This window comes from Diceros bicornis, chromosome 23 (assembly GCF_020826845.1).
Source record: "Diceros bicornis minor isolate mBicDic1 chromosome 23, mDicBic1.mat.cur, whole genome shotgun sequence".
NCBI lineage: Eukaryota > Metazoa > Chordata > Mammalia > Perissodactyla > Rhinocerotidae > Diceros > Diceros bicornis.
Window position 1 is genome coordinate 41883886 of NC_080762.1, and position 144179 is coordinate 42028064.

The window sequence follows — 144179 nt, forward strand, 5'->3', positions numbered from 1 at the left end:
CCATTGTTTTGTTTTCTGTATTTGTTGGCATATTCTTGTGAGGATTTTTGACAGATTCAGTCTCTGCCTACCTTTGCCTGATGCCCTAATTCCATTTTTTTTAGGCCAGAAGATTCTAGAGGTAGTTAAGCAAGACCAAACATCTCTTTCCTTGCTTTCAGGTTTTAACAGAACACTCTGAACACCCCACCAGCTAGGATATGTCCGTTGATCTGGCATCTCATTGAATTACCTTTGAATTCAGTCCTTGGCTAGGAGCATTTAAATGGAGGACAGAAAAATGGAAAGGTGGCCTACCTACCTGCTTTCCAAATGCTCGTGCCAGCTGTGGATGTGGATAGCTGAGGAAAAACATCTGGAGTCTGCTGGGCACCACACTCTCACGGAGGAGGACATTGCCATAAACTACCACCTCATCAGCAATCCCACCAGGCATTGTGTCCTGAGGCTCTACATCTATTACCCCATCACTAACACCACCATCACCACCAGCCCTTAATCCCATCACTGGGTATCCTTCTGTCCCTCTCTTTAAAGAGTCTAGTGGATCACAAGACTTCAGGCTAAAGAGCAGAGAGGCTGGTAACCCTTGACCTAGAAGTGTTGGCTGGACCAAGACGATATTCTTTTCCTGTCTTCTTTGCATTAATTTTAACTCATTTACCCCTATACTCACACTTGCCTTAAACATACGATGGAGCAGAAAATAAGGGAACAGGGAGCAGAAAATGAGAACTCACACTTTCAAATTGAAGTATTTTGGTGTCCTATCTTAGCCACTGCCTCGCATGGATATTAAGGATAAAATCTTATCGGGAAGCTAGAATAAAAACTGTGAACCATCAAAGGAGTCTATTCCTTTGCTTATTCTGACTTTTTGCTTGAATAAATCAACATGTAGCTTTTGTATCAAGTTGCACAACTCTTGCATAATCTCTCAGATTCTGCATTTCTTCAAAATCCTTATTATTAAAATGATCAATTTTGTAATAGAATAAAAATATTTTTTCCCTTCATTGAAGGGATCAAAGATAAGAACATAGTTTTTATTTTTAAGAAAAGTAACCAAAACCTAACTTCTTAACAGATGCTAAAACTTAACCTAACTAGACTCTAAAACGACATCTTGAAATAAATATTCCAATAAATAAAAAAATTACACATGGAAAAATTATGAAAACTCAGTAGACATAAAAATAATTTGTCTCATAAAGCTCAATGCTGAGGTCTGGATATCCTTCCGGGATTTAAAAGATTCCGGAATTGAACTATGGCATAAAATGCAAGCAAAGTACAAATAAACGTTTTAAGTGTTTTTTCCCCCAAAATATTACTGATATAACAACTAAATGAAATAATCGTGAAATGTCGAAGTACAAACTGATAGTTCCAGCATGCACAAATAATCTAAACGAGGGTAGAATCTCTGAGACCCCCACCATCCTACTATGAAATTCCTGGTAAACCATCGCTATAAACAGCACCCTCCCCCGATTCTAAACACAGCGATAAAAATGCTGAAGACTGTATGATGCTTCATGAGTTTACCTTGTAATTTAAAGCCCTTGAGGAAATTCAAAAGAAAGGCCAGAACCCCACTCTTCCTAGTTCACAAATGGGTGGCTTTTGCTTTTTCTCTGCTTTTATTCATGAGAAATTCCCAGAGATAACCGTGGCAGTCTGCTGGTGCTACCTACAGACTGTGTAACCGAGAACTGTGATGTCTGTAAAAGACCCCCCGGGGGGTTCTCTCAGAACAGTTTGCCTAAGTTCACAAATTCTGTCTTGTACTTCTGTAAATATCAGGAAGAGGTAAACAAGAAGAAGGAAAAAAAGTCACTAGCATAGTAAAAGGATGTTAATGAGGAAAAATAGACTGGAATTAAGAGGAGAGAAATTTTAACCTAAATATCAAGGGGGAAAGAACTTACTGATAATAAACCCACTGGATTAGAGTATTGAATGATTTTTAAAATAAATAATGATCTCAAAACCACTTAAAACTGGACATTTGTGAAAAAATACAGAAGAACTTAAAAAAGACCAAGCCTACAACAGTTCCTAGAGGAGAATGTAACTGCTGATCATAGACATGTTTTTATAATATAGCATTTTCTGAGATATTCTGTAAAACTAAAAATAGCTAGTATTTACATAGTTTTTACAATTTGTCAGTCACTGCTCTAAGCACTTTGGATACATTACCTTATGTTATCCTCAAAACAACCCTATGAAGTAATTCCTATTTTCACCTCCATTTTTACAGGAGGAAACTGATGCACCGAGAACTTAAGTAACTTGCCCAAAATCACAAACTTCAAAGTTATGTTGTTCAGTTTGCCAAGTTAATCTCACTGCCTATGCTCAAGTTAGTTGTAATTATACATATATACTGCATAGAGAGAGAGAGAGAGAGAGAGAGAGGAGAGGGAGTCGGGAAAAGGGCAGGGATGGTATTGCAGAAGATTGAAAGAAAGTTTAATGTACCCTTGGAATGGGGGTAGAGGGAGTGGAGGCAGTTTCTGGGGCAGTGGGGGGAAAGAGCGAGGAAAGACAATTCTACACTGGAATTTCAACACGGCATTCCATGAAACCCAAGAGCCAGCTCAAAAGGGAACATCTGCCAGTTGCTTCCAAATGAAAAAGAATCATTCTTCCATTGAGAAAATATTGATGAAGGATCATCTTGGATTGGGAAAAAAATGGACTTTTTACAGTGCCAACATCAGGCTTATTTTTAAAATATTCCCTCAACGTTTGTATGTGTGGCTAGAGAAAGAGAAGCAGGAATGCAGTTCCTCAGAATTAAAAGCATATTGGAAAAATAGTTCCATGAAGCATGTGCCTAATTTAAAATACAGAAATTTTTATTAGGTTGAGCCATATAAAGCTGCCATTTTTGTAAACCAAAAATGGTCAAAGAGAGGCAATTTTATATAGTTCAACCTAAAATACTGTAAGTCATACTAATCAATACGTGGCTATAAATCACAATAATACCTAATTTTTATACGTTGTGTTTCAGTTCTAAAGCGACTTTCCTATGGTCACACCACTGGTAAATGGACAGTTTTCTGACTGGTGAAGTCTCCTTTCAATAGACTGTAAGAACCTTCTCTAGAGCATTTATTCACTCAGCAAATATATTTGAACATTTACCATGTGCCATGCATGGTGCTGGAGGTCATTCTTCAATGTAGAGGAATCACCTGCTATTTCCTGCCCAACTATTGGCCCCTAAAAGCAATCAACTGGGAAGCCCTGGGATCATCCAGTGTGAGTCAGATGGAAATTGTTGGGGGCGGAGTGCGAGTGGTGATAAGAAATGACAAAGAGGAGTTGTAGCCCTCATGATGAGCTTTGTCTGTCTTTTCCATGTAACAAATGTGTCTTTAGGTACCGGGACAAGCACAGAAAGGGAGGTAGTCTGGGGAGGAGCAGCTCTAAAGAATACCACCCAGTCCTGCCTTGTAGTCACAGCCTGGTCTGCCTAATGGGAAGGCAAAACAAGGGTGGAAATAATGCTTGCTTAGGCAGTTGGATGTGGGCCTGGGACCAGCAGCATCAGCATCACCTCGGCAAATGTTAGAAACGAACATTCTCAGGCCCTACCCCAGACCTGCTGAATCAGAATTCTGGGGGCGAGGCCTGGCAATCTGCGTTTTAACAAGCCCTGCAGTGGATTTGCTAACTAAAGTTTAAGGAACACTGTTTTAGTGAAAATGAGAGATCATGCCAGGGATTAAGAAAGTTAAAGGATGCAGGAACTCAGAGGGGAAAAAAAGAATGTAGGCAGTCTAGTTAGAAATACAAATCCTGCTGAATTTCCCATTTTCATATGAAAACATGAAGTTCTCTGTCAGTGGGCATTCAGGCAATGAGAACTAAAAATAATAGCAACAACTAACACTTATTGAGTGCTTATTATGTCCCAGGTTATTGGCTAAGTACTTTCTGTAGGTTTCATTTACTCCAGAAAATAAACCTTATAGGGCAGCTATTTAGCAGATAAAGACATGAGTAAGAAGTGAAATAACTGATAGATTAAAGAACTTCCCATTTTCTGTGCATCTAGCAGGTCGTGGAACTAATTCAAAGTGAGGCCGTCTGATTCCTTTCAGCTTTCTACTGTATTTCACAGGACATCCTAATGTGTCACAGCTCTCTTTCTCAGTATGAAAACATGCCCATTCTCCATACATTTTTCAATGAAAATACTGAAGCTCCTACCACAAAGTGAGAGAAAAGAAGGATGTCTACTCTCTTTGCTGAGCTCCCACCCAAACCAAATACTTTTCAGTTTAATTTAGGGGAAAAAAGCATCCATCAGAGAACAAAGGACGTAGCTCCACCTAGTGGATAAATGTCCTCATTTATTTCAAAAGGCGTTTCAACTGTGCAAAGAGCACAGAAATGAAAATAGAAGCAACTCCCGACAAATCACTACAGAGCTAGCAAACCCAACTGGGAGCAGACACTTGGTTCAAGAAGTGAGCTCAGCTGTATTCCTTTGAGGTCATGACCCTATCCCATGAGCTGCCTGTGCCACAGCCCATTTTGGAGGAACACAAGGAAGGACACGCCCAGCTAGGAATGCTGTTATCCCCCCAATCTCTCTGTGCACCACTTTCCCAATCAGTAAATGCAGAGAATGCCACCTGACTTCTCTGGGTCTTGCTGGTAGGAATAGCAAAGAAGGATTATGCTTGAAAATAGGACACGCTAATTATGCTTAACTACGACAAACCTCAATTAGGCTTCATTGAATGAGACAACTTTCATTCTCTGCACACTCTTCTGAGAAAAGGGGTGCAGAGGGCAGGTGAAGAAATGGGACACAGGACAGCGAAGCAATTTGCCTTAGCTGGTTCAGTGACAGGAAGATCAAAATGACAGGCTTAATCTGACTCTAGATCCAGATCCATCAAGAAAGGGAGCCACTGCCTCTGGCATATGCTGCAGAGGTTGCTCAGATTGTTCAGGGAAAATTTCAACTTCCTGTGATTCTGGGATCTGCCCCAAACAGATAAAATTTCCAATCTGCTTTTCCAAGCCACCCACAGCAGCAGCATTTTCCAAAGTGTAGGAAATATTTGCTATATGGTGATGGGGTTCTGTGTTTTCTCAAGCTTAGGGAGACCCTGGGTTTAACAGAGCAAAGCCTGTTGACTGAATCCAGAACTTTCTATGCTGTTCGGATGATGAATCCCCAAAGGAAGGGTATGGGCCACTCCTTTCCTCAGGTATTTAGCCAAGGATGCTTTCTTTCTTTTTTGGGGCAGAGCTCCCAGAAGGACTGGCAGTCAGTGGAACACACACTGGGAAACCCTGACCCACAGTGGGAGGTGTGCTTATCACAAACCCTGCTCTCAGTACACTCCTGAAAATGATGTGCCCAAACAGGCTGCTTGGGTCAGGGTGGCCACTTCAATAACCAGTATCTAAGAGAGTCAAGCCTTCCAAAATATTGTGTCTTTGAGGAAAGCAAAATATCCATTGCAATTTCCAATACAATTATAGGTAGTTCCTTCTTGGAAATTGGCTAGCTCCACCAGCCCAGGGAAGGGAGATGGCTTTCAGGCCTTTGTAGACAAGAGAACACTTGTCGCTCCCTGTCCTCCTCAGCACACATCTCTGAGTGTAGTACCCCCTGCCGTCTCTACAGTTCTAGAGGGCCCCTCGGGCTCCGGGTCTGAGTCTTCTCATCACAGTTAAGCGTACATTCCCGGCCTGGCTGACAGAGACTCTGAGAATTCAAGGAGACACAAGACACAGTCTCAGCTCCTAAGGAGCCTAGATTCTTATATCTGAGCAGCGGCTGGCTTGGTTCTCTGGCTCTAAGGCCTGAGGATCATTAGTGGGGTTCTCCAGCCCCCTGCAGCAGCACCCCAGGGGCTCCGCATGGCTCTGCCTTGGATTTTCCTGTGGTTTCCCACCACGCACTCAACTGTCGCCTCTGGCCCGGCTTTTTCACTCATCCAGGCGGGGACCAAGGCTGGAGCTGCGCTGGTGACTTTTGCTTGTATTTTCCATTGCTTCTCCACTGCATGGCCAATCTCTCCCAGAAATGGCAAAGACTCCTTCTGCTTTTCCGCTTTTTGCAAAAACAGGCGCCCAAGAGAGAGAGACGGAGAGACAGAGGCCCGAGTCGCCTGCATGCTATCAGTTTTCTCTGCAGTTCTGGAAAGCCAGGGAACAAAGGAGCTGTTGCCCAGTTCTGCTTGTTCCACGAGGGGGACTCTGAACAGGCTCCAAGAGCAGCTGCAGAACCAGCCTAACTGTAGCCCAAAGGAGTGTCCCTCACGGCCTCCACACCCGGCTCAGCACCCACCAGCCCACTCGGACTTCCTACCCTGGAGACCCTTTCATAATAGAGTTGACGCTTATCCTTGCAGCTCTCCCTCTCCCCAACCAGGCAGAACTATTTTTATCACTCTAATTTGACAAAAATGTGCCTCTTTCAAAATCGCACCCATGAGAGAGGGAAGGAAATTCTATTCTTTCTGTCCTCCCTTCTGAGCTGCCTTATCTCATCTCCCCTGGGCTCAGAGGACCAAGTTGTTAATGCAATTGTGGGCTTGCCCAGGAACAGAAGTGCCATTTATCACCTCACTTCCAGGAGAGACAGCAGCGCCCGGAGCACAGACTCAGGCACCTGGGGGAAGTCCAACTCTTCGGTGATTGAAGGGATAAGTCCAAGGTCAGCCTAGCTTCTGATATATAAACTTCAGAAATGAAAGTTTATGAGTCGGGGACTTCTTTTACTTTGGCATTGACTGAATGATCCTCTAAACCTACTGAAAATAAAAGATTCAGGGCTGTCTGAAAGTAAACTTTGTTATCCAAGACTTCAAACGTGAGTTGGGGGAAGGAGAGGCAAACCTCAGTTCCCAGGTGGTAGGTGGCAAAGAGCCCCCGCCAGAGGGCAGAGAAGCTGATCTCTGACATCCTGAGTAACTACTAGCTCCCGTCTTGCCCCTTGTAAGGCTTGGTTCTTCCCCTGCTTGTCGGGATAACAGGAAGTGACAGCTCCACACCCTGCTTTGAAAGGATGCTGACTTCCGCCTTAGATCATCCGGGAAAAAAATCTCCAGTCTAAATTCCAAGCGAAGACTAGATACTTAAACTGCAGTTTTTTTCTCACCTACCCCAATATTTATTACTTTGACAGAGATAAAAAACCCTTTGACGAGTGTCAAGAGCTCATTGTTCTTAGGAATAACACCAACTTCTTTAGCATGGTCTTCAAGGCCCTGAGTGACCCTGTAGTTCCTACCAGCCTCCCAAACCTCACATCATATCCCTCTCCACACAAGCTATTCTGACCCTCTTTCAGACCCTCCTAGGTGCCATGCTACTTCCTACCTCAGGGCCATTGCACAGCTGTTCCCATTGCCTGGAATTCACTTATTCCTCTACACTTGTCCATAGCTCCCCTTCACCCAATGAATGTCTACTCACCCATCAGTGTTCAGCTCAAATGTCACCTCCTCAAGTATTCCTTCCTCAACCCCTGACCTCAATTGGACCCCGCACTCCCACCCCTGCCGTATACTTTCATAGCCCTCTTTGCTTCCCAGTACTTTTCATAATGAAAAGTCTGTAATTTTTTTGATAATTGGCTGATTCATGCCTGCTTCCCTCCACCCCACTAGCGGAAGGAGTTACATACAGGCAGCCAAATTGTGAACTGAAGGAAGGAAGGAATGACAGAGCTTTAAAGCAAATTTAAAAGAAATCTCCTCTAGGTCACAGCTCCTACAGAGAGGCGATACTGAGCAGGATCAAGAACACAAAGCCTAGGGTCAGACTGCCTGGATCGTCAGCTCAGCTCCGCCACTGGCCAACTGTGTGTTCTGGGGAAATCTGCATAACCTCTCATTTTCAAATTCCTTTTTTGTAAAAAGGAACTACTTGTACTATGTAACCTCCAAGCTCTGCTATTTGTTTTTGGTTTGGGGTTTCTTTTTTTTAAGCTTTCAACCAGATGGTAAGCTACCTGAGGACATGGTCTGCTTAGACTAAACTTGTATCCCTTATTGGGCCAGACAGAGTCCTCTGTCCATGGTTGGGAGTTGTGAGATTTCCTTTTATTCCTTTAAAATGAGTGTAGGTGGGCACTACGCTTTCAATGACCGTTCAATACTCTGCATAAAGCTGATGTCCATGCATTGAGGTCCCTGCAAATGTTTTGGCACACAACTTTTGTTTGCATTGCCAAAACAGTGACCACAAAATGATCTTCACAGAGGGAAGATTATGGAATTTTTTTGCAAAAAAAATGTTATTTTGGTATTGTCTCATTTATCTTTGCCTTCCCTGATGTTTTTCTTCTCCCCAAACTCAGGATCTTGGATCACATAGATCATCATTCTCAATGGGATAGTTTCTAGAGTGCTCATGTGGTGTGAGATGGATAGATAGATAGATCGATAGATAGACAGACAGACAGACAGATAGATCGATAGATAGACAAACAGACAGACAGATAGATAGATAGATAGATAGATAGATAGATAGGTAGATACACACACACAGTCATGCGTCACATAACAATGATGTTTCGGTCAATGGCAGACTGCATATATGACAGTGGTCCCGTAAGATCGGTAGCATATAGCCTAGGTGAGTAGTAAGCTATACCATCTAGATCTGTGCAAGTACACTCTATGATGTTCACACAACAACAAAATCACCTAATGACACACTTCTCAAAACATATCCCCATTGTTAAGCAACGCATGACTGTGAATATATATATATACATATATATGTGTGATTATATATACATGTATACATGCACACACATACACAAATGTGCACACACACACACATACATATGTGCAGTCTCATCTTATTTTGCCCTGATAACCTTATTTACCAAAAAGCACCACCAATCTGTTGAGAGCACCACTCAACATAATCATAATCAGGAAGATCCAAACTCTGACGTTGCAATCACTCAAACTTCATATTTCTTCCTAAATTCTAATACTCAAGTGTCTTCCTGACCAGTCACATCTGCCCAAAAAACATGACACGAAGTGAAAGAAGACAGAGAGCAGGAGTGAAGCTGGCATTATTGTATTTCCTAATTGGTTGCTTCCTGCACAGTCTGATGTAGGAAGGCAGCACTGCAATGCTGAATGTCGCTCTCATCACCTATTACTGGTCTTTCCTATGCTTCTAAAACATATTGATATGCACAAATATAGAGATTGAAATGCAACAGGCTACATAATTAGATCACTAGGAAAGCAGAGAGACAGTATTGAGGTTGTCTCTGGGTACACAGTCCAGCTGTTTCAAATCAGCTACCATAGGATCAATTAGGGTGTAAAACCATCTCTTCTTCCCCATGGCTGCAAGGAATAAATTGGCCACATGATGATCCAGGATGACCCAGGGTCTCAAACATCCTCGGTCCATAAATTCCACCAGCCGCATCCCTCCACACTCGATGCACATCTTTCCAGCTGCTAGCGGAAGTTCAAACATAAAGGCAGGAAGAAAGACTGGGCATACACTTGCTCATTAAAATTTGCTTAAGTCCAAGTTTGGCACCTTACTCAATGTGTCTCCTCCAATGAATGATTCTGCCTGATATTACTACAAAAAAACATTTGCTTTGATTTGTTTCTATTTATCCACCATAGATTTTAAATGATGTTGCTTACATTTCATCCCCAAGTTCATGAGCTGATTTACTACCTGATGTCTACAAAGTGACTCCATTTGCTATTATTATAACCATGTCATTCTTTCAATGCTTCACTCTGGAATATTATGACAAAATAGCAAGAACATAATTTTAACACACATAAAAATTATGACCATGCAGCTGTGCAAGTATTTCTTTCCTGTACTGAGGTCCACAATCAATTCTATTTGTGCATACTACACAAAGAGAGTAATAATTTAACCCCCCTTGATTTTTTTCCTTTTCCTGAAATCTATTCAGGAGGTAGTAAAACGCCTCAAAACCCTCAGCTTTCAGCCAAATATCTGCAACAGTCCTTCTGCAAAAACTCAAACGAAATAATTAAGAAGCTGCTTAAGCAACCATTTGCCACAAACCAGATTGAGGGATTTGAAATATGTACAAATATTTTTAAATAACCCCCCAAAGGGGAAATTCGTCCTAATAAGCGGCGACTGCTGTAGTTCCTGCTGCTGGCTCTGCATCCTGGGAGTATAGACTAGTAAATAGAAACAGGTTCCAACATTTTTCATCTTCCCTAAGGTGTCTGAAAGAAATCTCTGATTTTAACTGCTACGAATCTGGGGCAGAGCCTTTTCTAATAAGATTTCTTAATCTTTGCAGCACAATACTCCCTATGATAAGCAATCCCACGACTCATAATTCCCCAGCTGTTAGTGTGCCAGGGTGAACTTCTGAGTCTCAGATAACATTACGGCTGTGGTTTATGCCCTGATTGATAACATAGTCAATGGAAGCAACCTGTCCCAGAGAAAGGATCCAAAAAGCTTTGCGTAGTGTTTACGATACAGATAACCTCCTGGCTGACATCTGCGGAGGAGAACTTTTGATGGATGAAAGAGGCTATAAGATCCTGTGCACCCAGATAGCTCTGGTGAATTCCTCGTATATCATTCTTTAGACAATTACAGCACTTTAGTCATTTTATTTGGTCACAAATGCTTAACTGATTTTTATAGCAATATGTTTTGCAGAGAGTATTTGATGAATATAATGAAATCATTTTATGCTAGATCCCAGGGGACAGGCCTAGGAAATGCTGTTAAAAGACAATATTTCTTTGTTATACATCATGTTAGGCCCTGTCCTGTTACTGGAGCCTGAATCCAGCTGGAATGTTTGAGAGCCTCCCTGACCAACACATCCTCTAATTCCCTGCTACTCAAAGGGCGGCCCGTTGACCCCAGCATCAGCACCACTGGGGAGCTTGTTAGATATGCAGAATCTCAGGTCCCATCCCAGACTTACTGAAGCAGAATTGTAGTGTTAACCAGATCCCTGAGTGTTCCTATGCACATTCAAGTTTGAGAAGCATTTCTCTATTCCATCTTAGATCGACTTGTGGCCACAGGCTGAAGCGAGTAAGCGACAGAAGAGAAAGGGATGTGGCCACCAAGTTACTAGGACCTTTCACATCTCTTCTCTCTAGCATCCTTTCCGTGGTAGTTTGGCATTGACTAGCAGTCTTAGACAGGAATTGAAATGGGTCAAGTGGGTCATGGATCATTTGTGAACTAGTAAACACAAGGCGGGAGAGGGGGGTCACACACAAAAAGGAAGAGAATGCACTTCCAGAGAATTTGGTAAAAGAATTTCCATGGTTTATGCTGAAAATCCTTAAATTGACCCAGAGTAGCTTAATGAGTGTGGTGTGCACAGAGCAGAACTCTGCATACTCTGATGTCTAGCAGCTCCTCAGGTGCACCCTACCTATACTCACAACTTTAATCTGCTGTGATTCAATCCATTCTTCATAGGCTTCACTAATCTCTTAGAGACTATCCCAACTAAAAGAATGAATTGTTACATACAAAAAACTAATCTGACGTGTTTAAAGCAAAGATAAACAAAAAAAAAAGAAGAAGAAGTAAAATATTATTTGGACTCTGACTTCTGATGCACTTGTGATGTTTCTGATTATGGAGAATGCAAGATCAGTTACCGTGTGTATCCTCTTTAGAGATTAGTCATGACTTTGAGAGCCTCTTAACTAACTGAACTGAACGTTAAGTTTTTGAGCTGCCAAAGGGACTTCTTTAGATGACTTTACAAGATCAATGACCAGTGTAAATAGCATGCTGCCTAACCACCTCCCCTATAAAACAAAGTGGAGTGCCATGTGCAGAATGCTTGAGACCAAATTGGCCAGCACCATGCAACAGAGTGTTTCCAGAAAGCTCCCCAAAGAGAGAACCCTTTGCTGAGACGGGAATCTTTAACCTCCAAGTGGCATGTTTCTGGAACTGAAACTACTGGATTGTTCTGTCATTGGCTAAAAGGATTATTCAACTTGACTCTTTCCTTGTAACAGCGAGAAAGCCCAAAACTTAGCAGCTTTCATGTTTTTCAGGAGATGAAAAATAATAGAACTGAATTATTTTATATTTGAAGTCCTTGGGTCAGTCAAGAACAGCTCTGGGGTCCTATCACTATTTTGAATTCTATCAGGCCAGCTGGCGGCAGAGCTGGATATGGCACAGTGCTTCCATAAATGGATAGAAATGTCTAACATGAATGATAGGGCTCAAAGCTTTTCAAAGTTATTATATTAACATACAAAACATCCTTCAGCCAAACTAGATCATAAGGCCACAAGAAAAGACCCCAAAGGAAAAGTTTATTGTTGGTTTTTGTCTTTTCCTCTAGCATTGTTGTACTTGATGAAGTTGAATAACAACATCTAAGATCTCCATGGTGTTTACACTTTACAAAGCACTGTCACATACTATTTTATTTAATACTCAGAGCACCTCTGTGAGAAATGTATTAACAGCCCTGTGTTATAGATGAAGAAACTCAATTCCCAGAGCTCTGTCCATCTCATGGCTAACAAGCGAGAGAGACACTGTGTTTCCTTAACAGAAGGAGGTCAGTGCTGTACTTAATTAAGAAGGAGATCTGTCAACAGTTTCTCTCTAATCCCACCAAAAGAAATTCAAATTTTGCATAAAAATGTAGAGAAACAAATGGTAAATAAAAAAGAATTCAAGCCTTCATGCTGTGTCATTTCCTAGAGTAACATTACTGTGAGGAGTTTTATTCCCAGATCTTAAAATGAAACTCCTGTCTCTACACTTCCAAGTCCTATTCATCACCCAGAATCCAATGTAAGTCCTTCCTCCTCCTTGAAACCTTCCTTGCACACCAGCCAGAAGTGGATATTCTTTCCCTCAAACTTGCACGGCAGGAATGTTGACTAGACATGGTCATGACATCATGTTTTATGTCATTGCTAGTCATGTCCATGGCTTGCCTGCCTCTTTCGAGTGTTGGCTCTGAAGTGCAGGAGCTGTATCTTATGGGTGGAACAACACAGCCTCGTGTGGAAATCATGGGCTCTGAAGTCAGTCATATCTAAGTTCAAATCCCAGTGTCTTCCCTTTACAGCCAAGGAACCGTCCTTGCCCCTCTCTGAGACTGCTTAATATCATAATGTCTGTAATTTTCCTTAAAGCAAATCAGGTTATCAGCATGATAATATGTCAGTGCGAAATAGTTTAAGTTTTAATTCAAGGCATGGACAGCTAATATGCTCTCAAGAATGTACAATCTAAGAGCAGTCAGTCCCCATTCTAACCCAGAGGGCTACACACTCCAGAGTGGCTACTACATTTCCTTTTTCTACTGCTATCTTCATCCATGACAGACCTTTTGCTGGTTTACGTACTAGTCTTGTGCCATTATCCACCAAAAGAACCTAAATGTGTAGCATACACATATAGGCTTAGCTTAGTTTGCCACATTTTCTTATCTATAACCAATGATAAGAACATTTGCCTTTCAGAGACGTGTGGATACAACTGAGAAAATAAGTTTCAACAAATAGCAGCTAATTCAATAGAGTTCATTCATTCTCTTTCTATTCGATGACTCTGTTACACCTTCCTATCTGTTCCCCAGTCTCCAACATCTCTGTCTCCTCACTCTCGTTGATGAACTTGCTCCCTTGTCCACTAAGAAAGTGGAAACAACACAAACCAACTTCTGCCCACACAACCACCACATCTACCTCCCCAGTTGCATCTGAACACGTGGAATCTGGCTTCTATCTTGTTACTTCAGTGAAGGGTCCATGCTCCCATCTAATGCCAGCCCCTCCTCGTGTTCTCCAGACCCCAACACCTCTCACTACACAAGTACATCACTGCAACCACTGCCCTCCTCTCTCTTTAATCAACAGTTCTTTGCCTCCTTACAGGATCATTTCCATCAACACGTAAATATGACAAAATATGCGAAAGCTATAGCTTTAATTCCGACGAATAACAATAAAAAACCTTCACTGGATCCCACATGCAACTCTTGCTACAGCTCCATTTTCCTACTGTCATTTACAACAAAAATACTCAAAAGAATTATACTATACTCCTTGCCTCTAGTGCCTTACCTCCTCATCTTGAGGCCATTCGATCAGGCTTTATCCCCAGCACTCTGCCAAATGGCTCTCCTCAAGGTCTTCGATGGTGTCCTCATTGCTAAATAGTTAATTCTCAGTCTGACTCTCAGGTATTAGGATTATCAAGAACATATGATATAGTTTATCACTTGCCATTTGTTTTCTTTTTTTTCCAGCTTTATCAAGGTATAATTGCCAAATAAAAATTGTATATATTTAAGGTGTACAAGGTGATGTTTTGATACACACATACATTGTGAAATGATGACTGCACTCAAGCTAATTAATGTATCCATCACTTCACCTAACTACTTCATTTTTTGATGAGAACAATTAAGATCTACTCTCTTAGTACATTTCTAGTGTACAATTCAGTATTAATAACTATAGTCACCTGGCTGTACATTAGATCTCCAGAACTTATTCATCCTGCATAACTGAAACCTTGTACCCTTTGACCAACATTTCCCCATTTCCCCCACTTCCCAGGCTTTGGTAACCACCATTCTACTCTCTCCTTCTAAGGGCTCACTTGCCCTTTCTTGAGATGTTTTATTCACTTGGCTTCAGAGTCACCACACATTTAAACTGTCCTTCTACCTCATTGGCCACTCCTCCAGATCCTTGGCTGATTCTTCCTCATTAACCAGATCCTCACAGGTTAGAGTGGCCCGGGTTCAGGCCTCATAACTCCCCTCTCTTCTCTCACTCCCTGGGTGATCTCATCCTATCTCCTCTCTTCAAACAGACATTGATATGCTGATAAGACTCCCTAATTTATATCTCCAGCCAGAACTTCTCCCTTGAATCCAGACTCATTTCTTCTATCACCGTTGACATCGTCTCTTGGATGCCTAGTAAGTGTCTCAAACTTAGCACGCATAAAAGCACAACTCCTCCTCATCTTTCCTATCCTTATGTCAGTGTGCAGCAACTCCATCCTCCCAGCTGCACAGGCCAAAAGACCTTGCAGTCAACCTTGACATTTCTCTCTCTCTCACACCCTATATCCAAATCATCAGCAAGTCCTGTTGGCTTTGACTTCAAAATCCTGCTTCTCTCAATCTTGATCACTATCATCTTATCGTCAGCTCTATTGGTTATTCGAAACTCTTCCAACTGGTTTCTCTGCTTCCTCCCTGGTCTCCATAGAATCATTTCTCTATACAGGAGGCAAGGTGATCCTATTAAAAGCTAAATCCGACACTGTCATGCCTCTGTTCAGAAAGCCAAAATCCTATCAGTGGACTATGAGGCCCTATAATCTGACGCTACCACCCCTTCACCCAGTTTCTCTGATACCACCTCCCCTCATTCAGCTCTCTCCGATGGCGCTGGCCCTCTTGCTGTTCTGACAAGCCAAGCACACTCTTCCCTCAGTGCCTTTGTGTCAGCTTTCCCCTCTGCCTGAAAACGCCTTCTCCCAGATTTCCTCATGGCTTTCTTCCTTACTGTGTCAACGATGCCTGGTTTATTCACCACATGACCTGGGAGACCTCTGCTAACTCTCCTTGTAAAAAAGTACTCCTCAATTTTCTGCATCCCCCTTCCCCTGTTTTTCCAAAGACTTTATCATTATCTGACATGGAATGTACTTATCCTTTCTGTTTCTCCTCGTTAGAATGTGAACTTTATGGGGCTTCTCTGCTGTATACCCGGAGGTTAGAAGTATTCCTGGTACAAAGTAGGTACTCAATAAATGTTTATTGAATGAATGAATAGCAACTACCCTATAACTTTCATTGTTGCCATCATCAGCATCACCGTTGTCCCTCAAAGCCACACTCTAGGGCTTTCCCCAGGAGAAGGATGTGGTGGTTCATTGCTGATAGCATTCATGTCGTGAATGCATGGTGACAAACATAAATCTCTGTTTCCTTCTAAGTGTTCATAGATTTATAACCCCATAATCACACAGAAGTCAGTCCAGAGTAAATTTTCTAGCTATAAAAGACCTCCTTCTACCAAACTTCACAGCTATTGAGGATGATGATGATTATGATGATTTTGAAGACCAATGCTACACACTGAATAGCACATGGAAAAAATAGTTTTCTCATCCTTTAGATAATCTATAATAGTTATCCTGGCCTAAAAATGGTGAAACTAATATTTTTGGCTGTAAAACATAATTGTCTAATATAATGACATCTTTTTTTTTTATATTGTTCTTCACAAAAAATACAGTGCGTATAAAAAATAGTTAATGTCTTCTCTGCTCTGAATCCCATTTAACTGCTTTCTGCCATACTGAGAGATACGCACACTTTTCACCAACAATCAACAATTATTTTACTCAGGATTTACCGAGCCACACCCTTTTCTACCATATTATGTCACCCTGCACATCTGCTCCATTTTCATAAAGTCTTCTTAGTAAATTCTTCATGATCCCAAATAACCATAACGATTAATCACATAATAATTATAAATTGAAAATCTACATATGGGATTAGCTCAATTACTCATTTTGTGAATAATTCAAGTCCCCAAAGAAACTCACATTCCACTGCTGTGTTATTTATTCTGGAATTGTAAATATAGCAAGACTTTACTCATATGGGCTCCACCAATTTGGAATTTGAAGAAATTCAGGCAAAGTGAAAGCTGAAGGTTATCTTTGACTAGGATGTTCTTCTTAATAGGTTCAATAGATTAATTTTTTAAACAAATATATATTAAAAAAAGGATACCTGAGAATAAACAATTTTGCAGAAATCTTGGAAACATTAGGAATAAGATTTTTGTTTTGCTTTGTTTTGTAAGGTAAAATGTACTTAAATCTTCATTCAATAACTTTAGTGTCATTTAGTCAAGTATCCAACCTAATAGCAGATCCTTTCAATTCTGATTCAATGCTTCCCTCAACTCTTTGATTTTATTATTTCGGTCTATAAGTACTTCCACTAGGTGCTAATCTGTAGCCTAGACTGAGTTAAAGTTATTATATTAGTTGTAGTAGTAGTTTAGAAATAATAAACTGAATTACCATTAAAATAAATCCTGTAATTCAGCGTTTGCTATTTTAGGCTTGCTCTTCACCATCCAGTCTGCGTTAGTAATGTTTTAGGTCATAAGACTGCTGTATGTACACAGGAAACATTTTAAGGATAACTAACGTTTTTTGAATGAGACAATTTAGGTACAATTTACCCTTGACGAAATTTTGTTTACAATATAAAGTAAGCCTATTTTAGTGAATTTGCTTTGTTGTCTTTGAGACATCAAATTGTTTGCTCAGTTGATTCTGTTAATGCAAAATTAATTGCATTCTATACCTACATGAAAACTGTATATTCTGTATTTCACTGCAAGAATCATTAGCATTATATATAATGTCAATACTTAGAGTGAGTTCGACAGGACGGATTTTCAAAACTGGTAACTGGCTTGGAAGACATTGCTTTAACCTTCCTGTGTTAAAAAAAACGCAAAATATTTCTCTTTATTGATGCTGAATATTTATTAATTCACTATTTATTGGCTTGTTTGTTGTTTTCATTTCTTGAAATGCCTCAAGGAGCCATCAGACACACAGATCAGATAATTTAGGCACAAATCATATGAATTAAAACTATCTCAGCAGACACAATGTTGGTATATGGGAAAAAATTGTATTTTGCACCTGATGGTCAACGAACTAGCAGTTTGCTTTTCCAGAAGGGAAGGGAATTTCAGTGACAAGGGTCTTCTGAAAGCTTCTGCGTCTGCTTCCCCGAGATTCAAAAATGGCCTTGTATGTTCTGTCGGAGCCTCAAGGCTTGAAAGTCATCCAAAAGCCAGGGACCAATCTAAAGTAGATTGGCTTATACCCAAAGTTACTGAAACTTCCTTAGAGGGAACTGATTTCCCTCATTATCCTTTATGTAGATAATACGTGGAATTAATTCTCCTTCACTGAGTTATCATTATATCGAGCAGACAAACACAGATATAATGTTATTAAAAGCAATGAAACGAGTTCATCCACTGTTAACTTTAATGGTTTGTATCCTCTCAAGTGTCCTAGAGAAATGCTTCTGTCTCACCGCTTTAGCAGATTAAAGGTCAGGGCTAAGGTTACCAAATTTCATGCTCACTGGAGAAGGATCTGCTCTCTCTCAGGGCTTACTCCCTTGGATCTCTGAATGAAGCTGGGCAGAGCAGACAGAACTGTCCTACTGTGATGGTATCAGATACAGGTATGTATTTCTACATAGTTATTTTGCAAAGTAATTGCTAAATGTAATTTTACCTTTACAATGAAATTATTAAGAGACATACATGAGATATTCTACTTTAACATTTGTTATAGATTTTTTCTTTCTGGGTTTTAGAAATAGTATTTATTTTTTAATATTCAATAGTTGTACTTACATACTTATTAATCTTCAGAGTGAGTAAAGGCTGGGCAGGTAAAGCCTTTACATTTTAAGCATCAGTCTTGTTCATTTTGCTATAGTTAATCCTAATCAACCTTTCTTTGCCACAAAAAAAGCTTTTACTAATCATCTCTCAACTGTATAAAAAAGAGAATTACAGAACTACAAGTGCAATGTAAGGGCTATCCATATACACAGTAGCATATATTTATACATACACACTTGCATATATAAATATAAAATATATTATACACATATACGCAAAACATATAGCAGACCATCACAGAAAGATGTGCTTACTCCTATTTTTGTTTCAATCATTCAGTAAGAATTTATTGAACCCTTACTATGCATTAGGCACTGTGTTAGTACTGAGTATATAAAGACAAACAATAAAGGTTCTGTGCCCTGAAGAAGTTAATCATTGAGGAAGGAAAACAGACTTAAATCAATATCAATAGCTATAATCACATGAGAACTGCTCAACACAAAAAGAAGTTGTTGGCATAAAAAAAATTAAGAAGAAAAACAAGACTTCTGGACAAAAATGTAGTAACAGGGACCAAATTTATCCTCTTGTTTGAAAGAACTAAAATACTAGACAAAATATGTAAGACAATGGTTGTCAACACATTGGAAATGAAGGAAAGTGACTTCCAAGAAACATGAAACAAATGAGGGGATCCCTGTGATTGCCCCAGCTTCCTTCCTTGAGAAAGTTTCCGGGTTGTGACACAGGGAGAGACAATCCAGGTAGATCCCAGTGAACATCCTGAGTTGAGGAGTCAGAGCTAGGAGTCCAGAGAAGCCAAGATGCCTGATGTTTGCAGGGCAGAATACTGAAGAGGAAAGAGATTCACAGGAAGAGAACTACAAAGATCTGCAGATGGTCCCTACTGAGTATTCAGCTAAGCAGCAAACAGTGCATTCATGTGAGGAAACCACCTGAGGCCAGGGAAAGAACCACCCAGAAGGATTAGAGGTAACAGTACCCAGAGACCATACAAGGCCAGGAATGATGCCTGTCGCCAGTAACCAAAATGAAAACCTCATAATTCATTGGCATCAGTTAAAGAACCAAGAAGAGTATTGCCTCGAGAGTGGGGATGAATAAACACGGCTCTAGTCCCACATAGCAAAGCTTAAAGGAAGACCCAAAAGATTAAACTATTATCAAGTACTTTAACCACATTCAAGTACAAAACTATAGAATGTTTTTTAGACATACAATATCCAGTAACCACAATGTCTGGCATCCATAAAAATTTATCAAGTATGGAAAGAAGAAGGAAACTACAATCTGTAATGAGAAGAAAAAAATGTCAACCCACCAAAACTAATCCAGATATGATATAGATGGCATTTAAAATGTTATTATAACTAGATTCCATGTATTCAAGAGGCTAGAGGAAAGATTGAACATTTAAATAGGACATACACAACAGACCTAATTTGAATTTTTAGAAGTGAAAATTACAATGTCTTCTTTGTAAAATACACAGGCTGGAAATATGACAGATGACATTTCAGAAGAAAAGATAGTAAACTTGAAGACATAGTAATAGAAATTATCCAAAATGAAATACACAGAGAAAAAAGGCTGACAAAAAATGAACAGAGAATCAGTGAAATATGAGAAAATTTTAGGTGATGAAATATATGCTCAATTAGAGTTCCTGAAAGGGAAGAGACTTTCCCTTTGAAAAACTAGTGGCTGAAAATTTTCCAAATTTGATATAAACTATAAACATACATATCAAAGGAGTGTAGCAAACTCTAAGCACAAATATACATAAAGAAAACTATACCATTGAAAACCATGGCACATATAAACCAATTACTTAAAACCAGTGATAAGAAGGAAATATTGGAAGCTGCTAGAGGAAAAAATTACATGTAGAAGCATAAATATATGGATGACAGCAGATTGGTTGGAAGCAACGAAAGCAAGAAGACAATAGAGTAACATCTTTAAATTATTAAAAGAAAAAAATCAACCTAGAATTCTCTATTCTACAAAAGTATTTTTCAAAGACGAAGGTAAATTAAAGACTTTTTAAAAAATTAAGACTTTATTTTCTTAGAGCAGTTTTAGGTTCACAGTAAAATTGAGAGAAAGGTACAGTGATTTCCCATTTACTCCCTGATCCCACACATGCAGAGCCTCCCTTGTTATCAATATCCCCTACCAGAGTGGTACATTTGTTACAATTGATGAACATACATTGACACATCATAATCACTCCAAGTCCATGGTTTTTTTACATTACTGTTCACTCTTGGTGTTGTACATTCTATAGATTTGAACAAATGAATAATGACATGTATCCATCATTATGGTATCATACAGAGTATTTTCACTGCTCTAAAAATCCTCTCTGTTCTGCCTATTCATCCTTTCCCTCCTACGGCCAATCCCTGGCAACCACTGATCTTTTTACTGTTAAGGATTCTTTCAGACATGCAAAAACTGAAAGAATTCATTACCAGCAAAACTTAACCACAATAAGTGTTGAAGGAAGTCCTTCAAGCAGAAGGAAAATGATACCATATAGAAGCCCAGATCTGCACAAAGGAATAAAGAGCAATGGAAATGATGAATACATGGACACATATAAAAGCTATCATTCTTATTACTAAATATTCTTAAAAGATAACTGACTGCTTAAAGCAAAAATAGTAAATTATTGTGGGATTTATAATATATATGAAGTAAAATATATGACATCAATAGCATAAGATGTATACTATAAACTCTAAAGGAAGCACTTAAATGTCAAAACAAAGAGTTAAGTTAATAAACCAAGAAAGGAGACAAAATGGAATCTTTAAAAACACTCAATCCAAAAAAAAGAGGGCAAAGTAAACAAAGAGTAGATGATACAAATAGAAAATGAATAACAAGGTGGAATATTTAAACCAAACCATATCAGTAAAAATATTGAATGTAAATGGTCTAAACACTTCAATTAAAAAGAAGAGATTGTAAAACTGGATAAAAGAGTAAGACAACTATATGCTGCCTAACCATAAACTCACGTTAGATATAAAGAAACAAACAGGTTAAAAGAAAAAGATGGAGGGAATAACGTGCCATGCTAACACTAATCAAAGGAGAGCAGTAGTAGCTATCGTAATATCAGACAACGTAGAAGAAATCATATAACAGGAACAAAGAGGGTCGTATTACAATGCTAAAAAAATTAATTAATAAAACATAACAATCTTTAACATTTATGCACCTAATAACAGAGCTTCAAAATACATGAAGCTAAATCCAAAACTGTAAGGAAAAAGAGACAAACCCACAATTATGGACAACAATTTCTACATCCCTAACTCAATAACAGCAAGAAAAAATAGGAAAAAAATCTATAAAGGTATAAATACTTGAATAACTCTATCTCGATATAATTGAAACTTACAGACAGCACCACCCAAAAAAACAGCAGACTACATATTGTTTTTAAGTGAACATGTGGCATTCTGGGCCACACAACAAATCTTAACAATTTAAAGAGATTCAAGCCATTGCAAAATCTATTCTCTGACAACAATGTAATTAAACAGAAATCAATAAAATAAAAATATCTGGAAAATCTCCAAGTCTTTGGAGACCATTTAACATACTTCTAAAATATTTGTGTATCAGAGAAATCAAAAGAGAAAGTATTTTTACTGAATGAAAATGAAAACACAACATCAAAATTTTTGCTAAAAAAATACTTTATAAAAGGAAATTTATAGCACTAAGCTCCACCTTAAAGTTCTGTCTTAAGAAACTAGAAAAAAAGAAGAGAATTTAAACTCAAAGTAAGCAGAAGAAAGAAAATAATAAAATAAGAGCAGAAATCAATGAAATGGAAAACAGAAAAACAATAGAAAAAATCAATAAAACAATAAGCTTGTTTTTTGAGAAGATCAATAAAATTGATAAAATTCTAGTCATACTGAAAAGAAACAAAAAGAGACGACATAATTTGCCAGGGTCAAGAATGAGAGACATAAAATCAATACTGATTCTACAGTTATTAAAAATATAATAATGGAGGGCTGGCCTGGTGGCATAGCGGTTAAGTTCACACATTCTACTTTGGCGACCTGGGGTTTGCAATTTGGGGTCCCAGACACGGACCGATGCACCGCTTGTCAATCCATGCTGTGGCTGCATCCCATATAAAGTAGAGGACGAAGGGCACAGATGTTAGCCCAGGGCCAATCATCCTGAGCAAAAAAAAGAAGGGGATTGGCAATGGATGTTAGCTCAGGGCTAATCTTCCTCTCACACTCACACTATATATATATATAAAATAATGGAATGTTATAAACAACTTTATGTCAACAAATTTGACCTATTAGATAAAATGAATGTTCTCCTTGAAAAATACAGCAACCAAAGCTCCCTCAAGAAGAAACAGATAAGGTGAATAGCCCAATATCTATTAAATAAATGGAATTTTCCACTAAAAGTCTTCCCACAGAGAAAACTCCAGGTACACATGGCATCACTGGTTAATTATACCAAGATTTAAGAAAGAAAGAATACCAGTTCTATACAAACTTTTACAAAAAATTGAAGAGAAATGAATATTCCAACTCATTCTATCTGGCCAACATTACTCTGATATCAAAACCAGACAAAGATATTAAGTGAAAAGAAAACTACATAACTCTATATATAAATGAAAAAATTCTTTATAAAATGCAAGCACATCAAATCCAAGAATATATAAAAAGGATTATACATAATGATGAAGTGGGGTTTATCCCAGTAATGCAAGATTGGTTTCTCATTTGCGATTTAATAATTGTCATTCACCCTGTAGACAAACAAAAAATGGAAAACAATATGACCATCTCTATAGAGCAGAAAAAGTTTTTGACAAAATCCAAAATCCACCATCTATTTCTGATTCAAACAAAAATGAAATCTCTCATCAAATTGGGAATAGAAAGGAGCTTCCTCAGCTTGATTAAGGGTATCCATGAAAAATCTACAGATAATAGCACACTTAGTGGTGAAAGACGAATGCTTTCCCTCTAAGATCAGGGACAAAACAATAATGCCCTTTATCACCATTTCTATTCAACACCGTACTGGAGATCATGCCCAGTGCAACAGGCCAGAAAAAAAGATAAAGGTCTTCCACAATGGAAAGGAAGAATAAAACTGCCTTTGTTCACAGATGACATGACATTTTCCTGGAAAATCCTATGGAATCTACAAAAAAACCAAAAGAACTAAAAAGTGGGTTAGCAGGTTGCAGGATACAAGACCAACATACAAAAAAACAACTGTCTGTCTATATACTGCTAACAAGAAATGAGAGATGATATTAAAAAGACACTGTCATTTACAATAGCAAAAAAAATATTGAGACACTGAGAGATAAACCTAACAAAGGATATGCAACATTTGTACACTGAAAACTATAAAACATCACTGAGATAAATTAAAAGACTTAAATTAACAGAAAGACACACATATCCATGACTGACAAAATGATCTAAAGTTCATTTGGAAATGCAAAGGACCTAGACTAGGCAAACCAATTTGGAAAAGTAAAACATAGTTGGAGGACCACAGTGCCTGACTTTAAGACATTACAAAGCTAGAGTAATCAAGATAGTACAATACCAATACCAGCATTAAGATAGACAAACAGTTCAATGGAACAGAATGGAGAGTACAGAAATAGATCCACTCATACATCATCAATTGATTTTCATTAAAGGGGCAAAGACAATTCAGTGGAGAAAGGAGAACTATTAATGATCCTAGAACAATCAGATATCCATTTGCAAAAGATGAACTTTGGTCCATACTTTACATTATAAACCTTAATTTAAAATTTAAAACAACAAAACCTGTAGAAGAAAGCATAGAAGAAAATCTTGTGACCTTGAGTTAGATGAAGATTTCTTGGATAAAATACAAAAAGTACTAACCATTTTTTAAAAAGTAATAAATTGAACTTAATTAAAATGAAAAACTTTTGCTCAAAAATAATCTCTAGTAAGTGAATGAAAAGACAAGCCACAGCAGACTAGGAGATAATATTTGCAAACCACATATCTGACAAAAGATTGTATCCAGAATATACAAACTCTCAAAACTCAATAACAGCAAAACAAAAAGCCAATTAAAAAAACAATCGGCAAAAAATTTGAAAACACACTTCACCAAATAGGATATATGGATGACAAATACATGAAAACTGTCAGCAAGAATGTAAAGCAACCGGAACTCTCATACACTGCCAATGGGAATGTAAAATTGTACAACTACTCTGGAAAATGACTTGGTAGTTTCTTAAAGAGTTATACATACACGTTATCACACAACCCAGCCATTTCACGTCTAGGTATTTACCAAAAGGAATAAAAGTAAATGTCCCTACAAAGACTTATACATGACTATTTGTTGCTGCTTTATTTGTAGTTGTCAAAAATTGAAAACAACTCAAATGTCTATTAAGTAAGTGAATTAAAAAAATGTGATATAGTCATAAATGGAATACCACTCAGCAATAAAAGGTAATGAAGTATTGATACACACAACAGTGTGAACCAATCTCAAAATAATTAAACTGAGTAAGGGAAGCCAGACCAAAAAATAAATAAATAACTACATAGTGTGTATGTATGAATTTATATAAAATTCCAGAAAATGCAAAGTAACCTATAATAACTGAAAGCAGTTCAGTGAATGCCTGGGGATGGAGATGGGGCAGGGAAAAGGTATGATGGGGAGAGGAAACTTGGTGGTGATGAATATATTCATTATCTAATTGTGGTGATGGTTTCACAAGTTTATAGATGTTCAAACTTATCAAATAGTACACTTTAAGCATGTATAGTTTATTGTATATCAATTAAACCTCAATAACGCTGTTAAAAAGAGAGAGAAGGGCTTTGTAATTTCAAAACTTAAGGTAAAATGTAGATGAGAAATAAATCTCCAAGTTAGACCAGGAGAAGTCAGTTTTTGACCTTCCCTAGGACACCAAAAGAAAAGAAATATTCAAGAAGAAAGTGGTTTTCAAAATACTGAAGGGCTCGGGTATGTCATTCAGAATACAGTGGAGCAAATCAAGCCATTCGACATCTTTCCGGCACTGGTGATTTTCGGGAACGCAGTTTGATCAGAATGATGTGAAGGCAGGTTAAAGTCAGCTTGAGAAGTAAATAGAGGTTATATAAGAGAAAGGGTCGGAACACTTTGATGAAGGATGAAAGGAATAGGATTAGGGAATGGGGAGTCCAGGACTTTAAGGGGGAAGTAGAGCCTGAGGAATAGTCTTCTGGGATGTGGATACTTGATACTTGAGTATGTTTGAGGGCTGAGGGGAAGGAAGGAGACTGGAGAAGCAAACAGGAAGGCTTAAGAAAGGAGAGAAGGAACAGGTGAAGCAAAGTTCTGAGTTGACAGGTTGAAATAGAATTAAGAGTAAAAGTGGATCAGGACACTTCACGAAAGAGGAAACCCTAGTCTTCCATTGAGAAGGGAAAGAAAAAATACCAAAGGCCAATAGAAATCTCGGGTAAATGTGTTGGAGGAAAAGAAGAATTTGTGAAGAGGGGCGTCTGTATAGTGATAGTTCCTATCTTCTCAGTGAAAAAGAAGGTCAAGGTAATTAGCTAAGTTATACTAGGAGCTTTAGAGGAGGGCTAGAAATTTAGAACAGTTGCTGTGGGATCACCTAGAGATAAGTAAAATGTTGGCAGGTAATACAGAGGGCTCGATCAGGTTTTAAAAACACAAATTACTATAGAGCCAATAAACAGATCTGATTTTCTTTTATCAGAGAAAACAAATGGCTAGTTTGACCGAGAGTTGAAAGTTAGCCAGAGAGTGCAGCCAAAGGTCAAGGGGCAACAGAATTGTGGTTGCTTCTTCAAGTGTATTTGTAATGGTTTCCTCAGCTCTGACACATCCATCCATTCATTGAAAAAAATATTTACTTAGGATCTGGTGGGCCTGTGTTGTGGAGCATGCGAGAACAATTATTTTCAATGAAGGTTAACAGTATATAATCAGTAGGAGAATAAAAACGTTTATTGATTCCTATTCTTTGCTGTGGATATTAGCCTACAATTGAATCACAGCATCTTAGAGCCAGAAGAGATTTTAAGGGTTATCAAGTTCAACACTATCATTTTATTGATAAGGAAACAGAGGTGGAAAATTCCGGGGATTTTTCCAAATGTAACAAGACGTAGAACAAAATCCTTTGGCTCCCAATAAGTATTTTAGCCACTCATCAAACTTCTTTTTCAAACTTCCTAATCGACATTAAAGGCAATATATTGTACATTATGCCTGGAAACACCAAAACACGTGCATTATTCTGCGGAATAATTTGGGATAGGGGAATTCTGCTCTAACAATGAGTTTAAAAGTACACTAGCAGTGGCCATAACACCTACCATCTCCAAGGAACTTAAGTAAATTTTACACCTGAGACAATACCATATTAGACAATACTTATTCTAAGCATACTCCAGCTCTAATACTGTTCTTTTACATTTACAACTGAAAATATATGACTAGTCACATATCACTTAACTACAGGGATACATTCTGAGAATTACATCGTTAGGCAATTTCATCATCGTGCGAACATCATAGAGTGTACTGACACAAACCTAGATGGTATAGCCTACTATACACCTAGGCTATACAGTACTTATCTTATGGGACCACCATCATATATGGGGTCCATCATCGACGGAAACATTGTTAGGCGATGCGTTTCTGTAGTTCAAACAATGCTACTTTACTACCTAGTTTTTCCAATTTCTAACTAATTTCCTAATTATAAGGTAAATGCCATATCAGGAGTTGGTTTGTACTAGACATTCTGTGATTACAGAAACAGAGAAGAAGAGCAAAAAGTTATTCCCAAATGGGAAATGAGATTATACATTCCTTGAAGTCAAGGACCATGCCTGTTTTGTTCACTGCTGCATTATCCAGCACTTGGAACATTATCTACCATAGAGTAAGTGCTCAAAAATACTTATTGAGTGAATTCATAAAGTGAGACAGATGGGCGCAATTGATTCTACTGGTGCCTGGTGTCCAAAATAAAGGCAAGCTCACACGTGGTTCATCTAGGCACTGAGGCTGCAGGAATGTCTAATCTAGTGGGTGTAGGTACATACAAAGAGAAACTTCAATATTTGGTACCACAAACGCAGCCAAGAGGATCCAAGGGCAGGAGAGGCAGGAGTTTATTCTATGACTCAGTGGCTGCACTAGGTTGTGAAGACTCACCCGTGGTACACAGAATATCCTCTACATGATACAAGCAGCAAGGATGAATCAAGGGAAAAATTGGTATAGTGGGAAAAACATTGTACTTGCAGTCAGAGGTACCGGGTTAGAATTTTATTTCTGTTATTAACCAACAGTGTGGACTGAACAGTTTGCTTGACCCACTGCTATTCTACACCCACCTTCTTGCTAATGTCACCAGTAGGCACCTGTCAAACAGAGTGAACACGTTTCACACTTCACGTGGCTTCAACTCTGCTATCTTGCCATTTGAACATTTGCTTCTTCAAGCTCTCTGCTGCTCTATTGCTATTTCCCCTCTGGAACCTTTTTGAGTTTCTTTTGAGGATTCCTCTTCTGGCCACCCCCTAAACATTGGTGTCACCAAGGATTCTGTCCTCAACTCTCTCATTCTGTATAATCTCCCCAGTCAATCACGTCTACCACATTGCTTTAAATACATAACTTGAGCATAGACTCAGTCCAAGCAGAGACTTGAACTCAGACCCATATATCTAACTTCCCACTAAAGATCTCCATACAAATATCTCTCAGTTACTTGAATCTAAGAAACAATATGGCCAAAACCAAATTCACTATATTTTCTCTTTGTCCCCTCCCCATCTGTCTTAAGTCTGTTTGGGCTGCTATAACAAAAGTACCACAGCTGAGTGGCTTAAATAATAAACATTTCTCACAATTCTGGAGGCCAGGAAGATCAAGGATCCAGCAAACTCACTTTCTGGTGATGACCCAGTTCCTAGTTCACAGACAGTTGTCCTTTTACTGTGTCCTTACATGGCAAATGGGGAGAGGGAGCTTTCTGGTTCTCTTTCGTAAGGGCACAAATCCCATTCACGAGGGCTCAACCCTCATGACCTAATCACTTCCAAAGGCCTCCAAACACCATCATGTTAGGGATTATGGGGGACACAAACATTCAGTCTATAGCATCACTCCAATTTCCAATTCCTTCTCCTCTGTTCTCCATGTTGTCTAATGGCACCATGTAGTTACCCAAACAAGGATTGGTCCAAGATGCCTCCATGACCTTCATCCTTATACATTCAAGCAATGATTTCATCTTGTGTTTTCCATCTGTTAGATATTTTTTACATCTTCCCTTCTTCTCTGATACCCAGGTTAGATTAACCTCTTCTTCTTTCAGTGCCTCCTGTGAGTAAGATTTCCACCTGTCTTATTCTTTCCATCCATTCTCCACTCAGCTTCTAGAGTGATCTTTTTAAAATGCAAGTCTAATCTCAAAATATTCCTTTTTAAAACTCTTTAATTCCTCTGTGGCTAGCTGACTATATGTTATAATAGCCCTGACATAATTATTAATAATGCCTGCTTTCACTATGTATTATGTATATACACTATATATTATATATATAATATATAATCACTCTTCCTTTATCCTAAAGGATAAAGTCCAAATCTATTATCATAAGATGCAAAAAGTCTTTCAAGACCTGAACCTTCTTGGCCCTTTAGTCCCATCTCTAGTCACCTTCTCTCTGTTCCAGTCATATTGAATTACTTGATGCTTCTGCATGTGCTCAACTCTTTTGTATTTTTGTGGAGAAAGCCATCCCCATTGGAGTCACTGTATAATCCCCACTCATCCTTTAAGACTCAAGTCAAAGATTTTCTGTGATGCCTTGTCTGAGGTCCATGACATTTCTTGAAAGAATAGACCACTTCCTCTTTTGTGCATCTATGTCTTTTATAACCACCACTTAATTAATATCTTTCTTCCTTTCTTTTAACTATATTAGTCTTTACGAAATTGTGATTGCTTAGAGATCAGGACCTCTGTCATATTTACCTTTCGTTTCTCAACACATAGCACAGTGTTTGGCACATAGAAAGTGCTTAATAGATGTTGAAAGAACAGATGACTGGATTAATGAACATGTCAGAAAGTTCTAGTGGATGAGAGAATGGGAATGAGCAGAAGAATTTTAAGGTCAAGGCAATGAGTCAACATTGCCTTGTTTCACCCCCTGTGTCTGAACTTTAATCTCCCAATTCAAATTCCATTCTGTATGGAAGTCTTTGGCTTTGAATTATTACCACCAGCCAAGCTGTCCTCTGGCACCACTGGATCTCACAACAGGAGAACAGGGAACCAGCTGCCTGTAGAGTTTTTTTCAAATTCAATTTTCAATTAAAACAGTAGGGAATTGCCATTTAAATAATTTTTGCTTTGCTAGAAGCCTGCAATCTAGAATGAGTCAATCTCAAAAATAAATAAATACCATCAATAATTTGAATTAGAAAAGCTTCCCTCCCACCCACATAAAGCTGCTTATTCCTCTAGGAGAAGTTCATGGTTTCCTTTCCCAATGGTTTACCTCACTATTTCAAAGTTCTATAAGCCTTATTCCAGGAAGATCTATGACTCCTTCCACACATGTCAGAGACTCTTCAAAGCTGGGTTGGTCTTGAGAGAGAACTAGACATACTCCTTCATTTTTACAGATGAAGAAACTGAAGTCTAGAGAATGTAAGTAGCCAAGGTCACACTTCCTGTAAAACCAGGCCTTTCACCTCTCTCATAGTCCCCTTCATCATCCTCATCATATTTAGAGTCAAATAAAAACAATTTATATGAAACAGTATGGCTATCAAATCTCGAACACTACTCACTATGCCGTTGTTGGAAATCTTGCAGCATCAGAAATGCTCTCAATGTTCCACTAGTCATTTTTCAAGAGGCTAGTTTGAAAAACAGTTGCATCCTTTACGATGTGTATTTCTAACGTGCATCCTTGTCCCACTTCTCCACGCAATCCTCTCTAACAAGAGGGGCGCTTTCTGCTTCATTCCCATTTAGAAATTGAATTGACAACTGAGAAATGACTCAAAGAACCTTATAGTCCTTTGGTCTGTAAGGCACTGTGCTTTATATGCAATAATCACCATTCTTTTAACTTCACCACTCTGGAGACTACCATCCTTCTCCCTCTTTAAGGTGATAATTATAGTAATGACCTCACCATCAGGTATTTCTTGGGACTTAATGATCAACTGAGGTTAATGGCCCACAGAAGAGCCATGGTCCATCAACTCCACCCAGCCCATCATTAATCCCCAGGAAATGTCCTGCTTCCCAATTGTTACTGCTTAATTTAGACTCTTTTCGTTCTCATCAAGGCTTACAGTATTGCTACATCCGCCAAGAAGTTTTGTGTTTTATTTTATTAGTATGTCCTAATGGTTCAGCAAGAGTGATTTCCCTAACTGGTGATCAAATAAAACTAGAATGCACTTTATTAAAAGTTACTTAAAAGCCATTAAATATCTCTAGACATTTCAATATTTTATACATTCTATATCTGACTTTCAAATCAACAAACGGGGTAGGGTACTGTGTCCTTAAGAATACAACCCCCAACTGTCCCTCCAATTCCCCCTTAGCCCTCCCCTTTCTTCACCTCATGGAGTAAATCTAATCACTTCATTTTTACAAGTTACTCTCCCCGGTTCAAAGTAGTTTTAAGCTCTAAATGGTGTCATAAGTGGTCTACAACACTAAATGTCACATGTCCCTTACAAGCAGTTTCCAGACATTATACAGCTCACAGCACTGCCTCCTCTTTTACTTGCTATACCTGCAATGCTTCATTTCATTCAGAGATGCACAGAACTTTGCTGGCCCTCTTTTTGGTTCATTTCCTTCTTCAGTTTGATGAATGGAGCTACAGCAGGGCTAAGGGAGGTGGAAGTGAAAGGCATACAGAGAGAGGTCTAGGGGTAGCATGTAACAAGCCAGAGCTCTTTCAGCACCAAAGTCAATTTCAAAAATACAACCAGGTCCCTATAGTGAGAAAAAAATATATTGTTCACAAACAGTATTTAATAAAAATGGGGGAAAATGATATCTATATTGTCATATTTTCATATGAGTACAAAGCATAACAAGGAAAAGCTGGGCGGGGGGAAAAAATGGGTCTTGTTAATTCCATAATAATCCCTTCAGTACAAATGGAATGCAATAACAAATATTAAGGATTCAAAAACAGGTATAGTAGTGGGGCCAGCCCCATGGCTTAGCGGTTAAGTGCACGTGCTTTGCTACTGGCAGCCTGGGTTCGGATCCCCAGCACGCACCGACGCAGGGCTTCTCCAGCCATGCTGAGGCCGCGTCCCACACACAGCAATTAGAAGGATGTGCAACTATGACATACAACTATCTACTGGGGCTTTGGGGGAAAAAAAACGAGGAGGATTGGCAATAGATGCTAGCTCAGAGCCGGTCTTCCTCAGCAAAAAAAGAGGAGGATTAGCACGGATGTTAGCTCAGGGCTGATCTTCCTCACAAAAAAATAAATAAATAAATAAATAAAGTGGTTCAGTACTGATAGAAAAAAAAAAAAAGTATAGTAGGACATACATAGGCATCAAGAGCACCCAGGAGCTATGAGCTTCAGTCTTAGATCTGCCAGTCATTAGTTATATGACCTTTCACAAGTTATTGATTCTCTCTGGATCTCAGCTTTCTCATCTAGCAAGGAAGGTATTGAACTAGATAATGTCCTCATTTCTTTTCAAGAATAATATTCTATGATTCTTTGAATCTATAATCAACTGTTTTAATAATTAACTATCATAATAGAATTAATTTAATTAAATATAATATTGATTTTTTTCAAAATAATTATTTTCTTTTACTCCAAGCTCATACATTTACTTGTATGTTTAGTCGTTTATCCAATATTAGAACACACACTACCAGGTAAGCAGTGTATAATATAGAGAGTGCTATAAAAAAAAGGGTACATGGAAGCCAGTATGTGATCCCTGCTCGTGTACCAGGTAGCTTACGGTCTAGTGAGGGAAACAGAAATTTAACAATGACAAATGGAGATAAGTATGAAGTGAAGATGGTAAAAAAAAAAGAATAAAATGGTCCTGGAGCAGGAAGTAGTTGATAAGCTGAGACTAGAAGAAGAAACTGGTCATGTATTTAAGCCTAGGGTAGCCAGAGTCACTGGGAGAAGGAGGTGAGGTTGAAAGGCAGGCAAGGCTAGATCAAGCTGGCCCTCATAGTTCATGTAAGGAGTTTGAGTCTTACCTAAAGTAGAATGGGGAGACATTGGAGACTTTTAACAAATGATTATCAACTAGAGAATTAATTTTTGATCTTTCCAAGAAGAATACAAAAATAGTTTTATTCAACCAGAACATCAGGAATAGAAAGCATTTCAGTGTACCAAAATTTGAAAACATCTTTAAAACTACGCTTTAAAAAATATATGAGTAACTATGCTAGGTGAATGGCCATGATAATTAGTTGAGTTACATCCTCTATGTCAAATTTGTACTTACACAAAGAAACTCAAGCACTGTTTTTACCTCCAAAATGTGAAATAATTCTCACTATTAAATGTTTTACAATTATGTGGAAAAGGTTCAGAATTCAGTATAAGTTGAATGGATTTATCAAGGGAAAAGGGACTTCATCTATACAGATATGCAACTAACAGAACCTTCAAAGACAAGAACAAGAACCAAGAGTTACTGAGGGCATTCATGGAGAAGGGAGGCAACTGTGTTTGGGCAGCCAAATTTCACAAGCAACAGCAAAAAATGAGCTTACTTTGGGTTTCAGAACTGTTTGGTATGCTCCAATCTACTATGTGAGATCTAATCTTCAAAGAGAATTGATACAAGCCTCAGCATTTGGGACTTTTAAACTCAGACTGGATAACACATTAGGAAGGATTTTCAAGGAATTAGTTCTGCACTGGAAAGAAGCTGAACTCCATGACATGTTTCATCCATACACTTTTCTACTTTTCAATAAAATTTTAAAGAATGCGGGAGGGGGATTTATTCAGAATTCTTATCTTTGAATATACAGGGTTTTAGTTTTTTCTCTAAGGATAACTATACTGGTACAACTAATAAAAGTGAAAATACAACTTGCATTATAGCATTGCCATTTTAGATGTACAGTAGGCAAGATGACATCGAAGAAATAGATGCAATTTTCAATTGACTGGATCTTAAGGAATCACGATTTTTTAAGTGAGACTTGAGGCAAATTATTTAGCTTTTTTGCAGCTCAGCTTTTGCAACTGTGAAAATGGGAAGACTAGGGTAAATCTCTATACAGCATGCTTACATATTAATCAATCTTTAATCTATGTGTATAACATTTTTATAAATATATAACATGTTTATAACAAATAAGTAATAAATTTTACACGAATTAATAAATAAATATATGCATATTGCTCAGTCAAAACTCTTTCTCTAGCAGACTGAAATTGGTTTAAGTGAAAAAGGGAATATATTAGTCCTCATAACTGAAAAATCTAGAGAGTATATTCAAGCACAGTTAGATCCAGGAGCTCAAAGGATGTTTTCCTAAGAAAACTCTGTGCGTGACTATAGGGGATGCGGTGGGGGAGGGTAGTGCTGGGCAAAGGGGGAAGACATAAAGACATACTGGGGAAGGAAAAACAACAAAATCGACTGCACATTCAAACACAAATGTTTTAATATGGATCAAGTTCAGCTACTAGTAACAGAGATCCAAATAAGATAGAAATTGATTTCTCTTTTTCTAAACAACCCAGATGTAGGCAATCCAGAACTGTCTCGGAAGCTTCTCCGTCGTCTGGGAGGCAGGTTGCTTCCAACTTTCTGCTCTACCATCACTATGATGTGGCCTTTGTCCTTATTTTCCGGGTTGGAGTCCTAGCCAATATACCCACATTCCAAGCAGCAGGAAGGAGGAAGGAAGAAAGGTGACAATGAGACTCAACAGCTCTCTTTGACAGAAATTTCCTGGAAGCAGCCACACTAGACTAGACTTCCACTTACTCTTTGGGCCCTATTCAACTGCAAGGCATGCTGAGACTTGTAGCTTTTATTCCAGGCAGCTATGTGACAACTAAAAGTTGGGGTCTTAAGAGCGAAAGTATGCGTGTTGGAGTAAGAAACTTATGTCTTTGACATAACATTGGTAGTTATACCCACAGTAAATTGTAAGTGCCATGAGATGAGGGCTTTTTGTCTGTGTTGTTCAGTTAAACCCAGGCTGTGAAACAGTTCTTGAAATACAATAAGTACTCAATAAATATTTGTTGAAAGAATGAATCGGTGAATGTGTACATACGTAGAAGAACATGTAAAATGTGTTAATTGTAGTGCAAATTCACCAAAACAGCTTTGTAGACTGCAACAGCATAAAAAACAGCTTAAAAGCAGTTTCTTCATCTTCCATGGATGACATGAATGGAAAGAACACGAGCTGTGAAGTCACACAGGTCTGGACTGATAGCGCAGGGTCACCGCTTACTAACTTGGTGACCTTGGGAGATTGATCTGATCTCACTGACCCTTAAGATGTAAAATTGGGTATAATCTAAACTTGCAGAAGAATTTCACTGAGTTAAAGTATGAGAAGACACAGAATACCTGACACATAATATGTCCTCAGTAACGGTCACTTCTTTTCCATTTTCAGTTAAATTTCTTATTCCTATATAAAACTTGGCCAATTACCTCAGTTCTCTGCAAGATTACCTCTGAATGAATCTGTGCTTCTGAATGTTATCCTTGAATGGGGTTGTTTGGTGCTCACAGAATATAAAAGCAGGTACTAGAAACTAGAGTTCTACAAATTTTTAGACCAAATCTCTCTTTGGTAGATTGTTACATGCCGGTGTATTAAAGTTAAAGCCCTCAAAAGGAACTCAATAATGAACAAAACCCTAAAAAAGAATGTGAAATATTGGAACATGTCTCTATTAATCATGGACATATTTTTGCTTATATATATATATATATATATACACGCACACACACACACACACACACACACATAAAATAAAGTGTTTATTTGATTACAAATTACAGTTGTCACAGTTTGGTAGTCTAGTACAAAAATCTAAACTGAAGAAATGAAAACAACAGAGTTATGGAGGAATAATACAAGATAACCAGCTTCCTTAAAAATACAAACGAAATAGAACATGAACAAAGAAGCCCACCTAATTTTTAAAATCATTACATTTTTGTTTGCTTTAATTGGTATAATTCTAAAAAGAAAACAATAGATAACTTATTACAGTAAATTAAGCCTGGTTAAGACATATTTTATCTTTCAGGAATCATCTGAAGAAAGATCCATGGCTAAGATAATCACTAAAGGTTGAATTTACTGTAAAGACTAATTTTGAAGTAGGTCAGCAATTCCTTCAAAGCAGTAGACACACTTAACAACATCCAACCTGTCAACTGCAAATCGAGTAACAGTGTTGATCCTGAAAATTTTTTTCACTGTCACTATGAAGTGAACTGAAAAGAAACAAGAAAGTGGTCAGCACCATGAAAACTAGAAATTGCTTTTAGGATTTATATTTTCCCATCCTTCTAAAAGTAGCATTTAATAAAATAATCCGGTTCTTACTCCAATTCAATAGTAATAAAACAGAGATTCCCAAACCCAATTTACTATTATTTCTTCACTGAGTTTTAAGCACCTTTCATCCTTAGAACCATCTTGTTATCAGAAAAGTATTTACCCATAAATCCAATAAGTATTATGAATTTTTGAGGGAAAGGAGCAATGACTTGCAGCTGAGATGTTTTCCCTCTAAGCCACTTGTACGGACAACCCATAAAATGACATGAATCCCTGGGAATTTGCTTGGCTTGAGTTTGTGGGGGTTTATTGCTGTTGTTTTGTTTCTTGATGGAGAAGAGCAGAGAGGCAGTGGATATTTGTTTTAAATTTACTCTGTGCCATGCACTTTACAACATTATAACATTTTACCTTCAAACAACCTGAGCAAGTAGATGTTAATACTCTCATTTTATATTTGGGAAATTGATGCTTCAAAAGGCTCTGTGACTTACCAAAGATAATCCACGTCAGAAGTGGCAGAACCTGACTCAGGCAGGGCTTGGGTCTGTTAGCTCCTGTTTTTCCAATAAATCAGCTAAACCATGTTTTTCCAGTAAAACAGCTAAACATAACGTTGGCAGTGTAGAAAGCTAAGGACAGCTAGGAAAAAGATACACTCTGCCAGGAAGAAATGAAAGTCCACCTTGTCAAAGGCAGGTAATTATTTTGACAAATAGCCCAAAGTAGCGAGCTGGCATAAGCAAAGGATTTATAAGAACTTTAATTTAGCAAAGCAAATTTTCAGTTCTTCACAAATTCTTATTCTCTGCCCTCTCATGTATCCACAGCCACCATAGATACCAAATCTAAACTCGTGATGTCAGAGATATTCCAGTGAGCAAATATTTACAAACATTATACCTCAAATGTGCAGTAAGGGAATAATAAGAATAGGATTCCTTTTTGGGTGATCTCTTCTTTTCTGTGGTCATAATCTTAGTAAATACGGTAGTAATAACATCTTCCGTTTGTTGAGAGCTTACTAGGTGTTATGCTAAGGGCATTTCAAGCATTATAATAATTAATCTTCAACAACCTTTTGAGGTAAGAACTATTATTTCTCCCTCCAAAAGGCGTAGGCAATGTGGCTTCAGGGGTTAAACAACCCGGCTGGGTCCCACAGCTGATGAATGGTAGCGTGGAGATTGAAAATCTGGTCTGTCAGACACCCAAATTCATGCACATTGGTGCTCTGTGTCTCCATCACTACTCGATCCCCTCTGTCCCCTCTTCTCTCTCATCCTCACCTCCTCCCAAGGAGGGGCTTCTCAGGCTTCCGAGTGGGCAGCACAGAAACTACGGCAAGGAAATTTTCTCTAATTTATACACTAATTATTTTCTATAGTTTATACTAAAAATTTTTTCTTCTTTCAGTACCTCCTTTTATTGAAATCATCTTTTCTCCTTTCACCACCTTTCCAGGCCCTATGCAGTCTAAAATGTGTTCATGATACAAAAAAGTTTTGTTAAACCCAAAGGTAAGATGGAAGCTTCATTCCCAGTCTCTCTTAAGCAATATGATTTGGAGACAAAAGAGACTACTCACGAGAGAGACAAAAATCTTTTTCTATTCACTTTCTTCATTTCTCTCCTTTTGAAAATTTTCCAGTTCCTTTGTTAGAGGAGTGTTCTAGTATCTTCCCCCTTTTATTACATTAGCAGTTTCTCATTTATTTTCAGCCTTCTCTTGTTATCAGCATTTTTTCCTATCTTAAAAGAAGAATTATGAATTTTGTGTCCCTTCAGACTTTATAAGATAGTAAAAATAAAAATCTATGGAGACTTTTGCCTTATTCAATTTTTTACTCAGCTTGCTGAGTAAAAGATGCAAAAGTAAAAGATGTAAAAGTAAAAGATGTCTGAATCAAATCATTCCCATGTTAATTGATTGGAAATAGTAGTTTACTAGTTCACAACTAGAAATAAGATTTGGTGGGTTCGACCTTGTCCCTCAGGACACATATCACCAAATCCTGGTTGGGAATTCTATTTTTAGAGAAAGTAAAAATGGAAGCAGCCAGATGAATTTTGTCGGCATGTCCGCTCATTGGATGGATGTCAGAAAGGTGGAATACATTCGTCTTTTTTCACAGAAGCTCTGGACACTGCTGTTCTGTGTTATGAATCTCCAAAGCAATGAAGGAAGCCGGCTTCTCCATGCTCCACTTGACAATCTCCTTACTTTCAAAGTCCCTCTGTTTATACATCAGTGGGAGCATCCAATAACGCCCCACAACACTTTAAAATCAGAATGTTGTATGACTTCAGAAAATTAACCGACGGACTTTAAAGCACATAACTTGAGTAAAGAAAATATAACCTCTGCTATTGATGGAAAATTTTCCTGTTTTCCTGCCAGTCATCCTGATGACTTGAATCACTTACAGGATGACTTCCTTTTAACGGCTGAAAATATCCTCTCTAATTTGGGTTTAAAGGGGTTTTTAAATTACTTGTAGTTCCTATTCACATGTGGAGAGTAAACACTCTATAGAAACTTGAGCTTGCTTGTAAAATTAAAATGAAGCAAGTAATGTTTCAATGATATGACTTCCCTAATTATTTTTTTTAACCGAGTGAAATCGAGAATCGTAAGTTATATCTCAAGCATTCTTGCGAGACTGAAAACACTTAGCAGCCAAAGTAAAAAACTATCTTAGGTGGGAGGTTTCTAGTCACACCTCTGATATAAATCAACCAGAAATCTCAGGAGACAAGATTCGGGTATTAGCTTATTGGTTTGGAACCATCTGGCCACAGGCTCTAATATAGAGCTTCTAGAAAGTCAAATATGGACAGCAGGTAGTTTCCGTTGTGGCAGATCCCAGCTGGGAAAGAGGGAAGCTTCTGTTGTTCTTATGGATAAGCTGATATTTCTGTCACTCTTGCCAGCTCTAAAATCCATGTTAAATCCTGGCTATATGGAACAGTCATGTTTTTAGGATTACTAGAGGAAGATCAGAGCTCTAAATATTCGCTAATTGGATTCCAAATAGATGATCTGATATCATGACTTTAAAGTCTCAACACAGAGGGAAAAAATCAAATCTATCTGCCCTTTTCTCTCATGAAGAAGAGCTTCCATTTTTCAGGACCCTGGATAGTAGTAACAGGAGTAATAAATGCTTTTTTTAATGAGGGCAATTAGTAGCACCTTAAAACCTCTTTTACAGGGCTCTAGGGGATTTTTGGCCCCATGTTCTCTAGTCTTCCAGGATTACATTTTCCCCAAATGTATTATATATTCCCAAATAATGGTTCACAACTCCATCCTGTGTGACCTCAAGAGTCTAATATTTTCCAAATCCTCCTCTCCACTGAGGGTCTTTTATACATTCAATAAGCAATTAGTGAAGCAGAAAGGCATAGTGTTCTGCACATAGTAATGGGTACAACAAACAGTTTTCCAAAGGATAAATAAAGGCAGAGTTTAAAGGCTATTTCTATGTTGTTCTCGCTGTGAAGCTTAAATTGCCCTCCACCCCACCCCTAGGTGGGATGACCTGCTCCTCTGTGCCCCCAGGAGGCAACTTACTTCTCTATTATATGTATACTTACCACAGTGGAGTGTAAGGGTTTGAGTTTATATCTCTCTCTCTTCCTGAAAGGCCCTTCAAAGCACTCACAATATGTTCTGTTTCGTAGCCTCTAGCACAATTCCTGGCATATCAACAAAGCTCAGTAAATGTTTATTATTTAGATGTTTTATCTTTGAAGTGAAACCCTAAGAGAGTTAGAAGTTTAGCTGATATAACAACTGTAGCTAAGTGCCTGTTTGTGATAGACTTAAGTTATCTCAGATTTGGTCTTCTGCTGGACTAAATATAAATTATTAGAACACTCTGAGGGGGCAAGTTTGCCTCAGGGACTTTGTTTTTCACATTCATGGAGAAGTCAGAATAATATGAGAGACTGCACTTACTGATCACTTCCTATGTGCTAAGTAGGAGAAAGAGAGAGAGAGACTCATGTAAGCCACTTATCGACATTGCAAAGTAAATGTTGAATATGAGAAAAAGTAGACTGAAAAAAATAAAAGGATTTACTGTACAAATTAGAAATTTTCATTTAATTGATATTCTTATTATTTTTTAAAACAAGAACTATCACATTTGAAAACATATTCTTGCTATTTTAAAATCTTAAAGACTCTGTTGTGGGGCCGGCCTGGCGGCACAGTGGTTAAGTGTGCGTGCTCCACTTTGGCAGCCCAGGGCAGGCAGGTTCGGATCCCGGGTGTGCACCAATGCACTGCTTGTCAAGCCATGCTGTGGCGGTGTTCCATATAAAGTAGAGGAAGATGGGCATGGGTGGTAGCCCAGGGCCAATCTTCCTCAGCAAAAAAGAGGAGGATTGTCATCGGATGTTAGCTCAGGGCTGATCTTCCTCACACACACACACAAAAAGACTCTGTTGTTATTAATTTCTATCTCATATTAAAACATGCTTCAGGTCTATTTCCTTAAGCATCCACTTTATAAATTGCATTTTAGATTTTTTTAAAAAGAGAAACAAAATATTTATGCCAGAAATTACATCTAAATTGCCCTACCTCATCTTTTTTTTTTTTTTTTTTTTGTGAGGAGGACCAGCCCTGAGCTAACATCCAATGCCAATCCTCCTCTTTTTTGCTGAGGAAGACTGGCCCTGGGCTAACATCCATGCCAATCTTCCTCTACTTTATATGGGACGCCGCCACAGCATGGCCTAACAAGCGGTGCGTCGGTGCATGCCCGGGATCCGAACCGGCGACCCCCGGGCCGCCGCAGCAGAACGTGCTCACTTAACCGCCTGCGCCACCGGGCCGGCCCCAACCCTACCTCATCTTTTACGTGGTCGCAAATGAGTTTACTCACAGCTTTTCTCCACCTGAATGTAAATCTTCTAGGTCACTAGTTTTCAAATATTTTATATGGCCTGAGAACCCTTACTTCAGACAAAAATCTTACCACGATCATTAAAAAGAAAAAGTTACCTACATGCCTCCACTTCCCCAGGCTGCTGCTGGGGCTCATTGCAGAGTTGAAAGCTATTGTCCCAAAGACCGAGTTGATTCCTAATAAGAAACGAGGCTCATAGAAAATCTTCTGGTAAATAAACATCAAGCCCAGTCTCAGAGACATTTATTCCTAAAACAAATAACCGGGAAAAGTTTGTTCATTTTAATTAGTTTATTTAAATAACTCCTACATTTCTATGATGATGAAGACAGACATAGGTTCCCTTGTGTTTGTAAAAGGTAAAAATGAGAAAATTAAGCCGTGATTGAAAATTAATGTGTTCAATTATTCTTCCAATTTTGATTCTTCTAATTTTGTTTGGTTTCCTGGGATTGTCACTGTGACACAGTCTCACTGTGCCAAAAATATGCAAAAACTCAGTGACAGGGTACATAAATAGTAACTCTACAGCAAATAATAATTCATGATTTGTGTATTTCACTTTATAAGCTACAAATTTCTTTCAGCTGATGTTTAATCCTTCCCTAATCCTTAGCAGCAAGCATCCCTATTTTGCAGATAAAGAAACTAAGGCTCTTCAGTGTGGCTTACAATAAAACAGCCAGTTACAGTAGACTCAGGATTAAATTTTTGATTCCCAGAAAGACAAGTGCTTTTCTATTATGTATTGTTAAAGAATAATTTTCAAAAGGGTAAAATCATGACCATCTGGCAAATATAAAATGAACATATGTCAAAGGTTTAATATAACTTGCTAATTAATGAAGTAACCAGTAAGGTGTTAAAACCTGTCCAAAGATCATTTAAGAAACTAGGTCTATATAGACAATTTAACAGATCGATAAGTTAGAGACAAAACTGGTGAATGTCCAACAGGGCCAAACCCAAAACTTTGGGAGTTAACTGTTTCATCCATCAAGAACATTTATATCTTTACCAGACAAAAGTTTACAAGTTAACTTCTGCTGATACACAATATAAAAACAACCCGAAAAACAAAAAGTCAAGCCCAGCTCTGTTCTGAAAGAACACCCAGTATTCTCTTTTGCTTATTTCTACATTTGAGATAATTTCTCTGACAGTATAATATAGCTGCTTTACTATAGACAGAAGAAAACTTAAAGACACTGCTATGAATTTTCAAATAACGGGGAATTGGCTATGAAATGCTGGGAAATTATAGTACAGAGCAAACTTGGCCTGAAGGCATTAGGAATAGCAGCTATTAATTTTCAGTGAGGGAATCAAGAGCGTCTGCCTGAAAGGGAGAACTGCAAATAACGTGAGCCTTGGAAAATAACAGCCACAGCCATAAACCAAGCTTGTCTTTATGGACCCATTTTCATACGATTCCACAGGGTTCCTGCTCCGTGCCAGGCCAAGAGAGCACTCAGATAAAAGAGACAAAGTCCCGCCCACACTCCAGATGCTCCCTGCACAGAGGGGGAACTAGCTTTTCAACAGTAATCTGCTTATAACAGGCAGGCTCCTGTGGAAGCCTAGGTGAGGGTGTCCATTTGGGAGAAGAGGTGAAGGGATTAGGAAAGCCTTCCTGGAGGAAGTGACCAGCCCTTGAGCATTGGTTTGAAGGAAACATAAAAAGAATCCAAGAGCAGGGAAAGGAGTTCTATGGGGAGAAGATGCATGAGCTTTCGGAGTGTTCAGTGTTATAGAGCAAGAAGCAAGTGTGAAGTGAGAAATGAGAAATGAAGTCGAGGAGCCATCAGGAGGAAGACAAGTTAGAGGCCTCTCTCTTCCGCTGAGAAGATTCCTTCATCCTGCAAGAAAAGGAGGCTTTTGCAGAATTTTAAACTGGGAAATACAATAGTTTACCTGGGTCTCTGGTCACAGGCTAAAGAATGATCTCAAAAGGGAAAGGAACAGAAACAGGGAGACCAGTTAGGAGACTAATGTGGTTATAAGATAAGGAGGTGATAACAGAGGTAAGAAAAGTGATCCAAGGCTGTGATCACAGGTTCATGGAAGATGTTATGTTTCCTGGAGACGTTCACCTGACTAGCTCTGTCTGCTCACTCTGTTTCCCTCTGACAACAGAGGAAATGGTTTTCTGCTCCATGAGATGGCTTAGCTGGGGGAGAACCATTGCCAACTCTCTCAGGAGCCCAAGGAAGGAGGCAGCAGGCTTCCCTCAGATCTCTGTGCAGACCCCCATGCCATCGTGACGGCTGCCTGCTCCCCACCACAGTTCTCCTCCTGTCCCACCCCCGAGCTGAGGCCACATACATTTATTTCTTTTCTTCACTTTTTAGTTTTCACACTCTGAGCTCCATCAATGACTTCTGAAAGGAAGCACTTGTTCGTAAAAGAGCCCTACATCTCCACAGCGCAGACAAAGGAACTTAAGCAGCTTTATTCAGCGGTTTCTTCACAATTACCCATTTCTTTCTCAGGGCGAAAAAAGTTTAATCGGCTTTGAAATACAAATGAAACTCCCAAGAACTTGCTAGGTACTTCATTTTGAAAGTAAGGGAGTCAGGGAGAAACACTATACTTTAGATTTAGAAAAAGAAATGGAAAGCTCTTTTCTCTTCCTAAATCCATCAGTGTTCTCTGCCTTAGCTCTTCCTCGAACTTTTCCGTCTTGATATCCCCGAGGAAAAAACAATCGTTAGCATGATTGTTGTTCGGTTTTTGGTTTTCTCTTCTTTCTTCTTTTTTTTTTTTCAAGGTATGTATTCAACTAAACAACAGTGACACACCCCTCTCTTGACTTTCTGAGTTGAGGTGTGCCGAGAACAAAGCACACAGACCCAGGCGAAATGTAGAAATGTCCCATGGGTGCTGAGAACTTCAAAGATGCTTTCTAATTCTGTATCCTTCAAGCTTGAGACCTTTAATAAAGAAAGGATACAAATATAACAAACGTGGAAGAATTCCCTGAAGTTTAAGATAGGGACCCCAAGATTATGCCAGGGATAAAAACTGTGCCTTGAAAATTCTTGATTGACTCCACTAATGAGAGCCTGAGATTTCTTCCTCATAACCCCGTGCTTGTCTCCCGATTAATTTCCTTCCAGTACTTAATCTTCAGTGCATGACACTTTAACCACTAAGCTTATTATTCTAAAAATAGTATGCTAGCTGTGCCATCTTAGCAGATGTATATGTGAAGATCTCATTTCTACACGATTTCCTTAGGTGTTTAAATGTTAATATCAGACTTTTACAAAATGTAATAAACAACCATACTAACAGAGATAAGTAATTTTTCATCCAGCTCCATTTCCTAACTTCTATATGTAAAAGGACTTTCACATATTTTCCGATTCTGAACTCTCACTGGAATTGATAGATGTTCTTTTATGGGAACAAAGTGGAAAGTCACTATGTTTCCATCGGAAAGCAGTAGTGTATCTCTCTCTATACAAACAGATTAAGGTAGCTCATTGCATACCACCCTGGGCTGTGCCTTGTCAGTAAATTTTTATGACAACTTCTAAGATAAAAATAAATTATGGAGGATTTTCTCTAGACTCTAGGGTACGAAATTCATTATGCCAGGGGAACAAGGCAAGAGTCAGGCATCGAGACAAAATCAGAGGGAACAATTTAGGTTTGGTAATAAGACGAGATTTATGTTTCAATCCTTTTCTCTCTCGGCAATGTTAGGTGAATGGATACACAGGAAGACATTTCGGTTCACATAAAATCTTTACTAGGAGAATGAGACATCATGACACTTCACTGTAGTCCATTGAAAGCACAGTTACTTGCAAGCACGAATGTGGTTGCTTCACTGTATCAGATATTCCTAAAATTATAATGTGATGCCTGCTATTACCACCTACTGGAAATACTGCCCTGCTTTCTGGGCACACTGTTCCCTCCTGCACAAGCAGAAGATTCAAGTGGCTGGAGTGCAAGATGAGTTTGGCTCCTTGCCAGAGTACCCAGGAATACCTAATCAATAGGAAAAACACACCGACCTTGGGTTTCTCCTTCAGTAGTCTTCTAAACTGAGGTCCTCATCTCATTCTCTGTTTAAAAACAAAACAAACAAAAAAAAACTATATTATGCATATAATTTTTGAGGCAGCATTGTTAAATAAATTTCTCAAGAAACCAAATCTCAATGGCTTGTTACAGCACATCCTAAAACTTTTCTTCTTCCTCAACATTGTAGCTTTTTATCTCCAGAGGTCCAGGCATGAAACAGAAATCATTTCATAGTCACTTCACAAGTCTGGGAAGGCATAAACACAGGTGAGTGATATTGTGCTGTCAATATTTTTTAAATGCCGATTCTAAATAGGTTCCAGTAAGCTATTTACACTTGCTTGTGCCTTGCAGCCAGGAAGGGGGAGTCAGGAATGCGAATCGGGAGGGAAGCACGAGCTGGAGATAGAGGCTTGATATTAAAGTATTTCAGAGTGCCTGGAAAGTCTACGGAAACCGTCTGAGATTTCCTCCCAAGACGGAGAAAGAACTAATCCCCGGAGCTGAATTGAAAGGGGCAATGGTGAGAAAGATGTAATTGTTTTCTGTGTGTGTCCATCAAGCCCTATTTGTTCAAAAGGTTTTACACTATAAATCCTTGAGTCCTTTTCCATTGCTGTTAGCATTTGCTCAATGTGTTCTAAAGCCCCTTGCTAACCTGGCGCCTGTCTGGCTCTCCCCGGGGAAGTCACCGCTCTTCCCCAGACGCCCTGCTCCAGCACACGGGACACCTTTTAGTTCTCTGAATGTTCGTCCTGCCCTCTTTCACCTCCATGGCTTTGGATACAAAGTTCCATCTTCCAGGAACTAAATCTCCACTATTTTCTTGGCCAGCACATACCCTGCCTCTCATTTTATAATTGCTTCCTCAAAGGAAGCCTTTCCTATTCCCACAAACAAGGTCAAGGGCCCGGTCTGCACACTCCCACAGCATCCTGAACGTCCCTATCACACCTTCTTTCACATAATATCCTACAGCTGTGTCTGCCTTTCTCTTTCTCTGCATATTTGAACTCCGTGAGAACCGAGACTGTAATTGTCTTATTACCGTTATATCCCCAGAACCTAGCACATTGCTTGCATACAATTGCTCATAAAAACATGTTCCAAAATGACAAATGAACACATTTTAAGGAAGAGTTCGATTCAAGCATTTGCTTAATCATGTAAGAATTTTATTTACTATTAAATGAGATTTTTTAAAATGAGTATTTTATCTGTTACTACTGTGGTTTAAAACATTTTCAATGGCATCTAATGCTTATTAGCCTACTTTAATCCTTTTACATAACACATTTCATATTTTAACATTCTACATAATTGATTTATTCATCATGCTTACTATCAGAGCTCCCTCTCTTGAATATAAGCTTCATGAGGGCAAAGGCCCTTTTCTGTTTCTCTCATTGCTGTCTTCCCATATAACTATGCCCTGAAACATGAATAAATACAGGAATGAATAAAGTATATAGGTAGTGTGTCTACATGTACTTTTCAATAATTGGGAATTTTATGATATAAGATTTTTACCCCATATATGTCTGCAAGTGTGTAAAATAATTTACATATTCAAATACAGTGCAATCTAACTCATTTATATTTTAAATAAATTGAGTCCACCCAAAAGTAGCAGAGTTAATTCTTCCAATAATTACATTTGACAAAATTATAATTTTTGGACAATAGATTTAGCACTAAGTTTTTCAGTAGATAAGGTAAACTGGAAAACCTGTTGTATTACATTTTTATTTCCCTGAAAACAAAAATGAGAAAACTTTTATCTGCAGAGGCAAAACTGCCCTTGCAACTGTTCTCATGTAGGATTTTATGGCAACACTCCTTGTATAAAGTACACAGAGTCTTACAATGGATAATATCAAAAAATCATGTTTTTTTTTTTTTTTACCAAAGGCATAAATAACACGGGCAAGAGGACCATTCTCACCTCAATAGAGGGCATACCATTTTATCAAAATTCAGCAAAGGCATTTTTGTAAAAGTCTGATAAAATAGAGTCTACGCACTGTGCTCTTGATAGTCTAACAATACAGAGAAAGATGATCTTTGTTGATTAAAGTGAGACTAGAGGCAAATTAACATTCTGTTGTAGAAGTTTGAGCCAAATTTAAAAACATAGACAGCTTACCCTTTTAAAAAATGATTTTATCATATTGAAAAAGCAGTACCTCTTCATTGTACAAAATTTGAGAAATAAAATAATGTACATACACAAATGACCTGAAACCCTGCCGCTCCGAGAGAACTTATTTTGGTGATACACTTCCATATCAACCCAGCACACACACACATCCCTAGTCAGCTATATGTAAAGTGAAATTATAGCTCTCCCTCAAGTTTGTGATTTACCATATGTTTATATAATTATATGTATTGTATATTTTAACTAAAATAAGATCATAATATGCAGAATGTTTTATAATCTGCTTTTCTCCTTAATTATAAATGTACCATGACCACCATCTACTTCAGGCCAGAGGGCATGTGCTTTTACGCAGAGTACACATGGAAAGAGAGTTTAATTTTATATGTATATAAAATTTACTATAATTTTCTCACTTCCTTACTAGTGACTCATCGTGACCTCAAAGTTCTACACTATACGGCATGGAACAATATAACCTGAGCCTGACAATGTCTTAGATTTGTTTAATTCAACTGTCCCCTCCCTTCAAAGAGTAAAGAAGCATGAGTGGGTCTTTGCTATTACTTCGTATTTTCAGCACAGCATGCCGCTGGGCCAACCAAAACATTCTACCTGCAAAACACTTGCCTGAATTGCTAAATAAGTTGATCTGTAGGCTAATATGGTCTAACGTTAAAGATAAAGTATGCCCTCAGCCTAAAGGAGAATATTAATTTTAGCGAATCTCCTTAGGATAACTACATAGTTTTACCTATTCAATATCCATTATATATCCGATTTTTTTTTATTTCTATACCATCAAAGCATGATGGAAATTTTAAAACCACAGCTGTAATTTGGTGCAAAAACATCATGTGAGTGTACATCCATCTTTTTAATTTCAAAATCATGAGCCAAGAGCACATAGGAGCAGACCCAGGCCTCTGAATTATTCACCAAGCTGTTTCAATAAAAGGCCTTAGAAGAGCAGCATCAAGATGCTGCCTGTTTGATATCATTTGGAATCACATCTTATGAGACCGTTTCTGCCTGTTATGATTTAGAAGCAGTATTTAGAGATATGTTTAGAAATATATAAATACCATATATATAATTAACACAGATAATATATAGAAATATATATATATGTGTATATATATATATTACACAAATACAACATTAAAATATTGAGGTTCTACAACCTGACGGCACAAATGACTTTTGTCTGCCATACCAATAGCTAATGATGATTTGATGAACACTGAAACATCCTTGAGGTATCTGATAGTTCTGTCAATAAGAGGGAACAGGGAACATCTGTGATCGACATAACTGTGTTTGAATCTAAATCATTCTTCATACAGAAGATTATTTTGAGAACCCCTAGCCCTGCAGTTGAGGCTATTGTGGGAAAAGGTAGCATATATTTCTAAACAATGTCTAATAAAATGATTAGTCTGCCCATCTGAAATAATAAAGTAAGTCACTTTTATAGATGAGATTGACTATGATTTATATGAATTTAGAAGAAATTAATTTGAGTGAATGGTTTAGCAAGGAAAAGAGATCATTTCTTATATTGGTCAGCTCGAGTGGCCACAACAAATGCCATAGATTGAGTGGCTTAAACAACAGAAATTTATTTTCTCACAATTTTGGAGGCTGAAGTCCAAGATCAGAGTGCCAGCATGGTCAGGTTCTGATGAGAGCTCTCTTCCTGCCTTACGGAAGCCCACCTTCCCACTGTGTCCCTACATGGCATTTCCTTGGTTTGTGCAAGTAAAGAGAGAGAGAGATCTCTACTTCTTCACCTTCTTCTTTTCCTCCTCCCTTCCCCCTCCCCTTCTTCCTCTTCCTCCTCTTCCTCTTCATCTTCTTCTTCCTCTTCTTCTTCCACCACAAATCTATCGGATTAAGACCCCACCCTTATGACCTCATTTAACCTTAATTACCTCCTATAAGCTTTCTCTCCAAATACAGCCACATTGGGGGCTAGGGCTTCAACATATAAATTTGGAGGGGGAGGGATACAATTCAATTCATAGCACTCCTCAAAACAGACTTTGAAGAGTTCTAGTCGAAAGAGAATTTCCTATAAGGTGTTTAAAATTTTATTTCAGTAAAACAAAAACATTCGGTAAATAAAGTTACTAACTCCCTGGGTAGGAACATTTCTTACGCCTAAAAAATAAGGAGATTATTTTAGGGGCTGAATTTTTGAACCAAATATTGGTTGAAAGGAATAGAGACTTGAGTTTCAATAATTCTTCTTAACATTCACTCAATTCATTTAACAGAATGTTATTGAGTTCCTAAAATGCGCCAGGCATTGCCCCATGCTCTTAACATGCATCCTAAACAAAGCAAACACAAACCTACAGAAACATTCTGTAGTATGTTAAAAGGTGAGTACTATAGAAAAAAATAGGGCCGGGTAAAGGGATAGGAGATTTGGGGGTATAATTTTAAATAGAGTGGTCAGCAGAGGACTCAATGATAAGATGACAGTTGACATAACACTTGAAGAAGATGAGGGAGTTCCACAGTGGAGATCTGGAAGACTATCCTTCGAGGCAGAGGCAACCACAAGTGCAAAGGTCCTAAGAGTCCAAAAGGTCCTAAAACAATCTGTCATATAAGGTAAGGGAGATAAATTAAGAGGTTATGACAGAAACCAAGATTGGGACAGGATTGTGGCTCAGCCCAGGACACTAACTGTGGAAATAGTTGTAAGTGGTTGGATTCTGGATATATTTAGAAAATCAAGCAAACAGAATTTGCTGAAGAACTGGATGTGGGGTGTTAGGGAAAGAAAAGTGCTAAAGATGAATTCCAGGTTTTGGGCCTCAGCAGCTGTGGCACTGGAATATTCAATAACTGAAGCAGTGAGGAAGCAGGTCTCATTGGAGAGGCCACCAATTAAAATTCATTAGAAGATTCTCAGAAGAAAAAAACGTATTTTAGAAGAATGGATATTCAGTAAGTCTTTATGATTTTAAAGATTTGTTATCATATTTTACTGAATCTAAGACAGACACCAATGATTTAAAATACACTATTATTTTATTTACCATTATGAAAGGAAAAAATTTTGACAATTAAATTAAAATACACCATTGATTGTAAACACCCCAATTTTAAAGTATGATGATATGGTAAGTAGTATGATGGTATGATATCGGTAACTGAGTACCTACTGGGTATCACACAGTGTTATATATCTGTGATATAAAAAAAGAATAAAATATAGCCCTTGAGGATCTGAGATATTTTCTATGTATAATTTTATTTGTTTATTTATTTATTTATTTATTGCATTTTCTGGATAAGTCTGCCAACAGGTTTGGGATATCTGTGTGGGTTTCTAGTATCTTTGTTAAAGTAAAAGAAATATTACTAGATGCAATTACATAAAAATTGTATTATCTGGAAAGCTGGTTCCAGAAATTTTCTTCAGGTGGAAACCGTGTAGAGAAAAGATCTTGATAAGCCTCCAGGGTAGAGGGTGAATACTGAGGGTATGGATACCATTAAGGGCTAAAGCAATGCGAGGCAACACGATTTATTGCTTGATAGCAGGAGCAAGTTTGTTTACCTCCAAAGAGATAGAGGAGAAAAGGGAGAGGCAAGAAAAGGGATGGCAGGAGACTACGGAGGGGAGAGGGTCAGAGGAAATCCCCATGTGTTAGGAGAGCGGCTGTGTGGGCAGAATGATGCATGTACCATCCATCCCACCATTGAGATGTAGAGTTTATTCCTCCACTCCCTTGAATCTGGGTTGGCTTGCAGTTCCTTAATGGATAGACTATGGCAAAAGTGACACCACACCAGTTCTAGCCTTAGATTTTAAGAGGGATTGGCAGATTCCACATGGTTCTCTTGGAGTACTCTCTCTTGAAAGACTCCCTCTCAGAACCTAGTCACCACGCTGTGAAAAATCCAAGCTACCTGAGAGCTACTTGTAGATGCTCCAGTTGACAATCCCAACCAAACTCCCAGACAACAACCAGCATTGACTGCTTGCCACGTGAGTGAGCCACCTTGGATACCCAGCCCAGTTGAGACTTCAGATAATTGCACCTTAGCTGACTGTAATTGCAACCGCATGCAAGACTCTAAACAAGAACCCCCCAGCTGATCCCAGTCAACCCACAGAACTGTGAGAAATAATAATAAATCCTGTTTTCAGCTTCTAAGTTTTGAGGTGGTCAACAGGAAGATGCTTAGTGTTCAATTGGAAGTTGTTTATGTTGCTATGATGTAATTCTCATCTCGTTCCCCACAAATAAATGTTCAGAAATATCTATGGTCTGTGTGTGTGTGTTGGGCATGAGGAGCCTGGTTAGTGGAAATGTGGAAATTTGTGGAAGGGGCTGAATTTCACATCCAGGTTAAAGGGAAGCATAAAAACACACATGGACACAGAGAGTAGTGGTAACTATGAAAACATAAGTTTGCTGGGGAATTTTCTGGAAATATGTAGAGTTATTTAACCACTGCATGGTGTGGTATTGGGGACTTGAGCCATTCTCAAATAGCAGGGAGATATCAACTGACTTAAGATTTATCCATTTCTTTAGATAAGGTGCAAGAAAAGCTAATTTTGGTCTATCTATACTCTGTCTTACTCACCTACATACCTTCGGTGCCTAAAACCATGCCTAGCACATGATACGTGCTCACAAATGTTTACTGGTTGTTTGGCACAGAGTTAAGAAACAAAAAATATAAAGAATTCTTCATTCCTCAATGAACTGACAATAGAATTTGAGATACTCTCACTCAACCTTATCGTCCATTACCTAAAACATCACCCATTCAAGAATGAGACTAAGCAATAGAATAAAAGTAAGTGTGAGTGGCAAATGATGATTTACTAACAATCTGTTAGTAAAGATAAGAATATGGAGACTGATGATTAGATAGTCAATATAGTGGCACCATAGTTAAAAATATATACTCATCTATTTTCTTCTAAATTCATTCATGAAACTGCCATTTTTACTAAAAGAATACAATGGTAAAGAAATTTCAGAGGATGTTTTATTATTTTAGCCAAATATCTCTAGAGAGAGAGTGCATTCAGATTAACTTCAGATTAATTGACAGAACCATACTGCCATTCAAAGTTCTCAGAATTAGCAGCATAGAAGCTAGTTTGTCTTTCTTTAGATACACACACATGCACACATACACATTATTTATTTATCCCTTCCTCTGTCCAAAAGAAATTTGAGACTATTGACAACATCATTTCATCAGTAATAAAGTATAGAACCAAAAAAATAGGAGGAACCAAATAAACTACCATCAGATAATGAACAGACATTGAGCCTGAACCTCAAATTTGCTTCAGTTTCCTAACCTAGCAGTCAAGAGAAGATGATATAGATCACGTTATCAGAGAGGACTTTGAGGATATACTCAAAGTCTCTCAAATTGATTCCAAATAGCTAAGGGATTGTTGCAAAATGTATTTGATGCAATCTATATATTATGGATTTGCAAGAAAATGAATCAATACTGAAATGAATAAGTTCACAGTGAATGGTTCATTCAACACAGAGGTTTTGGTCTAGGCTGACCATAAATAGACATGAAGAATGCTCTTCACATGGCAGATCTGAGTTAGCAAAGCACTGACATAGAGATATGTGTGAGGAATGTTGCACACCAGTGTGTCTAATGGCATAACAGCGGGCTCTGCACTTGATTCTATTCTGTAACACAAGTTTTGTTAAGGATATTGGTACTCTGCTGACAAATTTGAAAATCATATATAACTAGAATATCAGTTAATATGTTGGATAAAATGACCATGATTAACAAGAAAAAAAGATTTTGGCATATTAAACTAACGGGTTATGCTTGTTTAAGGACTTACTGATGGCCATGTAAGTGTCCTCCACTCAAACGCAGGGGTCAGAGGAAGGACAAGGAGGATTGGAATCCACATGGGACCATTGCTCCTTCACCCAACATGAAATGAGAGTTCACTGGGCCCCAAGAATAGGTCTGAATCAACTAACACAGCCACATGCAGCCAGAGAGAGAAGAGAAAAGTAACAAGGCCTCAGAGATGTAGAGAAAGAGTTTACATGAATGGAAGAAAAGAATTCGAGAGTGTGAGATCTGGGTTTGTGCTTTTTAAAGTAAAAAACTGTATCCACTAATAACCACAGACTAAATAATGTCCTAGTGCTGAGCAAGCAGATTGAAAATGCCCCCTCCATGGAGAGGCCTAAAGAGGGTGATCAGAGGTGGCCGCAGAGCAGGGGGAAGGGCATTCTTCTTCCTATTGTATCTTGCATTTTTCTTTCTAAGCCCACTGAACATAGTAAATAAGTCTATGATTTAGGAGGAATATGGATGACCATTTCTAGGAAGGAGCCCCAAGGGTGTGTCTGGGGAGACCAGTTCCTACTTTACTGAAGCCATTTCTCAACATCTACGCTGCTCTGTTGTCCTGCTGCAGATGGTCAAATGGGTGGTCTAGCTGTGGTGATGAACCAAATGTCAAAAGGGAAAAATTTTAAAGTAGTAACATAAATCTAAGACAGTGAACAGAGTGTTGAAAGGTCATAAACACATGTTCCCTGAATAATAGTTAAGGGATCTGAAGATGTTAAGCCTATGGAAAAGAAGTCACACAGAGACCAAAAATATCCTACAATTTTTAATAAATTGTCAAGTGAAAGGCAGATTAGATGTGTTCTATAAGACCCTAGAGGATCAAACTAGGTCTTCCAAATAAAGGTTATAAGAAAACAAATTTTGGCTTCATATAACAATGCTGTAATAATTTAATCATTCACTTAGGAGGTACCTTATAGTGTCAGGCACTATATGAAGTGCTGGGACACAGCAAAAGGGAAGACAAAACTCCTGCCCTAACAGTACATCCTGATGGGGGAGACAAAAAAACTTATAAACAAATAAAGAAATTATAAGTGGTAATTATTGTCATAAAGGATATGAACAAGGAGATAGGAGAACCTGTGATGAAAGAGGCCTTTCTTAGTTAGGAGGGCCAGGGAAGGCTTCACCGAGAAAAGGACAGAATCAGCTAGCCATGTGAAGAGCCAGGGGAAGACAGAATGGTAAGGACAAAAGGCTAGAAGCATGAAGAGCTTGGCTTGTTCAGGGCACAAAGAGAAGGTCTGTGTAGCTCAAGCAAAGTGAACAATGGCTGAGAATCGTTTGAGATGCAGTCAGAGAGGAAGGCAGGAGCCAGATTCTGTAGGACCTTGTGGGTTACGATGAGGTATTTGAATTTTACCTCAAGAACATTGGGATGTCTCTGATGAGCTCCAAGCAGAGGAGTGAAATACAGTCATGTGCCACATGATGATGTTTTGGTCAACAACAGACTGCGTATACCATGGTGGTCCCATAAGATTGGTACCATATAGCCTAGGAGTGTAGTAGGCTATACCATCTAGGCTTGTGTGAGTACTGCAGGGAGGAAGAAGTTTTCCTCTATATTTTAGGTTTTTCTGGTTGGTCTAAGAATTAAAGTGACATGAGACAGATTAACAGGAGAAAAATCAACAAAAGTCTAATACCATGTATACACGGGAGAAACCCAGGAAAACCAAGTAACTCACCAAAATGGCCAAAGCCCTGACCTTAAATACCATCCTCAGCTAAAGACAAAAGAACATGTTGGGGATGGGGAGAGTCAGGGACCTCAAAGGGAAGGAGAGCAATTCACAGGTAGGTGAAAAGGAGCAGAGTTTGAAAAACAAGTGTTTGGCCACAAAGAAACAGAACAACACAGAGGGGACCCCGAAAAACAGGCTTTTCTAGGTTCCTCCCTAGTTCATGTTGTGCTAAGGTGATAACTCACTTTCTGAGACAGGTTTTTTTATCCGAATTCTTTTAGGCAGTTAAGGGGGAAGTGACAAAAAAAAAATTTCTAAGTCCTTTCTTTCTTAAAAATAATCAGCCTGGGGCCGGCCCAGTGGCGCAAGCGGTTAAGTGCGCGCGCTCCGCTGCGGCGGCCCGGGGTTCGCTGGTTCGGATCCCGGGCGCGCACCGACGCACTGCTTGGTAAGCCATGCTGTGGCGGCGTCCCATATAAAGTGGAGGAAGATAGGCACCGATGTTAGCCCAGGGCCGTCTTCCTCAGCAAAAAAAAAAAAAAAAAAAAGAGGAGGATTGGCGGATGTTAGCTCAGGGCTGATCTCCTCACAAAAAAAAAAAAAAAAAAAAAATAATCAGCCTAAAATAACCCTCACGTTAAAGAGACACATTTTGGGGTGGCAAATTTTGTTTCCCTTCAGTATACTCTACCACATCCACATGCACAACGATGAAATCGCCTAAGGGCGCATTTCTCAGAATGTATTCCCGTCGTTAAGCGACACATAAATGTAATTAGAATGTGTAATAGGAAAAGAATAACAGAAGACCAGCAGGATAATTGGAGACCATAAATAACTGTAAATGATTTTCTTGTCTAGACATAAAAGGAAAGGAATAAAGGAAGATAACAGAGTCACTGGGAAACAGAAGAGAAATATGGCAGCCATCCACAAAAATAATTGAGTTAATTCCCACCTGGTGGAATTAACAAGGATTCTGTGACATGGAGACAAAAGGAAAAACCAGGAAAAGCAATGAGTGATTACCGTAGGGCACGTGAAAGGGGACTGAGGAACAGGAAATTTTCTGGAGAAAATTAGGAAATATTTTCATTTAGCTCTATCACTGAGGTATACTGGTGTGAGAGGCTCAGCCCTGGGGAAGGAGTGAACTACAATTCATTCCAAAGAAGAAACAGCCAACACTGAGCTGGGTAGATGTCCATATGTTCAGCAATGCCGTGGAAACACTGGGAGCCTGAACAGTGAATCCAGAGTCTCCCAATGGTTCGTGCCTCTCCAGAAAAGAAAGAAAACATTGATAGTTGCTGCTTCGGAGGCCGACTTGATTATAGGCACTGGGAGTGTTATGTTAGGAACTGAATGTTTGTATCTTGTCAAAATTCTCATGTTGAAGCCTTAACCCCGAAAGTGATGGTATTTTGAGATGGGGCCTCTGGGAAGTAATTAGGGTTAGATGAGGTCATGAGGGTGGGCCCCATATGATGGGATTAGTGCCCTTATAAAAGAGACACCAGAGAGTTTGTCCTCTCTTTCCCTCTCTACGCTTGCATAAAGAAGAGGTTATGTGAGCACATGGGGAGAAGGCAGCCATCTACAAGCCGGGAGAAGAGCTCTCCATGAAAACCAACCCTGCTGGCATCCTGGTATTGGACTTCCAGTCTCCCAAACTGTGAGAAAATAAATTTCTGTTGTTTAAGTCACTCAGTTTATGGTATTTTGTTATGGCCTTCCAAGCAGACTAATACAGGGTATTTGTTCCAGAACAAGGGCTGCAATGCACTAAAACTTGTCTTCTGGGGCATAGTGCATGAAAATGGGGTGCTCAATTAAAATCAGTTCTAAAAGAAAAACCTAAAGCTAACAACATGCTAATGATAAGTTGATGATATTAATTTTCAAAATATTAGCTGCCTCTCCCTGGAGAAGGATTATACTTTCCACCCATTTGATGTCAGACTTGGCCTTGTGACACGCTCTGGCAAATGAAACATGAACAAAGGTGACATGCATCATTTTAAGGTAGAAACTTTAACATCATGGGCGTGGTTCACCATAGTCCACCTTCAGTCTCTGCCATAAAAACGGCAGGGTTCCAGATAGTCACAGCCAACCTACCATGGGCATGCAGCACAAGCAGCAAATAAACCTTTGCTGATGCAAGTCACTGAGATTTCAGATCATTTGTTACTGTAGCATAATTTAGAATATTCTGACATATACACAATTCATCTGGGTAATAAATCTAAAAAAGTGAGAAAGATACTTATACACAGGGCATCATTGCTTCTCTCAGGGCCATCCTTTGGGCCTCATAGTCCTTGATTTCTTTGTGAGGTTGATAGAGAATCCTAACTCATTTTGGAAGCAGAATGTGGTTCCTGAAGTATATTTTTTTTTACCAGAAGACTCAGTATTGATGTTGGCCCCAGTGCTGATAGGAGTTGATAGGAATAAACATTTCTGTTTCCTGCACAGAGTAATCCAAACTCTCAGAGTAGAGATAACATTTACAGGATGGCGTTTATTGTAGTGGAAGCATCAGTGAAAAAGCACACAGGGAGGCAGCTAGAATCAGAAAGCCATAGGATTCACATATTCATAACCTCAAAAAATTCCAAGAAATAAGCCTTAACTTTCCAGTACAGGAAAAGCGTGACAAGAGAGTCAAAAATATTTTGTATTCATGTGTCTTTCCCTAAGACTTATGCAAATGAACACAATTCTTGTATAATTCCTGATGATCCAGAAGGTAGTCTAAGAGTGAATCTGGGCTGCCTGAAACTTCCAGGTACTGATGATACTAGAACATCAATGAGCCAGAGGAAGTATGAGAGGGAGGAATTGGTAACTATGACATCCTAGCTGGAGAGTTATAGCGAATTTTTATAGTATATAAATTATCTTGTAGAAAGACAGGGGGACTGATTATGTTACCAGCAGTGTCTCTCATGTATCTGGTTGATGTGCTCTGTGTGCACACCAGCCTGTGGTTGGTGCGCTGAGGGTGGAGGCATGTAACCTAAGGACCTGGAAAGCTTCCTCACCCATGAGAGAATTGCAATTGCCTCAGCATTCCATGCCTCCCTCTAGATGTACAAGTGTATTAATACTACAATAGCTCTATGAGGTGGGTTGAATTATTATCCACATTTTACAGATTAAGAGACTGATACTCTCATGAGCTTAACTCCTCCCTTGGGCTAACTGTCTCTGGGTGGTCACAACTTTTAGGAGATTCTTAGAATGTACCATGTGGTACTCTGGATTCTTGTAGAAGTCATCTGCCTGGCAGTTTTGGGCTACTTGACAGTGAGAAGTCCCCCAAAACCAGGGTTTCAAAGAATAAAACTCAATACCCGTCCAAGAAAAGCAAGCATCTAGGCTGCTGGCCTCGAGCTGGGCTGTGGCAGTGGAGCAAGACAGGAAACGCCTTACTTGCTTGTTGCGATGAATGAAACCAAGGGGGCGATTGGTCCAGGAGGTGGCATCCATGAGCAAATTCAAAAAAAAAAGTGGGGTCAAAGGTTTTGCTTGGTTAAACAAATGTCAGAGAGTAAGACCACGTTTACATGCTTCTCTAAGCAAAATCCTGCTGGAAATTCTAACCTTTGGCTTTTGTCTTTCCTCAAACTCAGCTTTTTTGTAAGGGATCCATCCTCAAAAAGATACTGAGGTGATCTCTTGGGGAAGGTGCAGCGCAGTGGCCACGTCCTGTGTGGAAATTCTCTACAAAATTGTTGAGGTTCTGTCTTTCAGTATGACTTTCCTAAGGGCTTTTGTTCCATAAAAACCATAGACTTGTTTTGTCTTACTTTGCTGGTGTCTTCCTAAACTTTATCTGCTAATAAATATGTGTCAATTGAAATGAACTGAATGACCTTGAATTGAAGAGTGAGATTATTCAGGGAAGGAGCAGACTGTTTTCTTTATTGTCAGTGTGAGAGAGGACACCTAGATTACTTTATTCAGGTCTCTTGGAAAGACAGGTGTATACATGCATATCTAGTATCCTCAGCAACACACCACAACAGACCTTACCCTGGGCAATACATCCAATATTGTCAGCAATCTCCTCAAAATCCCTCCCCTAGACACATACACTTGGAGATTCACTCTTAACGCTCACTCCTCCTTACTCTTAGCACTGTGATCTGAAGGCTTTGGGGGGAAGAAATTAAAGTATCTATGTCTTCTTTAAGTTCTTTTCAAAATGCTTAGGGACCGGTGACAGAAGGAATCACTCCTGTTAACAGCTCCCTTGGAACTTCTTTCTGATCTAAGCTGTCCTCTTAATAGAGAGCATACCACTGATAAGTATCTGCATCTCACATCTTCCACCTCCAAGGTGGTCCATGGAGGCCCATCAACCACCACAGGTAGCAGGTTAGGTCCAGATGGGATCTCTAGCGAACTACCTGGAGAGAAAAATAAATCTAGCCTTCCCTGTTTGGGACTAAAAAATTATTGAACACAATAAAATTGGTTAAGATATATGACACAATACTCTGGGGTATATACATATTTAGAAAACCATGTAAGTAATAAAACAGGTTAAGGATTACATTATTAATAGCCATTGTATAATAACAAATTAATGGACTAGAAACCCAGTATCTTAAATGAACTAACATGAATGTGCCAGCAAGGGTATACTAGGAAAACACACAAAATGTAGACAATCCTGTCTTTGTATGAATGAATTATAAGCAAAGAGCACCGCTGAGCTATCTAGTTTACTTATATTAATTTCAGATATTAGCAATTACAACTTGTGCTTTCAAATTCCATAAAAATGCAAAGCCACCGTGAAATAGAATTAACAGGGAGCTTTAGAAATTCATTAAACTGAATTTTAGCAGCAGCATCTTTTTTTGGCTAATACAGGAATATACGTCTGTGCATACACTATTTACGATACCATTTGAGACTTACATAAAATATAAGTAGAGAGAATGTGTTGCCTTCAATAATTTACAAAGGTAGGAAATAACAGCAAGGGGAATTGAAAACAAACCTCGTCTTTTCTCGCACTGTAATATACAGATATTGCATCTGTGGCTTCCAACACAGATTCTTAATTTGAGCCCAGACAAGCCTTGCGCTGTGAAGAGATTAAAGGGATATCTGAGGGAGGAAGTATAGGTGCTGTTTCTGGTGCATAATCATGTTTGCAAACATGTTCATCAAATCTGGGTGCTTGCTAACTTGATAATTAAATTTACAAATGATTGGAGATATTTGCCACAGAAAGATTTAAAGTCATTCCTGAAATCCTAATGACAGCTCTAGCAATATGTGTATGCCTCTTGAGGGCCCACTGAGGATAGACGGTATTAAAAATATAATTGGTTTTAAAGCACATTAGATTGAATTTTTTCCTATGATTCATTCTCTCTTCTTTCTATTCACCTTTCAGGTCATTTCCTGCTTCCTGAACAAGGTATCCATAACTCATATGAACTACCATATGAATTTGCTTATTTTCACTAAATCCAGCTAGTTCCAAAATGTTCCATTTCCATTGAAAATGATGTGTTTCAAAATGAAAAGATTAAACTTTCAAATTAAGTAATACTTAGAAAAAGCCATCAACAGTATTTGAAATCTGACAAAAGGCACATTGTTAAAAAGCCAAAGTAGAAAGCAATTGGGAAGTTAGTTGAAGTCACTATAAATTTAAAAATAAAACAAAAACTTAATTTACAAGGCCACTTTTAGCTCTTCCAAACAGTTTCGTATCGGATATGACATTTATATGATGAATAAAAGCATTCTGGTTGAATCAGAGTTTTTAAAATGATGCATGAACTTTCAACTGTATTAAATGAATTTCTAACAGAATTTCCAACCCCCTCTTGTTGGAAAAAGTACCAACTTCTTAATTTTTGGTGGCTGCAGCTAGCAACACCGTATTGAGTGTTCTTTTGAATGCACACATTAAAATGAGGTCAAGGGTCTTAGGAATAAACTGTTTGGCAAACAATATCCATGGTGGCCTGACCTGACCTTATATATAATTGTTTGCATAACAGAGCTGAAGAGCGGCAACATGGTTAATCTGTGTGTGTTTATTTCTAGCCATCCAGGGACCTCAAGGGTCAACATAACTTACTAATATTCACTAAAGGTTATTAAAATTATTGTACAAAGTTGATGGAAAGGTGTTATTGCTTTTGTAATAAAAAATGACTTTCATGAAACAGTTTACACATCATTTTTTATTAGATTTTACTTCCCATCCTCCTTCTCACCCCTTCAGAGTTTCACGGTTGATGACACTTGATTATTTGTGCTGTCTGGTGGCATGCTTTATTTTTTATTTGTGTAGTACCAGGGATGTGGATAGTACTTCCCATGGCTTAAATTCTAAATGAGGTAACTCCCTGCCCCAGATAGCGCTAAGGCTCTTGCCTTCACAAAAGACACCAGGAGAAAAGCAGTCGATTTGCCCTCAGAATAATATGATCGTGGTAACTGTCCAAATTAAGAGATTTGAATGATACTGGAACTTTCATACTTCTGTAGATTACTGCAGGCAGTCAAAGAGAAGCTGTTTGAAAATGCATCAAATGAATTCTAACCTTTTTACACCTGAAAATAGAACCATCGCTTTAGAAAAATCTCATAGCCACCAGCAGATCTAGAGAGAACAGTAAAAATGAGTAGCACAGAAGTCTAGCAAAGACTACATGTAGGTGTAAAAAGAGAAAAATAAAATGGAACAAAGAGAAAGGACAGAAGGCAACAGATTATCACCATCACAAAACATTTATTAAACACAGCACAGGTAAGATACAACAGAGATACGGTTTCTGCCTACTGGGAATTTAACATCTAAGATTTCACTTGAGGAAAAATCCAAGTAAAAACAGAGAAAAGTTATTCAAGAGCAAACTCATTAAGAGAAAAAACATGCAAAGAAAACATAAAAGTAGGAACTAGCAGAAAAGTTGGTTTTTAAAAAGTTAGTTCAATTAGAACACTATTATGAAATATGACTTTAAAGTTATGATCATATGTATCTAATATAATCAATACAATGTGATCTCATTACTTGACTACACTGTGTTTTGTTTCCCACTGCTTCACACTAAAGCAGGAACCAGAAAAAAGCATCCAATTTAAACTGTGTCTGGTCTTTAGGGAAAATAATAGAGCCACATGATTCTGAATCAAGATTTAGCAAGTGCTAGTAGAAGCTCAATATATTTTTTTAAATAAGTGAAAGACTCCAAAATTAGTATTTTTCATAATGTACTAGATGGAACTCTAGATGTATTTTTCACTTTAGGTACATTTTAGTAGTTCACATTTTCTCTCACTCAATGTATAACATTTCAGATACAAGCAAATATCCATCATGTTTCCATCATTAGAACTCAGTGCAAAATCTCAGAATACGTAGCTTGTAATGAAGAAAGTAATTTTAAATTTAATTTATATTCTAGTTTATTCTCTTTTTTGGAATAAGAACAAGAAACTGTAATGAGATTCAGATTAAGCTAACATTTTTTGAACACTAAATTTGTGCCATACATTTATAAGTGCTTCCACAGTAAAATCAAAACCTATGGAATTTTTAATTTGTCACCATGAGAAACAGCCAAGGGAACTATAATTAGGAAGCAGAAAGAAGAAATGGCTAAGACAACAACAGTATCAAGGATTCTCCATGCCTACTTAATGGAGAACAAAAGAAAATATCCCCATATCTGGGAAATACTAATAATAAAATAAGCAAAAATTTTAAGTAGGAATATGGTTTTAAAATAAGTGCATTAAGTTAGATTTTCTTCACGCTTCTCTGGAACTCATCTTAAAGCAGCAAGAGGAAGAAGAGAGAGACATACAAACACTGTCCTCAGTGAAGCTGAAATGCCTGAAACTCTGGATCACAAAATAGGAGAAGGCTCTAACAAAAGTGTTGACATTCAAAGAAGGGTGTTTGAACCAGGAGAGAGGATGTTTGTGGCTACAGATACCAGAAAAAACAGGCCAAGTACAAATCTTCTGAGAGTGGTACACCCTGAACGTTACAGTACAAAGCAAACAAACAAAAACAATAACTTACTTGCAACAATGGAACAGATTTGGGGGAATAGAGGCAGTGCTTCCCTTAACCACATTTGGCACAAAGTCTTGAGAAAGTGGAGCGTGAGGCCAGCTCAGCCTGTGGGGTGTGTCTGGGGGACAGGCGGCAGTAGTGGTAGCAGAGGAAAGATTTGGCAATGTGACCAGATGTGGAGTGAGTATCAAATCTCGCGCTCTCTCTCATTCTCTCCTTCACACACACACACACACACACACACACACACACACACACACACACACAAATCCTAAGCAGAATTCCCATTAGTCCTGGCTCCTCCCCAACATGAGCTTCCTACAATAGATGGTCAAGGAAAAACTTACTGTCGTCAAGAATAAGAAGTAAGTAAAAAGGAACCAACAAAGGAACTATACCATATGCCACCAGGACAAAAATTAGGGGAGCACTGGGGATACAAATGGCAGGTGAAAAATGCTCACCAAAACAAAAGAAAAACGCAGTGATGAGCAAATGAAAAATGCATCACTCTGATTTTTCAAAACTTAGTGAAACAGTTTGCTTTATAAAAGAGCACAGAGAAGAAATCTATGTAATCAGAGAAGAAATTTTAACACCATAGAAAAAGATGAAGCCTGTTGGGGTGGGTGCAGCGTGGACAATCGTAACAACAAATGTCTGACTGGAGGCAACACAAGGAAGACTGAGAACTGGTAAAAACACGTAAGGATGATGAGAGGACATCACTGAGATAGCAAACAACAGAGTCAAAGGGAATATGGAAAGAAAAGTTAGATACAGAAGACGGGCAAAGAGCACTAAAACACAAGTAACAGGTGTTGGTAAATAAGAGAAACAAAATGCAGAACAGAGTAAATATTTAAGGGTATAATTCAAGAAACTTTCCAGAAAAAAAAAAAAAAGAATCAGAATCTATAAAATGTAAAGGCATACTATATCCCAGAAAAAGAAAAACTGATCTAGAACAGTCAGTTCAAAGGCACCACTTAATAAAGTTACCGGATTTCAAAGAAGAGAAAATCCTTTGACAGAAAAAAAATCAAGTCACATATAAAAAGTAAAAAAAATCCAACTTGTACTAGATTTCTTCCTAACAATACTAAAAGAGAGTGGGTAGTTTCTACAAAGTATTCTAAGAAAGAAGGTTTGGCTCATAATTATTTTCCTAGGCAAATAGTTTTTCAAATAAAATGAAAAGACACAAGCATTTACAAACATGCCTTTGAAAATAGAATTAAATAGAAAATAAATTTTCGCCAACAACATGATGAATGGAAAAACTATGTCAAAATGTCTGGCAGTGAGCATTGAGTCGATTTAAGATTAGGACTAAGATGAAAACAAATGTGAGGATTATGGTTGGAGAAGAGAATGAAAATGTCATATATGCGGGTGAAGCAAAAATGGGAAGGCATAGGGGAAAGTAGGACTTTTAGAGCTGGGGGAGGTCAAGACATTTTAGTTGATACATCAAATAATAAGTTGATGAGTCAACTAAAAGAGCTATATGTTTACTTGAAGTTATGAAGACAAACATTGAAAAAGGACAAAAAGGAACAGAAATGAGTCCCGTCTTTATTCAGAAAGCACCACACAAAATATGACGACAAACCTAAGGCAGAACATACATATTTCATATAAAAATGCAAATGAGATAAACTCACTTATTAAAATAGAGTCTCAGATCAGACAAGAAAGCCAATCTCAACTACATGTTGTATTTGAGAGAAATATCCAAAACAAAGTGACCCAGAAAAATGACAAAACTAAAAATAAATCCAAGAGCTGACTGTAAACACACACACACACACACACTAGTAAACTGATACATCACTAAATAGCTAGTCAAGAAAAAAAATGAGAAAATACAAACATGCAAAATAGAAAATCTATACATAATAGAAAAATTATAAAAAATAACCCCAGACACAAAAAATTAAGAGAATCTTAAAATGTCAATGTGCTTAGTTGTTGTAAATAAATTTAAGAACCAGGATAAAATAGATCATTTCCTGGAAAATATAAATTAGAAAAACTTATCACAGAAGAGAGAGAAAGTGTCTGCTAGAAACAGAAAACATTACTAAAGTACAACACTCCCCAGTGTGCTGGGCCCGGAGACATTCACAGGACAGATCAGAGGGACAGACAACTCTAGTGTGATTTAAAATGATCCATGGGCACAGAAAAATACTGAAAACTTTTAAAATCATTTTACAAAAAAAGAAAGAATATTTCAAATCAATCTCACTTGTAGATATGGTTGCAAAAATACGAAATAAAACGTTAACAAACAATACGAGACATAAAAAATAATTTTCCATGACAGATGTGGTTTATTTTAGGAAAACAAGGAAGTTCAGTGTTCAATATATTTCCCATAATAACAGATTTAAAGTGAAAACTTATTCTGTTACCTTTATGGAAGCCCAAGAGACATCTAATAAAATTTAAAAGTTAATCTTAATAAGACCAAAATTCTTAATAAAATATGAATAGCTATATTTTTCCTAATATTATAGTACATATCTTAATGTGATAATATCAAATTTGACCTAAAAGCAAACATCATGTTTTATAGGGAAACATTAAAAGCTTTTCAGAAACACAATAAGGACATCTTTTATTTCCACTATTACTTAATATTGGTCTGGAGTTACTAGCCAAAGCAATTCAATAATATAAATACATAAGAGGAATAAGAATTATAAAGGAGTGTATAAAATTACAATGATTTATATTAATAATTATTATAATTAAAGATCTTTTTAATCTGAATAATTCAAGAAAATCAACTATTGTAAAATACAAAATAATTCCATGAGAGGGTGGCTTGGCAAAAAAAGTCAATAATTGGCAGAATATAACCTTGATATTTAAAAATCATTTAGAAGAAAAAATAGAAGAACATTTTCAATAGCAACTAAAAAGATGAAATTTACAAAGATTACTAATGGTCACTCCCAGTATTTGTTCTCCCCTTCTACTTTGAACTAACAAAACTCATTGAGTTTTACTTGTATACATGTTTGCCCACCTGGACACTGCGTGCCCAAGTGTGCCATATGCCTATTCTGGGGGCCAAGCAGCGTAAAGAAATAATAGAGGCAACTTCCTGATCACCTCCTTAAGTACGCTAAAGCTCTTTCTTTCCCCTTCCAATCGTTGGTAAGATGGATGTAATGCTAGTAAACTGACTTTTTCCACCAGAACAAAAGTGACACCCTATAGGAGAGTGGAGTGAGAAGAGAGAGGCAATATGGGTCTCCGAATGATCTAATTGAGCACAGAACTACTCACCTCTGAAATACAAAAATAAACCTATCTTGTTTGGGCCACTAGTCGTTTTGTTTGTTTGTTTGTAATAGCAGCTGAGTCCATACCATAACTAACACCCCCAAAAAAAGAGGAAAGTTTTATATGCTCCATATGGAGCAATTTTTAAAATATAGAATTAAGTGACAGAAAAAGTTTAAATAATTGGAGAGTGGAAATCCACACCATATATTAGATTAGAAGACAACATCACAAAGATATCAGTTCTTCTCTGGTTAATCCCAAATTTAACACAATCGGAACAAAAATGCCAGCACAGTTCCTTTGGAAACAGGAATACTGAAATGGAAAAACATATACACAAACTAATCCGTGAAAATTCTGCAAAATAATATAGAAAAAAATCCAGACCTATTAGATAATAAAACATATTATAAAGTAATCTACTACTGCTACATGAATAGAAGTACAGATCAGCGGATTAGACTAGAAATTCCATAACAGATTTCAGTAATAAATGTGATATTTCAAATCAGTGAGGAAAAGATGAATTGAATAGAAATGGTGTGGAGATAACTTTCTAGCTATTTGAGAAAAAATAAATTGGATCCATATCTCACACCTTAAAAAAAGATAAATTCCAGATGACCAAACATCATTAAAGGATTAAAAAATGAAGCCCCAAAAATATTTAGAGAAAACTTTTTTTTTAGTAATCCATGATTGGGAAAGGATTTGCTAAATAAGACTTAAAACTAGATGTCATAAAAGAAAAAATTTAATAAATTTTACTACATTAAAAAAATATAAAGTATAAAACACCATAAATAGCCCAATGACAAACAGCAAATGCGGTTAATATTTGTAATTTATATCACAGACAAAAGCTAATTTTCTACCATAAAAAAATAATTCCTATAAATCAGTTAGAAAAAGACCAACAACCTTTAGGGAAAACAGAGGCAAACATTCAGTTTAGAAAAAAGAAAATACAAATGACTCTCAAATCTAAGAAAATGTGTTAGCCTTCTCAACAAGGGAGATAAAATTAAAATTACAATGAATAATAGCTGATTTCAGGTCTGAGGCAGAAAATACACAAGATGTACCCGGGACATCTTATTGTGCCAGAAAGCGATGAAACTATCCAGGACAAAATGGGCAGTGTCAGAGGGACACAGGAGCCAACATGCACGGACAACCTTTGGCCAATACGTAACAATTTGAGCTTGAAAGAAAGTAATTAATACAAATGATTGAAGCATATAAAATATATAACAGGAGTTCTTACTGACAGCCCTCTCAATAAGAGAGGGAGAGAGAGAAACTAAAATTTAAACAAAACTAATAGAACATCACTGGAAATAACTTGGGCCCAAATCCTTATTCCGAAAAGAGGCAGTTAAAAGGAAATAATTCATTCTGCCTTTCTTCTATGAAGCATACTTCAGGGAAATTAATTAGCCCTAATTGGTGGGGGAAAGTTATAATTTATTGAAGAATTCTAACTAAAACTTGTGGAAGGAAAGGTAGAAATTTTTAAAAATCACCATCTTACAATCCCTCATAAATAAATGATTCAAGCAAAGATCACATGGATGAAGCCATCTGATAAAATGTAAATGGGTAGATCCAACTGTGAACACCTGAACCCACTGGCCATCAGTCTGATCATCACAGAAAGTGGTAAAAGCAGGTACTGTATGACCCCTGCTTTGATGCCATGTGAAATGTACTATAATATTGCCAACGTGTTGAGCCCAAATCTGATTAAGCGTCAGGTGTTAATTTTTCTCTACGAGATGTAGATAGATGAAGAAGTTAAATTACACCACAAGGAAGCAGACAGACAAGTCCAGGTTGTGGGACTCTGCACAGGACAATTGATCCGGTTTCTATGAGCCAAAGTCAGGAGGTCAAAAGGAAAGGGTACTGTTCTAGTTTTAAAGAGAGTTAGGAGATATAAAAACTAAATATAATGAGTGGACCTTACATAGATCCTGATTCAAACAAGCCAATTATAAAAAGACAATTTTTTCTCACATTTGGAGAAATTTCCTTATGACTTTTTATTTGGTGATATGGAGCAATAAATATTCATTAGGTATGATTATGGCTCTGTTATGCAATAAAATGTCCACATGTTTTAGAGATGCTTGTTGAAGTATAGGGATGAAATAAAATGATGTCTGGATCTTTTTTTAAAACATCAGCAATGAAAAAAGAGAAAAATAGGAGCAGGGAGATCACTGAAACAAAATCCTGAGAATTGTTGAATTTGATTGATGGTTGGTATGAAGGTTCATTTTTTATACGTGTGTGTATCATGAGGCCCACTTTTTAATCTACCAGTTTGAATTTAAAGTTGTGTAAGGAAAAGTGACTCTCATATCATGCTGGATGGAGAGTAAACTCATAAATCCCATGTGGAGAATCTGGCAGTATTTATCAAAATTTAAAATGCACATACCCAGCATTTACACTCTTAGGTGTGTGTATATCTTAGATATGTTTTCATAATACAAAGTGACATTCATTGGAGCATTATTTGTAATAGCAAATCATTAAAAGCGACCATAAGGTCCATAACTAAAGACTAATCAGAGTATCGTGCAGGCAGCAACAAAACATTCTGCAGCCATCAAAGAAGAAGAGAACTAGGTCAAACAAGATAACAGACAAGATAATGTAGATGCTAAATATTTTTTAAAGTTATTAAAGTAATTTTGAAGTCCTTACAAGTGCATGGATGAACTTTCCAGAAAGTAAAGAAGTCCCCAAGGCTAGAACAAGGCAGAAGTAAGAGTCTGGGGAAGTAAGCAGAAGCCATTGGCTGCCCTGTGGCACCTACCAGTCTGTTTGACCTAGAACATGGCTTTCTCAGCCTCAGATTAGCGACTAGTGACATTTTGAGCCAGATATTTCTTTGTTGGATCTGTCCCGTGCATTGTAGGATATTTAGGAGCGTCCCTGGCCTCTAGCCCCTGGATGCCAGTGGCACCTTTCCCCAGTTATAACAACCAAAAATGTCTCCAGACTTGGCCAAATGTCCTCTATGGGGGCAAAATCACCCCGACTGAAAACTACTGATCTAAAGTATCAGTATTAAACTACTGACCTAGAGTATTGGTACTAAACTAATGATCTAGAGTATCAGTACCAAAGGGGCCACGGAGGAGAAAAGTAAGAAAACCTCCCCCCAATAAAGCTGGAAGCCATGGAAAGGAGGAATAAATATAAAATCTAACTGGCAGAGAAAGACAGCCAGGAAAATGATCTATCTTTATCCATATTCATTCTATTTACAAGGTCCAAAGAAATAAAACACAAATTATTATTTTAATTAAAGCAGACATATTTTGGTAGTAGCAACTGACAAGTAAAAACACCCTCAGGAAGAAAGTAACAAAAACGCAATCTTCAAATAATTCCCACAGATGAAGTTCCAGTAAACAGAAGCCCTCAGAAAATAAATAAGCAACCAAATACATAATTAAACAAGGTATCCCAAGCAAGAGTCAGTAGAAACAGCAATCCATATACAAAAGATAAACAAATATAGCAATTATCAAATACAAACTATAAAAAAGTATATTCAATATATTTTTAAAACTGAGAGAATTGGAAACATAAATAATTATATAGTCATTATAGAAAATTATCAGAAAGATTCATAGAAGACCTAAATAAAACTTCTAGAAATTAGAAATTTAATTGAAATTAGAAACTTATTAGCTACGATGACAGGAGATTACACTGAAATGAACAATTAGTGAAATGGAAGCTGGAGCAGATGAAATTACGTTCAAAGTAGCACAGAGAGATCGAATTGGAAAACATGAAATAGAGCTTAAGACTCATAAAGGATAAGCTGAGAATGTCTAATACACATCCATCAAAATCTTAGAGGGAAGCAATAGAAACAACGGAAGCAAAGTAATATTTGAAGAGATAACAGCTGAAAATTTTTCAGAATGGGGGAAAGATAACCAATCCTCAGATCCATGAACTACAACAAATTTCAAGCAAGTATAGCTGATATTCTGAGATATCATAATAACAATAACAACAATAATAATAGTCACCATATTGCATGCTTACTCTGTACTAGATATTATTAAAACCATACTGCATAAGTTACCTTAATTAATAAATAACTTTTTAAAAAGAGGAAGGCAAATGGAACTGTCTTAATAGATTAAAGACTATACATTGAAAGAATTTTATGAGACAACCAAAACCAAATGAAACATGTGGATAATGTTTGGTACCTAATTCAACCAAACCAACTATAGTTATCACATTGTTTAACCTCTCTGTGTGGCCAGATTTAAACCCAGACCTGGCTGACTATACAACTTTTGCCCCAGAATTATGCAATGTATAAACCATGTAAATTTCTGAAAGTTTGCTATTATTCTGTTCCCTTTCTTTTTTTAAAGCAATTTGATTAAAAAAATTTAAACTTAAATTTTAAATGTTTAAAAATTTAAACATTTAAAAATTTAAATTAAAAAAATTAAGCAGTGTAAACAAAACAAAACAAAACAAAAAATTTATGGGGCCGTTCCCCATGGCGTAGCGCTTAAGTGCGCCTGCTCCGCTGCTGGTGGCCCGGGTTCAGATCCAGGGCGCACACCGATGCACCACTTGTCAGGCCACGCTGTGGAGGCATCCCATGCAAAGTGGAGGAAGATGGGCACAGATGTTAGCCTAGGGCCAGTCTTCCTCAGCAAAAAGAGGAGGATTGGCATGGATGTTAGCTCAGGGCTGATCTTCCTCACAAAAAAAAAATATATAATAAAAAATTGTCAAAAAACAATCAAACTAATGATAACAGACATAGTCGATCATTTCTATTAAGCAAAGACTTGCCCCATAGAATGTAATGCATTTTATGGTTCTATCAGAGATTTTCATAGCAAAGATATAAGAAATGTATTTTGCAAATTACTTAAATCTAGGATATTAAACAATGTGCATAAAGAGACCAAATGTCTCCCTGACTCCACCAGTACACCACATGAATTCCTAATTTATAAATGACATTCTGTGAAGAAAAAAATGTTACATGCCTTTCTTACAGCTTTGCTGCAGAGAGACAGCAAATCTCCTTCTGAATCACCACTGTCTAGTTCTGGTTCTGGAAATAAGAGAACCAAAATAAATCCCAAACTGAGCCCTGGGAAGGTGTTTACTTCCAGGGACTTTAGGAGGTGTTGTCAGTTGGAGAACAACCGGGATTACAAACCTTTTTGGGGTAAATAAAGAGCTGAACTAGACATTTTATTCAGAGTACATCTGGCCAGAGCAATGTAACTGAGTCACAATAATTCCATTTGCTAAATTTTCATTCCTTTTTCCTCAAACTGAACCCTTCTGCTTGCATATCTTTTAAAGATAAACGTTTTTAACTTTCTATTTAACACCCTAGATAGGTATAAGTGCATTTAAAAATATTCGATGTGATTACCCTAGAGGGGCATCTGATGGAAGAAGGTCAGGTTAGAAAGAGCAGAGGTCTTGCTATGAAGGCAGGCAACTTGGTTAGTTTCCTTCTCATATGAGTATGTTTGCACTCGGGGAAAAGGAGACAAAGGCAGAGAGGCAGTGAATAGGATTTTTTTATTAAAAGAAAGTCGAGGAAAAGGCAGGGATGTTGTTAATATTTTAGACATATTGTAGACATATACAAGGGAGCAGAAAGCATAACACCTTCCATTATACGCCAGCAAAGTAAATGCACTCTCCATCGTTGAGACATACAAAAGTTACTCGAGATCAGAAAGGTAAGAGAGAAACTGCTAGAGGTCAAGCCACCAGAATCATGAATTGACTTGTAACAGATTCCAGAATTGGAAAGAAGTAGTCTACTCAGTAATGTGGAGAAAATAAAATTAGGTTAAGTTGTCATTTCTAGAAGAAAACAATTAGAAAAGATAGGTTTTAAATCTTATTTATTATCAATATGTCAGGCTCTTGCCTTATTGCTTCAGTATTCTTATAGTCATGTTTCTGGCACCTTTTAAAATTAAGAACAATTAAATATAAAGACATATTAATTGTCTCTGGGAACCCTGAGTGTTCTAAAAAAAGGTTATGATGTAGAAAATGTTGTCTTGCCCTCAGAAGAGCAAGGAAGCAGGAGGAAGGGAATGATGGGCAACACTTACCCTCTGAGTATTGTGCCAGGTACCATCACATACTATGCTTCATTAACTCTCACAACACGCTCAGGTGTGAAGTAACCTGCTCCTTGTTTGAAGAAGGCAAATGAGATAGAGAGAGGTTGAAGGATGAATTGAGATCATTCTATAGTTGAGTGGTTGAAATGCAACTTAAACCCAGGTTGTCTCCAGATATCCTTCTATGATTGGCTATTTTAGTAATTTCCCTTTAATAAATTAACCTTAATAATAAAAATGAGTGGCATAGCCACAAACGTGAAAAATCAATCAACAAAAAATGGTTTGGTGGTGTCTGTTTCAAGTAATTTTCTCTCTGCTTAAAATTATAAGTCAATTTTGATTGCTACTCCCCTCATTATCTTCAAGTTTACATAAATTGTTCCTTATCATGGACAAAATAATTTCTTTTTGAAAACTACTCATTCATCTATTCAACAAATATTTACTGAGCACCTAACTATTCCATGACTGTGCTGTGCATTGACTCGATGACTATGAATAAGACAGACACGGGCATGTATATCCTAGACTCTAGCAGGAGCTCACTTAATTATATTTATCTGAAACAGGAAAAAACATATCTTTAAATAATGGCTAATTTATCGCCACAAACCGATAGTGTTTTTCTTCTCCATTTACCGATATGGTACTACAAATTCCCAGAGGTACAAAGGGAACTGAATAAAAGAAAAGCAGATAGCGTGACTTTTTTTTTTTAATTTTATTAGGGTCATATTGGCTTATAACATTGTGTAAATTTCAGGTGTACATTATTATATATCAGTTTCTGTATAGACTGCATGTGTTCATCACCAATAATTTGGTACCTTACCATGAAGAGATTGTCCAACACAAACAGAGAATAACAAAATCAAATTTGGTCACCATAAAGCCTTCTCAGATTTTTCACATTGGTTATATTATCAACACAATGTGTCTTCTGAAGCAATTAACAGTACTTCTTAACTTTGAATTTTGGATATTCTGTGTTTCAAAAGTACAGTATTAACAAATGACTACTTTGTTGACTCATTTGAGAGAAGTGCCACTAAACTTATACTATCCATCTTAGTTGCGCACAAAAAAAGAGATTTTGGCAAGTACTGATACAACTGTGTAGGAGGGAGATTAATGGAGAGCAAATTGGAGAGTAATTAATCAAGCTGCATAAGAAAGTGAAAAGAAAAAACAAAGATGCAAAGTTTGACAGAAAAATTCTAAGCTCTTTGTACTTGGCACCAGTCAGAAAAAAAAAAAAAAGAGGCATAATAGGGCTGAAAAGTTCATGAATATGCTCCAATTAATCTGTATGTGCACTGAAATGCTTTTTAGTTTGGTTCATTTAAATCTGAAATTCCTTTCCCCATTGATGTCAGCTAGTTAGCCAAGATGGTGCATTCCTGTTATGATCACTGCAGCGCACATAATTTAGATTTATCTCTTTGGGGACTGGGCTCCACCCCCAGCTAGCTAATATGCTCACCATGTTTAATGATGCAAAAAATTTCCCTGAGTACAGGTTATTTATCTTTATCAGGGGCTGCATTTGGCTGGCTGGCTGTTATCAGCCAGAATATTTGTTCCTAAATGGTTGGTTCTCATCCATATTCCAGGGCAATCCTGAGGCCCATATTATCACTCAGATTTGCAATAAAAGTATTTTAGTTCTTTAGGTACACCTTAGTAATAGTGATTTATGAGTTTGAAACAGTGAAATTATGATTCAGTCTATGAACCCTGAAATCACTGTCATGAAATACAAAATCAATCTAAGATCTGTGAAACAATTTTCTTTGAGGGAGTTTGGGGGGACAAGTAATAAACAACACAGGAATACAAATATATAATAAGAAAAATAGTTATAAATGATTTTTAAGTAATGATGTTGCCAAAAACATAACCTGAGAAGAATGACTGAGGGATAGGCAAGCAGGTCCAAAGGAATAGATTAGTCAATAATCAGTGACCATCATCACCATCCCCCCAAAATTAAATTTAAAAAATGAAATCAAGGGTCCTTGACAAGATAGTGAACAAACATAGGCAGCTGGCACCCTCCCCTGAACCCAAACCGAAAAAAGCACAGAATCAAGGGGGATGTTGGTAGTTCTGAGAATATAATACTTTTAAATGGCAGGAAAACCCTAGGAGGACAGAAGATTTTGAAGGACAAGAGCATAAGAGAGCTTTGGGGAAGAGTCTGGGTGTGAGGAGGAAATTTTTAGTTGAACTCTTTTTTCTCTTCAAGTTACTTGGGTAGGTCACTGCCCATCCATTTCCCATGCAAAGCAAACATACAGCAATGTCCACAGCCTACACAGCCTAGGTGGTATGGCAACATCAGGGTAAGGCTCTAGCCGGCTAAGGTAGGAGGTGGACAACATCTGTAGGCAGACACTCCCCTTCACATCATGGCTTCTAGGTAATTCAAGTAAATAACAGTGTCAATAGGAAGGTTCAAGGAAATAATGTGAGGCCCAGAGAGGTCTAACGGGGTGTGGCAAATGGAGAGGGGTCTAGCCCTACCATAAAGGCAGAAGCTTTTTGCCCAAAGCAGGTCCCACTCACCCTCATATTCCTAAACTCACAAGTAGGAGAGCACACAAGTGTCTGGGCTTTAGTATTCCCCATCCATATCTGCAAAGGAAAATACATGTAACCAGCCAGAGTTACTACTAATCTCCAGAGATGATGAACTTTTGGGGGAAATGAAGAACACTGAGAAGCCCAATCACTATTAAGAAGAAAAAAAAAAATTAACTGAACAAACTCTATTAGATGAAGCTGAATTAATATTCTAAAATAAAAATGAATGTCAAATTAACAAAAAAGATGTTTTCAAAAAGATAAGGGATAATAGTAATTACGTAAAGAATGAAAAGCAATTATAAAGAGGAACCAGTAGAAAATATTGGCGGCAAAATATATAACAGCTGATAGAAAGAACTTAATAAATAGGTTGAAGAGCGGAAAAATGACACCCAAAGAATGAACAGTTAGCTATAAGACAGGTCAAAGAACACTCTCAGAAGTTATCAGAAAGTAAGTAAACATGAAAAATAAAATTTTTAAAAAGTTTGAGAGGTATACAAGAGAAAGTATCAACATATATATAAGAGCAGTGTTTTAAAGCAAAGAAATATATGGAAGAAGAAAATATTTGAAGAAATAATGATGGATAATTTTCTGTAATTAAAGGGAAATGAAAGACCTCAAATAAAAAGGACTCAAGGTAGCAATGAAAATAGATAGAAAAGATAAAGAAATATTCTGACACAATATAGTAAAACTTAGCAATTTCAAAGACAGGAAAAAATTATAAAAGCTTCCTGAAAGAGCAGATGACCCTAAAAGAAGAAAAATCAGAATTATTTGTGGCTTCTTACAGAACTATTGGATACAAAAAAGAACAATTGAATAATGTTTTCAAAGTTAAAGGAATGAAAGCAAGCATGAAGAAGTTAAAAAATCTTCCCTGGGCTAGAAGAAGAGAATAAAAACTTTGAGATAAGCTTTGCTGACTGCAGCTGTGTATATTCAGCATAATCAACTGTTGTTTAAAACTAACTAGGTCTTTCTGCCCCTCCTTAGCATATGAGTGAGCTATCTTTCCCAGGAAATCAAGGTCCACACATCAAGATTCAGCCTCACATGGCCAAACACAGGCTGAAGATGAAAACTAACCAGAAAAGTCCAGACAGTCAAGGAAAAGAAATTCAGTCTTTAAGGCCAAACACAGGCTGGTGGGATGGTGCCAATCAGCACAGCCACATGCTCCTCCTCCCCTACCTAAAACCCCAGCATGTGCTCTCCCTCCCCTACCTAAAAATCCCCACCTTTTTCCCTTTGAGGAGGTAGATCTGAGTTCTAACTCCCATCTCCTCATCTGGCTGCCTTTTGATAGTAAACCTCTTTCCTTGCCACAAGCCTGGTGTTTCAGTTTTTTCTTTATTGGCCCTACTATGCAGTGGGTAAATGAACCTGTGTTTGGGCTCAGTAATAGGAATAGAATTTCTTTTTTTTTTAAATGAGGTGTGCCCCATTTAACATTAACTTTTTTTTTTAATTTTATTTGTATTTATTTTTTTCCCCCAAAGCCCCAGTAGATAGTTGTATGTCATAGCTGCACATCCTTCTAGTTGCTGTATGTGGGACACGGCCTCAGCGTGGCCAGAGAAGCAGTGCATCGGTGCGTGCCTGGGATCCGAACCCAGGCTGCCAGCAGCAGAGCGCGCGCACTTAACCACTAAGCCACGGGGCTGGCTCAGGAATAGAATTTTGAATGGGAAATTTTATGTATTGCTAAGCTTTTATTTAAAATTGAAAATTAAATAAAGATATTTTCAGCCATACTAGGCCTCAGAACATTTTCCCTGAAAAAGTCTTTGAAAATCTTGGTGAAATAAATTCAAGAATATCACAAGATATGTAGGAGGTAAGAATGAGTAGATAATATAGTGAATTTTCTCATTATTTCAATAAGCAATGACACCCCTCTCCAAAGGGATTAAAATGCTAATCAAAGATCTTCTTAATCCCCAGGCTCAGATGGCCTTACAAGGCAGTCCTTCCATACTATCAATAATCTCTGTGTTATAGAGTTGTTCCAGATAGAAAGCTTTGAAAAGGTTAGTAGAAGTTGTATTTCAAAACTGTGTAGACAATAAAATAAAAGAAAATGAGTCATTTATCTAATGAACATAGAAGGAAAAGCTCTGAATTAAATATTGGCTAACCTAATCAAAAATATATATTAAAATTATACATTATAGTCAACTATGGCTTATTCCAGGAATTCAAGGATGGTTTGATATCAACAAATATAAAAATATAATTTCTCACACAAACTAAAAATCATAGCAAAATCATATAAAATGGAAAAACTTTAATTTCCCCATTTACATTAGAACAAGATAAATATTTCAAACATCATTTTTTCAATTCTTAAGTGTAAAGAGACAAAATTATCATTATTTTCAGATAATCTGATCATCTATGTAAAAATTTCTGTAGAAGCAACAGTTGCCAGATAAAACTCAATAAAATTCAGTATTATTCCTCTATAGCAAGAATAATCAAATAGAAAAGTTAGATATTATTCACAATGTAAATAAAACTATTACATATCTGGGCATTATCCAAATGAATAATGCCCATGACCTTCAGAATGAAACTTTTACAACTCAAAAGACCCAATGAAAAAGAGAAAGAGATATGTTCATGAATGGTGTGAAAATTCTACCTGAATTAACCTATAAATACAATACTAATTAAATTGCATAGGAAATTTCTAAGAAAATCAACAAATTGTTAAAATTTATATGGAAAAATAAAGATCCATGAATAGATGAGCCAGTTCTGAAAAATAAGAGAAAAGATGAAGAACTTCTCTAACAAGAGACCAAGAAATTCTACAGAGCCCTAGGAATAATTTTTAAAATAATAACAATGTACTACTAAGGCAGGTTCATACAAATAGAAGAAATTGAACGTACTAGAAAGCTCATAAACAGACTTATGTAAGTATGGAAATTACAGAGTAGCACCACAAATCAGGGGGAGGTGACTTAATAGATGGCATTGAGAAAACTGATTCAATGTGGAGAAAAATAGAGATGGACACCTATCTCACTCCATATATAACAAAACACTTGATAGATTAAGTAAATAAATGTGGAAGGTAAAACTCTAAAGAAGAATAAAGATAAAACTTCTAAAGGCAAAAATGTAGGACACTTGTTCTGTGACCTTCTTGAACAAGACTCCAAAATTACAAAGCATAAGGTGAAAATTCAAATGATTTGACAGCATCAAGATTAAAGATTTTTTTGTTTTAGAAAAATGATATATTTCCAAAGACATACACCAGATCCATTAGAATGGGTCCCTATGTGGGGAGAGAATGGAAGTGGGCATCATGAATCAAGAGCAAACAAAACAGAGGAAGCGAGGCTCATTATATCTGGCAGTGTGTCATAAGCCAAGGAGAGTAAACGACTTAGTCCCTGGACTTGGTCTGAAGGAAGAAAGGGAGGCAGGGAGAGAAGAATGGCGGCAAGGATCAAGGAATCGCTCTGCCAGGCTCCATTTTTAACCCAGACTGCCCAGAGGGGCCCCCTGATGTGCACAACTACTCAATAGATCCCTTGTGTTCCTCTGGATTCAGTCTCTGCTGATTGGACTCCTCTCCCCTCCTCTTTCTCTCTCTCTCTCTCTCTCTCTGTCTCTCTGTCTCTCTGTCTGTCTGTCTCTCTCTCTCTGTCTCTCTCTCTCTCTCTCTCTCACACACACCACACAGACACTATCCTCAACTACTTTTCCTTGTGTGAAGGTCACACCCTCTCTCATACAACCCCCAGTGTCTCAACGACCCCACTCAGCTGCCAATAAACAGACAAATTGCCTGAAGTCCTGAGACAACACATATCGCTCAGAAATGGAGCAGTACTGGAAGAGAACATAGGTAAGAATTTTCACATTACACAGTTGAGGGCCTTAAGCCCTACATTAGAAAGCACTCACTATTCCCCTCTGCCAGGACCATGAAATTTTGTAACAATTTTTTTAAATGAACCATGCTTATGAAATGATTACGATACTTTTCCTGCTACATTACAAATAAAATTCTTTATTGTAAGACTTTTCAAGGAGAAATTAAAACTGGTTGTGACTCTTTAAAAGGTCAAGGTCATGAAAAACAAGAAAAGACGGAGAAACAGTTACAGATCGGAAGAGACTAAGGAAACAGGATGACTTAATGCAATGTTATTTCCTGAAGTCCTGGGACATCAGCTGGCCTGATGTTACTGTTTTGCCTCATCTCTTATTACAACTCACATAATGACTCAGAAGGAAGCATTTTCTTCTACTTGGAGTCTTCTCGCTACTGCTCTGCATACCCTCTCACCCCCAGCACTAAGGGTCCCAAATCCTCTGTAATCTCTTTTCTTCGATCTAAATTTTCTGCTTTTTTCAAGGCACAGCTCAAGTTCCATCTGTCTCAAGATACTTCCTCTGATTGTCACAAGCCATGATATTTATTAGAGCCCAGAAATTCAGAAAGCAATTCAAATCTGCAACATGCATTCTATTATTTGATTGTATGTTATCTTTCATATGTCTCTAGATGTTTCTGGAAGTTATCTCTCGATGTACAATTATTTTGAAATCCTCAAAGTCAGGGTTATCTCCTAGTTTTTGTGGTGTGTACATGCGCATGAGTATGCGTTTTAATCTTCCACAGCGCCTAATCTCTTACCAGCTGTGCAATCACCATTTAATGAATTGTTTTCTTCACTACATCATTACCTCAAAACTTAGCTCATTTGGATTGATATTTGTGAAGGGAAATCACTGATATAAGATGGAAATTTAGTGCAGTTTTCAACAAACTTCTTATTGCCATTTGGTAAAAACAAAATTATGTCCAAATTCCGATGAAAACATTTGAACAAAGCAATTTCCAAAGGTGCTGCTAACCTGCTAAAACACTGAGAAATACAGATCACGCTGAAATGGACTTTAGTTGTGTACTCCCTGATTCAACTATTTACATAATGTACTTTCATTTAAATCAGCAGCTAAACCCCAGAGAGGTAATGGTATTTCACACACAGGAGTATCGAGACGTTGGTCCAGTGCACAGGTAATATTAAAGAAGATAAAGAGATACTGAGAAGTGCTTGCTTGGTTACACTGATACACACCACATTGCTTCCGACATGATTGTTTAGAGGACAGTGTACTTTTCCCCAATGTTACTTATTCCATCAACCCATATGTTCTACCCACTTCAACCTTTCTCCTGCCCTGCCACCATGGGGCAAAATACAGGCCATTGCAACCTCCAACTCTTTTCTCAGAACCTTTCCTGGTTTATGTTCCTTCCAGAAATATGCACAAAAGGGAAGCTGGAATGGCTGGATTCTTGCCTTGTCACATAAAATGATCTTGTCTCAGTTATAAGACATTTATAACCAGTGTCTTTGTATAATGGAGACATTCTGAATCCATGTTAAATAAGCAAGTCTTTAGCAAAAGTAAAAAGAATAATTAGATGCTTTGCATAATTTATACACTAGCACATCAGGACAAAAAACTGACTGCAGACTCTGCAAAAAGAAAAATCAAGCAAAGTTTGTAAATGTACATAATTTCATGGAGAGAGGAAAAAAAGACAAGAGTTTAGGTGTTGTGGGGAGTTTATTAACCTATTTAAAGCAAAGCCTATACATACCTGGGAAAATATCTCAGTTCTTGAACATGATTAGATGCTGGCTACAGGCTACAGTCTAGCATAAAGAATGCTGGCCCCTGACTACTTTCCTGGGAAATACAACACATCTTCCCTTTGACGGTCTGATCTGTCTCCTGTCTGCTATCTTCCTTTGATGGTCAGCAGAATGGCCCTTGTCTTATGCTCTTCTCCAAACCAACTGGAACACACTCCATTCCCTTTTGGAAAAGCGTTAAAAAAAGGAGACTGTTAAGTTCCCCTCCTGATATGATTGGTGATTACAACTGTCGTGCCATCAGACTCCAAATGATGTGTTCCTTCCTCTAAACTGAGGATGTGAACCAGGAGAGCAACGCCACTTACACTAGCAGACGTGTTTTACGTGGCTACTTAACACGTAAGATGCCAACATTCAAAAATCAGGGGACTTTACATAAAAATACAGCTTTCTGATTTCTTCTGAAAAATTGTAGCATATATCAAAAACTCTACCACATTCCATGCATCAGCAATCAGGAGGGATGCCCCCTTTAGACAAGATGGGCATTCCCCAGGGGCGACAGCCCACTCCACTTGCTTTGTCTCCCTCATATCGAGGCTGAGTTTCAGTTGCCAGTTACCACTGAGTTTGTGATGCGCTTTTTGTTACATCTAATGAACTTGACTTACTACATTCCATGCCTGACACCTGAAGATATTTCTGTTTATGACTTCTGACCAAGACTATATATAACTCAGCTGTCTCTGAAAGTCAGAGTCTCAGCCATTGAACCGTAAGTGTCAAGTGGGCAGGGTCAAGAAAGTCTACTTTGATCACCACTGTATCCTGGCACTTGCACAGTGCTTGGGACACAGTATATGCTAAATGTATGTTGGATAAATGAACTTAAGAACAGGGATAACGTGTTCTCTCTAATTTGTTTGAAATCTCATTCCTGCCAGGGTTGCACCACCATCATAGTTTCTGCCCAGGTAAGGTGTTATGGGTTGAATTGTGTCCCCCCTCAAAATTCTTGTGTTGAAATTCTAATTTTCTGTACTTAGGAAGGTGACTTTATTTGAAGATACGGTCTTTACAAAGGTAATCAAGTTAAAATGAGGGTATTGGGGTATTTAATTCAATATTTAATTCAATATCGTTATAAAGAGGGGAACTTATAGACATGCACATGGCCATGTGAAAATGAAGGCAGAGATCAGGGTGATGCTTCTACAAGCCAAGGAATGCCAATGATTGCTAGCAAACCACCAGAAGCCAGAGTTGAGGCAAATAACAGATACTTCCTCACAGCCTTCAAAAGGAACCAATCCTGTTGAGACTTTAATCTTAGACTTCTGGCTTCCAGAACTGAGAGAATAAATTTCTATTGTTTAAGTCACCCAGTTTATGTTACTTTGTTACAGCAGCCCTAGCAGACTAATATATAAGGAGACTAAAACTTCAACCCTGCCATGTTGTACTGTCTACCTCCCTGCAAATGGTGCTTCCCTACTCTATCATGCTGCTGGATGGCTCCTTCCCATTACTATTCAATTCATGGGAAAATCAGTTTGTTTAAATCTCTTATCAACAAGACCCTGCCATCCTTACCTATTTCCACCCAACTCCAAAGTCTGACAGTGCAGAAATTCTTAGAAATTCCAGAGACATTTATGCCTCGAGGCCTGAGTTCAGTGTTCATAGGAAGGTATGATCTGTGAGTGTGTTTCAGGAGGAGTAAAGAGGATGATAATGTTGGTACATCATAGGGATGATGAAGGGCAAATTTGTGTATGCCTTTGAGCATTTCTGTCTATTTATCAAAACATGCTATTAGTATAATTGAGCTGAGGAGACTGGATAATTACATCAAAACTTGGGATAGTTTGTGGCCCTAATGGGCCTTTTGAATTTTTATTAATTATACAAGCTTTCAATTTTTAGACTAATTTTTGTCATTTATGCCTCTTCAAATTATTTGGCAACATTTTAGGAATATTACAATTTTGCTTCTGTCACTCAATGAAAGGTTCAGAAGCAAATTGGTCGCAAATGAATGTTTCTAAGAAAAAATATTTTTGAATACTAAGCTAATTCCCCTCCTCCCTCCAATTTTATCAGTTTTTAGCAATGTTACATACTGACTAAGATTTATTTCTCAGCCAGTGATTACTTCTTCAACTATTTAGCCATGCTTCTACATCTCCTTTAAAGTTCAGCAGCTACCACAAGGCTTCCCTCCTTTCAAAAGATGCAACAAGTGTGAAGAAATGGTTCAAGTTTATGGCTGTGAAGACGGCATTAAGATTTACATGTTATGTTCGCATTGGAATGTGAACAAATAGTGAGCCATAATTGTCAGGATCATGTTTATCAATCACAAGCTTGACTCTACCATTCATCCTAAACATCCAATTCAGGACTAGAAAGTGCTTTTTGCTCATTTCAACTAATCACTTCATAAAGGTCAAGCATAGCTCAGTGGTTGACTATTGTCGATATAAAAACAATGATAGAGCTATTCTTTCAGCTTGATCTTTGGACAGGTTAAGTAAACATCACCAGGCAAGTTTTTACCTTACCAAATAGTGACTAGAAATACTCTTGTTTTTATATTATTCTTGCTTCCGCAATTTAATGTACTGATAAATTGCTTCCAAATTTATTGTCACCTGGATGTAAGACCGAGCCACGGGAGTGAAAAATAAGGAATGAATATGTGCTATAATTGGTTTGAATACACCAGTTTTTCAAATCAACCTAAATGGTTCTAGGTGAAACCTAAGTAATAGTTTTCCCAAATTTGACAAGCCTAATATGACAAAATGAAAACTGAAAGTCAGTATAAAATTCTGTGCCTCTTAGTTAAGTGAATGACATGCAAATTATAACTAAACCCTGGATATCTTAAATCTATTATTATATAGTCAAAATCTCAGGCATAATAGTCTTGCAGGCCTGGAAGTAGAGCAAGCATTCCGTGATTCAGCGAGCCCGAAGATAAAAAGACAATCACCTGAAAGTGACTCTTGGATGCTTCCCTGGGAAATGAACAACTGGAGCATCGTCTTCAAGGATTAGGAAAGTTAAAAGAGAAGAACACTCGAAAGACAAAGACGTTTATTCGGGTTTCAGGCCTCTTAATCTTAAGGAAGTCATAACGTATTCCGGTGGACACATTCATTAGTAAAATATGAACTTAGATCAACAGGAAAATTTAGAAATTTTAAGGTAAAAATGGGTATCCTCCACACATAGATATTAGAGGAAAATAAAGATACCTCAAAGATCATTTCTTATAACATGGCCCAAACATTTTGAAAGACATGAGTGGTAATGCAACGATGGCTGTCGCCTTAGGTCCCCGCTAAGGACCCCCAAAGAACGTCATCCAGAGTCTAGCAACACTAGCAAATGAGAACTCTCAAATAACACTTTGAAAGGAATTTCTATCTATTTTGGGGAAAATAATATACAGCAGCATTTTCAAAATGTGCAGAGGTAGAAAAATAAAAAGTTCAGCTAAAATGTTTAGGCCATTGTGGGAATGGGCTCACTTTAATATGCTTTTCAATTCTGAACACATTGGCAGTGCTCAAAACACATTACAAAAGTAATAACATGATAATGGAGTTGGGAATCCTGTAAAGGTTACATAGAATTCAATTTATAAATCAAAATGCCTAAAAATCAAACTTGGGCCAACTGCCTAAAGGTATTGGATTTTCCCTACGTTGAATAAGACAAGGATTTCATAACCATGAAAATAAACAGTGACCAATAAGCCCAGGGCCTGATTTATGCTCTTTAGACTCTCTTAGTTATTCTCTCTCACTCCTTTTAAAAAAATATTTTTCCTGCAATTTTCATTGAGATCTAAGCCTAGAGGCCAGAAAATCTGAGTATTTGATAATAGTCAAAATATTTTTGAGCATAGGGATCCAGAAAACAGGATTGCCTATGGAGAGAGGGATGGCATTTGTGGAATCACGTGATCCCAATATAATCATCAGCAGTGGAATTAAACAAAAACAAAAACTACTGAACACTTTAGTTTTAAAATCAGTTGAATTATTTTAAGTTATTTAATTTATTTTAAATCTCTTAAATATTAGTCTTGTGGAGAGAGATTTTTTCCCTTTAACGGCATAAGGTTTAGGAGTTTGTAAGGCCCAAATCTGGGTGTTGGGGCCGTTTGACAAAGAAGCAATGTGTAATATGAGGAATTGGAAGTGAAGCGTTCTCAAAGGGAAGTGCAAAAGGGAGTTGAAAATAAATTTTCTGATTAAAGACAGGGAAAACATTGGTCTCACTGCGAGGGAGGGATCGTTCCACTCGGTGAATGAGATCCCCTTTTCTTCCTCTGTTGATGGATAGAAAGACAGGGAAACTGAGGCAGAGGAGAATGGACAGCCGCCCTCTACACTCCGCTGGGGAATGAGAAAAAGAAAAGGTGTACAGCTTCAAGGTTTGGGACAAGCTGCGAGGAACACTTTCAACTCCCAATCTCACCTCGGATTCTATGGTGATCCTGGGATGTGGGCACCCAAAAATAAAGATTCCTCAAATAGAAGGAAATTCAAGGAGAGGCTTAAACAGTGTTTCTGAAACGTGTTAAAATTTTAGGGTACTTGCTCATGGCAGAAAAGCATCCATCCATTTAATCTAATTATATGCAATCGAGGCAATTTTATTCCCAAATTTATAATGTATGAGTAATATAAAATTAATATCACAGGCACAGTTGTCAATGGAAATAAACAAAATGCTGAACTAAGATGCATAGCTATTGCCTGATTTTCATTGTTTTCCTTTGATACTAGTTGGTAAATTTTGCTGTTTCCTAAGACAATCAGGTAAGTGAAAGTAGTTATCAAAAGTTTAAGAAAAAATATTCTTATTTGGAGCACACATACCAGGCACTATTCTCAACACCTTGCACCTATTAACTCATTTAATATTCTCAACAAGCCTCAGAGACAGGTCTTAGTATTTTCCCCATTTTGGATGAGAAACCAAAGGAAAGAAATACAAATTTTGAAAATCAAATCCATTAAAGTAATGCTTTCAGGAAAATGGGAAAGATGATTGTCATTTAGTTAAGCAATAGAATATCTATAGTTCAGTTTGTAGAATAACAGTGCATAATTTAAGAATTACTAGTTTAAACAATAATTGATAATATTTAGACAGAAAGTTATCAATTAGACTTAGGTATTTATTACATATAATAATTTTTTTATTTTGAAAGTTTTACACTTTATTTGAAAAGAGAGCTTTAATTTTTATATTTAAAAAGACACTAACCATGAAAGTTGCTGATTAGAACCTCAGATTCAATTTTAGGCCTTGTCACTCAGGCTGAGGACTTCAATCTATTCCTCAGGGCTCGCCTTGTCCTCACTGAAACCAAAGTATCTCAGAAGGAATACATGGCCTCTAGAATATAAGTCTTGCAAATCAAACTAAAAAATTACAAAAAATTATAGCAAGTCAGATTTTAAAATACATTTATTTTCATGAGAGCTCAGAAAGGTAAATTTCATGCTCACTGGATGCTAATATGATACATAGAAAAGCCCATGGAAAATAGTGAGTCAAGACATTTTGAAAGTAAAATGCAGAGAGAAAAGGTTGTCCAGGATATCCAGATTATATCTGGCCAAGTGCTTTGTACATTTGAATCACTTAAATATTTATCGCATTAAATGCACGCACGAATAAAGGAGAATGAGTACCGAGTCCCCTCTTCTAGGTGAGAAAACTACAAGCAAAAGTATTCCAAGAAGCTACTCTTTCCCACCAAAATATCTTTATTATATCTGGAGAGCAGGATGCCCAATGTCAACAACAACCAAAATCACAGCAACAAAAATGACCAAAAGACCTGCTCATCTGGGAACCAGGCTCAGATATTGTATATAGAGAGAACTACTGAAAGTTCTAATAGTTGATGCTATTAGAGTTATGTACCTTGAGTACTTAAGAGTAATTGCTTAATTACTGGTCAACCTGGTTCTGGTTATTTTTCTAGGATTAAAAAAGAACATCACCTCCTTAGTTGCAAGCTTATGCACCACCCCTTAAGTAAAATTTCTGGGATGTATCTTAAACTAGAATGCTAACCTAGTTAAATATCAGGCTTAAATATATATACAGTCAGCCCTCCATAACTGCGGGTTCCACATCTGTCAATTCAACCAACTGTGGATCAAAAGGCCTACGAGGTTTGCGTCCATACTGAGCATGTACAGAGTTTTTTTCTTGTCATTATTCCCTAAACAATACCGTATGACAACTATTTAGGTAGCATTTACATTGTGTGAGGTATTATGAGTAATCTAGAGACTATTTAATGTATAGAGAGGATGTGCATAGGTTATAGGCAAACACTGTGCCATTTTATATAAGGGACTTGAGCATCCGCAGATTTTGGTATCCTCAGGGATCCTGGAACTAACTCTCTACAGACACCGAGGGACAACTATCGATCGATAGATCGATAGATAGATAGATTGATAGATATATACTTTAGAACTGACCTAGATTTTTTAAAAATCTAAAAAATTGCCCTAGTCTGAAAATATGTTATTAAGTTTCAAGGAAAGAAGTTGAGATGGTATTAGTTTTATTGAAAATACGCCTGAAGGTACAGTATTTTTTTCACAAACTCAGATTGCTTGCCTACTGCCCAGGTTTTGAAATCTATGCCATTTACCTTTTTAATTTTATTCTTTCTATTTTATATTTCTCCAGTCTCTGCTTTTACTCTCCTTCTTTAATCTGTTACTTTGAGGTTTTGATCTAGATGTTAACAAATTACAACTCGTGAAGTGAACTTGGAGATCCTCTATCACACTCCATTCCTAGAGAGGTTAAGTTGCTCAGGGTGGTACAGCTAACTAACAGTAAATTTAGGATTAAACCCAGGTCTTCTGCCTGTAAATACAGTGTCCCTTAGAACAGTACACGACTAAGTTTCCTCATACATCATTTTGAGTTCTTCCAAAAGACACACATATACACACACACACACACACATATATATATATAACAAAGTGCCTGACATTACCTCAATCTAGCAAATCTATTCTGATTGAAAGTGGCCTCTGAAGATATTATTTCATAAACACTGTTATGTTCTGGTTCATATAAAGCCAGTAACTTTTAAAATAAGTCCTTAATGCCAAGTTTCCTGGGAATAATTTTCCCTGTATACTTTGAGGTGGTACTGTTGAACATATTGAAGGGTCACATTTTGGTAAACTATTTAGTCTGCTATTCTTCTTTCCATGACTATTTCTGGTTCATTTCATATAAGCATAGAAGTTATATTCTGAGAGGTCATACACACACACACACCCAAAAAAGCAAGGCTTAAATCTTTTGTCTTTACTCAGGGTCAAAGCATAAAGCTTTAAGTAATAGAAACTTTATTAATTGGTAATGATTAATTTGAAAATCCTTGTTTTAAATCAACAAGTATGTTACCAAGAGATTATTAATGGCCATTAGCGTCATGCATTTAAATGCTTTTATCTGAATTAAAATTTCACTAATCATAGCTTTATTGTTTTTGTAACTAAGAGATTGGACTTAAAACCGATTTTTTGACAAGCATATAGGAAAGTGCAATGGGGGTGCTTAAGAGGAAATACACTATAAACAGAAGACAACAATTCTCTTACAAGATTTTATGAGTGTCATTAGTTAATTCATCCAACAAACATTGTTGGTGGTGTTTTGTCTCCTACTTTGCACTCAGAACCAGGCTGGGCTCGTGTGGTAACAGGCAGGTATGTAAAAACAGAGCCACACAAACTATCAATGCAGTAACAGAAGTGCGAGGAAGACTCCTGCTGTCTTCAGGTCTTGGTGAATGAGTTGGCGGTTGCCATGTGCAGCCCAGGAAAAGGACACTCCAGGTCTAGAGACAGCATATACAGGATCACAAAAGAGTGAAGCAACTTTGGGTTCCAGATTTAGAGAAAAATTCAGAGCACTTGGAATGCAGGAATTGAGAAGGGTAGTGGTGGGAGGAGAGAACTTGTTTGTGGCTCTCAGAGATGTGTGGGTTTTATACTACAGGGATCCTGTAGAGTTGTGCACACAGTGAATCAATTGTATTGGGTCTAAATTTACTCAGAATCACTCAGATGTAGGGAGAGAGGCAGGACCGGGAAACATAGCTTTCTTTATTTTCTATAAATCTCCATTCTAGCTGATGAGAAAAACAAAGAATAAAAATGTATCAGTTGAAGATAATTTGGTTTCTTCTGGCTTAAAAAATGCCACACATTTGAATCAACTCAAGGTTTAAACTCCCTATCAGGGCAGATTCCTGCCTTTAGGGGTCTCTTCTCTGCCTCCGCAGTTCTGGGTTTGTCTCTGGTAGCAGGACACTAGAGCATTTCAAGGAGGCAGGAAGACAGGTCTCCAGTGAGTGTGCTTTCTTCTGAGTCCTTGCCAACCTTCATCAAGATGTGTGCTGAATTGTGGCTGTCCAGGTCTTTTGGGGTACCATGCCCCTGACTGCCTCATCCCAACCCACATTGTACCTAATTTATCTGTGCCCTCAAAGCTTCCACACACCCACACTAGGACAGGTGGGAACTTCTTGGTCTCTGGTAGCCACACTCCAACCATGGTAACTGGGAGGACTATTCAGTCCATTTGTCTAAACATCTTCCTCCACCATCCCTGTTGGTAGCAGCCCCAGGCTGAACACGGATCTTCTTCAAAAGACCTGCAGTCTCCCCAGGAATATGGAGAAAAGCAGGGCACTAATTCCAGCTTTCCCTGATTTCTCAAAACCTATCAGGGTTGTTCTAGAATTTTCCCATCCCAAGAGTTGCAACCATGACATAGAAACTTGAACACTCACATCTCCACTCCAGTCCTTCTCTTTGTCTCCAGATTGCTCTTTCAGGGCTATGAAACGTGGAGTCAATGTGTCAGGGTCTGAAGTTGGCTTTCTTCTTTTTCCCGGTAAAACAGAATAGATAGTCATTCATTTAAGTGAATTATGGGGCTCAACTACAGTAAAACAGCAATCTATGCCTATAGGCGGGTAAAATTCTATGATGCTATTTGGTCTGTCTGGACAAATCCAAGTGTATAAAGGCCAATCTATACAGGGATATTTCTGAATCTAGAAAATCCTTTCATCTCTCAACAAAGCCAAGCTTTCGAATAAAAAAAGTCTCATTGAAGATGAAAAAAGGCCAGTGATTTAAGAGCACATAATACTCTCCTAATTACAGGAAGATATTAGAAAGTGGATAGGCTAGGAAGAGAGTGGTAGCCTTAAATGTGAGTTGTTAATAAAGCATGCAAGAGATAATGGGGCCCAAACTAAGGTGTGCAGAGCAGAACTGAAGAGAGAGGAAAAATCTGAATGATACTTCAAAGGTGGAATTGACAGGAATTGGTGACCAATTGGATGTTGAAAGAAAGAATTGAGGATTAGTTGAAAGTTTCTATCTTGAACAACCTGGTAGGTAACAATACCACCAGACTTATAAGGGATACAGAACTGATGAATGGGTTGGGGGCACAGAGTAAAACAGGTTTCAGTTCAGTTTGGGGTGGTCATAGTTGGAGCTCTGACACTTAAAGTTGGCTAATACACATATGTTGTATGAATGAACAAGTATATCACAGGGATGTGAAACACATGTCAATACACCAGTGTTGGAAGTTGGCTTTTCTTTGTTCTCCAAGTAAAACAGAATTCAAAATCGTTCATTTAAGTGAATTATGGGGCTACTCTAACAGTGAAATAGCAATCTATACCTACAAACAAAAAAAAAATGATGGTGTGCAGATATCTCCAAAAGCTCGAACACGGACTATTAAATGCAAATTATTTTGCTTTTTTATTGTGTCCTAACATTTGTTCAAGAAATGCTTCATAGGAAGTTATCAAAAATAATACTAAATAATAGGCTTTCTTTTCCTCTATGTTTCACATTAATAATTCACCCAAAAGACCTAAAAACCCTAATCATCATAATTTAAAGCCGTTCATTATAACCTGCCAACAAACTTAGAATAAGAGCCTAAAACCTAAAAGCGGGAATGAGTTAACATGAAGTAGGAAACAAAAGTAAAATTAACACTAGGTTTTATTTAGTCCTTTTTTGAAAATACGGGGCTAGTATGACAGGGACCTGAAGCAAGAGAGTTAAGATGGAAGCAGCAATATCACACAGGGAAAAACCCCACAGTATTTCTCTCCTGCCTGACGGTTCCGTCCCATCTTTCATTTTGTATCCCCAGGACTCATTAATGAATGAAATGGAGACACCCAAAGGATACAGTGAAATTCTTCAGCAGAAATTAAATAGAGAAAACGACAAGTTATGTATCCCACATTCTTTCTAGTAATACATTAGTTTTCCTGGAGCTACACTGGACACAGCTGGCCTTGTAATTTTTAAAAATGCCTTAAGAAAGTCATAAGTTAAAAATCGGGTTTTGAATTCATGTTTTAATTCTTTTATATTTATCATTTACCAGAAATAATGAAAGGTTAAGTATGTCTAGTGTATTTTCACAAAACTATGAATCAAGGAATTAGAGAAAAGTCTGAATTTGGACTATAATTGATTCTACTGTCTATCACAGCTTAAAAGAACGTGACTCTTTTCAAAAGGTAGCTAGTTTCTAGTTTGTGTCTGAGACAGCCTTAGGAGAGGGGAATTGGAATCAACTGAGGCTAAGCAACAACACTGGCCTGTCCTTCCCATGGCAGAGCTTGGAGGGGCTACTCAGGCTGTTGCCTGGTGAGTCAGAAAGACACTGGAGTAGATTCCTAGGCCTGCCATAACAAATTACCACAAACTGGGTAGCTTAAAACAATAGAAATGTATTTTCTCACAGTTCTGGAGGCCAGAAGTTCCAAATCAAGGCATCAGCAGGGTTGCTTCCTTCTGGAGGCTCTGAGGGAGTATCTGTTCCATGCCTCGCCTCTAGCTTCAGGTGGTTGCCAGCCATTCTTGATCTTCCTTGGCTTGTAGATGCATCATCGCTCCAATCGCTGCTCCCTCTTCACATTGCCTTTGCCGTGCTGTATGTTTCCTTTTCTCTTATAAGGACACTTTTATTGGACTTACGGTCCACTCTAATCCAGTATGATCTCATCTCAATCCTTATCTTAATTCTATATGCAAAGACTCTATTTCTGAGGTTCCAGATGAACTTGTATTTTAGGAGGATACTGTTCAGCCCACTACAGACGCTTACCAGGAAGAAAAGACAAAGCCAAGAGAAGAAACTTGAAGGACCAATACAGACATTGTTAACCTAGAGTGAGCAAATTATCATCACCAAAACGTATAAACGCCAGGACTTCCATGTCAAACCCCTTCTAAAAGTAGAAGTAGAAGTAGGAGAGGCGTCCATTAGTTAAACCACCGGGACCTCAATGGTTTAAACCCTGATGAGATTGGAGGGAAAGATGTCATAACCAGTTTAAACTGAATGGATGCACAATATTCCAGCAAAGAGGATTTTTAAAAGATTTCTCTGGTATAATTTAGTCCATTTCTTCATGCTGATAAATAAATTAATTGATATTGAAATTATAATTTAACGCCTCATTGTTAAATAGACACACACACTATTTTCCCAGGAATTATTAGTTTTTCCCTTTCTAAAACTTTCCATACCTAAATCACTCTGTGTGGTGTTTTCAGCCTGTACAAATGAACAGGCATAAGCTGCTATACATAAAAGGAAAACTTCAGAAAAGAAACTTCCTAGATCCAGTTGGAATTTTACTAAAATTTCAATCATGCTAGACTATCATTTTGTGTATTCAGCTTCAGACTTCTACCTACTTGAGGACGCAATAACTTATAAGCTAATGTCCTTTGGGAGATTTATTCATTCAACCAATATTTGTTGAACACCTATTTTCTATTAGACACAGTACCGGAAGTAGGGATATACCAGTGACCAAAATAAAGGAATACCTTGCATTCAAAGTGTTTATTCTCTAAATAAAATAAACATGTAAACAAATAAATAAATCATTCAGATAGAGGAAAATGCTATAAAGGAAATATTACAGGATAATGAAAGAGAGAATGCAATGTGAAGTGAGGTTTGGGGCTTGTAATATTTGAGCTGAGAAATAAATGATGCAAAGACTTGGAGAAAAAGCATTGCAGACACAGAGCACAAGTGCAGGATCCTAAAGTGGGAGACTGCTGAGGAGCTCTGAGCAGCAAGTCCCCACAGAGAAGGCTAAAGGCACGCAGGCAAGTCTGTCATCAAGTTCAGAGGAACCCTATTCAGAAGTGAAAATGAAACTGGCTTCGTAGAGGAGCAGGGTTGGTATCATGAACTCGAAGAGAAAGAAAGAGACACACTGGTCCACAGGCTCCCCCAGGATAGAGGAAATCTAAACCACTAAAAACACTAAATGACTCAAGTCTTCTGGTCTGTCAAGTCTTGCTCAAGTCTAGCACTTAGTGCAGAGGCACATAACTCCCTGGATGTAGCTGCTTTTGTGAGTCAGGCTAAGGTTCTATAACAAAGAGTCCCCAAATACAATGGATTAAATTAGCTTCTTTCTCATATAACTGTCCAGAGGTGAACATTTCAGGGTAAATGGGGGAATTCTACCATCCTTAACCCACGCCTTCCTCCGTTAGGTGTGAGGTGGCAGCTCCAGTTATCACTACTTCTCAGGCAAAATGAAGTACAAAAAAGGAAATGGAAAGGAGCTAGCATAACACAGAAATAGAATGAACTTCTCTCACACCCACCTCATTGTCCAAAAAGTAGTCACACGCTCACATCTAGGTATAAGAGGTTGGGGAATGTAGTTTCCTGCTAGGAAGACTTTTACCAGGATCAATGGATATTGGAGGGCAATTAGTAGTTTCTGACACAAATTAGGAAATTTGTAAAAGAGGTCATAGCCATGACTACAGGTAGAGATGTCGGTGGGCTGTCCCCAAAGCACCATCCCAGCCCCTAACCAATGGCTGTCCACTTAAGAGATGGAGACGAGGAAAATGAGAACAACAGTAAGTAGCGACCACTGAATGCAGCTCCAGTGGATCGCTGAGACGTTTCTGGGATGGTCAGTTACCCATATGAAGTGGGAACAGAAGTCTATATGAGATCAAAAGGAATCTCCAAGCCCAAGAGTAGAATTCAGCAGAGCTGTGTTTCCAAGCAGCTGGCCCATGAATGCTAAGCCAGAGACTAACTATGGCTATTATTTTTATCAATAGCTGAGCCCTCTAGACTGAGGAGAATGTTCTGGGGAATATCACTGATATCAACTAAAATTGGTATAAGTGTATGGATATACCAATATCCTTCTCTATGTGAATATATTTGGTTCCTTAGTATAGGTTGCTAGAGTTTGATATTGGTTTCAAGATACAGAGGGATGCTGAGTAAGCCAAATCTATTTGTTCTTGAGTTTTACATAGGGAGACATCAGATAGCAAGAGATATCTGTAATTGTATTATTGGATACCATATTACAAGTCCTACTACTTTCATATTTGATAGTTTTTTACCACCATTTATTGGCATAATTTTTATTATATTTTCTATTCTAGTATATTTCTAGTAACTTTCTCTAGTTAGTTTCCATTGCTCCAAGTAAAATTACCTATTTCCTGTTCATCCATTACTCTAAATTCTTAAGAAAGCGTTTAATTCTCTGAAAATTCTTGTGGTTAGACACCTGACATAAATTACCTAAGGATGATCTACACAATTATTTTTTCCCATTTATTATTGCCATCATGCATTTATAAAGCAACTTGTTTATATTGTATATTTGCACACATTTTGTGAACCTGTGGCACATTCTTTGAAAAATATATCTTCCCTTAAGTCATTTGATTAATAGAAGAGATTGAAAAAGATATACAGCCAACTGCTCCCCCTCCCACCTCAGCACCTTGGTGGCTGATCCCAGAAAGAAGAAAGACAGGTGAGGTGAGTGGACAAACATCAGTTTATAACCAATTTTGTTAAAATTATATACATAATATTTGCTGGGATCTGATAGTGGTATCTACAGAGCTTAGATGGGAATTTATTCTAATTTAATATTAAAATACTAAAGAATTTAAATGGCTCTCTATATTAGTTCTCAAGGTATGACAATGACCCTAGTCATTGAGATATTGAGATAGAGCAGGAGGAAGTTCTGTCGTTGGTGGGACCAGCCAGTCTCTCTCTCTTGCCCATCCTGTTCTTTCCTTCTCCAACTTCCTCCTGTATTCATTGGTTTTCCTATCAGATAAAGCAGGACTTTCTCTAACCCCAATTCGGTCTTAGGTAAGCTATACTCATATTGTACTACCTAAACCACTTTTATATGCATGTAGAACTCTGTACTCCACATTTATTCTCTTAAAAATATACAATGAGCACCCACTATGCACCAGGCTATTTTCTAGGCACTGGAGAGGCAGCAACAAAAAATCAGGCAAGGTGTCTTCTCTGATAGAATTTCCATTTTAGTGGTTTTGCTTTCTGAATTATCTTTACTACAGCCTTAATCTAGAGCGCTAATCTTTGACTTCCCACATTGATTCCAATTGTGTCAGTTGATACTTTTTCCCGTCCATCACAGGAACTCCTTTTGATAACAGGACATATATGTTTGAGTTCCCAAGCCAAGTCCCAAGTCCCAAGTCCCACATTCCCCTAGCTTTCATCTCCACTCTAAGGTTCTACTCTAATAAATCTACTTTCCTCCCTTTCCTATGGCTTGAATTACACTCCACTCTTGCCAATTTCCTGAGTTAAAACCCAGAGACATTTCATTAGCTCCAGATAGTGCAAAGTTTGGGTCTGGGTATCCACCAACGGTTGGCCCATCAAGTCTTTGAATACGACATCTCTGAGCCCCTACTTTTATACTTAAATCACCAGCTGGGACCCACTGATACCTCAGATAGGACTCGTGAATGCTGACTATTTTCTTGACCATCCCTAGAGATTGCTAAACCCTCGTGGATCCAAGCCTTGCTTATTTGGCTGAACATCCCCTTTCATTTCCCACATTTGGGACAAACATCTCTCTCCTCACCCTACTGTCTATTGTTAACTCATACATACCTGGTTATCAAAAAGAAAATTGTGGGCAAAACTATAGCCAAAAAAACTCATGCATCTGTCCCCCCACTCCTTCAAGGACGTAGGCCATGCACTGTTTGTAAATTGTCATCCCGGGTTTGTCGCTGCACAATGAGATATAAATCTTTTCAATTATGACCAATAAACGCCGTAAGTTTCTCTGACCTCGGCTCTATTGTAACAGCAATCCCTCTGGAAATGCCATACTCAAAATAAATGCACTACTACATTGGTCCAAAGGCCATTAAAAATAGCAGCTGGTCATGAGCTATCATTTTACTCAAATCCAACATGTTGGAAAAACACCACACATCAAAAAAAAATTAACCTTAAAGTGAAATATTTTAATTTAATTATATTATCCCTTGCTCTCTATTTTCATCTGTAAGTGCATTGTTAACTGATGCTATAACTTATTTCAGCTCTTTCCTTAGTAAAGTGTGACATATCCATCATGCTGAAACACTTAAGTTACAGGCAGTTTACTCACATTAGATCTCATTAGCAATTACACTACTGTTCAAAATACATTACCCCATTTGTCTCATAGCCCATATAGTTTTTTACATAATGAATTAGACCAATTAGTCTCACATGACAGAAGGAAATCTTAAATAACACTATCCTTACTTTAAGACAAGCTTGACTGAAGTGCAATGAAAGAAACTATAAAAATTAATCTGTTCTGTAAAATGGATAGCAAAAAGAATTAGATAACCAAACTTCAAGCTAAATGTTTGTGGTTGGGGTGGGGCTTTGGAGAGAAGAAAAGTAGTAAAAGAAAGGACAATGCCTCACTCAATTTGTTTTTTGCAAGACATAAATTCACTATTTGCATAGCTAAAGGCCATGTTCAAATGTCCAAACCAACTTGCTTATAGACTTTTCAATCGAGATCATTATTGTCCTTTGGGGAAAACCTTGCTGATTGTAATCAGCCAAGAAATGTACAGCTATTGCATTGATCAATAGCTAGAGATTTTTGGAAGCACAAAGCCAGCCCTCTATCTACTTGTTTATTTTACCAATACAGTTGTTTCTTAGTGTCCTTCATACTTCCTACAAATGACTCTTCCCAACATCGAATCCAATTTCCTACCCACTGTTAGTATCTCTTTCTTCAAACTTCAGACAGAATCATAAAACACACAGGATTGATAGGTGTTACCCAATCAAGGGTACATTTTAACCTAAGGAGGAAATCTTAAAGACACTCCCAGTACCCCATCTCTGCACTTCGTGACCCTACGAGGAGACTGTGCCTTGTTACTCGGCAGGATAGTAATTATCTGTCTTCTTTGTAGATCATAATTACTTCCCTCATTGTTCAATTAAGGACCATCGTGCAATGAAATGACTGTGGGCTGGTGAACTAGCTGGAAGTGCCCCTACTCTTCCATTTATGGACACAATAAATTGTGTCACCTAAGGAGTCAACAGGAGATACAACTCTGGTAGCAAATCGGTTCCTGAAAATATGCTCAGGAACCTAGAGGCAAAATTTGACCCAACCATTCCTCTTTAATCAAGGTGACTCTTAATGTCTTTTTTAATGCCATAGTAGTTAAAGATAATTTAGCACTGAAGGGGGAAGTGAAATAGGGATACTGGGTCAATAGGGAAAGAGGTTTTCGGAGTACACTGGCATCAGGAGAATGAATTTTCCCTCTTCTAAACCAAACACCCTTTTCAAAGGAAATGTACATTACAGAAAACAAAATCACCAAGACAGTAGAATTGGAGTCTTTTGAACACGCCTGATTGGAAAGCTCATTTTCCTCTTCCTACCACTTTCTTCTGCTTTTATAAAAATATTTCACATACAAAAAGTGAAGTCTACCAGACTTCACTAACACGTCTCTTATGTTCAAATTACATCTTTTAAACCAGCATAGTTTTTTAAAAAAAATAGGCTTTTGAAAATGCTTATTACTGGCAGTTTGGAAAACACTGACTCTAGTATTTGTCACTCAGAGTTGAACTCAGAGATTCAAGAACTTCCCAGATTAACTTTTCTTTCTCTCAACTCCCAAAGTTCCACAACAGTTCTCATTATACCTGGTGGGCAACTCAGGGAATCTTGTGCCGCTGAGTTAGGACAAAATAGAAATGTTAATTCAGAATTTACATACTTAAGAGACCTTCAATATTGCCTTAACAGCTCAAAAATGACCCAATTTTACCAAATGAAAAATGCAGCATGTCCTCTGCACGGGTGGTTGGAAACTCATTTCAATTAGTCTTTATTAATGAACTCCTGATAGTTAGCCCTTTGCTAGTCACATTTGGAGATCCTTAGAATTACCTGAAATAGCCCCTCTCTCAAAGACTTTGTAGTCTACATAGGGAAGCAATTTGTGCATGCAAAACAAATAAAACTTATATCAGAAATTATAACGTAAGGTGACAACTTAGAGAAAAGATCCCATTGAGACAAGAAGATGAGAAAGATAGCACTGAGTATCCTTAATGCTGGGAAGATCTGGCTATTTGAATATGGCTCAGGGGACCCATATGTTCTCTCAAGGGAATTTTTAACTTTGCCTAATTGATCTCCAAGCAGAATTCAGTCCTTCTCGTATTTAAGAGCCTCCCTGGTACAAAGGGGCCTACAGCTCCCATCTGCCCTCAATAAGCAACTCACACTATGTGGCCCAGAGTGACACAATGAGTCTCTCTTGAAGAAGCAGGCACCAGCTGCTTTCTGCCAGCCGGGAGCTAATGGTCATTAAAAACAGTAGATCGGAATTACTACTCTCAAGCATTTTTCTAATATTTATCTGATTATTATTATTTTAAATTATAAAGTTGCATTGGCCTCCTTGCTTTTTTTGATGGCAATCAAAAGCAGAACAAGGCAAACAAGTCCCTGATGATTGCTCAAATACATGGCCTCCCTGTGCAGTCTCTCACCACCACCTTGTATGCTTGGACAGCATAGGAAGGAAATTCGTTTACGGTTCTCTGATGCATTAAGATGCTGACAGTGTAGGTACCTTCTCCTGTCATTTCCAGGCCCAGTGGATTTGCAGTGATAGATCTATGTTATTTGGGTTTCATTATCATGATTCTAGGTCTCCACAAAGACAACTTTTTCAACCTTTCCTGGGATTTAATCATTCAATTCTTCAGTCCCATGAGTACCCTATACCCGGAGAGAGCCTGTACCTCTAATCTAATCTAGACAAGAATAACTGCAATCATAGGCATTTATTGGGGGATCATTGTGTTCCAATTGCTGTGCTATGAAATTTTTGTATAATAGCTCATTTACTTTTCACAATCCTGCTGCAAAGTCACTCTTATATCTCTGTTATGTGGATGGGAACCAAGGCTCAAAGAACTTAAATGATTTACCCAAGGCCACTTAACGAAACTGCACCAGAGATTTCTAATTCATTTCTGGTGCTGGGGTTCGCATCACTGTAGGGCATTGTTTTGGGATGAAAACCTACTCTCTCTTGTTCTTTCTCTCACAGAAGAGCGCCTGCCCATTTTCTGTCTGTCAGAGAGCTGCACAAGACACTTAAGGGAGAACACTGTTTCTGCTCCATGTACTCTGAAGACTATGGAAAGCCCTTCTTCAAAATCATAAGATCTTAAAGCTGAGAGACATCTTAAAGATAACTAACCCAAAACTCATTGTTTTTAAAACCGTCTTTAGCATCAAGCAGTTCCTTATCAACAGAGCAGGATCAGAAGCTATAAACTAACTTCAAATCTAGATGGTTATTGTTTTCCTGTTACCTCACACAGCTGCCACATGACTTTAAACACTTTTCTTCCTGAATTACTTAGAATAGTGAAGATGATACAAGCTATTGTAACAAATAAATTCCAAAATTCCGTGGGCTCAACATATTCATCATTCATGTATCAGTCCGGTGTAGGTGTTTCTGGATAGCAAGTGGCTTTTCCCCATAGGATAACTGAAGAACCAAGGTTTCTGTGGATCTCAGGGTTTCATCTTCCTCTGGGATCTCAATGTCTTCTGCCTCTAGCAGTGGAAGGGGAAGTGATATGAACAAGACATTCTAGCACTTCAAAACAGAAGTGATACCTATTTACTCTCATTCCATTAGTGAAAACTAGTCACATGGCTGCACCTGGATGCAAAAGGGTCTGGGATATGTATTCCCTGTTGGGTGTCTGCTTCCCAGCAAAAACATCTCTCCCTGGAAGGGAGACCACACATTTTTGGTGGATAGCTAGCCATGTCTGCCACATTTTTTCTGCTACATATCTCCTAAGCAACAAACTCTAGTTTCAAACATCCACTGGTAAGTTGAATTTAGGAGACTTCTAAGCTGGCCTAAACTTCAAAACTTGAGTATAACAGATTAGATTATATTTTTTCAACATTTGTTCCCTCCCTTAAAAGAATCATACATCCATGCCCTTTGCCAGGAGTCTGTGAATTATTGCCCACTATGGGCAAAGAACACTTCCCCACCCATTGATGTTGGCATGATGAGATGACTGACTTTGGCCAATGATGTGGGTGAAAGTGTGCCAGTTCTGTGGTAAGGCCTTAAGAAACATGGTTTATCTGTTCATCCTCTTGTTTCTCTGCCTCCACTGTGACAAGAACATGCCACAAGTTGTCACTCTTCCCAGAATAAAGAATTATGTGGAGCAGAGTTGAATCCAATCTGCAGTCTGAAACCAAGCCCAGCTGATTTCAGCCAAACTCTATAAAATACAGAACAAAAAATAAATGCTTATTTTGTAAGCCATGAAGGTTTTGGGGCTTGTTTGTTAGGTAGCATTACCTCAGCAATAGTTTACTAATACAATGATATTCGATCATTCTATGAGAATAAGTAATTAACAGCTGGTCTTCTAGGAAGGAATCTGTGGGCAAAATGACCAGTTTGGATTTCAAGGGAAAACAAAGATTTTTACAAAAAAAAAAAATGTTTTCCATTGATGTGCCTAGGAGCATTTCATTCTTTTTAAGAGTTCCAGGAAAAATATTTCATTGTCTTTTATAATTAGAGGAGAGTAATTCCTCTCCAGTAATAAGCCCAAGAACCCATGGAGAAGAGGTAGAGACACAAATTGAAGAGCTCACTTTTTAGGGCAAGGTGGCACAACAGACATTCCTCAGGCCAGTGGGGAGGACAACTATGGAGAAATAAAACTTCCCAGGACTTCTCAGTATTCCTGTAAAAATTCCTAGCCTCTTGAGCCATGGAAACACATAAGCTATAAAAATAGACAATTTTTGCTTTCACTTCTCATAGAAACATTTTCACATAAATAAAGATTAGATTAAAACTTCTTTGGTCTCCCTCAAAGCCAAACAGTTACATCCCAGGATAGGCATCTATGTTACAACCAAAGATGACAGGAGGACTGAAGCTTTATCTTCCTAGGTATTTACATGTCAAAAGAGATGAACACCAGAACTTGAAGACTTCTCTAGGTCGAAGACATGTGGGACTATCTGGCTCCTGGAGAGATTTTATTAGCATACAAAAGGGTTGGAGTTAGTACTCAGGCCCATTCCATGTCCAAGGAGATCCTTCTGGGAGGACAGGGGACAGCGGCCTCCTTCCCCTTCAATTCTCACCTATGGAGTGTCTGGCTATTCACTTAGGACATCTGACCTGGTTTTCATCAATGTGCCCCAGGGATAAGGCCTGAGACAGGGGGAGCTCATGCTTTTATTATTTACTGTGAAGTAATTCATAAGAAATCTGTCTCTGATCCATAACATTTCATGTGCACATTCAGGATAAAATTAATAAAGATGACTATTAAAAACCAAACAACAACTAGACTAAAAGAAGTGATAAATGACCTTGACCAATTTTATAAATTTTAATTTCTTTAAAGTTTGCTAACTTTGGCCTTATTCTCAGGGCAACTAATGCTAAGTACCCTGTTTTTGTCTACAGGGTCCTGAATAGCAAAAAAGTGTAGACTGGACATAAGCTAAAGCTCGCATCAGAACAGCCAGCAAGGGACTGAAGAGTCCTGCCAGCAACCACTGCATGAGCTTAGAAGATCCTCCAGCCCCTGTCAAGCCTTCAGATGGCTGCTGCCCTGGCCAACAGCTTGGCTGCAACTTTCTGAGAGATTCTGAGCCAGAACCACTCAACTAAGCCATTCCTGGACTCCTAACTCTCAGAAACTGTGAAACAATACACAGCAGTTTGAATTACTAAGTTTTGGGGTAATGTGTCATGCAAGCTAGATAACTAATACACACACGTAAAATATGTTTGTGAAGTATGAAACAGTCAGGGCTCAATAAATGTTAGCTTTACTGACAGTTAATAATAACTATGCTACTTATCTCCCAATCAGGATTCTTTTTCCCCTACACTCTCTCCCCCAACCCCACTCATACCATCTCAGAAGTCCCTGAAAGCAAGGAGAGAGTGTATCAGAGGCAATATTTGAATAAATAATGACTCAGAATATTCCAAACTAACAATAGAGACCACATCATAGATCCAGGAAGCCCCATAAATTACAAGCAGGATAAATAGAAGTTGTATTCATGTATGTATACACCACAGTGAAATTACAGAAGGTTGAAGCCAAATAGAAAGTCTTAAAAGCATCCAGATAATAAAAATCATCTTCCAATATGTGATTACTTGACTATCTACTTACTCGGTAGCAACAATAGAAGCCATAAGAGAATGTATTGATATCTGTCTTCTGTCCACCCAGAATTCTACATCTATTGAAAATATCTTTCAAGAATGAAAGCAAAATAAAGACATTTTCAGACAATCAAAATACTGAGAGAGCAAACTACCAGCACATTTCAACTAAAGGAAATTCCAGTGGGTGTACTTCAGGTACAAGTAAATCTAGCTCAGACGTGGGTTCTGAGAAACAGTAAGGAATGAAAAGCAAAAAAAGTTGTAATATTTAGGGGATGGCCCCGTGGCGTAGCAGTTAAGTGTGCATGCTCCACTGTTGGTGGCCCGGGTTCGGATCCCCGGGCGCGCACTGATGCACCGCTTGTCAGGCCATGTTGGGGCGGCGTCCCACATAAAGTGAAGGAAGATGAGCACGGATGTTAGCTCAGAGCCAGTCTTCCTCAGCGAAAAGAGGAGGATTAGCATGGATGTTAGCTCAGGGATGATCTTCCTCACACACAAAAAAGAAAATGTAATATTTAGGAACCTTTTTTTAAAAAATCACTGTAAAAAATGTCTTCTTTGGATAAAAGAGATAGAACTAAAATACACAACAGTTATATATAGGTTGAAAGGGGGTAAGTGGAATTAAAGTAGTCTAAGTTGCTTTGTTTTATCTACCATTAAATTTAGACATCGGGAAGCTAAGAAGGCATATTGTAATTTTCAGAGTAATCACTAAAAGAAGATAAAATGTGCATATATTTTGAAATATTATGAGAAGAAATGGAAAGGTAGAAAATCTATTCAAAAGAAGTCTAGAGAGAAGACCAAACAAACTATTCAACAAGTATGATAAATGGAAAGCACAAAATAAAATGCTGGATTTAAACCCCATATATGAGCAGTTATGTGAAATACAAATGCACTAAATGCTCTAGTAAAAAGACAGATTTCAAAACTGGGAAAAAAAAACTTGCAATCCAACTATATACTCTTTATAACAGACAAATCTAAGACAAAAAATCCAGAAAGCTTGAAAGTAAAGATGGAAAAAGTTATAGAACACAAATACCACTCAAGAAGAAAACTAGTATAGCTATATTAATAGTCAAAAATGGACATTAAAGCTAAAGATTTTATTAGAGATAGAGTGGGCCAATTCATATGGATAAAAAAATTTTATTCACCAAGAAGATATAACAATTTTACTTTGTGTGCACCTAATAACATATTTCTCAAAATATATAAGGTAAAAAATAGAAAGAATTTCAAAGAGAAATAGACCAATCCACATTCATGATGGCAGATTTTAACATATCTCTTTCCATACATGATACAATAGAAAAAAAACTTAATGAGTATATTTAAAACGTTGCACCTAACAATCGCATTGTGCACATCCTTTCTGAACACACATGGAACATTTATAAAAGTTGAGCATACCCTGAGCCACAGGGTTAAGTCCCAACAGTTTTCAAAGGATTGAAAAAATACATAACATGTTCTCTGACCAAAGGGGAATTACTCTAGAATAAAAAACAAAGACCTGTGCATGTGAAAATATGCTAAATAAACTTACAAGTGTCCCATATGTCAAAGAAGAAATCATGAAGGAATTTAGAAAGTATTTTAAACTGAATGATAATATATTACACATAAAACTTGCGGTGATGCAGTTAAAGCAGTACTTAAAAGAAAATTGTTGCTTAAATGTGTTCATCAGTTTAAAAAAGTTTCAAAATTAATGTAGCAAACATCCATCTAAAAAGTTTAAAAGGAGCCCAACAGAAGTAGAACGAAGGGGATAAAGAAATAAAGATAAGATAAAAAAATAATAAAGTAGACAAACATATAATAGAATAAAAAAATCTAAAAGTTGGTTCTTTGAAAACATTAAAGAAAGCACAAATAATCATTACCAGGAATAAAAAAGTAGACCCCACTTTATATCCTGCAAATTTCTTTTTCAAAGAAGCTATTATAAACAACTTCATGCCAATAGATTTGAAAATTTATTTTCAAATTTATTTCCAAGTATTCAGTCCTCAGTGGGAAATAGATGACTATATAGAAAACTTAAATTTGAAAAACAGACTTAAGAAAAAAATAGAAAATATCAATAGTTATATAATTATTAGAAACATTGAATCAGCACTCAAAAATCTTTCCACAAAGAAAACTCCAGGCCAAGATTACTTCTCTAGCAATTTCTACCAAATAATCAAAAAGCAATAATTCCAATATTACCCAAACTCATCCAGAAAATGGTGGGTGGAGGGAAGGATGAAATACTGTCCTAATTCATTTAATGATGCCCGCATAACCCTGATAACAAAACCTGCATGGACAGTACAAGAAAGAAATTTACAAGCCAAACTCACTCATGAACATAGATCCAACAATCCAAAGCACAGCAGTGGCAAATGAAATCCAGCCTATATATAATAGATGGTGCATTGTGACTAAGTGGGATTTATTCAAGAAATCTAAGTTTGATTTAACATTTGAAAATCAATCAAAGTAATTCACCATATTAACAGATAAAAGGGGGAAAAATATGATATGACCATCTCAATAGATGGAAAAAAAATGATAAAATAAAATGTTTAAATATTTACAATCAGATTTTTTTAAATGAAGTGACTAAGAATCAATCTAACACAGATATGAGAATCTCTGAGAAGAAAAATAGATACAACTTTATTGAGAGACATTAAAGAAGACCTAAATGGGAGGGGGAACTCAAGATGACGGCGTAAGCAGACTCTGAACTCACCTCCTCCCGTGGACACAGCCAATTCACAACTACTCGTGGAAAAATTACCCCTGAGACGGAACTGAAAACTGGATGAGAGGAACTCCTGCAACAACGGACAATCCTAACTGAGGTGGAAGCGGCAGAGACTCCCTTCTGGAGAGGAAAAACGCCGCCTTCACAAGCCGCCAGCTTCACAGCCGCCAGGAGCAGCTCACAGGTACGCAGCCTCCCTGGACCCGGAGCGCCCCCGCTGTGGGCATTTTGTGGACCCAGCACAATCGAGATGAGTGGCATAATATCTGACTTTGCCTGCTACTAAAACATTGGGGAGCAGCCCCAGAAAACCCGGTTCACAAAGAAACTAAAACCGGCTCTTAAAGGGCCCGCGCACAAACTCACCCGTTTCAGAAAGCAACCTAAAATCACCAGAAAGAAAGGTGCACAGTGCTGTGGTGAAAAGAGACTCACCTGATAGGCCCAGAGTGCATCTCGGTGAGGGGTGAGACCTCTCCAGGGACTGGGACATTGGCAGTGGCCATTGTTGTGGCCTGGTGTGAGTGTGCTGACACAGACGCCATTGGAGTTCTCCCTGGGGCCTGCTAGCCCAGGGTCTGCCCCACCCGCTAGAGCACCGATTTAATCCAGCTCAGCCAGGGCAGGCAGCCCACCCTAGAGACTGGCCCCATCCAACAACAAGCCCTCAGGCAACTTGTGGGCCTGCACAGATTGGTGACTGGATTCTCTGCAGCCTGGCAACTGAGCCAACTTCAGTGGGGTAGGGCGTGCACAAGGAGCGGGTGGAGAGTGCGAGGCAGTGGTGGAGTGTGTGGGGCTCCCGCCGTGGAGAGACTGGGTCCACTTCAGGAGGTCAGGGCACGCACACGGGGCAGGACTGTGTTGACTGTGTGTGTGGACCTGTGGGCAACAGGGCTTGTCAGCTGCAGAAGACTTGTGCTTCTCAAAGACCCACATAGGAGGTTTGCCCCACCTTCCAAAGTCTGAAACAATTGGGTGCTCCTGTGCCTGAGGCCAGCCCCACCCAGCTGCAATCCTCAGAGAGCTGACCAGAGACCTAAAGGCTGGAGGCTTACAGCAATTGTAAGGCCCTGAGCCTAACAACCTGCCACGCTGGGGGCCTACTCACTTAAAAGAAATATTGCAACACAAATGTGGTATTAGATCTTGCAGCCAACTGTGCTGGGGCTCCCCACACCTGATAAAGAGACTGAAGGGTCCACAACAACTACAAGCAGCTGAGCATTACAACAGCTGGCCAGGAGCATAACTCGGCCTCCCTAGGCACCTACAGGGAGAGCAAACAGGCCACAACAGAAGGACACACGTAGCCCACATAAGGGTCACCCCTGGAACATTGAGAACTGAGGGAAGAACACTGCAGGTCTCCTAAGCCATCACTTACATAAGGTCACCTATCCAAGAGCAGGAGGCGAAGCTCACCTACCTAATACGTAGACACAAGCACAGGGAAAGAGGCAAAATGAGGAGGCAAAGGAATACATTCGAAGTAAGGGAACAGGACAAAACCCCAGAAAAGGAACTAAGTGAAACAGAAATGAGCAACCTACCTGACAGAGAGTTCAAACAAAGAGTGTTAAGGATGTTCACTGATCTGGGGAGAAGAATAGATGAACTCAGTGAGAATGTCAACAAAGAAATGGAAGATATAAAAAAGAACCAATCAGAAATGAAGAATACAATACTGGAAATGAAAAATTCATTAGAGGGACTCAAAAGCAGAGTAGAGGATACAGAAGAATGGATCTGTGAGCTAGATGAAAGACTAGAAGAAATTACCCAAGCTGAACAGGTAAAAGAGAAAGGAATTAAAAAGAGTGAGGACAGTCTAAGGGACCTCTGGGACAACATCAAGCGCACTAACATCCGTGTTATAGGTGTCCCGGAAGGAGAAGAGTGAGACAAGGGGGCAGAGAATCTATTTCAAGAAATAATAAATGAAAACTTCCCTAACCTAAAGAAGGAAACAGACATCCAGGTACAGGAAGCACAGAGAGCCCCAAACAAGATAAACCCAAAGAGGCCCACACCAAGACACATCATAATCAAAATGTCCAGAATTAAAGATAAAGAGAGAATCCTAAAAGCCGCAAGATAATGTCAAGTTACATACAAAGGAAACCCCATAAGGCTATCAGCTGACTTCTCAGCAGAAACCTTACAGGCTAGAAGAGAGTGGCACCATATATTTAAAGTGCTAAAAGGAAAAAACTTACAGCCAAGAATACTCTACCTGGAAGATTATCATTCAAAATGGAAGGAGGGATCAAAAATTTCCCAGACAAGCAAAAATTAAAGGAGTTTGTCACCAAGAAACCAGTGCTACAAGAAATGTTAAAGGGACTGATTTAAGGGGAAAAGAGAAGACCACAAATAGGAAAAATTATCTATTTCCATGATAAGAACGTAATGGATACAAATGCACAAAAAAGAGGTTAGATATGATATCAAAAACATAAAAGAGGGAGGAGGGGAGTTAAAGAGTACAGCTTTCAGACAGAGGTCAAACTAAAGTGACCATCAATTCTGTATAGAAGAAGAAAGGAACAGAGAAGGACTACTAAAACACTGAGAAAAAAAAAAAAGTTAAAAAATGGCAGTAAGTACATACTTATCCATAGCTACTTTAAACGTCAATGGACTAAATGCTCCATTAAAAGGCATAGGGTGGCTGACTGAATAAAAAAACAAGACCCATATATATGCTGCATACAAGAAACACACTTCAGACCTAAAGACACTCACAAACTGAAAGTGAAGGGATGGAAAAAGATACTCCACGCAAATGGCAATGAAAAGAAAGCTGGGGTAGTAGTTCTCATATCAGACAAAATAGATTTTAAAACAAAAACTGTAAAAAGAGACAAAGAAGGGCATTACATAATGATCAAGGGAACAATCCAACAAGAGGATATAACACTTGTAAATATCTACTCACCCAATGTAGGTGCACCTAAATATATAAAGTAATTATTATAGACATAAAAACAGAAATAGACAGTAACACAATAATAGTAGGGGACTTCAACACTCCACTTACACCAACGGATAGATCATCAGAAGATCAATAAGGAAACATTGGCCTAAAACGACACACTAGAACAGATGGACCTAGTAGATATATACAGAGCATTCCATCCAAAAACAGAAGAGTACACGTTCTTTTCAAATGCACATGGAACGTTCTCCAGGATTGATCACATATTAGGACACAAAACAAGTCTCCATAAATTTAAGAAGATTGAAGTAATACCAAGCATCTTTTCTGACCACAACGGTATGAAACTAGAAATCAACTATAGGAAGAAAATCAGAAAAGCCACAAATACATGGAGATTAAACAAAATGCTACTGAACAACGACTGGGTTAACGAAGAAATCAAAAAATACCTGGAGACAAATGAAAATGAAAATACGACATGCCAGAATTTATGGGATACAGCAAAAGCGGTTCTAAGAGGGAACTTTATAGCGATACAGTTCTATCTCAACAAACAAGAAAAATCTCAAATAAACAATCTAACAATGCACCTGAAGGAACTGGAAAAAGAAGAACAAACCAAGCCCAAAATCAGTAGAAGAAGGGAAATAATAAAATCAGAGCAGAAATAAATGAAATAGAGACCAAAAAAACAATAGAAAAAATTAATAAAACCAAGAGCTGGTTCTTTGAAAGGATAAACAAAATTGACAAACCTTCAGCTAGACTCACCAAGAAAAAAAGAGAGAAGGCACAAATAAGTAAAATCAGAAATGAAAGAGGAGAGGTTACAACAGACACCTCAGAAATACAAAAGATTATAAGAGAATACTATGAAAAGCTATATGCCAACCAATTCGACAATCTGGAAGAAATGGATAAATGCTTAGAATCATACAACCTTCCAAAACTGGATCAAGAAGAGGTAGAGAATTTAAATAGACCAATCACCAGTAAGGAGATGGAAACAGTAATCAAAAACCTCCCCAAAAATAAAAGTCCAGGACCAGACGGCTTCCCTGGTGAATTCTACCAAACATTCAAAGAAGACTTAATACCTATTCTTCTCAAACTCTTCCAAAAAATTGAGGATGGGGGGAAGCTCCCTAACTCATTCTATGAAGCCGACATTACCCTGATACCAAAACCAGACAAGGACAACACAAAAAAAGAAAATTACAGGCCAATATCACTGATGAACATCGATGCAAAAATCCTCAACAAAATACTAGCAAATTGCATACAACAATACATTAAAAAGATTATACCCCATGATCAAGTGGGATTTATTCCAGGTATGCAGGGATGGTTCAAGATTCGCAAATCAATCAACGTAATACACCACATTAATAAAATGAAGAATAAAAATCACATGATCATCTCAATAGATGCAGAGAAAGCATTTGACAAGATACAGCATCCATTTATGATAAAAACTCTGAATCAAATGGGTATAGAAGGAAAGTATCTCAACATAATAAAGACCATATATGAGAAACCCACAGCTAATATCATCCTCAATGGTGAAAAACTGAAAGCTATCCCTCTAAGAACAGGAACCAGACAAGGATGCCCACTGTCACCACTCCTATTTAACATAGTACTAGAAGTCCTAGCCAGAGCAATCAGGCAAGAGAAAGAAATAAAAGGGATCCAAATTGGAAAGGAAGAAGTGAAACTGTCACTATTTGCAGATGACATGATTTTATATATAGAGAACCCTAAAGAATCCACCAGAAAACTTTTAGAAGTAATAAACGAATATGGTAAAGTTGCAGGATACAAAATCAACATACAAAAATCAGTTGCATTTCTGTACACTAACAACGAAGTAGCAGAAAGAGAAATTAAGAATACCATCCCATTTACAATTGCAACAAAAAGAATAAAATACCTAGGAATAAACTTAACCAAAGAGGTGAAAGATCTGTACACCAAAAACTATAAAACATTTCTGAAAGAAATTGAAAAAGACACAAAGAAATGGAAAGATATTCTGTGCTCTTGGATCAGAAGAATTAACATAGTTAAGATGTCCATGCTTCCTAAAGCCATCTATAGATTCAATGCAATCCCTATCAAAGTTGCAATAACATTTTTCACAGAAATAGAACAAAGAATCCTAAAATTTATAGGGAACAACCAAAGACCCCGAATAGCTAAAGGAATCCTGAGAAAAAAGAACAAAGCTGGAGGTATCACACTCCCTGATTTCAAAATATACTACAAAGCTATAGTAACCAAAACAGCATGGTACCGGCACAAAAACAGACACACAGATCAATGGAATAGAATCGAAAGCCCAGAAATAAACCCACACGTCTATGGACAGCTAACCTTTGACAAAGGAGCCAAGAACATACAATGGGGAAAAGAAAGTCTCTTCAACAAATGGTGTTGGGAAAACTGGATAGCCACATGCAAAAAATTGAAAGTAGACCCTTACCTTACACCATACACAAAAATTAACTCCAAATGGATTAAAGACTTGAATGTAAGACCTGAAACTGTGAAACTTCTAGAAGAAAACATAGACAGTACGCCCTTCAACATCGGTCTTAGCAACGTCTTTTCACACATCATGTCTGACCGGGCAAGAGAAACAATAGAAAAAATAAACAAATGGGACTACATCAAACTAAAAAGCTTCTGCACAGCAAAGGAAATCATCAACAAAACGAAAAGACAACCTAACAATTGGGAGAAGATATTTGTAAACCATACATCTGATAAGGGCTTAATCTCCAAAATATATAAAGAACACATGCATCTCAACAACAAAAAAACTAACAACCCAATTAAAAAATGGGCAAAAGACCTGAATAGACATTTCTCCAAAGAAGATATACAGATGGCCAACAGGCACATGAAAAGATGTTCAAAATCACTATCAGGGAAATGCAAATCAAAACTACAATCAGATATCACCTCACGCCCGTCAGAATGGCTATAATTAACAAGGCAGGAAACAACATGTGTTGGAGAGGATGTGGAGAGAAGGGAACTCTCATACACTGCTGGTGGGAGTGCAAACTGGTGCAGCCACTATGGAAAACAGTATGGAGATGCCTCAAAACTCAAGGATAGAACTACCATATGATCCAGCTATTCCACTGTTGGGTATTTATCCAAAGAACTTGAAAACACCAATTTGTAAAGGTACATACACCCCTGTGTTCTTTGCAGTGTTATTCACAATAGCCAAGACTTGGAAGCAACCTAAGTGCCCATCAAGGGACGAATGGATAAAGAAGATGTGGTATATATACACAATGGAATACTACTCAGCCATAAGAAACGATGAAATCCAGCCATTTGTGACAACATGGATGGACATTGAGGGTATAATGCAAAGTGAAATAAGTCAGAGGGAGAAGGTCAAATACCGTATGATTTCCTTCATTAAGTAGTAGATAATAACAACAATAAACAAACACATAGGGACAGAGATTGGATTGGTGGTTACCAGAGGGGAAGTGGGGAGGAAGGAGGGTGAAAGGGATAATTCAGTGCATGTGTGTGGTGATGGCTTGTGATTAGTATTTTGGTGGTGAACATGATGTAATCTATGCAGAACTAGAAGTATAATGATGTACACCTGAAATTTTTACAATGTTATAAACCAATGTTACTGCAATAAACAAAAAATTTAAAAAAAAAGAAAGGAAAAAAAGAAGACCTATATGAATAATCTTTAGGGGTTGGAAAAAATCAATATTATAAAAATGACCATTGTCTCAAAATTACATTGTCCCAATGTAATCCCAACTAAAATCTCAGCCATTTTTTAACTTTTTTGCAGAAAAGGAGAAATGACTATTAAAATTTATATCCCAAAAAGAGTCAAGAAGAGCCAAGAGAACAACTGAATAAGAAAAACATATTTGGAAAACTTACCCAACTATACATCAAAATTCATTATAAAGACAGTGTAACATTGGTGCAAAAAGATAAAAACAGCAAATGAAACAAGATAAAAAGCCAGAAACAGACCACACATGTATGGATGGATACTTGTGCTATAAGAGGAGTATTAGTGGTGAGCAGTGTGGATAGAACAGACTTGTAAACAAACGGCTTTGGGACAATTTGATGTCCATATGGGAAAAAATAAAATTCGACCATGAAGTCAGACCATATATACAAATCAATTCCAGGTGGACTAAAGATCTAAACATTAAATGAAAGACTATTAAGCTTTTATATGATAATAGAGGAGAATAACTGCATGTCTTCAGGGTAGGAAAAAATTCTCTAAGCAAGTCACCAAAAAACACTAACCATAAAGGACAAGACTGGCAAATTTACTACATTAAACTAAGAACTACTGTTCATCAGAAGACACCACAAAGAGAGTGAACAGGCAATACAGAGAGTGGAGGAAAACACTTACATACAACAGAGGACCCATTTTCTAAACCGACACACACATACACAATTTTGAAATGATCAACAGATTAAAAAAAGGCATTTTTGAAAAAAGGAGATTCAAATGGCTAATAAACATAAAAAGTAGCTTGACCTCCCTGGTTGCCTGGGAAATACAAATTAAAACAACCACAATGAACTACATACCCACAGATATCCAATACTATATACCCACAGATTCCTAGAAATCTACTCCAGAAAAACTTTGGCTCATGTCCAAAAATGTTCATAGTAGCATTGTTCTTAGGAGCCCCAAATGGAAAATACCTAAATATACACTAGCAATAGGGTGATAAATAATTATGGCACTCTGGAATGCAGTATCAGGAACTACTATAAAATAGTAAAAATGAACAAACTATTGGCTACATACAACATGGATGGATCTCATAAATATAAAATTGAGTAAAGGAAGAAGACAGTAGAATTCAGATTCAATGATTTAATTTAATAGAGTTCAAAAATACATAAGAGTAAACTACATTTACTTTTATGCATGAATCCATACTTTCATTTACTTTCATGCACACATACATACGTGATAATCATTTCTGTGCTTTTCTTTATATTTTTATCACACAATTCAGCGATAAATTGAAGAGCAGTCATTACCTTTAGGAGAGGGAGAGAGTTATAATAAGGAAGGAATGTATAGGGTATATTTTTGCTCTTGGCAGTGTTATATTTCTTGACCTTGGTCATAGAAACATACATATACACTTTCTATTATTTATTAAACTATTCATTTATGGTTTACCCATTTCTTTGTATAATACGATGTATTTCACAAGAAAATATTTTTAAAACTTAAATGATGCTTACTGTTTTTTCCCCAGTGCGTCAATCCTACCAGCTATGTTGTTATTCTTTAAACTGTCCACACGGCATGGCCGTATATGTAATATATAACATGCCAGTGGAGTTCTCACAAAGATGAGAAAGGAGATTAAAGTAATGATTGTATCAACAGAGTCATCCAGGCACTTAAAATGTATTTGTAAAACCCCATATACCCTTTGGATAAGTAATCGTCATTTTGCAGCATTTTAAGTTTCCTCCGAGGTAGTTCAGTGATGTGGAACTGAATCATTAGCCAATTCTTCAATGTGTAACTTCTCTTACCTGTGAAGAGAGGCAGAAAATGAAGTGTTTGGAGTAGAACAGAAAATTCTCGTTAGCTGAATGCTGACAGAATGGCACAAGTGGCTATTTCTGAGATTCAAGTGTCTCTTACGGAAGTCCCGAGGGATGTGGCAGTCCCTACTTCTTGCAAGGTTGATGACTATTGCCTGGAGGTCTTTAATAAGCACAGCTGGTGAGCTAATGGGACATAGAAGTGTAAAAAGACACTGAGATAATTTCAAGAACAGATATGTTTAGGGGCATCCCTCTCCTGCCCTTGTTAAAAATCATCTTTTCATCACACTTCTACCTACCTTTTCTGCTAACATATACTGACCTCTCACTAATTACTCACTTTTCATTCATCTATCCTTTTGGCAGTCAAAATGATGATAAAGAAGATGAGTAAAAAGGAATATCAAATGGCATCAAGCAAAGATTTCCTTTTTTTCTTTAATATCCTTGTATTGTAATATTTTTTTTTATTGCCAATCTGCCTCCTTTTTTTGGCTTTTTCTCCCCAAAGCCCCAGTAGATAGTTGTATGTCATAGTTGCACATCCTGCTAGCTGCTGTATGTGGGACGCCACCTCAGCACAGCCAGACAAGCAGTGCGTCGGTGCGTGCCTGGGATCTGAACCCAGGCCACCAGTAGCGGAGTGCGCGCACTTAACTGCTAAGCCATGGGGCTCGCCCCCAACTAAAGATTTCTAATGACAGCAAAGATGAAGTAACAGGGACCATATTTACCCTGCCACATTAAACAACTAGAAAACAAGACAAACGGTTTCACACGCCAGTCTACAGGGATCACAAGACTATGATCCCCGAAATAAGGGAAACAAATAAGGCAAACCCTGCCATGGCCCCAGCTTACTGCCTAGAGAGTGTCCAGGCCACAGTGCAGAGAAGAGGAACACAGAGCTCAGTTGTCCAACTGAACTGAGGAGAAGGAGATTACAATTTGGACAGGCCAAGGCAGCTAGAACGTGCAGGGTAAAGTATCAGGGAGGAGAGAATATAGAGAGAGAGCTCTGCGGATCTTCAGAAGGGTTACCCCAAGACGTTGGCTGAGCACTGCTCTGCACGTATCTGAGAAAACCTACCTGAGGCCAGGGAAGGATACATCAGAAAAGAGTAGTTAAAATAACATGTAGAACTTACACAAGGTCAGGAATACTTTTCGTTCTCAACTATCAGAGTGATAAAACATGGAGCATAGGGTAGAATGCTCAGAAAGTATTACCTTAGTAAAGAGGCTAAGTTAGCACTAGACCAAAGGCTGCTCTGGATCTGCCCTATAAAAGCTTAAAGGGAAACCTAAAGTGATCCAGTTGAGTTCATGTAATTTATCTGCACACCAGAACAAACATCATCACTGTTTAAAGGACTCTAATAAAATTCAACAACCAACTATGTAAAATTCACAATGTATGTCATCCAATCAAAATTCATGATGTCTGGCACCCAGAGAATGGTAATGCTCTTTAGGTATTACCAGACATACAAAGAAGCAGGAAAATATGATCCATAACCAGAAAAAAAATCAATCAATAAAAACAGATACAGCAACCACATGGATGATAAAACTAGCAGACACAACGTCAAAACAACTATTAAAAATACACTCCAAATAGTAGAGAAGATAGAAGAAAGCATGAATATGATGAGGATAGAAATAGAAGATATTAAAAAAAGACACAAATGAAATTTCTGAAGATGGAAAATACAGTATCTGACATGAAAAATACACTGGATAGAATTAGAAGCAGATTAGATACTGCAATAGAAAAGATCAATGAACTTGAAAGCAGAGCAATGGAAACTCTTCTAAAATGAAGCTATCACAAAAAAAAAAAAAAGACTTAAAAAAATGAACACAGCATCAGGAACCTGTGGGACAAATATCAAGCAGTCTACAGTGTGAAATGGAAGTCACAGTGGGAGGCAGAAAAATACTTGAAAAAATAATGGCTGAAAATTTCTTAAATATGATGAAACCTCTAAACCTATTGATTTAAGAACCTTAACAAACCACAAACAGAGTCAATACAAAGATTTAAACATCAAATAAAGAAAGGTGAATATTTATATAATATGGGGGCTAAGAAATAAAGTTTTAAGAAATATGTAAAAGTCGAGCGCATGAAGGGAAAAAGTCAGATTTGCCTCAGTATATAATAGAATAATACAGCAATGTCTACATGAGAAAATAGTCTGAAAAGAAAATGAGACTAATAAACTGTAGAGAATATTTCTAATCTTTATGACATGGAGAAAATATCCTTAATGAATAAAGTATTTTCTTCAATTGTGTTTCACAGAATCAGATCCTAGGACAAAAATCTGTGTGAAAGTGATTTATTAGGAAATGTTCCCAGGGGGAAAAATGGCAGAGGAACGAGGCAGAGGGACAGGGAAGGGAAGGAAGCCATGCAAGGGTAAAATATCCAGCATATACCTGCAGAGGGGGACTTTGGCTCATTCATGCAGGGGACTCTGGCCACAGAGCAGGTTACACTTCAGAGTAGTCCCACTCAGGGGTTGAGGAGGCTGCAGGATTTAGATCCCTGCATTTGTCGGTCAGCCACTGGTTAAGGACACCACCTCCCACCCCCTCATACATACTCATCCCTCCCAGTACACAAGAAAAGCTACTTCCAGAAGCCTGGATGCAACCATCTGAAAAGACATACACACTCTGGTTGTTGGGAATAAACGCATACTCAAAGTCAGAGTCCATGAAAATGGGAAAGAAATCTAAGGCATATGGGTGGGGCAGCAATGTTTTCTGCTACAATGTTGTTAAAGCTAAATGAAAAGGATAGGATTCCTTTCTTTTAGAAAAATAGATAGAATAATCAATGAAACTAACAAAATATGTTGATTCTCACAAGTAATTGAAGGAATGCAGTTAAAAAGTAAGGAAATATCATGTTATGCTGATCTAGCTGGCAAAATTCTAAAACTGGCGATACACTGGGGCAAGAGATAGTCTTATTGAATGCTTGTAGAAATATGGGTTGAGGTAAACTTAGAGCAGGTAATCTGGAAACCCATCTTAAATGATGTATTTTGCTAAACCGGTAATTCCACTTCTGAGATCCTATCCTAAGTACGTAATTGCGCATGTGGACAAAGATGTGTGCAAAAGTATGCTCAAAAAAATATTATTTATAATAGCGAAAAGTTGAGAAGATCCTGAATTTCTCGATTTAGAGGTTTGTTTTTAAAAATTAAAATGCAATTATATAATAGAAATTTGATGCAGCAATTAAAAGGGTGGCATCGATTTGTATTTGTTTAAAAAATTGGCACTAACCAATCCTATCTTACACAAACATGGAAACACATGCACACACACATTGACCCTGAATTGAGTCTAGAATTGCTTCTGGATCAACTATATTGTGTCTAGTCCAGAACCATATTCTCAGCAGTTCTCAAAGTGACTGTCCCTATTTAAAGGAACTGAGTCACTTTATTTAATTATAAGACAATTTGAAAATCATCCAGAATGATGTGATATAGAAATGTACTTATAATTAAATTAATTAAAATTATTATTGTGTTAGGAAGTTCAGAATATCCTTGAATAAATAGTGACTTGGCAAAAATATTTCTTGGTAATCCCAAAATTTCTTCTGCTCCATTTGAAGTCAAGGTTCTGCTGCAATTCTTTCATTTTTCTCTCGGTTTTGATTGATTCTTTCGGCCCACAGCCACTGAACACAACAGCAGAAAGCAAACCGCCTCTGCTAGGAGACAAGTTCATTGCTTGCTTATCCAGTCTGGGGCCTCTTTCCACTACCATGAACTGGTGCATTGTGGAAACACACCAACAGAAGCACACATTACATTTGTTCTTCCCCAAAATAATCATCCTTCAGCTTCTCAGTCATGGCTCTAATGACCTCCTAGCTACCAGTGCCTGAAATCCCCAGTTTCTCAAAGGCCCTTCTAGAGTGAAACATAGGATGAACTGAGCATAGCTGGTGTCTGACTTTCCTTGACCTATAATATACTGTAGTCCAAAGGTGCATGAATTCTTAGAGCAAAAGTGTCCCTGCTGATTTGTTTTGAATTTGCAATTACCTGAAATCATGAGGTATTTTATATGAACTATAATCAAATCAAATCTGGCCACATACTTCATGAGACTGGCTTCACCTATTACATTCCTTTTTTCCTAAGTCTACCAATATCATTTTAATTCTTAATTCTATAGTCCAACATATTCACTATTTAGCTATTTGTAATCACAAATTTCATAAACAAACACTCTTTGTTTTCCTCTAAGTATGTATAGTATAGTTTATTAACTACTGAGACAGGAAAAAATCAAGGACAGAGCCCTGTGGCAAAAGACATTGATAAGAGAGAGACCAGGCAGTGAAGGAAAGGAAGTCAGAGGCTTTGGAATGCCAGCAGAGAGCAGAGATTCCAAGTTACTCATTTGGTCTTTGGAATCTTTGTCATATTACACATTGTTTAATGGACCTCATAAAACCAGTGACTCCTTCTCCCCTGGAAAGAAAACAGAAACAGGTTACCTGAAATTATTTGGCACTTACAACTAAAGCTAACTCTGCCTAAAGCTAAATTTTAACTAGAATTTATTTTTGCAATTTCTAGTACACTCAGAGAATAATAATGGATGGTACTACCTGCATATTTATAGAATTAATACATTTCAGTAAAATATGTTGTCCAGCATTTCTTGCCACAAAGAATACTTTGGTTCCTTGTACGAAAACCAGTGGAGGGGGCAGGCCTAGTGGCGTAGAGGTTAAGTTTGTGAGCCCCACTTCGGTGCCCCGGGGTTTGCAGGTTCGAATCCCAGGCGTGGACCGACGCATTGCTCATCAAGCCATACTATGGCGGCATCCCATATACAAAAAAATAGAGGAGGATGGGCATGGATATTAGCTCAGGGCTAATCTTCCTCAGCAAAAAGAGGAAGATTGGCAACAGATGTTAGCGCAGGGCCAGTCTTCCTCACCCACACACAAAAAAACAGTGGAAAGACATCTATCTTGGAGTCAGTTTTCCAGGGTTTCTATTCTGATATTTACTATGTAACTTCAGGTAAGTTACTTAACCATCCTGTGCTTCAGTATCTCAGTTAATGCATCTGTAAGAATGCTGACCTGTATGTAAGAGTAGGTCATCAGAGCTGACATTTGTTGAGTATTTATTATGTGTCAGGAACTGTTCTGAGAGCTTTAGATATTTTGATTCATTTAGTCATCATAAAAGAAGATGAAATGATACCCATTTCACAGATAAGGAATATAAGATAAAGGGAGTTTAATTAACTTGCCTAAGTTTACATATTTAGCAAGCAGTAGATTCCAAATTTAAACCTAGTCTGGATCCAAGATACATGCTTTTATTCACTACGTTACCTTGTTTGTCTATAGGGTAAAAACAGCACATACTCAAAGGGTTGCTGTGAGAATTATAAGAGACATTACAAAGAAAATGCTTAGAATAGTAAGAGTTCAAATAAGTACCTATCGTTATTGTTTTAAAACCAGACATCTTTCTGCCTCTAATAGCACATTCTTCACATACCTTTCAAGGGATGTTCAATGCAGCACAGGACAGCTTATCATTTTAAAACACTACATCAATTTGAATAGTTTCAAAGTTGTTAATTCATCTCAAATATGTTTTAATCTAGTTATCTCTTGTAACTTGCAGTAGGCACGTGTACTAATCCATACAACACACATCAACTGAGCATCTAAATAGAATTTTCACATGTAGAATTAATTTGAATGATGTCAAAAGACAAAGGTAGACACATCCTAAGCTATTGGCTCCCCGAGGCCACAGAGCCATGATGGAGGAGTGATGGCGTCACATGATCATGATCATTAAGCAAGCAGCCAGCCACTTATTTCCAGGAAAAGCCTAAAAGAAAAGAAAAAATGTTCAACCGGCTAGGAAGCCAAAGCTATGTACTTCTGAAAAAAGTAAAAATGGAGAGAGAGAGAAGCTAAGTAGAGGAAATACAATCCCCTGGTTTTGTCATTGTGTCGTCTGCTGGCAAGTGTGAGGATTTCTTTGCTAAGGAGCTGTCTGAGCCTGTGAGATACTCAAAGGCACAAGAAATGTAGCTCTGTCTCCTTCACAAAGGAGAGGATTGAAACACTGAGCAGCATAACCAATAGGCTTAGTGAGCCAAAGTACAGCATGGACAAGGAGCCAGAGAAAAGACGCCAAGAAGGAGGTTTACGAGTCCCTGAACAAGGCCAATAAATCCTTCAGCACGTGGGTGTCAAGGCCTCAGTCTGTGCAGCAGATGCAGCCTGATGGATGGGTTTATCTGTCCCAAAAGGCAAATAGAGATTGTTCTGCCTTTGACCCCACACATAGTTGAGACAGAGCTCCAGTGTTTTCCCCTCTGGCCTTCTTCAAATGTATTACATGTGTCCCACTCAGTATTTCCATTTCTTTGCCTTCCAGTTTTAGCACTGAAAGAGCAACCTTAAATCCTCAGTATACAAGGAATGTGTTTATCGTCCTTAGACTGCCAGGACATCCCACTCTCAAACTAAATCAAAAAAATATATAATATCCCCGTTAATTCAACTCACTGGAAAGACAGTAATATCTTCTCTCTCCACTTGCTTCTCACAATATTCAGGATCACCTTAGCACACTTTAGATCTTCTTCTAATGTTCTTCACAATCATTTATAGAAGACACTATTCACCAGCACAGAGCCATGAAATATTGGAGTGTAGCTCAGGCATACTTCCTGTTTACCCATCACTGGATATAGATAAGGGCTGAATGTTGGCCAACAGGTCCCAGAAGCAAGTTATTCATCTTTACCATAGGAGAAGGTCAGTCTAAAGAGGTGTGTCTTTATGAACTAGAGAGAGGACTGAGTTTAGCTCTGCCTCCAGAGAGCTGAAAGAGGGTCACATGAGTGATCTCAACGGATAGAATTAGGGTGGAGGATATAAGGAGGTGAGCAAAGAACACACTGCTTTAAGAAGCCCTGAGCTCCTAGCCTGATATAGTGTAAAAGTGCCTAACACTAAGCTTTTGATTGCCAAGACATGCATTTCAAAGACATCCATCCTGAAAAAACATACTGCCAGCTATATGACACAGCTACTAGCAAACCAATTAGATAAGGAACCATGCTGCCCTCACCCATGAAGTTCCCCTTTTAGAAAGCCCTGGGTAACCTATATAAGTGACAGCTTGAATGACCCCAATTCTCCTTCCCCATTCCCTAATTCCTGCTCTTATGTTTTAAATTTGCAATAAAGAGCAAACCCACAAAACCCTAGACACCTTGCCCTTGAACACTAATAAAGGCAGAGTCCCAAGTCCTGCTCCTCCCTCTCTCTCCACCTCCACCTCACTGTGTGACCCTTGGGCATGCAGGACATCCTCCGGGACCTGTGAGTAATAAATCTTGTTCTTCCAAGTCCCTAATGGTTGAGGCTGAGGTGTGTCCTGCAATTATAATAAGACCACAAGGGCTGGTCCAGCCACAACATCAGCTCTGGTCGGGGAAATTTGGGGCTTGCCACAAGTGATTCGGGCCCAGGCAAGTGCCTCAGGCATCCCTAGCTGATAGCATCACCATCAGTAGGCTGAGACCAACACAACCTGTATAATTTGTTGCCAAAGATGTCCTAGATGGAGTAGTGTCTTCATCAGATCATGCTACTCAGTCATCTTCCAAACAGACCAAACACCCTGCTGACCATTGCATGTGCTGGCCCTTCTTCCTGAATGCCCTTCTCTGAGACATTCACATGTTTTTCTCCCTCTCTTCATCCATAACCATGCTATATTTATCCCAGGAATGCAAAGATAGTTCATATAAAAAATGATCTATTAGTGAAATGTGCTATGTTGATAAATTAAAGTAGAAAAAACTAAATGATTGGCTCAGCAGATGCAAAAAATTTTTTCTTATGAAATTCAAGACTTATGATTTAAGAAAGAACTATTACAAAAATATAGTGCTATTCCAATGGAAGGAAATTTCCTTAACCTGATCAAAGGCATCAATCAACAATCTGCAGCAATCAGCAGTCTGAGCACACTGACACTGAGGCTGAATGAATGACAAGAACGCCTTCTATTCTGGTTTCTATTCAACATTGTACTACTCAGCCTCGATGATGCAATAAGACAAGGAAAAGAAATAAAAAGTATAAAGATTGGGAAGAAAGACAAAAAAAAATGCCTACATAGAAAATTCAAGAGGACCTATAAATAAACTATTAGGACTTCAAAAGAATACAACATTCCTATATACCAGTATAAACAAATTTTTTAAAAAATAGCCCTTCCATTTACAATAGCTATTAAAAAAAACAGTGGAAAAAAAAAGCCCTTCCATTTAAAATAGCAACCAAAACCTTTAGCTACTTCATAATAAACCTAAAAATTCGGATTTAAGACTTTTGTAGTCTTTATAAAATATGAGGAAAATATGAGTGACAGACATAAAATATGACCTCAATAAATTAGCACTATTACATGGTAATGGATTAGAAGACATAATATTACAAACATACCAGTTCTCCCCAAATTAATCTATGCAATCAATGTATTCAATTTAATATGCCTACATAATTTTTCATGGAACTTGACACATAAAAGTGCAAAATGTTAAGAATAGCTAAGATCATTTTTAAAGCAAAGAAGTGGGAAAACTATTTCTAACAGATATTAGGATGTATTTTGAAGCTATTTTGCAATATGGTATTGATCAAAGATATATACATTGATGAATAAAACAGAATAGAAAGCCCAGAAAGAAACTTTTGCATATATGGCTAATTTTTATATGACAGAATTGGCATTACACATCTATGAAAAAATAAAACACACAGAAGCACACTTTACACTATAAATAATAACAAATCCCAGCTGAACTAAAGATCTAAATATAAAAATCAACACTTTGATTTTCAAAGAAAATGTAGGCATATGCCTCTACCAACTCGGGTTACGGCAGAATTTCCTCGACCAGCGGCCGAAAAGCCTAATTATAAAGGAAACAACTGATGCACTGAACTAATTATAAAATTTAAAACTTTTTCACAAAAAGACAGCATAATCAAAATTAAAAGTCAAGTCACAGACTAGAACAGATCATTGCAACCCATATAACCAGATATTTGCAACCCATATAACCAACTCCATATTCAAAAATATTTAAAGAGCTCCTTCAAATCAATAAGGAAAAGAAAACTCAGTAGAAAAATGGGCAAAAGATAGTAACAGAAGAGGAATCACAAATGGCCAATAAACACATGAAAAACTCTCAGCCCAATTGGTAATAAAATGTAAACAATAAGATGCCATTCACTCCCATTTCACATCTACTAGATTGGTAAAAATGTTAATGTTGGCAAGGATGTGGAGCAGTGGAAATTCTCACACAGTGACATTAGGAGAATGAATTGGCCCAACTGTTTGAAGAGTAATTTGGCAATATTGAGTAAATCTGTTGATGCTCATACTCTGTCAGCCAAGAATTCTTCTGAGTATTCATCTTGAGATATTTTTGCATGTTGTATTCAAGGCAATGAGTGCAAGAGTGTTCATTTTCTTATTCTTTGTACTTCTCATTGGAAGAAGTAATTATCCATCAACAGGAAAATGGATAAATATATTATGGCATATGTAGACAACAGTATATGATACAGCAGTTAGAATGAGCTATGATACAGCATTTAAAATAATCAATCAAAACATATAAACTTCAAAAACATAATAATATTAATAACAAGAGCAAATACATAGTGTTTACAATGTGCCTTGTGTTGTTCTAAGTGCATTACATATATTATTTAATTTATATATTTAATTTTCTTCACATTAATATTTAATATTCATCACAAGCCTAAGAGATTGGTACTATTAATCCCGTTTAACAGATGAGGGAACTGAGGCATAGGAAAGTGAAGTGACTTACCTGAGGACATACAGCTCATTAATGGCAAAAGAGTATTCCAATCCAGTCTAGCTCTTAACTTCATCACTATACTATTGAATTTTTTAACAAAATTGTATAGTATAATACATTTATATTGATTTTTAAAAACTGCAAAACAATATATAACGTTCAAAGATATACAGATATGTTATAGAATTATAAAAACAAATCATATTTATATTTTTATAATATAATTTATGATCCTATTTTACAATAATTTATAACATAAATACCACATTCTAACTGTTTTATTCTATCCTTTACCCCTGATTCAAATCTCTCCCACATAAAGACACCTGAGGCTATTGGCTGCAATTGAAGACCCCATGATGTACTTTCTGCTTCAGTTCACTCCCCTAAGGCAGTGAACAGCTGTGGTCGGGTAAAGCAGTCACTTGCAGCCTCAGTGTCACCGCAGCCATAGTAGAGTGGTCTTTGATATGTCTACGACTATAGCAGGAGTGTTTGAAGAGACTAAGAGTGGAGAGAGGTGGGGGTCAAGAAAGGGAAGCGAACACCACCCCTTCTCATATCCCGCTTCAATTCCACCTGTCCCAGCTTTAAATGGGTTTGTGCAGTCGAAACCACCAGTTTGGGCTTCACCACAGGTTCAGCCTACAATGTGGACACTTCAAAGACTTCAAAGGTAGGGGACACAGTACTGTATCTGGAGTGAAACCAAAAACGTGGAATTTAGCAAAGCTTTCGGAGGGTGGTTCAAGGGCTTGAAGTGATTTCCACTTAAATACCCTGTAAGTGAGTGAACCAAAAAAGAATCAAAAAATAATAGGCTCGAGGAAGGAAAAAAATCTCATTTTTCTTTTGTTAATGCTGTAGAAATATCAATCCTGAGGGCTTGGTGAGATTTTATAAAGCCTGATCCACAAATCTGAGCCTGACTTTCAGCAGCAAAATTCAGGAGGCTCTACTTTTATGCTTTTCTACCCAGTTCCATTTTTAAATAATTGATAGATAAAAAGAAAAGAAAGGAACATGTAATAGGAGATGACTCTATGCCAAGTTGTATGCTAGGTGCTTTCATCTGTGTTTTATCTCATACTGGTAAGAACCCTGTGGAATATTTATGATTGTTGCCCATTTACAAATGAGTAAACTGAAGCTTCAAGTAGCTAAACCAACTCGTTCCGCTAAGGCACAGAATTGAATCCAGTCCAGCTTTTTTGAAGCTGCAAAACCCATGTCTTTCGACCACGCCACGCAGCTTTATGATAATTGCATATGAAAATGGCCTTACCTAAATAAGCCAAAATACCATAATTACTCCTAGTTAAAAATATTCATTTTTAAATTTATATACAAGATGAAAATGCTTTTTGGATCTCCTGAAAAACTCACTAGGGGTGGATATTGTTTGATTTTGGTTTCCTGTGATATGCTTAGTGGTTTCAAAAGGTCTTAACTAGTGCCCATCAGTAGTAATGGCATGTATTGCAATGTGGGCTCGGGGGCTCTGAGTCCATTCTCTGAGCGTTTTCTGGCTTCTAGTGTTTGGGTTCTAAACAATTATGAAAACTAGACATGGTTACAGTAAGAGCCTTTCTAATTGAAAAATATAGGGTTTTTAAAACCAATTTCTCTATGAACTTCCCTGGCAAAATGAATATTGTTTAATTTTCATTTTGAATTAAAGACTTGGAAACCTGAGTAATATAGAGGCTAATGATAAACTGAGCTGAGCGGAGGTTCCTCTGAGAGCCGTAGCGACATATTAAAACAAGAATTATTTTGTACACTGTGCTGTACTTCAACATTGGATCCTCAGCAGACTGCAAAATCACTTCCTAGATAATGAAATTATAAAAGAATTTTAATTTCATGTTAGAACTTGTATTACAAATTATTAGGAAAAGAAACAGGGGAGAACATAATTTTCAAGCAAATTCCTCCTGTGGATCGCCAAACTGGATGGGCTTTCTGCTGAGAAGACCTGTGAAGGGTGTTATCAGAGACAGCAGAAATACTTTAAATTTTCAAAACACAAATTCTGTTTAAGGGCAATGTGAATGTATTTAAATGTCAAGGACAATTAAGGGCTATGATTCAATAGCACTGAAAAGGATCATTTTCAAAATTACGCTAGACAAACATCACACAATTTTCAGTACCATGGATGTGTTATTAAAAGGGGCCATTGAACCAGGGGCAAGGTGCTCTTCCCTGGGAATGAATGCGCAAGCCTAACCAACACTAAGATCACATTCACGCATCCATGGCCGATACTGAACAAGCACAGTTCCGTGGACGTAATGACCCATCCCATTCCCTACAGAGCTGCTTCCCAAACTCGGATGATTCCCCTTTACATTCGTGAGATTTAGTCTAAAGGAAATAACATATATGAAAGCATCCTCAGTTTAACGAGGCACAAGGAATTTCCCCAAAAGCCTAAGGCGATAGATGGCAACTCTACAGTAGAAGAATGTTTAAGAGTTGCTTTCTAATGGTTGGAATCTTCCCTAGCCTTGAGGTTTGGAATTCCTTTTGCCCCCACATCTCATCACTTGAGGAAAGTGGGTGTTCTTCTAGTGACTCCATCACACCAGAATGAGGCATGAAGGCCCCTTCTGGTAGGAGTTTTGCTGGCCCACAGGGACGAGTGCCTGCCAAAATCCCGAGCTGATTCCAGCCTGTGGTAGATGCCTTCTCCTGTAACAGGACACAAGACTGCATTCAGGGTGTCAAATATACTTCATCAAGATGTTCTTAATACTCGTTAAGTTAAAACAACGTGGGTCACAAATAAACATAACTGCTGAATAATACATTATTGAAACATTATAATATAATGTCATGAATATATGGAAACATGCCAAATGTTTCAACTGAGGAAAACACACACACACACATATATACCCATTTATAAATGTGTGTATGTATATGCACACATGTACATTCGTATGAATGTATATTAAATTCAGCATAATTTGAAAGCTTTGAAAAGTATTTGAGGTGGCAAAGTAGCAAGATAGTAAATGAGCTTTCATTGACATAAGTATTTTTTTCATTTATTAAAAAGTTACTTAACTTTTCTAAACTACAATTTTCTTACCTCTAAAATGGAGATGACAATGGTGTCCACCTCCTGGGGCTGTGAGGAGGAAATGAGACAACAGTACTTGTAAATCTCTCAGCTTCATAGTAGCCTGGCATATATGGTAAGCTTGCAAATGCTGAGTTCTTCTTCTTACTATTGTTTTCGTCATTACTGTAATTACTATTATATACATCTCTATTGCAATATACATGAACTCATAGCACTCAGTTGACTAGATGAAAAAAATAAGCACATACATGGTAGATAATCTTTGAGAACTTTTGTTTCATTCTCACCATATTTTTCCTTTTCTTGGTCAGAGAATGTCTTTGCATGTCCTGTGTTGTAAGGCTGAGAGCAAAAGTTAGCTAAAAACATCCCTTGACCGCTCCCTGGTTTTTGGTTTCAAAGGCTTAAACTCGTAGAAGTCTTTCTCAAAGGTTTTCCAAGATCAGGCAGGAAACTGAGAAGAGTGGAATCTGTGTCCTTCTCCCCTAAGTGCCCCAGGAGGGTCTCAGGACCTCGGAGAGCAATTGTTTCATGGCACCCCCAGGGAGGTGGTTCCCAGAATCAGCAAAGATTCCCAGAACCAAGCTTGGCCTGAAACAAGCAGAATCACTGTCTTTGAGAACCATGAAGATAACAGGTTGACCCATGTGGGCCGAACACTAAAGGGCTGCCCTTGAACATGTTCCTGCATGTAAAATTCTGGGCTCTCTATCAACCTACTCAGGAAGGGAGACCCAGTAATGAAGATGACTGAATTCCCTACAACCTTGGTGTGGCGAGCGTTCAGAGTAATACTTTCTCAGTTTTTGGAAAAATAATATGACATTTCTTGCACAGTTGGGTGTGCGTGTGCATGTGTGTGTACACACATATATACATATGTGTGCATTTATATCTATATATATATAAAGAGAGAACAATTTATCCTCACCTTCATAATTCTAGCAGATGACTGAATTCTTACCTTAGAGACCGAAGTGAAGAGATAACAGTGACAACGGCATATCTATTCTCCACAATATCCATACAAACCAGAATTAAACTGATCTAACTTGCAATAAATTTTTCCGCTTCACATTACTGCATTTAAAAATATCATATCTCAAAGAGCTCAGTAAGTCGATTACTTATTGACTTTCCAGTGTCCATATAGTGTAATGAGTCTTTATATCTCTATTTTTAAATTGCTTATTGGATTTTTTAAGATTAAACAAAGCATATGAGAAAAATTACAGTGTTGGAAATTGGGAGGATTAGTGAAATGAGTACATTATTATCCTATCAAAACTATATTTAAACTTTCCAGAATAAATATTAAAACACTACAAAAGGTTGCTTTTAAAAAGATTCTTACAACAAGCAGTTCTTTATAAATTGACTATCTTTTTACAATTTTAGTTACCATAATAGGAACTTCTATCCCCATATAAAAGTCTAATGGCCTTCTCTAGATTAGCTAATAAAGTCAGTTCCCAACTTGAATGAATTCATGCTATTATATAAGAGTCATAATGAGACTTTCCCCCAAAACTTAAAAATAGCAGGAAAAATTCAGAACTTTTGACTATGATATAGTGTAATCAGAATAGAGGCAAAACTGATAATAGCAGTCCTCTATTTAAAATACTACTAAGGTTTCTCATTATTCTTAGGCTAGAGACCAATATTTTGAATACAGCCTATAAGTGCTGTCACGGCCTGGCCCCTGCTTAGCACACCAGCCTTATCACATGCAACTCCTCTACTTGCTTTCTGTCTCCAAGTTTGTTTCCTTAGCTGGAACACCCATCTCTTGCTACCTGCCTTCCTCACCTAGCTAACTCCTTCCCATTTCTTCTCCTATCCTCTATATTCTTCCAAAACACTCATTCTTCATGTAATCAATTGTTCCCTCTTTGATTTATTCATTGTGTTGATCCCTAGCATTGAGTGCTGGTGACTCAGAATCATATCTGTTGAAGCGTGACTGGCTTCAGCATGACATCTGAGCCCCGCTTCCCGGCTCCAACAGCAGTAAAGCCGTCTCCTCCACCACCAAAGAGACGTTATGCAGTATGTTCCTTGCTTGCAGTGAAGTAGGGGAATCTAACTCTTCACCATGATGACTGTTCATGAGTTAGACAGGGACTCATTCCTATTTTACCCATAAATATCAAATACTACATTTGTTTTGGGAAGGTTTTTTTTTCACCCAAGCAGCTTAGATAAAAAACAATAGTAATTAGCAAATCATATATCTGATAAGGGTCTAGGATGCAGAATATATATAGAACAATCACAACACAACAATAAAAAGATAAATAACCCAATTTAAACATGGACAAAGGATTTGAATAGACATTTCTCCAAAGCAGATATGCAAATGGCCAACAAGCAAGCATATGAAAAGATGCTCAACATCATTATGCATTAGGGAAATGCAATTCAAAATCACAGTGAGATACCACTTCTCACACCACTAGGATGGCTACAATAGAAAGACAGATAATAACAAGTGTTGCTGAGGATGTGGAGAAATTGGAACCCTCAAACATTGCTGGTGGGAATATAAAATGGTACAACTGTTTTGGAAATCAGTTTGGCAGTTTATCAAAAAGTTAAACATAGACTGTGTTATGGGTTGAATTGTGTCACCCCACCCTCAAATTCATATGCTGAAGTCCTAACCCCCAGAACCTCAGAATGTGACTGTATTTCGAGACACGGCCTTTAAAGAGGTAATTAATGTAAAATGAGGTCAGATGAGTGGGTCCTAATCCAACATATCTGGTGTCCTTATAAGAGGAGGAAATTAGGACACAGACAGAGAAAGAGACACCAGACATGTGCAAGCACAGAGAGACAACCATGTGAAGACACAGCAAGATGGTTGCCACCTAGAAGACAAGGAGAGAGGCTTCAGAAGAAACCAAACCTGCTGATACCTCAATTTCGGACTTCTGGGCTCCAGAACTGTGACAAATAAATTTCTGTTGTTTATAAAAACAAAGCTAAACAAACAACAAAAAACCTCTATTAAGAATTAAGAATATTCTTCCATCCCCTACGTCATTTTCTTGATAAAAATTTCCCTTGGAAAACGATACTACTGAACGGTGGAAAGCTTCACAGAGAAGACACAGAGCAGAGCATAAAGAATATGATTAAGAGCTGTATGTTACTCTAGTATAAAGCCTTTTTCCGGTAACCAAACCACCTTTACAGAAATTTTAGAATCAAGGAATCTACATCTGCCAGAACAAATGGCCCAGAACTTGAATGAACTACATAAATCAAAATATAACCATTTTCACTATACCTGTTTATTGCTTCTGATGAAGTCCTACTGAATTTGCCATTATCTGCCATACCTGAAATAAAATAATAAAATGCCCTAAATAATATTTGAAATGCATTTTAAATTTAGGGTCTATTTGGTTAGTGTTCTATATTCCATTTTAAGTACAATGCTAGACTATTATGTATTTATTTTCATAGCTTTTTTTACTTATTTGGCACAGTTTAGTTCAAAATGTACTTGTAAAACCTAAGACAGACAAATGTTTAGGTCACATTTATTCTGGTCTTTTAAACTGCTCTGTTGTAGCTACATAATGAAACTAAAAGAGATGTGGTTTGAGTAGCTGTGAGGATTTCTATTCATTTGTGCCAAGTTCCACATTATATTTATCTCCTTGCTATCACCCAAATACAGGCTCAATTCATTTAAAAAAAAGGTCTTTGTGCTACCGCTATGAGTACATTCTTCCAGCTATATAAAATTAACTCCAAGTTCCCTTTGCCTTTGTCTCAAAGTTTTTTTGTTTCTTTGTATTCTTTAGTTGTATTTCTTCTATTGCTCAATGAATGGGGAAAAAACATTTAAGAATTCAATTTGTAAATTCTGAGTCTCGGGTCCTCAGGGAGCCTATTTCTGCCTCAGGTTCCTTAGACCAACCAATAAAAATGCTCCATGATGTGCATGTTTCTAGACCATGTAAAAGGGCCTCTTTTCTCTTGGCGTTAAATTAGAAGATTATAAGAGTCAAGTTAATTTTCATTCAGCCTTATCTTTTTGGAGTGGAACATTTCAAATTTAAAACTATTTTTCTTCTCATAAGCCTCAAATGAATTATATTTCAACGTGTTTGAGTATGTAAGTTGGAGAAAAGTAAAGTGACAGTTGATTGTGTCACCCAGCCAAAAGATAGCAGAGATTTACCTGCTCTGGTTGCAATCCAGGATTAGGTCATATAATATGATGACCCAACCTATCATGAGAACCAGAACAACTGCCCGTTTCATCAATCAGGACAACCACGCCTGACGGGAGCAGTACTCATCACGTGATATGGCTTCCCCAGCCCTGTCTGTACAGCTGTCTTCCTGAGACAGCACACAGGACCTCTAGTGAAGAGATTTCCCCATTTCCAATTGCTGATGTCAGTGAAGGAGTATGCCACCATGGGGGGAAATGCAAAGGTGCATTTTCTCAAGTGGGACATAGTTATGTCAAAATAATATTTTAAATTGTTTAAAATGAACATGTTCTTTTCAAAAGTTCCTACTCCGTGTTCAAACAACGCAGGCCCAGGGCTGGCAGGGGTTTAACAGGACATCTCCTTTCATTAACAAGTTGGCCTTCTGCAAGAGAGGAGCATGTGCAGGGTGACTGCCATCCTCAGCATAAAACCATCCAGAAAATCTGCAGACTCAGTGCCAGGAAATGGAGGACCCCCTTCAAAAAGGAAGTTCAAGGAGCATTTATTTCCTTCTTGCTTTGAGCTCAAAAAACTCCCTCCCAAGGAGACTGAGAGAGGCAGCCGCCATTTTATTAAATCCGTTCTCCTTTGGTAAACAAGCAATAAGTTGTCCCTGAAGAAGCTTCTGAGAGAACTGTTCTCAGGCCTTTTGACCTATGATGAGGAAATGTATTCTTAAGGAGTTTGCTTCTGAACAAAACCCACGTTAGTTCATGTGTTTCTGGAGTTTCAATAGGCAGCCTAAAGTCTCACAAGTGCTTCTGAGGAGAGTAATTCCAGGAATCCGAGGGGTTGAATAGAAGAGATGAGTGAGACACGGAAGTCGGTATCAGGAGCCAGGCCTGCCAATGAAGCTTCAAGAGATCAATAAGGTGCCTATCACAAAAGGAAGATAAAAACAGGAGCTGGAAACTTTGGACGCCAGACGATGGTTAAGCTAGTTAAGACAAGATTCAGTGTATTTGGAGGCTAGCATGCCAAAAAGCATGCAGAGGATATTTTTTGTTTCTTCTTGCTCTTTGTGTTATTTCCATGCTCATTTATGTTTGTTTCATGGATAGCGTTTCATTAGTTATACGCCATATTTATTAGAATCTGAGAAAAGGAGAAGCCTAATTCTAGACCTTGACTGTATTGGGTCTGGATCTCTTAAAATGCAGCACAACATCACCATCTAGCGCCCAAAACCTAAAACTTAAGTCAGATGTCACTGACCTATAAAATCAGACAGGAGCCTCAGGAAGAAAGCATTATTCAATAGACAAGGAAACTGAAATTCCGGAGAGCTTTAGTGATTTATTTGTTTGTGCTCACAGAGCTATGAGAAAACAGATCTCTTGACAACCAGCCCAATCCTGGTGATCCAAACCCAATTCAGTGACAAGTGAACATAACAGTCATTTAGTATTCATATGTTCTCCATAACATCCTGGATCGTGTTAGAGGAAACAGTGACAAGAGGGGAAGATCCCCTTTTATATCTGTCTCCACCTCTAATCAACAGATCTGCCCCCAAGTTAGTATATTTAGATGACAGCTGGAATATTATCAAATGTGAACAACCAGTTAAAAGGAACTTAAATAAATATAGATGTAGTTTAATAAGTATTCAACTTGTCCTGGAAAAGAGTAAAACAATAAGAGCAGTAGGTAAGGGCAAGTTATTTCCCAAAGGGCTTTTGGTTTAATAACCTACAAGATTAAGTACATCAACATCAAAGGCAATGTGTACCTCACTCACATTTAATATTTTGCTTACAAATAAAAATAAAATTTGTGAATATTTCTTTATCTTCACCAGCTGTTTTATTTAATCTAAACCTTCAAAAGATAGCTCATAATAGGAATTCAAAACAATGACTACGGTGTTTCCGTTAATAACTTCCATTATATTGTTAATTTCCTCTAAAAGTCACATTTAGCCCCTCATTAGTCTGGTTTGCAGACCCCACACCCCTATCATCTATGAACCCACATTTAGTAGCATATTTCTTTTTTGGCAACCTCAGGAGACTGTGGCTGATGTTGGAGAAAGGGTGAGAAAGCTCTTGGATGCGGTTCTCTTTTCCATCTCCTTCATAGATCCAGCGTCAAGCAGATTAACTGTACATTTCCACCCCTGCTGGCACCAGAGGCCTTCAACCTCCTTCCTTCTGGCTGCTTCTGGGTTATCAACACCGTGTTCAGTACATGCACCATTTGTGTGGGGGAGACAGCGAACAGTGCTAGTAACGCTTATGGCGCTTGCTCTACCTTTGATTCTTGGTGCCTTTGCTGACCACTCATGACAAAACCCCCTGCTATCAGAGACCTAGCCCAGCTGGAGTCCTGTCAGGGCCTCTGCTGCCCTTGCAGCCCCAATTCCACACTTGCCTGAGGGTTACAAGGTTTTAATCAAAGGCATAAAGCCAGGATTCTCAAGAAGGATAGGAAGCCTATCAGGATCACCTAGAGAGATTTTCCTAATTATAGCCCCACACACCGCATCTTTTCCTTACAGAGGGAGTGTTTCATAACCCTCAGGTATGTTGGGGAGGGAAAAATGTTGAAACCCATTGGTGTCAAGCGATGAGAGTGGTGAGGTTAATCTTCTTTTGATTCAGATGGAAAATACTTCAAAGGAGGGAAATGAAACCTTGTCTCCTAAGAATGAAACTATAATAAAACCTTAATTAATTTGGACCCCATTAATTCAAAACGTGTGATAATTAGAAAAATGGTTAGGTTAAAGTTTACCTTTCCTCTAGCTGGGCTAAGAGTGGCTGAAGATTACTTTTCTGTACCTGGGAAAAATGAATTTGCTAGCAAATTAATATTTCTAAAGAGAAAAACATTTAACTGATTGAGCAAGCAGTTTTCAGGCAATTTAGGTACATTTAACAGATAAACAAGTGCTATTGTAATTATAAATCAGCTCTTTCTAGTCATTAGAATAGACTCCCCCAAGGACCTTGTCTAGGGCAGCACTCAAGGAATAAGTTAGCTATTGGAGGTAATGAAACTAAATTTCTTTTCAAACTTTCCACAAGTCTGACTGACCTTCCCTCCAGTTAGGCCAAATTTCTATGGTTTTATTTAATTCCACCTACTAGTAAACTCTGAAAGCAACCGTAGCATCTCTTACTGCTCGTGTGCTTCAGGCAGCAAATGGTATCTACATATGTTCAGGTCCTTATTTTTGCAAAGAGCAAATAGACAACACTTATGAAAAAGTAGGAATTAAGAATGGGAGGATCCCAACTTTGTAATATATACATACAACTATTACCGAGCCCTAAGGGACTGGTGACCCACAAGTGTGCCCCTTCGCCCAGAACCACTGGCGCCAGCAGAAAGAGACCAGGATCAGAATAACAACAGCAAAACTTTACTGTTGATCAACGAACTCATTAGGCAGAGCTCCTGCTCTAAAACACCTTCTCCCCAAAGGGAAGGTGAGCAGGGTTTTTATGGGATGTGAAAGGGGCAGGATCTCCACGGCATCACTGGGGGGGGGGCCCGGGGGAGGGTGGTGGAATTGGGGCATGCGCAGATCTTCCCTTCTTGCACATGTTTCCTTTTGCACATGGCACCTCGTTGCTATCTTGGACCTTTCAGGCTTAGACTGGTTCCGCCCTTTGGCCACCTGGCATTGTTCTCCTTTGGTTCCTATAAGCAAGCACAACTTGAAAACAAAGCATTAGACATGGAAAGGAAGTCCCACAACTGGTTCAGTATCAATATTAATTTAAAAATACATATCAGTGTTTCCTCAAATGTTTTTTAGTTCCATAGCTTGTGAAAAGGTGTTATTTGGGGTGGGTATTGGGGGTAGAAGGGAGGAGAGAAACTCTGGGTGTGGTCAAAACATTTGGGGAAATGATGGTTTAAACAAAGTAAAGCAGGTCCTGTAAGAGCCTTTCCTAAGCAAATGGGCAATGCTTACTTCCCAGAGGGTGGTGCAGTACTTTCCAAAGTTACTTTAAAAGGGAATCCTTTCTTCACTGAGCAACCTAGGAACGTTACCCCAATACTCCAAGAAAATTCTTTGGGAAACACTAAACCAGTTGTGTAGCAATTAATGAATATCCTCAGAATTCCAACAGTTAACTAAAGATTTTCTGTTGCCTAATTATTTCAATCCAGCAAACAGAAATAATAACAAAAAGTTATACCCCGTATTATTATATCCATCCACCCTATTCCACTTGAGTTTCTTAAAATTGCTGGCTGTACCCTGAGGCTTTATGAACCGAAGTTTCTGTGGTTTGATTTAAAATATTTTAATTAAGTGAAGCTTTGTGCCCCAAGGCTTTCTAAAGCAATTTTCAAAACCTCAGAAACAAAACAAACAAGGGTTATACCAATGGCGTTACCATTGACAAACCACAACCATTTCCAGGCCCTCATCTCTTGCTTTGTTTTACTATGCATAGAAGTGTTTTATTTCAAATGAAAACAATAAATCACAGAGTTAGACAATGTAGTACCAAAGTTATATGCCCTGGGCCTGGTGGGAAATAGAAAGCTCGCCACAAAATACCTTCAGCCACCAGTGAAGTCACCTAATACAAGGGTTGCTTTGCCTGTACCTAACTTAGGACGAGGATCATCCAAGTTTTTCTGATGGAGAGCTATTTCTGATTTCCCCTCAAAATGTTATGTATTTATTTTAGGAGTATACATACGCATTTTTATGTGGTTTTTAGAGGGGCTTAACAAGGGTTTGAGGAGATATTACAGCAGAGTTTCTCAAAGCGTGGTCCCAGGGCCAGCAGCTTCAGCGTTACAAAAAATTTTGAACTGCAAATTCTCAGCTCCTTAGCCAGACGTCCTGAAAGGGCATTTCTAGCGGTGGAACCCAACGGTCTGTTTTAACTAGCCCCCCAGGTGATTCTGATGTTCACTGATGATTGAGAACCACTGAGCTAGAGCACTGCTTTGGAGGCATAAAGACCTAAATTGGAAGTTACTTAATCTTTCTAAGCCTTAGTTTCATTATTTGCAAAATGATTTTTGAAAATAATATTGCCTACCTGAAAAGGCTGCTTTGAAGAGAGGAAAAAGGAGATGATGTATGTAAAACACTTTTACGGATGCAGAGTCTGATGATCAGAGTCATTAAGTAATGGGTCCAAGGTCACAGAGCCAGATGTCCCTCTGTCTGACTCCTCACCACATGCCCCACCAGCTCTCAGTCCCTGGGGTGCTGTTATGGACCCTGCGCCATTATAGTTACACGGTGGCATTGATTGTGTTGAAATTATTGCTCAATTGCTTAGTTTTGTTTTGAGCTTTTCAACTGCTTCAAGTACACCACGAAAATTTCTAATATCCCAAAGTGTGCCAAGAACACAGAAAGGACGATCAGCACTGGGCTAGGTTTAATGGTAAGTTTCTACTCAGGTATTCTGTGCCTTGCCTTTAAAAACCACATTGCAAACCTTCGGCCTCCTTTGATCCTGTCTTGCACTAAAATGAGTTTTTCTAGAGCAGGTTTAAAACTCATATTTTTATTCCACCTTGAATGCCTACAGTGACCCAGAGTCTCATTTCCCGTCTTCCCCTGTGGAATTCTCCCTGTGGCTTCTGTTTCCTGCTTCCCCAGTCTGAATTCTTGATTGGCCTTATCTCTCCCTCATCACCTCTGGCCCTGCTGGTAACCAGTCCCTCAGGAAGAGCCTCGGTTGTAATAGAGCAGAGTGCTCTCCTTCCATTCGCTGGCATAACCCGAGACTGCAGGCCTGAGAGCCAGGAATCAATTGAACCCACACAGTTAAGCACTTTTGCAGCTTTTCGACCCCCTACCTGCTTTTCCAATGTCATCTTATCAGTTTCCTTCTGATCCAATCCATTACGTGAAACTGAAGTATACTTCATTTATTAGCTGCTCTTTTAAAATTCCGTTAAGACTCGGGGAACGGAAAACGGCGGAATGATAAACGCTCAAAAATGGAAATTTCGGTCATTTTGGGAAGGGGGTGTTGAAGTCTGGGTACTTGAAGGGTTTCATTATATACTTCAAAGTAAAATTAACACTATTTCTGGGTTTTATTGATTCCTTTTGAAATACATATCCATGCTGGCAGCACCCCCTCTCTTACTCTTAGTCAACTCGTATTTGAGACTGATTGATCCTCTTATCTTTCACTAAGACTTCTTGGCCTTTGAAGAGCATTTCCTGTGTCATTAAGATTTTCATTTCCAGTTCTTGAAATAGTCAACAAACACCACTTTTCTAGTTTTATGGGACAGTTGGGCCCTTGTCATTAGCAAACACTTCAGGTTTCTGAACTGACATTTTGTTCAAGAGGATATCGGAGGAGCTAATTATGCTGCATCTCTTTGCTTTAGGCCTGTTGGCCTTGGTAGAGCTGCTCCCATATTTAGAACCTTGCAGGTTGGGTTGGGTTGTTCTCAGGACAAAGCAGTCCCGATAATACAGTGTCGAGAGTTTAGCTCGGCTACTCCGTGGTGTTGCAGCCTCGGCATCCATTTTGTGAGGCCAAGCAGCCCGTGGGACCCTTAAACTGACACTAGCCCCTCATGCAAGTTTGTACCCTAGATAACAGCCCACAGAGGGACAAGTGTAAGTTCCTGATATGACTTCCCCAACACTCTTGTGATCAACAGTCTCCCCTGCCTCTCAGGGCCTTCCCCTTGTGCACCCATTAGATAAGACTCCCATGGAGCTTACCAAAACCCTGCTCCTTTTGGTTTGAATTGGCCAATCTGGCCTTAACCCAGGAACCCCAAAGCACTCCACCCACAGACCCTAATAAAGACATGTGCCCCAGGTCCTGCCTCTCTCTCTGCCCACACCTTGCCCTGACCTCCCATGGGGCCCCTTGAAGCATGCCATGTACTTCCTCCAGGCCTTGAGAGTAATAAACTTCTGTATTTCAATTTCTCCGGTGGTCTTTTGTTGAACCATAGCTCACCATCCAGCACCCTGTGCTCCACTTAACAAATATTCATTTAACAGTCATAACATACAGTGACATAATTAGACCAGCCAAGGTCTCTGAGACACTTCTGTGTCTTTATCAAAAATACCCCCAGAATTTATCTGCATAAAAAATAAGAAGAGAGATAAAGGTAAGGTAAAATGGATGGGCTTTTTTTTCCAATTATCTCCCCATAAACTTAAATAAAAGGTAGAAAAGAACAAAATTTATTCTCAGAAGAAACATGTTTTTCTGGTGCATCTAATTATTTGGTTTCAAAATAACAGCACGTACATTGTCAGTTCTCAGAACTTTCTCTGAAGTAACAGAATGGGGGCACTTTGTTTCAGGAGATGATAGTTGTCTTAATGTTGAAATCCACCTTGCACATCATCACTGAGGCGTTAGAGAATGTTAAGCCCCTCCAATTCTTGACCCAGAAGACACGCACGATTTCTTTATGTTGCACTTAATGTCATAACCTATGTGTTGAAAAGCATTTCTGACACTTCTAAAAAGTTAATCACAAAATCCTAGTTCCTCTCGCAAAGCATTAACTGAAGACCTCAAACAGAGAGTGATTAGGCACCTGCTGCACTTCTGATGTGCCCTCCTGCTGAACCTCCCCCAGAGGTCTCAAAAAGGAAGTCTCCAGCCTCTTAATCCTAACTTCATGTCACCATTCAAAAGATTACCAGGTCCAGATTTTCTTCAGAATCTTCAAAGACAAAAGTGGGTATTTTCTACCTAAGCCGGAGATAGGAAGAGAAAGACAAAGCTCTCTCTCTATTCACAGCTCAGGGTAATCAAGGTTTCCATCATCTTCAGGCAACTTCCTGGACAAAAACCAGCCAGATCTTTCATTTCTTTATCTGTCGTGAACTCGCGATGGCACAAACCAGAATACCGTGGGTTGTTTTCCTCCTGATTCATGGAATCTTTCTTCTCCATCTTATGTTCGCAGTCTCCTCTCATTAACTGAGTGGCAGTCCCTGCAAGATAAGAAGGTGACAACATTCCCAAGAAAGAAAGAATAAAATCCCTACAGTCTGAAAAACAAAATTCGTAAACACTGTTAATGTTAAATTCATGTGCTAAAAGAAACATACAAAGTTCACTCAAGTTACGATCCTTCCTCTAGGACTTCTTTTTCTGATGGGATAATTTTTTCAATTGTGACTATTATTTTTGTTTGCAGTAAATGTTACCTTAGCCCATCAGGGAAAGGTAAAACCCAGGACTTTCGGATGGGAGTTTAATGTTGATTCACTTTTCATTATGCCTTTAAATGGATACCTAGTGAGATATATTTATAGTGCCTCATTCTGTAAAGACAGCAGCAATATCACTGGCCTAAGAGTGTAAAAGTAGAAAAAGTAATCTGTGATGAAACTCACATTCCGTAAGCTTCCAGCCAGCCACAGGCTAAGAGAAAATGTGGCTTCAGTTGTGGAAAAAAGGGTTGAGGGACATGAGGCAGGCCATGGTGGGCACTTTTATGTGCTCAAAGTTATGTCAGAATTTAACAAGAAGCTGTCTGGCAGCACCAACAGATCTATGAACAATCCCTTTCTCCCAACTGCTTCCATTTAAACCCACAATTGGCCATTTATACTACATGAGGATGCAGTAATTTCCTTTACAATTTAAAAAAGAGCGGCCTGCTAAGGATTTTTAAGAGTTATTTTGAAAACTTATTAAAACACTGGGGCTCATTCAGGGGGCACCAGCTCTCGGTTTTCATTTCTATTGGTTTCTCCTCATTGATCGAGGAGAGCTCAGTGAAGTTCGCCTGCGGGCTGAAGTGGCACCTTTTGGTTGGGTGCCTGTGAATTTATACCTATTTAATTATGACTAATATACAACATCCTATCTCCTGTTAAAATCATCTTTCTTGATTTTGACCAAAAAAATTCAGAAAAAGCCAAAGCTTCTATAATTTTTGGCATTTTAAATGTTTGTTCTCATTGACGATTCTTTCACAAAGCAAATGGCATTCTTTTAAAAGAAACCTCTATTTTTTAGCATGTATTCACTTGGCTTTGCAGAATAGGATCCTGTTACCATTGAAGAACCGTTCTGGAACAATGGTTTTTCATGAGCTCCAGGAAAAAGATAACATTGTTATCCTTTTCTCTTATTATTTCAAGATTTACATGGAATATTTTACTTGAACATTTTTTCCCCATAAGATTCCCTTCTCTCTTGTTCCTTTATTATTAAGCAATTCTCTATCTTGCACATTGCAAAGAAGTATTTGCCAGGTTTTCATAGTTAGCATTCAGACATTCTGATTGCAAAACAGCGCCGTTTGTACTAATTTTTATGAAACCGTTTAGATTTGTATCCGGTAAGAATATCTCTACTCATCATTTTATTTCTTTAGTCCCTTGAATACAATATCCATTCAAAATCACTTATGGGTTAATTAGTAGATTAATGAATGCATACAAGCCCATGCCCTTCAAAAATTATTTTGACCTTTTTATAGTACATGCACCTTCTGTGTTGTCACTGTTTCTTTTTAAAAAGCCTTTCACTTCCTCAGATCTATATACTAAAGGAACTCTTAATAATGTCTTCAAAGACTATATAGACTTTGGATTTAAATTCTGGCTTATCCATTTACTGGTTATGTGATATTGGAAGTAAAAAATAGAAATAATGATACTTATGTAGTAAGGCTATTCTCAGAGCCAGAAATAATGTGCTTTAAATGCTTGTCCCACAGCAGGCATTCTATATGTTGAGATTAGTATTGTTTTTGCACTAGAAAAAAGTCCAAGAAACTCTGAACACTTACCACACTCACCAGCTCCTTCTGAACAAAGCATGAATGAACAGATCTTTAGGTATGATCTTTGGTTTCTAAGATTTCATTATCCTTCCTAGATGCCTAAATCAAGGTTATCACCTGAATCAAGGCACCAGTACATGGGTTGGCTAGCAGCCTATGGCATTACTTAGAGTGAGAAATCTACACAATAGCAAGGCTATAATAAATAGTGACAACCAAACAATCTTATCAGATCTTCTTAGGGAGTTTGAATACAAGAGACCCAGAGATCAGATGCAGAGTGGAGCAATTGTGAAGGGGTGTGTGGAGAGAAGGTGGCGTGCAGAAGCCCTCAAAGAACCAAAACAAGAGAAGGAGTCAGAAAGGGGATAGAAGCAGATTGTTTCAGTAGAATAGGAAGAAAGAAGCTGACTCTTCACAATGAGGGAGCAGTGGACAAACCCATTCCGTGGTACGGCTCCTAGAGTTGCCATTGCTTTTTTAGAACATATCAGGTCTCCTAGATGTTCAGCTGTGAATAGCCACTTGCCAGTGCTTATTTCCCATAATATTTATTCCTTGTCATAAATTCCCTCCACAGGATTTGTCTCTGTGCCTTGGGACCAACCTGAGAATCACTAATGTAGTAATTGAGAGTGGAAGATAGGAGAAGGCAGGGGGAGGCACTGACCCATGGCAGAGCACCTCATTTCTTCCCCAGCTCTTTGTGCTTTCCCTTTTTGTTTCCATTCTTTCACCTTCACCACTCAACTGATCTTAATGTTGAAAAGGACCTCAAATGTCACTTAAGCTATAACTACCCATAGGAACATTTGTTGCTTAATTCCCGCCATTAATCCTCCTTCTAACGATACTTTAATTTCCTCCTTTGGAAATTCTATCTCTCCTCTGTGGGGAAGGACGGTGAATCCAACTGCCCTGATTCCTCAGGATGCTAAAAGGTCTGTACAAAGTCCTCCTACAAGCTTATGCCCCTTCTCTTCCTTATTCAGCCAAGAAGTGAGCACAAATTTTAAGTTTAGTTAGTATGATTCTCTCTCCAGGGACTTTACAGCTTAAAAGGAGAGACTAAGGTCAGAGGAACAATTGGCATCCTTCTATTTTACCACCTCCCTACCCTTCCCTCCCTCTGTTCTGACCAAACGCCCTCCTTCTATAGTTTCGCAGCTGCTTTTCCCTCTCTCTGCTACCCTCTTACCCAGGGCATCACATGGCCCATTCCACCCAGGTCTCTCATACCTTCCCCATTATTCTTTTCCTTTGCTGTTTCCTTTCAGAACCTGTTTCATTATTGTTCTTAGTACTTATCACTACTCCAGGTGTTATATATTTATTTGTTTATTTGTTTATTAGTTTAGCATCCGTTTCCCCCACTAAAATGTAAGCTCTGCAAGACCAGGGCCTTTTTTCATTCTCTGCAGTATCCCAGTGCCTGGCTCTTGTTGACACTCAGTAAATATTTAAATAGAGTAAGAATTTATTCATTTCAGTGATGGTCACCTGGCCTGCATTGTGGAGTGGTTATGCAATGCTTTTTGAGTTAACTGGATTTTCTCTGTCCCAAACCTGGTCCACTAGACTCTCTTAGGAGCCCCTAGCTCTCTCAGATCTTTTCAACACATTCCCTTCTTGCATAAGATGCCTAGGATGTTTAACTTCGCTTATAATGAATGAACTCTAGTTTACACAATTCTTAATCAATGTTTGAATTTCTTGTAACACATTCTTTGCTCAACTCTGAGGAGACATCAAAAGACACTGGAAACTCACCATTCCACAATTTTCCATCTTATAAAATTCTTTCCTTCTATTATAAATCCTAGTTCTGCCCTCTGGGGTAAAAGTAAACCAACTTAATGCCTCTTCCACTAATAGAAGTAAATAAGATGAGAGTAACCAACACAAAGATGGTATGAATGGTCAATATTATTAACCAGTGAGTAGTTATTTGCATCCCAAAACAAGGAACTTACTATTTCAAAAGAATTTATAGTTTCTGGATGAACATTGGATGATGAGGGGACAATTTATATAGCTTAGGTTCTTCTGCCTCTTCCCTACTCCAACTTCTGATCTTGCCCCAACATTTTATATCTCTTCCTCTCCCTCTGTTAGACAAACAAAAAGAAAGAGAAGAGAAAGAAAACTAAAGAAAAGAGGCAAAAAAAAGAAAAAAGCAACACAAACAGTGTTTAGCAATTTCCACTCACACCACCTCTTCCTTTATCATATGAGTCTGTGTATGTGCTGTTGTGATGGATTATAAACTGCATCTTGCCTATAACATGACAACTTGGCTAAGTGTGACCTTATTCATCTAACACACACTTATTGAATAAATAAAATATCTGCTACTTCCTAGAAGACTGAAAACTTTGAGATTTTTAAATTAGAAGAGAATCAAAACTTTTAACTGAGAGGAACAAGACAGATAAATAGAAAAGTAACCTGATTTCAGAGTAAATAAAATGAGGCAGCAAACTAAGGAGTTTGGAACAGAAAAACATGGTCCTGGACACATCAGTGAGAAGAGTCTCCAAAGTGAAATAGGACGAGGTTTTGCATTTTAAAACTGTATCTACCTGTTCCTTATGTACTTTGCACTTGGGGTATCATTACATCTGTAATAAAGTGGTTTTAACTGTACTAAAGAAAACCAGCCCAAGAGCATGCAGCTGCTGTGACAGTTTACTAACCTGCAAAGGAAAAGGAAAACAGAAATGTCCACGTTCCCAAGGCCACAGCCATGAGAGAGAACCCAACAGGACGAGCAGTAAATGCCATCAGAATTGAGTCTCCTCTTCCCTTTCAGAACCAAGCTGTGCATTGCTTCACACACCCCTAGCACCAGTTGCCTTAGGTATCTCTTACCTAAACTGTGCTCCACTACCCTGCTTTCTACCAGGCATAAATACTTCCCGCTCCCACTACATCCAATCCTCTTAATTCCCTGAAAAACATTATACTAATATGAATTCTCCTATTCAAATGATTCTTGAAATCAATTGCATGGAATTATGAGCTAGCCCACTTAGTGACATAATTTTACTATTTTGCTAACAATAAAAATATGGAGGGGCTGGCCCAGTGGCGCAAGCGGTTAAGTGCGCGTGCTCTGCTGCGGCGGCCCGGGGTTCGCTGGTTCGGATCCTGGGCGCGCACCGACGCACTGCTTGGCAAGCCATGCTGTGGCGGCGTCCCATATAAAGTGGAGGAAGATGGGCACAGATGTTAGCCCAGGGCCGTCTTCCTCAGCAAAAAAAGAGGAGGATTGGCGGATGTTAGCACAGGGCTGATCTCCTCACCAAAAAAAAAAAAAAAAAAAATATGGAAAGCAGCAATACGCAACAAAAACAATGGATAAAACTTGTAAGAAAACTTGTTTTCACATAAATATGTCCCTCTCATATCTATACTCTTTTTCTACTGTCACCCAGGGAAGTCCCTAAAACATTTTCCGTGTCTAATACTTTGTTTTCAAGTTGTGCTTGCTTATAGGAACCAAAGGAGAAC

General features: G+C 38.0%; 1 long non-coding RNA gene across 1 annotated transcript; it reads right to left on the reverse strand.

Annotated features, from left to right (window-relative positions):
• Positions 1 to 43939: 43939 nt before the first annotated feature.
• LOC131420682 (uncharacterized) lies at positions 43940 to 105870 on the reverse strand. The gene is made up of 3 exons (XR_009223614.1): positions 105557 to 105870; positions 45095 to 45145; positions 43940 to 43999 (listed from the first exon to the last, which is right to left on the reverse strand). It is a non-coding gene; the product is annotated as an uncharacterized LOC131420682 (long non-coding RNA).
• Positions 105871 to 144179: the final 38309 nt, after the last annotated feature.